Here is a 144,179-nt window from a genome sequence, read left to right as displayed (position 1 = left end):
TGAATGTGTTAATATACTAAAAATGAGTATATTACCTCTGTGTGGCCTAACATCAGCAATCTCAAAACAAATTGGTCCATATGAAACAGACTTCCTCTGAAAATAAGGCTCCTTCCTAATAATTTGTTTTTCTGCAGGATTTGAAATATCCTTTTGAAATTAAAACTCCAAATTGTTTTAAATTTTAAACTTTCTCCTACTAAAGATAAAAAACTTCCACTGAGGACAGACACCAAGGAAGTTGAGACTGACAGATTCCTTGGTAAACTAAATCTACTTGTGTGTATTTCCTGCCATTTGTTCCACTTTGTCTTTTACAAATCTCTTCTCATCCTTGAGTTCTCAGAAGATAGTAATTATTTGAGATGAACAAAAAAAAAAAAAAGAAAAAAAAAGAAACACACACACACACACACACACATACAAACAAAACTCCTTTTGTCTTCTCTGTAAGATGGTTTCCAACGAACCTATTTTCCTGCCAAATTGATTCTTGAATATCTATAGAGCAGTAAAGTCTTGGCTTCTTGCCCCCATGTAGCAACATATAAACCAGAATTCAAGGTTAATTATTTACAATGAACAATATTGAATATATGGTATACAGGATAGCCTCAACTAATTTATTTTTCCCTTCAAATTAGAATTTATCACAGGATTCTGTATCCTTAATAAAGATATACTTAATACCAGACCCAATATCATTTTTAGTCATTTAACCTTCCTGAAGGGGTATTGACACGTAGTATAATATGCAATGCTTCTTTTGTCATTTCACACTAAATAATCTTTGAATAAGTGCTTCTCATATTGCACATTATTCCTTGAATTACATGTAATAACTTGGTAAAACTCTAGACACAAAGCCATTTTTTGTTATTTGGGAGATTTGCAACCTATTGTAATGAGTCTTAAAACCTTTAGTTTTCCAGAGGAGGAAGCTATCATTTCTAAGTTTTATAAGTTTTCGGTTGTCAGCCTTCCCTTCCCCCTCCTCCTTCCAAGGATGCTGTGGTCGGGGACTTTCCACCTGGCTGAAGAGACCCAAAATGGCCAATCAGAAGTTGACATGGCAATGGATCCCAAGGACCACTGGCTGAAGCAATCGCCCTGTCAACTCACCTCAGCCAGGACCAACCAGCTAGAGATGCCTCTAAACTGGCTGAGCCAACCAGCTCTCAGTAGGGACAATTTAGATGGCCTAGGCCCTCCTATCTCTAGCTTCCCTTATAAGCATTTTTCTTGCTTTTCCGCCCAAGACTTTCCTGCCCTCACCCTTTCTTAGACCAATGAAACTCGTGTGGGAGAGCCCCCAAATAAATCTTTTCTTGGTGTCTTATTCTTGTTCCGTGGTTCCTGATCTCAGACACCTTTTCTGCTTTACAATAAGAATAATTAAAATTTTAACAAAATGAGTTTCATATAATTTTTTAGAAAAAAAGAGTATTTTATAATTTATTTGTTTTACTCACATTAAAACAAACCATTTGTAATCTCTGAACATATAGAATGTATAAAAATCTGTTCTAGACATTTGTATCTTATGCTTTGAATCTACACATTAAAAATAAACTCACTTCTTACTCTACCTCTATTGTAAATGAAGTATTTGTTAGATAAACTAAAGATCTTGAGATGGAAAGATGATCCTGGATTGTCTAGGTGAGTCCATTATAAACCCAAAATTCTAAATAAGAGAGAAGGCAGAAGAATCGGTGTCAGCAAAATGGAAGATGTCCTAGTTATGTGACTGCTGGCTTTGAAGATGGAAAAAGAGGCCAGCAGCCAAGAAATACAGATAGTAAGAGATGTCACAAAATATGAGAAAAGACTCTTATGTTTCCTATCAAAGGAACTCCATTCCAGATTTACTCCATTTAAGACCTTTGCCTCCAGGACTAAAAGATAAATCTGGAAAAAAAAATATATGTGTATATATATATATATATATATATATATATATATAGAGAGAGAGAGAGAGAGAGAGAGAGAGAGAGAGAGAAATATAAGTAAATTTATATTATATAAAATCACTACATGTTTCAAGTTTTTCATAGGCACAAGAGATAACTACATACAGTTATGAATTAGGTAACCAATTAGGTAACTAATTAATTCATAATGACAATAAATCCTTGTAAGTGAATAAATACATTTAGTACTCAATATATTTGGTAGAAAACAGATATAAATAGACATTTCTCAAAAGAAGACATAAAATTAGTCAACAGGAATATGGGAAAATGCTCAACATAACTAATCATTAGAGAAATGTAAACCAAAACTACAATGAGGTATCATCTCATTTTCATAAGAATGACTGTTATCAAAAAGACAAAAGATAACAAGTGCTGGCCAGGATATGGAGAAAAGAAACTCTTTTGCACTGTCAAGAGAAAATGTAAGTTAGTACAATCATTATGAAAAACATTATGGAGGTTCCTCAAACATTAATAATATATCTAATATATGATTAGACAGCAAAGTCACTATTGGATATGTGTAAAAAGGAAATAAAGTCACTCTGAGGAAGAGGAATCTGCATTCCTGCATTCATTATGGTATCATTCATAACAGTCAAGAAATGTGAACTACTGCATTCATAAACTTACGAATGAAATAAAGAAAATATGGTACACCATGGAATACCATCTCACCACAAAAAAATGAAACCTTGTCATTTGCGACAGCAACAATAGAATTGGAGATCTTTAGATTAAGTGAAATGTTACAGAAAGACAAGACTACATGATTTTACTCATATGTGGAACATAAAAAAGTTGATCTTAGAGAAATTGAGAGTAAAATGGTGGTTACCAGAAGTTGGACAGGAATGGACAGGGAGAAGTTTACCAATGGATACTAAATTATAATTAGAAGTAAAAAGTTATGATGTGCTATTGCACAACAGGGTGATGAGAGAAAATGATAATGTACAATATGTTTCACAAAGATAAAAGAAAATATATGAGTATTTTCATCATAAATAAATTATAAATATTTGAGGAGTTATTTTTGTTTAACTTGACCTAAATGGTATGCCATATATATATATGTATCCAAGTATCATATAGCACCCAATAAATGTGTTCAATTTTTATATTTTTATGTAAAAGTAAAATATTAATTTAAATTTAAAAATAAATTTGGGTTGTTGTACCTTTAAAAATAAAAAAATACAGAAATGTCATATCTATGTATAATATTAACATAAGTTAGAAACATCTTGAGCAATATTATATAAGAATATTCTTTTAATCTATGCTCAACAATTATATATTGAAAAATGTTTAATTGTTATAAGGTATTGTTTTGAATTCTAGCCCCCTTAAATCTAGTTATGTGAACCTAGATTATTTACCACCTGAATGCCAGAGTCCTTTTATATACAATGGGCAAAATTGCACTCTGTACTTCATAAGCAATCATCAGTTGTTACTCAACTGTTTATTAACATTGCTGGTTATTACATTTTACTATATATCTTGTAAGTTAAAGCCACATTCATAGACTATAACTTATGTAAATTGTGACAAATTTACATAACACTATTCAGTCTACTATGCTGCAAATTTTTTAATTCTATGAATAAAATAGACTAGTTACTTTATGGCACCAGTATAGTCATCTTATTAATATGAGAGCTACTTGATTACATCACATTAATAATGTGAAATTGATTGTACAAAATTAAAATCAAGAAACAGAAAGTGTAATATGTATTCTAAATAAATTATTTTTCACAATATACATACTGCAATATGTCAGGTATGAATTAACGACAAAATTTAAACTTCTATTTAATGGTGTCTGAAAATACAATCCTCTTCATCTCCCAGCTTAATAGAAATCAGATACAGAGATGGTGTTAGACTATAAACTGGAAATTCAGAAACCTAAAATAGACTAATAAATTTCTCTTTAACACATGCTACCATTGAAGTAGTCGATAATAATTTTTGTTGAAAATTGCTAAGTCTTTCCTTGAATATGGCCTAAAAAGTAATTTCATCTGAAATTATTGTGCTTTAGCTGACACTAGGCACCTGCCTTAGTAAGTTTTATTAAATTCTTATGTACTATGGAATTGTACTTCAGGATAATTGACAAACTATATGTGTGATTGGTGATTAAAATTACCTTTAAAGACAGCGTTTTATATCAATAACAATTTTCTCACTATCCAAAGGGGAAGTGTACCATCAGGAAAGCTATAATCTACTCTTATATGTTCCTTTACAAAGATTCTCAGAATTTTTAACAAGATAACCATGGTGGATTCAATTAATATATACACAGAGAACTTGTTCAGTTAAAATTTTTATTAAAATTGCTATCATCATCATTATCATTATCAGTATTCTTTTACTTTTCTCTAAACAGTAAACAGCAATTCTGTTCCCTTGTATTTTTTAGTCCATTTAACCAGGACATAAAACTAATCAAATAAATCTTGGATGTGAAGTTTTAAAGTAATCCCATTAATTAATTCAGAATTAATAAATAAACCATCAGATATTATAAGCTGATGGCTAAACATATGACATTTATGTTGAAATCTAAATAAAAAACTCTTCATCTGAATTTTAGACAGATTATATGCCCTTTTATGTCTTGGCACAGTTTCTAGCAACTAGAAGACTACAGGTCTCTTCTGGTCTCTTTATTTCTGTTTTCTATCTTTCTTTCTATGTATATATGTGCATATGTACAGATATATAGAATATACAGCATAAATATATACATGTGCATTTATATACACACATTTATAAATAAATATATTTGTACTTATTCATGTATATTTAATGTATGTCTATACGGCTGAAAAAAATGAATGAATGTACTGTAACTATCTTCAGCCTTTACCTTTAAGATCGGAAATGGCACTTTTCTTCTTTATCAGCAATTTTCTTCAGCCTCTGTCTATAAACACAATGTAAATGAAACAAACATAAAGAATAATACTGTCAGCATTATATTAATTGAAATATGATATGCCCAGAACAGAAAGATGCCTGATGCGTGTTCTCATTCATATGAGGAAACTAAAAAAGTTGATCACATAGAAGTAGGATATAGACAGTGATACTAGAGGGTAGGAAGGGTAAGTGTTGAAGGGACAGATCAGGAGAGGCTGGTTATTAATAGGCACAAAATTTTACAGTTAGATAGGAAAAATAAACTTTACTCCTCAACATCATAGAGGGGTGACTATAATTTATCCTTATTTACAACATAGCTAGAAGAAAAGATTTTTTAGTATTCTCACCAGAAATAAGTGATAAGTTTGAGATTATTGAAATCAATATATATTACATTTAAATCTCAAAATATCACACTATATCATAAATATTTACAATTGTTATGATATCATTAAAAATAAAATTAAGAGTAAGAATAATAATATCCAAAGTAACTGCTTTAAAAAGAAAAACAAAGTGAAACAAAAATTACAACATTCCCTCTGTTTTCATGATTTCTTTCTTTTTTTTTTTTTTTTAGGCAGCCTTCTGATTGTGCTAAGAGGCCATGGTGCAGCAATATCTGGTAGTAAAACAAAATGCAGCTAAGATGAGTGGAAATCAGCTTAGCAGGATTGGTAGAGAGATTTGGGGAGAAAAAACTAAAAATTATGAAGAAAAATGCACTGAATTCTCTCATTGTCAGAGAAGGGAGTTAAAGATATTGAAAGGGTCAAAAGCAAAATGTATTGTATTGGAAAAAATAGTAGCTATTGCTGTAAACTAATGGTTTTGAATATGTAGCTAAATGCATAAATAAATATGGGTTCTTGGGTGTACACATGCATATCTGTCTCTGGGTATGCATACGTATCTACAACATCTCCTTTATATGTCCACCAAAAAAGCCTGAGAGCAATGACAGGGTTCTGACAATGAGCAAACCTGGTGCTTATCTCTTGAATTTTTTATCTTTTTTTTTTTTTTTACTGTAAGGAATGCAGATATTTAGTAGAAATAGCTCATCCAAGCTTGAGAAATACAAAGTTTGAAATAAGCCGGAACTACTTTGCTGTCAGAAAATAATCAAACTTTCCAAGAATGAGAGAGACATGAAAGAAAACTGTTTTTAAAAATTATATGACAATAAAACAAACAAGCAAACAACAACAACAACACCAAAAAAGAAGAAATTATGGAATTAGGAAATCATAACGTGTTATTACTCCTAACAATACCTGATATAGATAAGTATCAATGGATGGTAAAAATAACGGCAGAAAACGTAAAGGAAATTTTACATGTTCATAAAGCATTTCTCCACAAAATAGTTATAATTTAAAAATAAAAGAGTGAATGAACAGTAAGGATCCCTGGTAGATATCACCATAATTTAGTAATAAAAGTTAATATTACCTATAATAAGACACATGATCAGGCATCAACTGACTAATGTAATATAATTCATATTGCTGATAATCCCTATCAAAAATCTAAACACAGTACAATTATGATGAAATATCAATCAAATGAAAAAAAAAAAAAACAAGTTCCTATAGTCCCCTAACACATACACACAAAAAAATTAAGGTTATGAAAGACAAGAAAATACTAAAAAACTGTGTCAGATTGAAAGTGATTGAAGAGATTGGAAAAGTAAATGAGACATACACTTTTATGCTGTATCCTTTTGCCATGAAGGACAAGATTGAAATGACTGCTGAAATTTATATGGTGTCTGTATGTTGTCACAGTATTGTGTCGATGTTAATATCCTGATTGTAATATTGTACACCTTCATACAAGACAAGCCCTTAATCATAAACAATAGCCACTAACTTATCCAGACTAATGAAGCATCATGTCTGAAAATTATTTTAAATGAGAAAGAAATATGCACAAATAGGTAGATGAAAGATATACAAAGATATGGGAATAACAACAATTATCATTTTTATCTCTTTCCCCTTATCTAAATACTGACTAATAATGGTATTTCATCCAGGTACAAAAGAGGACATGCTTTCATGTCCAATTCTGTAAAATACAGATATGAATCTAGGTATGGTGGCACAGGCCTGTTATCCCAGAGACTCAGGAAGTTGAGATTAGAGGATCACAATTTTGAGGTCAGCCTAGGCAACATCGCAAGATTCCCTCTCAACATAAATAAGTAAAACAAAGATGTGAACATTATCTCTTCATGTACTTTGTGAAAAAAGAATCTACTCCACTCTTAACAAATCTCACTTAGAAAGCTGATAAACATTCATATATTAATAAAAGAGCATATTTTATCTCTTTCATTGCCTTTTTTCTGCTTTTTTTGTTCATAAACACAAAGGTTTATCAATCACATATAACAAATGTAAGGACACTATTTTGCATGTGAATGCCTCAAATCCACCAGAGGTTTATGACATGCTATCTATTTACAACAGATCCTAAAGATTTGCATATTTACTAACATTGAATAGAGAATATTTTATACTAATCAACATAATTAGAAAACAGTTCAATAAATAAACACTGTCACATTCATAATAAAAATTAGTAATTGGACTATATAAATCAGAATGCAACACACTGTCTTAAAACACACTTAGTAACTTAACTCAGTCATTGGGAACAGTTGTCTCTTTACTCATCAATCAGAAATCATTTCTCACATATAAAAATATATTTAAAAAGTTAATACATACCTATCACCAATCATCATTTATGGGGGTAAAGTTTAAAAAACTATAAGTTATTTTTAGAAAAAGAAAAAGGAGAAAAGTATTTCATATGATAGAATATCTGGAGTAATTGCTCAGGTACCTAAATCTGTTATATTCTACATGTTACCATGATAGCACTTACACCTTTGTTGGTTTTGTTTTAAACTTTTGCTACATTTACCTTTGCACCCTCACTAACTTTTATTTAAGAAAGTCATGTACCTTATATCTCTTGAGCTTTTCCTTGCAGGAGTGACACTCATCCAGTTTTTTTGGCATAGTAATGACAAATAAAAATTTAAATGTTGATATTTATCACACTTGGACCCAGCTTTCCCACTCCTCGGTTTATACCCAAAGGACTAAAAAACAGCATACTATGGAGACACAACCACATCAATGTTTATAGCAGCACAATTCACAATACAAAAATATAAAAGATATTAATGGAACCACCTAGATACCCTTCAGAAGATGAATAGATAAAGAAACTGTGGTATATATACACAATAGAATATTACTCAGCATTAAAAGACAATAAAATTGTGGCATTTGCAAGTAAATGGCTGGAGTTGGAGAATATAATGCTAAGTGAGTAAGCCAATCCCCCAAAACAAAATGCCTAATGTTTTCTCTGATATAAGGAGGCTGATTCATAATAGGGATGGGGAAGGGGGAGAATGGGAGAAATAGACAAACTTTAGATAAGGCAAAGGGGAGGGAGGGTAAGGGAGGAGGCATAGGGGTAGGAAAGGTAGTTGAATGAGGTAGACATCATTACCCTAAGTACATGTATGAAGACATGAATGGTGTGACTCTACATTGTATACAATCAGAGACATAAAAATTGTGCTCTATTTGTGTAATATGAATTGAATTGCATTCTGCTGTCACATATAACAAAGTAGAATTAGTAAAATAAAATAAAAAAAGAAAACCTCTGTACTCTAATTAGTAGTGGACTTGAATTTCTAAAAGAAATGTGACTTTCTGTATCTTAAAAAATATTAGGGAGATAATTACAATATATTTAAAGAGCCATAAAATTATGTAGCTGAAAGCATATTAATATTGATATCCTAAATATATAAGGTGAGGAAACAGATTCACAAAATTTAAATAAATAAAATTAAGATCCTATAGTTTACTACCTCATAATTTGGAGGTAGTAAACTACACACACACACATATGTATACACACATATACACACACACAAATGTATATATATAAAAGACTGCTCTCTAATTTTATTTAAAGGTTACACAGAAAAGTAAACTTTTGCTTCTGGATTCTTGATGGATAATATTATAATAAGATGTTGTAAAAAGTAAGATTCCTTTACTGTTCAAAATGTGTCAGAATTATTTTGCAATTTAAGGGATATATAAATGCATGAGATGACTAAAACTCCAAAAGTTATAAAGGACTCTAACAAAGAGAATGGTTTTACATTAGGTTTAGCTAGAAGGGAAAACCAACACTGTTACCATAAATGTATTTGATGACTTACACAAAAAATATTTTGGTCAACTCTTTATTATCTCACTTCCCCTGATGATTAAAACAATTATAATTATTTAGAAATTGTGTATCTAAGAAAAATATCAACCGATAAAGAGGAAAAGTAAGCTAAGATATTCTGAGAGAAAAGCATTTTAGACTTATTTTTAAATTATTTTTGGATGCTTTATTTTTTAATGTTTCATTACTGCATTATAGTTATTCATAATAGTGAGGTTCATTTTGATAGGACCATACATGTATGGAATATAATTTGCTCCATTTCAGTCCCTAGTACTTCTTTTTACCCTCCCATTCTCTACTAGTTTTCCTTCTATTTATTTATTGTTTTTTTGAATTGGTGCTTTATAGATATACATAAAGGGAGCATTCACTGTGGTATGTTTTTATTTGTATAGCTTAATTCTGTCATTTATATTCCACTATTCCTTTCTTTTTTCCATTCCCCCTCCATCCCCATCTCTCTCATTCCTTTCCTCCACCTCACTGATCTCCCTTCAATTTTAGCGAGATACTTCCCCCTCCTCCCCCTTTTATTTTGCTCTATCTTCTGCACCTGGCAGTAAACATTTGACACTTGACATTATGAATCTGGCTTTTTCACTTAAGATGATGTTTTCCAGTTTCATCCATTTACCATCAAACGAGGTAATGTCATTCTTCTTTAAGGTTGAATAAAACTCCATGGTGTTTTCTTTATCCATTCATCTATAAATAGGCACCTGAGCTGGTTCCATAAGAGTGTTATTGTGAATTGCCCTGACATAAACACTAATGTGCCTGAATCACTAGAGTCTGCTGATTTTTATTTGTTTTGATAAATATCAAGAAGTGAAATAGGTTGGTCATACCTCTTAATAGAAATTCATAAATACTGAAGCCCTTAGTTTCAGTGTATGATAATGAACTACCATCTTACCTCACCTGATAATGATTACCATCTTGTAAGAAGTCACCTTTAGGTTGAAGTCAAGGTACACTGTGGCCTGCCAAGCACAAAGTGTAAAGAAAGCTGGATTTCCAATGGCACTTTTTGAGTTATTGAATTACTTTCCATGAAGACATTTTACTCCTTGCATCTTTCATGAGCAGATTTATAAGTAGCATTAAAAAGCCACAAAACAAAAACCTGGAGTACAGATTTATTATAAAATGATTAAAGAAAAAAAAATTGAAAATAAAATTCTTCATGAAAATTACAGTTAGTGTAGAACATATGTATTCTTATATGGATCCACAATTTATTGCAAATATTCATTCTATTGTAATGAACAATACAGAGATGCTGAAATTATCCCAATAATTAAAATATGTATGTAAGTGTATACACATATATACAGCTACATATACATATATACATATACATCTATTTATACATATAATTTTGAAGAAAATGTAGATAAGACAATTATACTAAATATTTGAATATGAATACATATTTAAAGACTACAGCTTAGGCCTTCTGGCCAGTTGAGTTTCATATTCTAAAATACACTGCCATTTCCATCACAGGATATGACAAGATTTTTCTTAATAAACTACATGACTATATTTCTGAAATCTGTATTATGGCCTGGGGAAGCTCATAGAATAAAATGTCTCAGTAATATGCATGGAAAGAAATGTTTTATAAAATACTTAAATGTAATGAAATAAATTTGAATGCATTTCTATAAAAGTGAAAAACTGTCTTATAGGTGTCCTACTCAAAAATTCCAAAGTAATTTCAAATATAATAAAAAATTTGAGGAAAGGAACAAAAAGCAAAAGAAAACCTAAAAAGTGAATGATTTAGGGTTAATATACAGAAAAATTTATGAGACACATGTTGTTATCATTATTGATAATTTAACATATATCAGTTAGTCCATGGGACTCTGGCAAAAATATTGAAAGCTTTAAATGACTCAAGTGTCATAATGACTGAAAAGGAAACTAGTAACTCATTTTATTTTCTTCAGTTTTCAAAAGTTGAAACTCAGAAGCTAAATGGAGAAGCCATATGTCCATGTACATTAACAGGAACAAAATGACCCCTTCCCATACAGCAAGACCATCAAATTCAGCCTTTCAAAGAATAAAATTATTCACTTTGTGAATGACATTTTTTATACCTTGAATTGAAACATCAGATTACATATTTCAGTGCATTCTTCTTTTGGATATAAGCATTTTTTAGTTTACATATTTCCTTTTTAACAATACGTTTGCACATCTTACAAAGTTTGATGTGGTATATCATTGTTGTTATTCAGCTTTAAGAATTTTGTAATTTTCCTGTGAAACTTATTTTAATGAACTAGTCATTCAAACTGTGTTAATCTCCAAATGTTTGCATTATTTCTAGATATTGTTGTGGGTTTTTTGGGGGGGCTACTGAGGATTGAACCCCAAGGCACTCTACCACTGAACTATATTCACAACCCTTTTTATTTTGAGACACAGTATCATGAAGTAAGTTGCTGATGCTGGTCTCCAATGCTGGAACATCCTGCCTCAGCCTCTGGAACCCAGCTTTTGTGGTTTTTAAATTATACCGTGTTCCCAAAATATTTTTTTTTTAATTTAAATTCTTCTATGTGCATTAAGAATGCTTTGACATCTACATATGTACCTAGTGGGAAGAATTCAGGGAATTTGTGGACTTTTAAAAATGTATATTTGTTTTGCAGATTGTACTACAAGAGTCAAATAAATCAACAAGATTGAAAATGTTGATTATGACTCTGTATCATTATTGACCCTCTGTTTATATGCTGCATTACTGCCAATAAAAAAAATGAAATTTACAACTGGGAAGTAATCTATTTTTCTTTGCAGTGCTTTCAGTTTTTCTTCAGGTTTTGAAATTCTATTATTTGATTTTCCTTATATATTTGGAATTATTGATTTTTTTACATATTTGGGATTGCTAATTTGGTTTTCATTTACTGCTACTTTAAATCTAATAAAATATCTCTTTTCATGTCGTAAAGCTTTTTGATGGCTGTCCACTTAATCTAATATGAACACAATCAACAAATGGAATGGCATCATGTATGTATGTATGTATGTATGTATGTATGTATCTATCTATCTATCTATCTATCTATCTATCTATCTATCTATCTATCTATCTATCGTATCAGGGATTGAACCCAAAGGCACTTTAACTTCTGGGCCACATTCTCAACCATTTTGTTCCATTTTTTAAATTTTTATTTTTGAGACAGGCTCTCTCTAAATTGTTCAGGGCCTTGCTAACTTGCTGACGCTGGCTTTGAACTTGTGATCTTTGTGCTTCAGCCTCGTGAGCCACTGGAGTTAAAGGCATTCCTCACTGTACTTAGCTCATTTATATATTTGTGCCTTCTTTCTTTATAAATTTTACATGCTGTAGGAAAAATATTATTTTATCGCTCTCAATTTAGTGGCAATCTCTTGCCTTCATTTGAAGTACTTAGTCTTTTAATTTAATGTATTTGGTGATATGGTGGTATATATGTCTATAATTTTATTTTTGGTTTGTTTGTCCTATATGTTTATTTTTCTCTGTTTCAATTCCCTGAATTTTTTTTTAAATCAACTGAGTGATTTTTAGAACTTATTTAAAAAAATATCTATACCTGTTTTCATTATTTTCCTCTAAGGATCACACTATAAATCTTCACATTTTGAGGCTCCATTAAGAGAGAGTATTGTTCCACAACACAAAAAGTGTAGAAAACTTACAAAATTATATATCCACTTTTTCATGTGTATGTTACATTCTTTTATAATCCTGATAAAATAAAATTATGATTTGCTTTCCAAACTTTTATGTTATCAAATATTTTGCATACATATATTTTGCATATAATTACTGTGGAATTTATATTTTTATTGTAGATTTGGGCAGTATGACAGTGAAGTCCCTTTTGTTTTAGTCATGCTTGTGGTTTGCTGAGATTCTTGAATCAATGGAGTCATCAAATCTGAGGAAGTTCCTGAAATTATTTCTTTAAATCATCACTTTTCTGACCCATTCTCTCTTTAAATTCTTGTACTCTAATTGCATATAGGCTAAACATTCTTCTCATTATATTCTTTATTAATCTTCTAAACAGAATAGTGCAGACTGTATGGTGTAAGCAACAGACATTTATTCTGTAACAGTTCTGAAGCCTGAAAATCCAAGACTCAGGTGACAGAAGAATTGGTTTCCGGTAAGGCCATTTATCCTCACTGGGTCGGTCATGTGTGGCCTTTCCTCTATGTGTGTGTGAAGAGAGGAAAGGAGAAAGGTCTTCCCCTTCTTATAAAGTCAAAACTCCTGTCAGTTTAGAACCCAACTATTATGACCCCATTTATCTTTATTTTCCTCTTTAAAGAGAAATTTGTTTTTTGTCCTCTGGAGTTCTTTCCTTTCAGGACTTTCCCTGTAACTTTGCAGTGACTCTGGTAGGACAAACTATGTCCAATATTTCATTAGTATTTAAACTTGTGACTTCTTTGGAGTTTTATCTGTCTTAACAGAAAAGACTGAGATAAAATCTCAACAGTGAGGAAATGATATTCTTCCCTTTGCTAATAACAAAGTGTTTTTGGTCATTTTTAACAGCTTTGAGTAACTATTTCTACAACTTTATAGGGTAAATTAGGGTAATTAAATATATAAATTTAATATGTAATTATCAAATCATGATTTTTTTTATCAGAATATATAGGCTTTATCCATGGAATGAATGGTCTGGTGGCTCCTATGATACCATGGCCAGAACCTCTGGTGCTTCATCACTTTCATAAAATGGAAAAAATACAGTGCTATATTGTTATCTATCAACTATTTTTCATTAAGAAGTTTATATCAGATGGGCACAGTGGTGCTCACCTGTAATCCCAGTGGCTTGAGAGATGAAGACAGAAAGATGGAGAGTTCAAAGCCAGCCTCAGTAATTTAGCAAGGACCTCAGCAACTCACGGGAGCCCTGTCTCAGTATAAAATATTAAAAAAGGGCTATGGCTTAGTGGTTAAGTGCACCTGCATTCACTCCCTGGTACAAAAACAAAACAAAACAAAACAAAAAAATTATACCAAGTACTCTAAACATGAAACAATCTCTAGAATATAATTATAATTGAACTAAGGTATTCACAGAATACAAAGTAGCAGCCTGATTTCATTTAGTTCAAAAATAAAATGTTTTCAGAAGACAGAAAAAACATACAATATCATTTACATTATCTTTTATATTTAATATTTAAATCCTACATAACTATATAATTTTGAGAAAATTTAAATCCAAATCAAGAGCAAAAGCAAAATTGAAAACATGCAAATATAATGAAAATAAAATATTATTAAGAGCTTAGGAAGTCCTTTAGTTATTTTACTGTTCCAGAATAGAAGGACATGGCAATCTCTAAATCAGAAGTGTGAAAATATAAAAGAAAAGAGCACTAGAGAACCAATTCAATAAAATTCTCCCCCCAAAATCTTAAATTGAAGCAGTTGGGAAGCAGGCAACTGACAAAAATGACTATGAGGTATTATGCATTATTTGTGCTTACATCAAAATCAGAATCTACACTACAAAAGCCAAAATTGTAATAAAGCAATAAAGCAGATCACGGCACCCATGTTAGTAAAAATCACTGTATTTTTGTGTTGGCTTAGTAGGCTGAGCTGATGCCAGAATTGTACATGAATGTTCCTTAGAGATTCAGTTCTGCATCTTACAGAATGACAATTGCATAGATGCCATGTCTCAAACTATTTAATTGTTTATGTGAACTTAGGGTAAAAGTACAAAAATGGGAAAAACTCACATAATCATTTTTTCTCAAATGAAGAAAACTATACACTCTTCAACATAAAGTTGAAATATACTATATGTATCTTTAAAAATGGATGCACATCTCATGCTTGGTATGTAATCAAAAACCTGGATAAAGTGTTGACTGCCATGATATGACTTATGAATCAAGGCACATAGTATTTCTCACTTTCAGTTTTCAGTCTGCAAATGTATATAACAAAATTTTGTGATAATAAAATTTTCCATATTTTTCCATTTCCAAGAAAAAGAATCCAAAATGAGAGCAATATGCAAAGGAAGACACTCACAGTAGAGTAAAAAGAGAGAGAGAGAGAGGGAGAGTTGGTAGGGGAGTGGAGGGAGAGAGAGGAGCTTCCTGTACAATTAGATTCCTTTCCAGGAGCCACAACTGTCCTGGAGACAGTTATGAAATTGGTGGGAGCCTCAATTGCATATGTTTTTTAATGGCCTATCAGAGGAAAAAACACTCCACAGACTTACTTTTCATGTTGGCGTTGCTTTTCTGCATGCAACTCATCAGGGGTCAGCAAAGGAAATTTTACTGCTTTCCTGATGGAGAATGCAATCTATTCGGAAGCTATAATTCTCCCAAATGGTAAGAAGTGAATCAGTCACTTTATCTTTAATTGTAGTAGTGTATGTATATTTATATGTCTATTGAAAATGAAATATTTTAGCAGTGCCAAGTACTTTCTGAAAGTGCCATTCAGACATATGGTACCATATGTTTATACCTATTGCCGACCATCTGTTGTCTAGGCTCAATTGCACATTTATTTTACTTTTAATTCACAAAGAAAATGGAAAATAGAACTGGCCCATGTACCATAATTTGGCTGAGCTTTAAGCAGGTGCAAATTCAATAAGAAAACATATTTGGAACTATAAAAACCTCACTTAGTCTGTCCCCGTGTGGGTATATATTCTTTCCAAACCAATGCAAATGTTTCAGCCCTTTATGCTTAGGTCTTTGCACTCTATGAGGGGGTCTGGTGGATAAAACAGATTTGAAAACCAGAGAACTTTATAAACTTTTCCTAAGAGTAAGTAATATATATAATAGAATTTATAGTTTTAATACTGCTTCAAAATTTTATGTTTATAGGAAACCTAACAAAGAAGACTATGTATTAAACAACTTTGCTTTTAATATTTTATGTATTGTACATGATTTAAAAGTATAAGATTTCAATATCCATAGTCATCTTATACTTTTAACCTATTATAACACATAAAAATAAGAAAGATAAGATTTCTTGGGACTAGGTGGTGCACACCTATAATCCTGGTGACTCTGTAGGCTGAGGCAGGAGGTATGCTAATTCAAAACCAGTCTCATCAAAAGCAAGGTGCTAATAAAACTCAGACCATGTCTCTAAATAAAATACAAAATAGGACTAGGGATGTGGCTCAGTGGTCCTAGTGCCCCTGAACTAAATCTCAGGTACCCACCCCTCAAAAAAAAAAAAAAAAAAGAAGAAGAAAGATAAGATTTCCATAGCCATAATCAAGATGGCTATGGAAATACAAGAAACCTAACTACAGATATAAACTAAAAGTAAAACAAAGAAAATAAGAGATAATTCTCATATACCGATTAAAGCATACATACACTTTTACAATCATTTTAATTTCTGATATGAATGTATTTTTTAATGAGAGTTCTTACATTGTTTTCTTACAAATAATAATGAATAGCACTTATTTAAAAACAGTGCCTAATCAGAGACACATTGATAAATTTAGTTAGGAAGACAAGCTTGTCTGATCTCAAGGCTTTGTTCTATCCACTGTTAGTGGTCTCCAAAAGAACAATATTAAGAATATTTGTGGTCCTTTTTTATGTTCCATGGAAACAAATTAAGCGATTTCTTAGTATTATATACCAAGGTAAATTCTTGGCATATTTTCAATCCTAACTTTAAATTATCACTTTCATTTTTCCACTATATAATATCAACTGTATTTGGAACTAACAAGCTGAGAGTCTTTTTACAAAATAACTTATTTGCATCTAAGTCTATCCATAATGGGTTCAAAAAAAGTCACAAAATAAATGAAATAAATTAATTAAACATCTTGACTTTTAAAGAGACTGTCATTAGATTTCTCTGCCTTTTGTAAAGTGGTCATAGGGGAATAAATCAAAGCTTTAGCTTAATTCTAGGTGTGAGAAAATAAATGGGTCTGGGATGATTTTAGTGACAATGTATCTGAATGCTGTTTTTGGTAGATATTGGTTTGGTCACTTAAAATTGAGTTTCTATCTCTGAATTGAAACACAGGAAATCCGTTCCATTTCCTGATCTTTCCTCTTCATTATTCTTACCTCACAATGTGTGCTATCTATATTTTCTTGAAAGTAATATCCAAACAGGAATAAGACATTAACCCTAAGAACCTTAACTTCAGAATCTTGATGTGGTTCTCTATAATAAGGATATATATGAATCAAACCAGATCTAATTTTGAAGCTGAAAAACTAAAAATTAAATTTAGAATAACTAAAACCTTATTGTGACATTAAACCTACATACAATTAAATGAATATGTAAAGTCAGGTCAGCTTTATGTACAATGTATAAATTCTATGTCTATATAAATATCAGCATGTATATGAGGATTGTGCATATAGATACATATATTTGTTACAAATTTTATAAATATGTGGCAAGAGTTTGGACAGGGTAATAGCTGGTTATAGGTTACAAAAGGATTGCTGTGAATACTCAGCCTAAAATTAATTGGAATTAATGTGATTCAGAGTCTTCATTGTCTACTGATAGAATTCTTTCTCTTCATGATGGTAGACATTAGAAATTCTATCTAATACAAAGTGATATTATAAAATTATGAGCCAAGGGTATCAAGTACACATCCATGGACACCATGATCTCCTAAAATCCAAAAAATAAATGAGGCCCTTCAGCCTTAATGCACTCTCCAGTCACCTTTGCTCAGCAGATGACATCTCATTCCCAGTTGTGATTACCTTTTTCAGAGCTATATTTAATCGGGAATCTTCCAGGAGGCAGTTACTGGGCTAGAGAGTTTAGAATATTTTAAATTTTCTACTTTGACCACTCATCAACCCCTAGCTTATGTTTTCATAGTTTTCAATGCTCAATTAATCATTATTTTATGGTACTGTATCAAGAAACCCATGTCTGTGTGTAGTTTTATGCATGAAATGTCATCTATAGTCAGTACTCACTCGTGTTTCTTCCCGCTTCATGAAGTTACTGTCTTCTCTTTCTTGAATCATACAATTTATTTCAATTCAATACTTCTATATTTGGGATAATATACCAAGTAGTTTCCTTAGATTAGTGTTAAATTATTCTATAAATTATTACACTTTTGCATATACATATGTTAACATGTAACATGTAAGATAACTTGAAAGTTTTTACCTTAATATTTAAGCATTGGTCCTCTGCTTTCTCTTTCATGATTATAAATGTGAATTCTGACTGGAGAAGACTGATTCTTTTTTCCATTTTGAATTTTAAATGCAAAAACAAAATCACAAATCAACAGGAAACATATTTTTTTCCCATTTTAGTTTTCACATTTTGGAACATCAAAGAATATATTCATGGAATATATTCATGTGTTTCTATTTAATAGTCACTAATTTTGCTAGGGGCTTGATTGACACTTTCAATATACCAAGTTTAAGAGCTTCCTAAACTATTACTCCAGTTATATTTTCCTTCATTGTGTAATTCCTTTCATTAACCTGATGAATCTCTTGAGTTTGCCCCCAAATGTTTTTAAATATATGTATATATAAGCATATGTAAAAATATGTATATATTTTATGTTCTTTATAATTTCTGTATTTGTGATCTTTAGCTTCAGAGTTATATTGTTGCCTATTTGTTTATTTTTTTGAGAGCATTTTTTTTGTATTATTCCAAAACAATAATGTGTTCCATAGCACTGACCATTCCCTTTCAAGTAGCCTATTTTTTTTTTTTAATGAAGTCAGATTTCTTTGGTTTAAAATCTGCTTTGATATGTGAGTTGCATTCCTTTGGTTGCTATTATTATTGAAGAAGTTTACAACTATTTCCATTCAACAGAAGCTATCTGTTATGTTTGTGTATAGAGGTACCCCTAATTTAGTTGATATAAATTACAAATTTTTGCTGGTTTATACTTAAATTAGTATGAATACCAGTTATATTTTTAGGATTCTTAATTGGAAATAAACCAATGAGAATTTGTTAAAATATCCCCCCTTTTTTTTCTTGTATATATTCATTATTAAATAAAATGGCCATGTGGTTTGAGACAGAAATGAATTACAAATATATGAATTTGTATTTAGTCTCATTTTCTAAATAATAAAATAGCAACTAAAGCAGCATTAATAATGAAAATAAAAACTATAGTGTTTCACGATCTGTTTTTTTTTTATGCCCAACATATGAACATTCTACTTATATAACAATGCATAAAAACAATATCCTTGGCACTTTTATAGGTGTCAAAATGGGCCCAAAAAGGTTATATAATTTTAATTTAGGCACATAGCTAATTATACAGAGGAGCTTGGATTTGATTCAGTATAATGTGAGTACCAATTTCACGCTCTATGTACATATTATTTTTTGCTTTTTGCTATTTCCTTTATTGCTGTTATATAAGACCATGCTATTTTATTTTTTGTGATAGGTATAGATGCAGACATCGTATTTTTCCAGATTGATATGAGGCATCTTCATAAAATATGTAGTTTATATTATGTTCTTAATTGATAGGTACATAGATCTTTTATCTCTGCACATACACACATAAATATATACTCCTTACATTAATTGGGTAATTCTGAGAAATCACAATAAAGGATGTTTTCATATGCTTTTCTTGCATCCAGATACTGTTCTTTGTACATATAGTGACTTTAGGCAAGTAAGTTTCTTTTTCAAATATATAACACAGTTTTTATAATGATTACAAACAAATAGGTTCCTATTTTTCACAGTGTTGTACAGGTGATACATGCCTAGGAAGCTAAAGCCAAACATAATTGGTTTTAATTTTTTTTAATTGTCAACAGATCTTTATTTTATTTTTATTTATTTATATTCATGCTGTGCTAAGTGCTCTACAACTGAGCCATAATTCCAGCTCCCTTAATTGTTTTTAAAAACAAAATTTTTTAGCAAAATGTTCCTCTAATGGCACTTGGGGTTATTCATACTAACCCTTCCATCAAAGACAGCTGAGGATGGTGGATAAAATAACTTTATAAAACTTACCATAAATATCAAAGAGACCAGAATAAGGAATTATAAAGCAAAAACCTAAGAGAAAGTAAGAATTTGGTGATGTATGCAGTACATGGCACCAATGGACACATGCAAACCCTGGGGACTTTTAAGGGTCAAAGAGGCAAGGAAGAGAGAAGTAAATTCATAAGGCCTAAAGAAGTGAAGACTTTACATGGAGATGATCTAAATTAAGGGCTGAATGTTTAGGGTAAGTTTGAAACAAAAGTAAACCTATCCAGTCCCAGTTTCAGAAACTTAAAAGGCAAATTCACTTGGTTTAGAACCTACGAATACATATTTTGGGGAATTCAACTGTTGAACATGGTTAATGAGGAGTCTAATGATATTACCTGAGGTACCTGGAAGAAATAAACATAATTTTCTCTGAAGAAGGTACATTCATCTCAGCTCCTCAGAAGCCGCAAATTTATTTTTCAAGAATAGGGACCAATAATGAACATGCAAAACGAAACCAGCAGTGAAAAGACACTCAAATAGTCATGATTTATACTGAAAGAATCAAAGAGACAGTTTTAAAAAAATGTGATTCTAAAAATAAGACAAGCTTGAAAATATGTTCAGGGAACAGGAAAGTGTTATGTAATTATGACAATTTGAAAAAAATCAAATTAAATGTTTAGAAATGAGGGGGGAAAGAGAGAGACTTCCATTTATCATAATTAAAACAGTAAATAAGTGGCAGCAAATAAAGTAAATATAGACAACTAGGCAACTGAAAGCTATGCCAAAATAAATTATCTAGCAATAACATTAAAAAATGTATGGGGCATCAGTAATGAAAACACAGGGTACAGAATCAGGAAGTCTAATGCATTTTAAGAAGAGCCCTGGAGGAAAAGATGACAGGACAGAGGCAAGAGTAGAAGAGATGATGATTGAGAATTTTCCAGAAACAATTTATAAAAATAACAATTCTCAGCCAGTTGAATTCCCCAAAACCATCAACATTTTCCTTATGAAGCACAGCAGGGTAACTGTCTCCTGAATTTTCTGTATTGATCTTTCCACTTAACCTCAGGCATTTGCAAGGAGGAATTCTAGGACAGTTCTATCACCAGAAAACCCTAGCCAGTGATTTGAACTTGAGCTGAATCCTTCAAAGACCCTGCTAGTGTAGCTGATCATTTCAGAGAAAATAAGCATGAATTTTATATTATCTTTGTAATTGAATGATCCCATTGTATGAAAGACTGATCACAGGATTCATAAGAATAACTAATCAATTATCATTCTGTGTTACATTGTTACCAGAAAGTCAATAGTAAATGAAGCTGAAAAGATGAACCTTTGAAAGAAGAAAAATCTCAGATGGAAGTTAAGAGATGAAAAAGATCAAGAGCACATTCACGTGTAGACATACACACACACAAAGGCAAATAACTATCAGAATAAATGCAAGTAAAACTGTCTATGTTGTACTTTAATGTTATCATTAAACCATGCTTTGCATGGTTAAAAGTATTTCAGAATGGTCTGGGGTTGTAGCTCAGCCGCAGTGCACTCGCCTCGTATGTGTGAGTTTGATCCTCAGCACCACATAAAAATAAATAAGTAAAATAAAGGTATTATGTCCAACTACAACTAAAAAATAAATATTTTTTAAAATATTGCAGTATAAAATACACCAGAAGCATCTGTGTGTATAAAAGAAAGGTATATATAGTTAAAATGACTAACGTACATTTTAGTATTTGACAACATATCCTATTTAGCATAGTCATTAAAATAATAGGAAAACACATGTATAAACTACAAGAAGGTGAAAGAACTGATAAAAACTACTTATTAAAAAGGGAGAATGAAAGAAAAAAAGAGATTCAAAAAACAGAAAGTGAAACAAAAATGCATAAAATTAAATAACTTTTTATTCCTGCATATATCAGCTATTACATCAGCAAAGAATAAATGTTCCAATTAAAGCATGTTGATAGTCTAATAAACAATGTTCTAATAAGGGTCAAAAAATTCCAGGATAAAGTACTATAAAATTAGGTGTGTGGAAAAAGTAACTACATAAATATAAAGAAAAATGGCATAAATGCACTAAAATTAAACAAAATGGAAAAATATTTAACAAACTAATTATACATAAAAAGATGTAGACTTCAGTTAACCTTGCAGTTGAAAGTCATATGGTACGATTAAATCTAAAATATAATGAAATAAAATTTGGTCTCAAGAACTCAGTAAAAGAACAGAAAAATAGACATAATTATTGTGGAAAAAATGTAAAAAGATAAAAAAAAATTAATAAATTTAAATTTAAAAAATATACAAATAATGTCAGCATTGATCATTTCAAAATAACTAATAAATCTTATAACTACTTGTCATTTCTGATCAGAGAAAATAACAGAGAACATCACTGTGGGTTCTGAATATTTTGAAAACAAAACAAGAACAGAAATAAACAAGTATGTGCCCCAAAATTAAAAAGAACAACAACAAAATATATATATGTGTGTGTGTGTGTGTGTGTGTGTGTGTGTGTGTGTGTATTTTAGAAAAACTCCTAAATGTATGGAGCAGTTAAAAAATTAAGATTGGGCTGGGGATGTGGCTCAAGCAGTAGCACGCTCTCCTGGCATGCCATGCTCCGGGCACTGGGTTCGATCCTCAACACCACATAAAAATAAAGATATTGTGTCCACCTAAAACTAAAAAATAAATATAAAAAAAATAAGATAATATCTTAAAAGCTGAAAATCCTAAAATTAATACTGCAATATTTTACCCAAAACTATAATGGAAACTAGACTCTGTGATTTCTCCTGACCTAAATAGATGAGGATACTATATGTTAAATGGAGTAGGAGACTCAATACTGATACCGCCAGTTAAAGTTTGAACATTAGAGAAGCATGCGAAGGCAAGCATATAAAGCAGGGTTTATTCAAAAAGGAGTAACATAGACTTCTCCTGGGAGGCAGATAGGGGCCATAGCTGGTATCCTGGTATTCCAAGAAAGGAGGTGTCTGCTCTTTTTATATGTCCTAGGCTTTCTTTGTTCTCCTGCCTTCTTCCCCTTATCTTTCTCCTTCCTGGGTACCTGACTAGGCCCAGGAATGATTTGTGGGATGACCAAAAGGTGAGGAAACCTGTGGTCTGAAGGGGGAAGGGCAGCCCCAGACAATTAACAGCTTTATAGCTTGCTGTAAGGAGGGGCAACTCCTGGGACAGGTTTCCCTTAGCAACAGGTTGGAGCAGGGGCAGGTTCTTGACAAGGAAGGGCTCTAAAGGAATTAACATTTTCATTTTAATTTAACATTTTAATCCCTCAGAGGACAGTCTCCAACTCCCCAGGACTTGTTCAAAATTGGCCTCCTTGATCGGACCTGACTCAATTTACCTATCTATACTGACTGCCTTTCTAATTCTGACTTCAATACTGCAAATATCTCAATTTTCATGAATCTGCTTATAGATGACAAATATTTTTAATTTTTAAAATAACATTTTTCTTGCCAGACACTGTGAGCATGCCTGTAATCTCAGGGGCTCAGGAGACTGAGGCCGCTTACAAATTCAAAGCCAGCCTCAGCAATTTATCAAAACCCTGTCTCAAAAAAAAAAAAAAAAAAAAAAAATTAAAAGGGCTAGGGATATGGCTCACGGAGTTCATTCTGGTTGAGTAGAATCTACTGACCTGATTCGAAATTTGTTGCCAAAATCTCAGTCCTTGTCCTATATGCCAATTCAATGAGGACATTGTTTTGAGAAAAAGGAAAAAGAAATTTTATTGCTTTGCTAATAAAGGGGACACCTTTCCCAGAGGTTGCCCATCCTGGAGAACACAGGATTTTAAAAGAAGTGATTCATTCCAGGTGTTCTCTGTGGGGATGATGATTCACTTGTTAATTTGAGAGCTAGCCATTCCTTAGATCTTCTGGTACCATCCTGGAAGTCTGAATTACTCAGTTCCTGTGGTGGGTGTACACTCAAAGACAGATAACTCTGGGCTCAGAATGGGAAAAAGGTACTCCTGTCTCTCTCCCCACAGGTTAGGGAGGTAAGGAGGTACAAGAGGACAAGAAAACATGTCCATTTTAATATAAGCTTCAATGACTCAGTGGCAGACTAGCTAGGGCTATATTCACAGCACTGTTTCAAATTTGTGTGAAAATAAAATTGAATAATTTTAATCAACATATTTTGAAGAACAAGGTAGGGAATCGGCTATGTTTGATATGAAAAGCTACTTTAGTATCTATAAAGATGAAATTTATAATTATACATAAGAAATACTTAGAGGCAATAAATTAGAAAGTGAAAGAAAGTGAAAGTGAATACAAAAAGAAGACGAAAGGAGAAAGAACTCAATGGATCAGGGATGCTTTATTAAGCAGCAGAGGGGCACATTTTCAAGAGGAAAATGGTAAATGGCTACAAGAAAGGTCCGAGTTTTTATAGGGTTAAGTAGGGCCACATCATAGGAGGAGTTGGGTGGGCAGGGGAACTTTGGCAGATCAGGAAAATTGTGAAAGGTCAAGAGTCCTCAGTCCCCCCCCACACACACACTCCCAAAGGATTGTAAGTTTCCACGTCCTTCATAAAGCCCCCAAAAGATTCATGCATGCATAGCTACTCACCACATTCTAGAATGGGTTACAGACCACTATGGATAAGGATGTCAAGTTGTGTACTTAACTTCACTCTACACATAAGCAAATTCTGGTTTAATGAAAGATCTATATGTGGCTACCAAATAACATCACTTTTAGAATAATGTAGAAAATATCTTCTTGAAATAGAAAGAAAAGTGCAAACAACACAAACTCTAAAGAAAATGCTAAATATAATTATATAAAATTAGGATATGTTCATCAAAAACATAAAATGAGACAAGAAAGAATATAGAAAATATTCATAATACATATAATTAATGTGAAACTAGTAAATATAATTTAAACAAACTACTACATCTTTTTTTTAAAAAAAGTTGGCAATGCAATACAAAAAGAAAAGAAGATAGAATATGGATATATGAAACAAACAAGATCGTGTCAAATTGTCAATAAAGGTAAGAAAGGCAATTTAAACTACATTAGCAATCAGACAAATACAAGCCAAGTACATAAGAATATTTTTTTCTGTATAATTTAATGTAGTAACAGTATTTACAAATTACACTACCAAGGGTGGTAGGAAGTGGAACTATTTTATCCTGTGTGTACTACTAGTGAGAATATATGTTGAAAAACAGTAATACTGTTCTTGGATATTAAAATTGGGTCCTAATATCCTAATCAAAATTATTTTTGATCTAAACACCTGAGAACTACCAAGGCAAGTGCAGAATGCAAGTTTTATTTAAGAAACAGACAGAACAGAGACAGCAGACTTCTCTGGAGAGAAGTCAAGGCCCAGAGCCGGTTGCCTGTGGGAGTGGGTGTGTATTGCTTTTTTATAGGTCTTAGATTTCCTCTCCTCCCCACCTCCACTTTGTATCCTGGGAATGTGCCCAAAGGCAGGAGATGAGCAGCCCAGGAGGTTTTCATTAGCAACTCCTTGGGTTTGGAAGTGAAGATCTCTGGAAGTGTTAACAGCTGGTTGAGCAGGGAAAAGTGGGATCCAGAGATTGGCTGTTAGCAAATTCTCTCCTTTATCTTTGATAATCAGCAACAACAAATCCCTTGCTTCTGTCTCAACAGTTTGACTTTTTATAGGAAAGGTAAAGATTTGTGTCCAATAATACTGTTATTCCACTTCTTAAAAAAAAAAGAAGAAGAAGAAGAAGAAAAGAAAAGAACCTTGGCAGAAACACAGGCATCAGTATACATGTACTAGAAAGATTATAACATTGGGTCAGGGATGTGGCTCAAGGGGTAGCACACTCACCTGGCATGTGCCAGGCACTGGGTTCGATCCTGAGCACCACATAAAAATAAAATAAAGATGTTGTGTCCACTTAAAATTAAATAATAAATATTAAAAAATTCTCTCTCTCTTTAAAAAAAAAGAAAGATTATAACACGATTCTTCAGAGTAGGAATAAAAAATGGGTCAATGTGACAAATAAATGAGCTGTGATAAATTCACAAATCAGAATCATTGAAGCAAAAAAGCAAAATTAAATTTAATAAAAATAAACTACAGTTATATGAACAATGAAAAGGCTTAAATTATATTTCATGGTTTTATAATTGTGTCAAAATGAATCTTAATGTCATGTATAACTAAAAAGAGCCAATTAAAAAAGAAACATTCTACATAATGATGTTTAGTAAATAGCATGTTAAAATTATTAAAATAAGCATGCTAAAATACATAAAGGAAAATATGAATAAATTAGATCATTTAAATATATGTGCATATATGTACACATATATATTGCTAGGAGAAAGAACAAAGATATTCTACAAATGAAATTATAACTATCAGACAAAATTAAACTATACTGTTCTAAGTATGTACACATGTTAAAAATGTAAAAGTTAAGAAAAGGAATATCATAGAAAGTCAATATCCTGATGGTTTTTCATAGATCAATTTGAGAGTGGAAAAAACACAAGATGGGGATGAGTATTTTGAATTATTTTATTATTTCTTGTTAAGGGCAAAATTTAAACTGGTGTTTATATTATAATTAATCATTAAACAATAGATGAACATTTTACATTTTTATAAATATAATGCTTCCTTTAAAATGTGATCCATAGCCAGGTGCTGAGGCACACGCCTATAATCCTAGCCTCAGAAGGCTAAGGCAAGAGATAACAAGTTTAGCTAGACCCAGTGTCAAAAATTTAAAAACAAAAAAATAATTTAAAGGTCTGGGAATGTACTGAGCATAAGCAAGAGCCTAGGTTCAATAGCCAGAACTGAAAAAAATAAAAATTATTTTTGATCTATGTTAATCTTTTATTATTATTCTGTTCTCTATGAATGTGGAATCTTTTGAATAAATAAATATCTCATTATTTTTAGTGTTTTTATCAAATTTTTTAGCTATAATTTAAAGAGAACATCACAGAATAAAATTTATATAGAACCTTTATAGAGCACTAATACCTAAATTTTTCAGTGGGAGTTTTGTGTGTAAAACAACACCCAAAGGCAGAAAAAAGCTCCATGAACTAAATTCCCAAGTATTCATGAATATAGTGACTTTGAAACATATGGCAGTAATATTTTAGGAACTGAGAAAAATACAGATGGTGAATACATATGTATAAAAGTGATATTATAAAAAGTTATACAAATAAAGATAAAATACACCCTGAATTTTAAAAAAATCAAATCTAAATTAAAATTTAAGTTCATATTTAAATAGTTTAAGCAAATATTTATAGTTATTAATTTTTTGTTTGTGATTTATTTGTTGATAATCTCAATGTAGAATGTAACAGAGATCCTTTAAATTTAAATATACACATTTTTCTCAGTTTAGAGACCACAGTATTTTCATATCTTATTGCAAATGCTGATAAAAGGGAGAATGAAAGAATGAAAAAAGAGATATAGTAAGTCATTTAAACATTACTTTAGCATACATAAGCACAATATGTATATACATGAATAAATACGTATCACATTTTTCCCATGTTATAGATGATGAACCAACTCAGATGAACAGACACATCAATTGTTTTCTAAAAGCTACCAAATGTAAAACCAGCACAAAAATTCAACTGATTATTGTATAATTAAGAGGTCTTACTTTAAATTTAGGCCAAAGGATTTTCTAAAAGTTTGTGCATTATCAAACAATTCAGATTATTTTCTACAGATAAACTATTTTCTGCCTTAAATCATTCATGAAACTTAGGAAGTAATTTAACAAAGAGAATACTTTTTATTGGGAAGAAAGATGACATTTAAGCAATGGATACTGACTAAATAAGGATAATTTTAAGACTAGGGAACCTGAATAAATGAAGCAAAATATGAACCCAAAAGCTAACTTAACATAGTAAAACTTGTGGAAAAAGAATGACAGTAAATGATATTGTTACAGGGATAAATTTTCCAACTTCACAATTTCCAACATGGTGAAGAATTTCCAATGAATGAAATTTATTTCTGATTCTTTGGTGTTCTAATAAACTCTGTAACTCTAATGGTGTGAGGATTGGTACTGGATTTGCAATTTACTCCAAACACCTGACATACGAGAACTAGTCTGCTTTGACATCATGATTTTCCTTATCAAAAGTGGTCATTCCCCATACTGGACTCTGAGATGCTTTTTTTCCTGACCTCTCTTAGTGCTGCAATTAGAGTAGGGAAAATTGTAAATTCATTGAAATACTATCTTCTTTATGTGCACGGCATACTCCTTCTATCAATATATTTCTAAACCATCATTATATTGGTTACTAGTAGTATATTTGCAATAAAGATTTTTCCCTTTCGAATAGCTTAGTGTTTTCTGTTGATTATAAAATTTACAATCCTTAATATCACCATATTTTGCTAATATTTACCCCTAAGCATATCTACCATAAGAATTTTACCCAACCTTATATTCTTTGTTTTAATTTATAAACATATCAATATATGTTTTGTATACATTTACTTTGTATGCACAAAGCTGACCTATGTCGCAGGCATAAGTTAATGTCAGTGAATCCCAAACCACACAAAGTGCTCTCTAATATTTGTCTAATTGGTTTCTGTTTGATTTCCTTCCTAAACTTGAAAAAAAAAAAAAAAAACTGAATGTTTTGGAGTTGCTTATCTTTTTAGGCCATTTGCTTCGTGAAACTGATAACAGACCAGAGGCCTCTTTATATCCTCCATACTTTGTTTCTTGTTCATTTTAATAAAAATATTTTCCTGGTGAGCTGGGGATGTGGCTCAAGTGGTAGTGTGCTCGCCTGGCATGCCTGCGGCCCAGGTTCGATCTTCAGCACCACATACAAACAAAGATGTTGTGTCCGCTGAAAACTAAAAAAATAAATAAATATTAAAAAAAATATTTTCCTGGTGACTAACTTAAATACCCCGTACATAAAGAAGAAGGAGGGAAAAAAAACTAACCTAAGTCAAAAGCTCAAACTTATATGAAAATTTTGCAAATGAGAACAACTTGAAATTAGTGTTAGAGAAAAAAGCAAGATGCTTAAATATACAATGTGACAGATGGAAAATCAGTCAAAATTTAGTTTTGTTCCAAGAATGTTCACTATGGAAATCCTTCAGCATTTGTGGAAACTTATGTTAATTACAGAACAGGGTAGTAGAGCAGCAAAATGGTGGTGGCAACTTATCAGTTATCAGTTGATCAATTTCGGTTTAGCAATATTCAGTGATGAGTAAAGCTAGATAAAAATTTTCAAGGGTCACAGAAAGTGTGTGTGTGTGTGTGTGTGTGTGTGTATCAGCAACATTACTCTTTATAAACATTTGCCTCAGGGAAAACATTCTTAGCCTAATGTCAAGAATTCAAATTCTCATCTCTATCCAGGTTTCTACATATAAAGAACAAGGATAGTCCAACCTCCAAGGAAATGCTTTGAGTTTCTTTCTGGTTGATCATCAGTTTCCTGACTGATTTTTTAAAATTTTTCTTTTGCTTTGTTTTATTTTCTTGTGAATTTGTCATTGTATAGCAACTAGATAGAGGTACTTATGAGTTTGGAAAAAAACACAACATAGACTGTGAACCTAAAAACACAAGAATGAGATAAAAAAAAAAATTGACATATTCTCTTAAGCAACACTGACTTTATAATCCCAACCAGAATTTTAAAAATCCTCCATATGAATTTCTCAATCTGAAGAGTGGCACAGTGGCCTGGTTTTCAAATTTTCCCATATTTCTCTTTCTTCATTTTTATCAGTCAAGTATTGTCAAATACCAAGGATTCAAGGAAACAAAATAACAAAAGGAAATATCTGAAACTCTTTATTCTTTTTTTTAGAGAGAGAGAGAGAGAGAATTTTTTAATATTTATATTTTAGTTTTCGGTGGACACAACATCTTTATTTTATTTTTATGTGGTGCTGAGGATCGAACCCAGCCACCAGCGCATGGCACCCAAGCGCACTACCATTTGAGCCACATCCCTAGCCCTTCATTATTCTTGATAATTAAAAATCTGTAATTTTAAAGTATAATAAATTGCTAAAGATAGATATTTAAAATTATAAAAGGAAGAGAACAAAGAGAAAACACAGTCATCAGTGGCTCCTAGAACTCATGGTTTGCCTTTAATGTAACTGAGCATGTAATTGTAGAAAAGTATTCCATGTTCCTACCCATCCCCACCAAGATGGATCCTGATAGATTCACTGTTTTTCCTTAAGTAGTGGGAAAAAAGAAAAGAAAAATATACTGAGTAGTTTACTATTCATATTCAGATACCAACAAAAGTTACTCCAGATAATTCTGTGCTCCATGGATTATTATTGTTTTTAATGCAGATAAAAATAAAGTGAACAATATACTTTATCATTTCACAAATAACATATATTTGTGGTCATTTGAAGAATTGCTAATTTTAAGGTTTGTTATCTTAGAAAACTATAGTATTTTGAATTATATGCAATCTCTTTACAATAAATAAGATTTCACATGCAGTTTTCTGCTTGGTTTTAGCTATATATATAGCCAAACAGTGAGTAACTAGTAAAATAAATAGTAGAAAGTTGATAAAGGTAAATATATACAGTCAAGTTTAATGCATACAGGGATACGTGACATAGAAAAAGTATTTTACACAAAACCATTCTTTCTTGATCCAAATAACATAATGAAAGTTTATAAGATGGGAAAACAGTTCTTTACAATTTTAGAATCTTTAGGCATGAATGCAGATGCCTAAACAAACTAATAAGTTGTAAATATATATATACTCTAAACAATGGAGCATGTACATACCTCAAAAACACCCTTCTCAATTTCAAGAATTAAAATGACCACAGCACAATAAAACAGGGTGACTTTATCATGCCTGTATCATCACTAACAGATCATTCAAACAAAACTAAATAAAGAAGCTATAGAACTAAAACTACAATAATTTATTTAAATTTAACAGAATATTTCATCGATCAGTGTCTGTATATGCTTTTTTCTCAGCAACACATGAACATTTTCCAAAATAGACCATATTTTAGGCCAAAAGCAACTCTTAGCAACTCTTAGATCATAATGGAATGAAATTAGTAATCGATAATAAGATAAAAAGTAAAAATTACTCTAATACCAGAAGACTAAATAATTCACTATCGAATGATGAATAAATAGAAGAAGAAATCAGGGATAAAATAGGAAAATACTTAGAGGTAAATTAAAATAATGATACAAAATATCAAAATTATTGGAATACTATGAAGGTGTTCTAAGAGGAAAGTTCATAGTATTGAGCTCATTCCTTAATGATTATTAAATAATTAATTATTTATACCAAATAAATAATCTAACATTACATCTCAAGGCCCTAGAAAAAGAAAAATAAGTCAACACCAAAATCAACAAAAGATAGGAGATAATTAAAATCAGAAATGAAATCAATGAAATTGAAAATTGAAAAAAAAATTAAAAAGCAGTGCATCAAAAAGTTGATTCTTTGAAAAAAATAAACAAAATTGATAAACACTTAGCAATTTCAGTCTTCAAATGCCAGTTTAATAATACCTACAGAAGTCAAAAACAAAAGTGATGTTTTCTTTATAAATCAGAAACCAAGAACTGGTTTGGTGGTGCACACCTGAAATATCAGTGACTCTGGAGGCTGAAGCAGCAGGATCTTAATTTGAGACTAACATAGGCAACTTAGTGAGATCCTGCCTAGAAATAAAAACCAAAAGGAGATGAGACTGTGGTTCATTGATGGAATATCCCTGGGTTAAAATACCAGTAACATTAAAAAAAAAAAAAGTTAGAAAACAACAACCCATAGTCATAGGAGAAATGTCAGCAGACACTTGTGGCTTTTTATATTCACACTTTAATATAGGTGATAATGTAATATATGCTATAGAAAAGCATATATTAGATCTTAGCCATTGTAATCAAAAGTTACTTTAAAAATTTTATGTTTCTTATATCAAAAGTGATTTTAATGCAATTGGTAATTGGAATCATCTTGCTTATGTCCCGTTTTCAGCATGTTCACTTTTTTTTCATTGAGGAAAATTATAATTTTAACAAAATGATTTATGTTTTTTAAATATGTTGATTTTATTTTATTTTTTGTGGTGATGAGGATGGAACCCACTGCCTCATGCAAGCACTCTACCATGCAGCTACAGCCACAGCTCCCTAAATTATATATTGAAATGGTTTACTGCAAAATACAGAATGGAAAACATACAGAAATAGCTAACAGTATTACAGTCAATAAAATTATGATGATTATGTCCAAAAGAACAATATTAATATCTAAACTATATGAATCTAGAATAAAAATTAAGTATAATAACATAATATTTTTATAGAGGAGAGTAATTACATAAGTTTAGAAATTATTAAATAGAAAAGAGAAAGCAACGAGGATAGCTATTAAATAATTAAAACTGTGTATACAAAGATAGAGTTGATTTACAAATGCATTGATAATTTTCTCTTATTGTCTTTGAGGATCCTGGATGTCTAGATTTTTGTTTTGTTTTGTGTGTCCAAATTTTTAACTATTGGCCAAGGTAAAGACAGTGGATTTATGATATGTTATTTAAGAACCAAATGTCCTTGTTGATCAGATTTACTATGGATGGTTTCCTACTGGCTTAACAAGTTTAACAAGCTTAGTCTCCTTGATTGGTTTAGGGACTTAAAAGAATTTCTTGAGAGCTCCTACATTTCTTGGTCATATACTTAAATGCTTGCCTGCTTTCAATTTCTCTTGTCCCAACACTACCTTTTGTTGGTAAATATAATCCTTCTATGAGTATATTCTATAGAATCAGATGAGTTTGTGAACTTTCCAAATTGAGAAAGAAAAAATCTCCTTGGCATACTAATGCAAATAAAAAATAATAAAGAAAATAAAGCAACAACAAAAATACTTCAATTATCTCAAAGGAAAGCAATATAGAGGGAAATAATCCCAGCGGTTCAGGAAGTTGAGTCAGGAAGATCACCAGTTCAAAGCCAGCCTCTCAAATTAGTGAGGCCTTAAGCAATATTCAAGACCTTTACTCTAAATAAAATATAAAAAAAGGACTGAGGATGTGGCTCAGGGGTTAAGCCCCTCTGGGTTCAATTTCCAGTAAATCCCTGCCCCCCCCCAAAAAAAGCAGAGAATAACAATGAATCTGGAAAAGAGCAACAAAATAAATTCAAATAGAAGTAGTCAGAAACTAAAAATTCCTCTAAATACATAAGTAATTATTGTAAATATAAACATGTAGAAACATAAGAACTAAGTACATTTTGTACACTTGTTTTGTAATCATCTTTTTAAAATATCCCTCAAAACATTTTCCTAATGGTTCCATTGAATCTGAAAGTTATTATTTTAGAATAAAAATATGTAGTCCCTAAATAAAAGAAAATTTACTTACAACATATGTTTCTGATAGTTGGTGCTAGAATGTTGGCCTAAAAAGGGTCATTTGACAACCTGTTTCTCAGCCCACGGCTCGCTCAGATCACAGATGCTGGAACAGATAAATCTGACATTTCAATTCGTATTCTGACTCACGGGAAAAGGAAACTAATCCAAAGAAACTGGGCCAACTGTAACTAAGAAAGGAAAATATGACAAAGACTACCTTGCTCTCAACACTACCTTATGTTACCAATTTGCCTTATACCACAGAACATTTCTGAATAATATTATGGTTCATGTAAAATGTGGTATATTTTTGAAACCAATCATCACACATTTAAAGAAAGAAAATATTTGAGTATTTTAAAAGGCAAATAAAAGAACTCATCAGTTCTTTTAAAGTGGGAAGTTATTTTTTTTTATAACTTTTCAAATTAGAAATGAAAAGTCCTGGAGTTATGAAAGGATACATTTTACATTTCATTGGTTGAATGAAGGCTTTTAACTGAAAGACAGATAAAGCCTTGAGCACTTGCTATTGATAAAAGCCCATCAAGTGAAAAGTTAAAGAAATCACATCAGTATACTTTCAAAGATACAATAAATCTGCACTCATGAGTCAACTGACAACATAAAGACTCAGCATTGAGAATTTATTTACAAATAGGAGACTATGTCCATGTGGGTTATACTTCGTATTTGTTTGTGGTGGTCCAGAATAAGCACAATAATCACCATGGAAGATAATTTATATAAATGCTTGGCACTAACAGCAAAAACACTGAAATATGTGAAGTGCTGAATAACACTGACATGATATTGTTTATCCTGGAATAACCACACTGGTATTTGCACTGTTGGCACAAAGCATTAGTGAGTAAAATGGCACATTTGCCAAAATCCAGATAGAGAAACCAAGACATACCAATAGTTACATGTCTTCATTTCTGTATACTCATGGTTTAAATTTTCAGAAGTCAGTTTTAAGCAAGTATTAAAATTGTAGAAACTTGTATCCTCATTCACTAACTTTATATCATTCCCATACTGTAAGCATTTCTGATGAGATGTGGAGATATTAACAAATGCAATTTATTATTTTTTTCTTATATTAATATTGAATAATGAAGTATATTGGTCTTTAGAAGATATGCATAATTCATTGAAGAAATATTTTCCAAATACCCATTATACAATGATAAATTTATTCATATGGTTTTAGATTTTATATTGCAACTAATCTTTAAGAAATTATTACTTGTTAAACTGACTATTGTATCAAGACTAGTCACAATAACCTGAAAAAGTTTACTCAAATATTTCTCAATTTTCCAACCTCATTTCTGTATCTGGTTAGCTTGACTTGATACACTTCACATGAAACAATATTAAATACAGAAATAGGAATGAGAAAATAGCTCTTTTCTACTGGGGTATAAAAGGATACATTTTTCAATAATTGTTTTTGATACTACTGTTATTCCCAATAAATTACATTAACATAATGCATTTCATATTATCATGGCTATAAAATAAAATTATGAGTGAATGGTTTAAAATATCTTAATTTTAATTTCCAATATGGTACATATTGATAAATATAATCCACATAAACAGAATATCTTTCATAATCTGTAAAATAGAATAAATATCCTGAAATAAAAAGTTTGGTAATTGTTTTTCAAGGAAAATCTTTGCATTTGTTCACTAGGATAAATGTATGAGAATAATCATAAAAACATTTTGTGGTATTTATTTCATAATGTAACTATTCATGGCAAAATTTAAAAGTAAGAGCTATAATGATTATAGTCATAATGCCAATCATACAGGTAGAACTCTGATCTAGGTGTTATAGAGGCCTACTTCTTTCTGGATAAGGTCATTTATATGTTATTTTCTTTATCCTAATGAGAATGCCTCCTTTAATTTTCAAACACTTTTTTAAATTAATACTTCAGAGTATTAAACAACATCTTAAAGCCACTCTCCTCTTCTTCTCCTCCTCCTCCTCCTCCTCCTCCTCCTCCTCCTCCTCCTCCTCCTCCTTCTTCTTCTTCTTCTTCTTCTTCTTCTTCTTCTGTGTGTGTCTTCATACATGTACTTGGGGTAATGATGTCCATCTCATTCCACCATCTTTCCTACACCCATGATCCCTCCATTCTCCTCCATCTCCTTTGCCCTATATAAAGTTCCTCCATTCCTCCCATGCTTTTCCTTCCCCTGAATCCCCATTATGAATCGGCATCCTCATATCAGAGAAAACATTTGGCATTTGTTTTTTGGGGATTGGCTTATTTCACTTAGCATAATATTCTCCAACTCTATCCATTTACCTGCAAATGCCATGATTTTATTCTCTTTTACTTAAGCCACTTTCTTCTGTCCTCAGTCACTGCTGTCAAGACTTGATGCTGTTCTGCTTCTGCAAGGCTAGATACTAAAGAATTTCACATCCCCTCCTGAGATTTGGGCAAAATGTTCTTTTTAACCACTTAAGTAGCTGATAATTTGTTTTTTCCCTTTTCATTGAACTGTAAGAGGAACAACTGTAACAATTTTCAGAGACTTCAGAGAAATATAGATAGATGATAAGTGGCTCAATCTCCATTCTTCAAAATCCCTTAAAAATGTGTATGCAAACACAAACATATGTATATCATATAGATATAATCATATAGATATATGTATATCCATCTATATATAATCATATAGATATATGTATATCCATCTATATATGACTTTGGTTTTTTTAACTGTAGTTGATATTAAATATGATCACATGATTTTGCATTATGTGACTATTATTAAATAAGATTTCAGCTCATCTAATAAGCATATTTCTTAATTTTTCTTCTAATTTTTTAGATTAGCAGGGGGCAATTTCCATATTTTTACATATAAATGAGTTTTTTGATTTGTTTAAAAAAAAACATTAAAATATCACATAATTTATTAGGCTCTCATCCTGTACTAAAAATTTGTGTTCATCTACCAGTAGGCACTTACTGGACATGGAGAAGAGGATGTATGAAAGGAGAAGGAAACCATGGCTTGAAATATCAAAAGTGGGAAGCGGGAAGTTGAGTGTCTCTCTACATTTTGAGGAAAAGCTATCCAAAATGCTGCTTTAAATATTATATAAAATGTCTAGTCATTATGAAAAAAAAATGTTACAAAAGTTAGCCAAATTAAGGAAAACCCAAATAAATTGGGTCTACAATTTTCCCACTTGTGTCCACCCAAAACAGCCACTGCCCCCTCTCACATTCCCCCCACCTTCTTGACATTATACCCTGTGATACTGTACTATTGTCAAGTTCAGGCTCTAATAATATTGCTAACATTGTTGAATGACTTATACTTCTCTGACTGTTTTAGTTGGTTGGGCAAACTATCTTACACCCCAAAATATCAATATTATTTCATTTTTTTTCTTTCACTTACTATTTATTTATTTCTGAAAAGCCCTACAAAATGCTACTTTAAATATTATATTAAAAAATCTACTCATTATTAAAAAATAAATGCTACAAAAGTTAGCCAAATGAAGTAAAGCCCCAATAAATTGTGTCTATATAATTCTAGACCTAGAGGAGAAGGTTTAAGATCAATAGCTTTGGGGTTTGATTCTTTGAATTCAAATTCTGTCCCTGAAACTCTTTAAATGTGCCGTTTGAAACACATTAACCTTTCTCTGATCCAGTTTCCTGGGGACTGAAATAACATTGACCTCATAGGATTGATCGAGACTTAAAATAATTAACACTTTATTAGTAATAGTGACCTCATAAGCCTGAAGATAAATCTAAGGACTAAATTAGCTAATCAGTTGTGAGAATTAAATTAACCTCAGAGTGGTATTTAACACCAATTCATTAACTATGTAAAATACCATGTTTTTTTCTAGCTTTAATATCATATTCTGTGTAATATTTGGCAAATGCTATTTCATGTAGTATAAACATTTCCCTCTGTTCCCAAGTATTTCTATTTGTAATAAACCTCCAGGATCACATTGTACAAAGAAATAATTTATTGAAAGAGCCATATTTTGTGATATAATTATTTTTTTCATTTTTGGTTTTCTAAATAAGGACATGTTTAGCATTACTTTACATACATTTGTATGCGAAGCTCTTTTATTCTTTATGCTATTCTTCTAGTATTGCAATTACTAAATTAGAAGTGTTCACACATTTATTTAGTGCATGTCAGTTTTGAGGTGGCATTCATCTTAGCTTACTGTCCTATTCTGCAACAAAGAGAACAGCCAGGATTTCTGCCCTGATGAATATCATATACTATAGGAAATAATTCACAATTTTACATACACTATCAAATGACCTATTGACAAAAGCTATATATTGTCAATCATCTTCTCATCATGAATATATGAAATACAATTCTTCAATCTTTAGCTAAGAATTGACATTCTAAACAAACCAGCAACAGTATGTCTAAAGCAAACAAAAGAACAACAAAAAAGTAACCCTTTTCAAATTTAGTAAGAGAAAATATGGCATTAATATGTTTTGTTTTATTTTTATTGAGGTTTATTTTTAAAAAACCTCAATATATTAAATAAATATAAAAAATTAAATATATTTTCATTAAAAATTCATATTTATAGTTACAAAATCTACCATTTCTACTTAGTTCTCATTTGATATATGTTTCAGAGACTCCTTGTTGCAACATGCCTGTATAGAAATAAAATACATTTCTAATTCTTCCTTGCAAATATAAGTGGGCAAATGATTCAGTTCTAGACAATATAAGCTAGTCAGAGATTTCAATGACAATCCTTATGTGTTATATTTGTGTGTGTGTGTGTATTAGAGAACCCAAAATCATTTCTAATGACAGAGGATATAAATATATACATGCAGTACATATACACATATGTATGCATATATTTTTTTCTTTTTTAAAATTTCTATTTATTCTAATGTGTTATACATGACAGAATGCAATTCAAGTCATATTACACAAATAGAGCACAATTTTTCATGTCTATGGTTGAACAAAAATTATAGTCACACCATTTGCGTTTTCATACATGTACTTAGGGTAATGATGTCCAATTCATTACATATATTTCTTTTTTTAATCTCTTTTCTTTCCTGTTTTAATCTATTTCTTTTGTTTTCATCTATATCAAATTTGCTAATGTATAAACAGTTTTAATGTGTTACAATACAACAAACTAGTCTATATTTTGCAGATAAAAAGACAATACTTAGAGTGAGAATAACTGATTTAAATCCTGACTATCTTTTATTTGTTATTCCTAAATTTCAATTTTCTTGCCTGGAAACCAGCAATAATTGTTTCATGGAATTTCACATGATTAATTTTAGGATAAAAGCAAAGAATATGTTGAATCCTAATAACAGTATCTTAATAATTTATTTTACTATTGTTGCAATTAATATTATCACTACTTAACTAATTATTAGTTTAGCTAAATAACTAATTATTACTAATTTAATAGTAACATTATTACTATTTTTAACTTGACTACAAAGCCAATCCAAACTTCTCTTTTATCTCCTCTTCGAGTTCTCAGGAACTTTCTTGTTGGAACTTAGACATCTTCAATGGTACTTAGAAATCCGTCAGTGTGTTCTCTGAATTCTAACAGGAGTTCACAACATAAAAGTCAGCCAGCCTGTGGCTCCTATTCACCTTAGTGATTGTTTCCTTTCTCCTCTCTAGTTCTGATTTTAATTGTCAGTGTCTAATGTTCACAAGGTGGAGAAGTCTCTCTTGGCAAAGACCATTACTAATACACCAGTTTCCGAGCAAAATACATATGTACTGATAGTGTTGAAATTTTAAAATATTCTTGGTGTCCAAACATTGGTGACTTCCATGGAGAAGTGGGACAAAAAACTTTATCCCTGGTTCTGTGCAAAATTTAATCACTGTGGCCCTTTATATAAAGGCTGACCTCAATATGCCCCACCTTAAACAGTTCCATTAGCTATGAGCCATCACCTCCCAATCAAAATCACACCAATATTTCCTCACTATTTTTTCTCTCTTTAAGCCAAGTAACAAAGACTAAATTTAAGCAAGTAGATAATACCGTACAATCACAATCATTTAGTGACTTCTAGCTTCTCTCTACATCCCAAAACATTGTTATTAATTTTATTGTCATTATTAATATCATTGTATGACTATTATAATTCTTCAGAAATAGGTCACAAATTGAGAAGGAAGAATACATGATTCTTTGGCTTTCAAAATAATGTTGAGCCAATTAAATGTAAGTTCAAAGAGTGAAGCTGGGATAACCATAATAATGTTGCTCTACTTGAAATTTTTTACTGATCCTTATAAAGCAAGAAATGTTATTGACAAAGACATATTTGATTTTCACTTTTTAATCAAGTGATATTTAAAATGTTTTTTTGTGGACAGCCAATAGAATCATACTTAGGATATTTATATACTGGAGAAAAAGGCAAGAAAAAGTACTTTCTATACTCTTACAGAAATGCTATACTATACTTTTGACATATTGGCATTTAAATTAAGGGCATATATCCTAAACATAAAATGTTAAATGTTATCATATGCCGATATTCAGCTTATCCTTTCTTCTCTTGGTTTTATGATTAGTACTTTGTGAGTAATGGCTTACCAAAGAGATATTTTTAATGATACATAATCAGAGCATAAGTCAGACATGACATTTGTGTAAAGCTGTTAAAGGAATTTTAGAGTTTCAAATACAAAAGTGCAAGAATATTAACAATTTATGAAGGACAACACCTTGCATTTTTATGTCATTTTCAAATGTGTGAAATACTTACATATACCATTATCACAATTATCATTTGAAGAGATTCATAATATTGGCATGTTACAAGTAATTATTTCCATTTTAAACTAATAGAAAAAGTGAGGTTAAAATATAACATTTCCTTTGCTAAAATATTAATTAAGAGATCTAGACTATTTACAGGATGTGACTGAAATTTCAGTATGAAAGTTACATGACACAGACTTTCAAAGACTGTTGCTTTGAATTACAATAATGTGTGACCTGTGAAAATATATTTAATCTCTCAGGCACAGTTTTTGTTATAAATAAAAAGAACAGTTGATATAAACAAACAGTCCCCAAGGACCTGAAGTGAAGATTTAATAAGGAAAAAATAATGTAACATTCCATTCAAGGGTTTAAGACATTGTATAAAAGCTTGATCAATAGTAGTTTTCCTCTGCCATTTTGCTTGTATTAACCAAAACCACATTTATATTAACCTCTTCCCTCTACCTAAATACCCACACATATACACACAACATATTTATTTCATTCTCTTTGAAATATTACATAAATGAGTTATTGAAGTTTCAGAATGCTTTCTTTGTAAATAACTTTCTCTTCTAACTTTCTGTTTAAAGAAAGTTTTCAGTCTATTAGGTCACAATTAATCCATTTTTTAATAAATTGGAAGAGAATGTATTTAAACAATAAATAGATAATTTCATTTCCTCTAAACTAATGGATACCTAATAAAATAATTTGAATACTATTAAATGATCTCTTTCCAATTTAGAATTGAAAATACATTTTTTATGGCTTTGCAGTGGTCTACCATTTTTAAATTATTCTCAATGCCTCACAAAAGAATGGAATTGCACATTTTGCACATAATGGAATAAGAAAAAAGACTAGTAAGGGATCAGTGGGTAATGATTTACCTAATTTAGTAGTAGTTTTATTTGTTTGTTGTTTTTTATTTCTAATACTTACTAAGTATATTTAAAGCATACTATCACTAGTTCCAAATTTATCTTAAGTATACTTTCGTTAATGCAATATTTTTTAAGCATTGAATCTTGGAATATCCAGTGGTAATATTTATTTATTTATTGAAAGGACAGTAACATACAATAGCTGCCTTGAGCAGGTGAACAGGTTTCTAGGATCAAGGAATGGTTAAAGTCAATATCTCAATTACGCTTTGTCCTGTAAATGGTTCTTTCACTGTGTAAAGTGAAGTGTCTTGGCAGGACAACATGATAGAAGATTGTGCACTTAGTGTCCAGGATCTATTTTTCTTCAGATAAACAGAATGCTTTGCCCTCTTTCCTTTCTGCCAATCTTCCTTTCACAAGGACTAAATTACCTAAATGGAGAGTAGGTTGTTAAGTGTCTGAACTTCAAGATGCTAAAAGTACTGGCAGTTCGCCATACTGAAGAATGTGACTACTGGCCCTGTTTTCTCTTAAAAACTCCTTCACATTTAGATATTGACAATATAGAGAATAGCAATGCCCTGTTATTTCCTGCCACAGATTATGTTTGTTGGGAGAAATCAATATCTTTGCAGAATTTCTATGTAGGTTTTTCTTTCTTTTTTTTTTTTTTTACCTTGACTTCTACTGTTTTGAGTAAAGATTTGGGGAAAAAACAAATTATCTTATAAACTATTGAAGCACTTTTTGGATTAATAAAACTGTGTGAAAGAACTTTTAATACCTAGAATATTATTTTAATTGACAAATAATCATGTATGTTTATTCGATACAATGTGACAAGCTTTCTATTTTAGAGAGGCACACGTTTTTTAAAGTTTATAATAATTTTTACGTAATGATTTTCATTGAACAATCTGGAAATCAACTCTATACTTTCTAATGGGCTATTTGTCAGTTTATTCATCATTTAATGATTGCAAAGACTTAGTATATTAATTTATAAACTTCATATTCTTTTCTGTCTGGCTTAAATATCCAATTACCCATTTAACATATACTAAAATATCAAAATTATGGATATCCACACTCTATTTGGAATAACCAATGTAGGCATTATCTTAAGGAATTAATATACTCTATAATACACTGAAAAGAAATTCTGGTAGCAGCTATAGAATTTAAATATAGTAATCAATAAAAGCTCTTTTAAATTAAAGAGGAAAATTACCTTTACTGTGTAATTACTTCCAAAATAATATAAACCTAACAATAGTACAATGGTGGGTACAGTTCATTTATATTGAAGTACTTTTTAGCACACGAATGGTATTTCTGGTATTATGATCTTAATTGAGTCACTTATCTGTGGGACTGCAGGAAGTCCTTATTCTTGAACTTTCATCCTGAGCACTTCAGATGGGAACATCCGTTCTGCCTGTTTTTCATTTAAACCATATTTGTTCTTCATGGATGAATTCAAGAACCATTATATTCTCTTCTGAGACCCCAGCCTGTCGAGTCCTCTGTGTCAATGTGTCAATAGTTTTATTTTCTACTCCATTTCCTTATTTTTTTTCTTTCTCCTACTGCTTCTCATTCACCTTTGTATTTCATCTTTAAGTGAACTTATTCATAGTCAGTCTTTCAAGGCTTTGCAGTTGTTGCTGTGTACATCATTGGTTTCTTTCTTCCACAATAAAATTTTAAGTGCTAAGAATAAATATTATACTTCACATTTATATATATATATATATATATATATATATATATATATATATATATATATATAGCAATTGTGATTATTCAGCCTCATTCAGTATACTAGAAATGTTGTGGATCACATTATTAAGTTATTAAATAGTTGTTTTATTGTATATAAAGAGAGGTAAACAAGTAAAGGCTAAATAAAACATTAGGTAATGTGAAAATAAAAATGTAGTATTAACTACTTTATAGTAGGGTTAGAACATTTGCTTATAATCCCAGTGATTTGGGAGGCTGAGGCAGGAGAATTGCAAGTTCAAAGCCAGCCTCAACAACTTAGTGGGCTTTCAGAAATTTAGCAAAACCCTATCACAAAATTAAAAAAAATAAAAATGGCTGGATATGTGGCTCAGTGGTAAAGCACCTATGGGTTAGAAAAAAAAAAGTTGTATACACACATGTACACTCTTATGAATATATCACAATGGATCTCACTATTTTATATAGTCCCAATGCATCAATGAAAACAAAGAAAAATTATACATAAGAATATTAGAATTACTCCTTGATAACTGGAGCTGATTCACAGCTATGTAGATCTATTTTGTACTATAATAAATGAATATACTAATGAAAGAATTGCACTTAAATTCAGCAGGGATCTTCACTAGTACCCATTTCTAAATGGACACAGTTGGTCACACCCAACTTAATTAGAAAATTTAGATTGAATTTTTATTCCTTGTATGAGAAAAACAAATATGTAACAACAAATCTAGAAAAATATTAAACTTATTATTTATTTATTTTTTATTTGTAGTTGAACACAATACGTTATTTTATTTATTTATTTTTATGTGGTGCTGAGGAACAAACCCAGTGAGTGCTCTACTGCTGAGCCCCCCAAAATATTAAATTTAATACAGGAAGTTGTGAAAAATGCCCAAATGTTGATTCATTTATCTTTAAGAAAAATTAATTTCAAGGAAAATGAAGAGAATTGTTTGAATATTTATTAATCTGTTTCACATTGGGGAGAGAAAGTACCTATTCTCCTACATCTTTGAGTCTCATGTTGGGAAACAAAGAGTAAGCAACTGTTAAAAAAGTTACAGGCAATGCACCAAATAACTTTTTCATAGGAAAAAAAAAATATTAAGCCTAATAATAGCATCAAGAGTGATTTTATGCATTTCAGAGATTTTGAGAAGAATGGGTGTTAAATTATGTAATGTATTCAAGCACAGTCCTAACTTTATAGAAATGTGGGTGTGCAACCTATGAACATATGATATCAAAGCATTTCTATTAGGTGAACCAGCAAGTGTAAGATCCTTCAGAGAGTTGTTAAGAGCTAAGAAACTAAGGTATCTGAATACGGTGACATAGACATATGGGATCTGAATTGTGTAGTGTTATAGTTTGGAAGTGAAATGTACCCCTAAAGGTTCATGTGCTGAAGGTTTGGTCCTCAATGTAGCAATCCTCAGAAGTGTTTTTTTTTTTTTTTTGAGGGGGAATTGACTGTATTATGAGACTTCTAACTTCTAACTCATCAGTTAATTAATCCATCCATGAATTCAAAGCTGAATGGACTCTTGTGGGATGGTGGAAGTTGTAAGGAGGTGAAACTTAGTTGAAGGGAGTAAGTATTTAGAGGGTGCCTTTGTCGACTGTATCTTGTCCCAAGCTTCTTCCATGCTCACTCCCCACCTCTCCTTCCTTGCCAATGTGAGGTGAACAGATTTTCTCCACTGTACACTCCTCACCATCTTGTTGTGCTGCCTCATAAGCCCACAGCCATGGAGCCACCTGGCAATGCACTGAAAGCTCTTAAACCATGAGCTAAATAAATTCTTGCTCCTTTCAGTTGTTTTTGTCAGGTATTTAATCACAATGACAAAAAGCCAAGTGGCAAAGTTTGGTTCCTTTTGATTGTTACAAGGACTTTTTGGAATAGGTAAGATAAAAAGCTGTTGAAAGATTTTGAAGACATAGCCTCTATTTATTTTGAAAGTCTTGTTCTACTACGAAGGCAGGTTTATATCAGTATAGATTTACAGAAGGGTGTTTATGCTAGAGATAATAATGAAATGTTTCTGAATTGAATTAGCAGGCAAATATTAGAATCATATATCTCTATCGTACAAATGTATTTGTATATGTGTATATATATATACACATATACATACGTATATATAGTGTGTAGATAGTAAAGTATGGTGTATGTGTATACCATTACATATAGTCATAGCATTCAAAAGCTGTCTCCTCATGGTCCTATCTCTATTTGATACTCATCCTCTCTCAATTTGTTATAGGTATATCAATTTCAATAACAATAACAACAAAACAAATGGAATAAATGTCTCTATTTATGTTACTAGCCCCCAAACTTATTTTCTTTAACAATTTTTAAAAATTTAGTCCATATTTTCTGTATCCACTTCTCTGCATTTTGTTTACTACTGACATTTTAAAGTCCAACAATATAGATTCTTCCTCCATGCCTATGTCTCTCTGAGGAGATTAAAAGCCTCCCTGGTTGCTGGGTATATAGCTCAGTTGGTAGAGTGCTTGCCTTGCATATACAAGACCTGGGTTCAATCCCCAGCACCACCAAAAAAAACCCCAAAAAACAAAAAACAAAAAAACAAAAAAAACCCTCCCTGGCACTAATCTATGAAAATCATGTTCATTCTTGTGTGACTATATCACTCTACATCCCAATAAAAACTGCAGAGTTCTTGCTTCTCATAGGACTATACATCTTTTGTTTTCCCCAAGTGTCCTTGTGCCTCTTTGTCTTTGTGTTTTTAATTTTTTCTTCTACATTCTTATTGAATATCTAAAACTCATCATCTCTATTCCTTCGTTTTACCTGTCCTCAGAGTTAATACTTACATACTCAACTGTGTTCTGTACTTCTTCCCCTTAAGATTCACAAATAGCTAAGAATGGTCACATGGTAACATGAGATACCTTGTATGTTCCAATGCTAAGGTACCTCAGTCTCTGCTTCTTCCTTGAATACTGCTACCATTAACTAGAGTCATAATTCATTTTTTACTTTCTTCCTTCTTAGCAGCATATGCAGTGAATGAATCTAGTAAACATTCATTAACCTTATATAAATTAATAGTTATAAGGACTATGATATCATAAAGCTAATTATGAAATAAAATAAACTTGGATATAAAAGAGTTCTACCACTTAGTGACTATATGATAATAGAAAAATTTCTTACCATTTCAAAGCTACATTTTTCTTCTTTTATAATGGGAAATAAAAATGTTCCATACTCATATAATACATTCAGTAACTCCATGTAAGAAAAAATTTCAGAAAGTCCCTTCACTCAAAGATTATCAGTTTTTCCTAATTATAATTTCGTTGTTATAATATAAAATTTCATTATATTTTGATTATTAAAAATACTAGTAACTGGTTTCTCTGCATAAAATTTTCTCCTTTCTTAACACATAATTTGAATACAATAATAAGTGAATCTATAATTTAGTATCTCTGCAATATACAATAAAGTACTTCATAAGTTCTTATCACCTATGTCTAATAGTCAAATAACCATATTATTTTATACTAAGTCATCTGCTCTCCTCTTTCTTGCCCAGGATGATCTCTCCCCCTTGCTAAATTGTAACTGTAATTACTATTCTATTTTCTTAAAGCAATTCACAGGAGCACTAATATCTAACATGTGCCAGGTTCTCATCTAATTGTTTTTACATGAATAAACTCAGTGTTATTATATTCATATTCATATTAGCAACTAAGAATGAAGAAGTGAGTAACTTCAGCTGGGTCACATAACCATTAAGTGGCAGTCCTAGGATTAGCACCTAGGAAAATTGGCAACTGAGTCTACATTTCTAGTTGTTTCTCTCCTCGTCCCTTCAACTATACTTATAAAGCATACTCATCAAACTCCTTGTCTACACCAAATGGAATAACCTTTGGGAAAATTAAGTAAACTGAAGAATGATAGGTTTTGCAAGATTTAGCTATCTATTCCTCAGTTTATGATGGTTGTAGTTTTGAGTGACAAAAGACTTTTAAACCACAACTGGAGAGATTGAAGTTATTTAACCCAACAGATATAATATTCTAGAAAAGTGTCTAAGTTAGATAGATGGCACTTGAAAATACATGTTAGGTAAAAAGATGAATGAAGAAGAAATAATCATTGGATGATAGAAACAGAACTCTTAATAGGAAGAGGAGTTTCCTTATTTCAAAATATTGTGATCTTCTAAGTTTTGTTTTTGTATAATATTGGATGTTTGGATAAAGAGTTTGATCATTTATTTTCCTCTGGTATACAGTGATTCAGCAATTTGTATGGTAATTTTCATTGTAGGAATAAAGAGAAAATAAAGATCTTTGTATTCCTATCATTTACTTCAAAATTTAATGCATATATATTTCTGGTTAAAAAATTAAAAGTACTACTCTTTATCATATACATTTTTGTTTACACTCTCATTTTAGGCTTTTTTACACTAAATAAAAAAAAATACTTTTTATAGGATGACACCATGCTGAAAAGAGTGGTTAGCAAAGCCTCTAATATATTTGGGATAAAAATCAGATAGCAAGCTTCTGGAACACGAAAGGAGAAGGCATCATCCCTTAAAATGATCTGGGGATTTAAAAAATGTGCTTCTATTATATTCTTTCTGGGTTTTCTAGATAGGAGGCACAGAGTGTTTTAATACAAAGGAAACTGAATTTGGAAGACAAATTGATTCAAGTTTAAATCACTTTCACTCTGTGACCTTGGCAATAAAAGACAAGCTTGATGATGTAATGCTTGAGGTTCCTCCTAGCTGTAAGGTCATATGAATTAAATAAGATTCCAGCTTTTAAACAACATAAAATCATTAAATGTCTTAAATTTATGACTGGTTTATGTGTCTTCATATATGCATATGCACTTAAAATAGCAAGTGGAATTCTGTTTGCAGTCTTTTTTCTTTATCCTGCAATTTACTTCCACTGCCAACATAAACAACAATGTGTTAATATATTCTACTGAATCCCAAGTAGGATATTGATTTTTTCCAAACTTCTAAACATTTTTGCTCAGTATAAATAACAACCAAAATTGCCAATATCTTTTACAATCTATTTTGATGTTATGGTTTGTATCCACTTGTGAACCAAAAAAACTGTCACATGTTAAGTGTGACATTTATTATATCAACATCATACACAGTATATTATAACCACATGACCACTCTCTCTTCTTTGTAAAATATTAAGAAAATACTTTAAGAATTTTCAAAGAATAAGAGAGCAATGCAGGTTTTCTTTTTTTCTTTAGAGAACAGGAGCAACAAATCTTAACATTTACAAGAGTAAAATTTAAGAGAATTTGTGATGTGGATTTAGACTCCTTAATCAACACTTGATTGACAATTGAAAATGTGTAGCCAAGATTAGGCAGTATTAATGTGAATCTCAGAAATAGGATGACCATGTAGTTTATACAAATTTTCTATTATTATGTGCTCAATAATTTCTATTAATCAATATAAGAAAATTACAATGTTTCTCATGAAAAAATACCAGCACATAAAATAAGACCAAGCTCTATTCTAGATATCTTTAAGATTAGGGGACATTTAGCAAATAGTGATGTCATCAAGAACTGGTAGAAGATGCACAAATACGTTTTCTTCAGGGTTGCAAATAAGTTCCAAATTAAGCTCCAATTTTTAAAATATTAATTTAATGTATCAGATACTTATATCTCAAGAGGTTTTTTGTTTGTAAATTAAAGGTTCTTTATGAAATTCTTCACATTGTAAAGTAGCAATTCTCAAAAACCAAACCAAACAAACAAACAAATTTCAATGAGATAGAGGGAAATATTTCAGGACTTAAGTGATTTTTCTATGGTAAACGTTTCTCAAAAAACCACCCAAGTCCTGTGAAAACCTGTAATGAAGTCCTAAAGTAATTGTTCCACTAAGTGGAAATAGACAAGAAAAATAATGAAACTTGGAAATATGATTATTCACTATTAAAGTGCAACAGTCTCCTTTAGAGTGTCAGTGCCAGAGTCACGCTGAGGTTGGGGGACAAGTTGGGTATGCTATCCGACTTTTCATTCTACAAAATTCTGTTGACTCCATAAATGTATTTGTTTTTTTATTAGTTTTGTGTCTTTTCATCACATCTTCACAATTTTAACTCAGAGTTGTATTTATGTGTGTGCATGTTCCTAAATACAGGTATCAAATTTTATTCTATTCCTTAAATTTTATTTGCTTCACAAACACTATTGCAGATCTAATTCTTCCCACTTAGGCATTTTGATATTGCTCTTTTCATTTTGGGATAAAAAGATCCATTTATTCTGCAAAATTAGACATCTGCAAACCTAATTGATTTCATAGTCAGTTTAGCCAATTAGGAAGAGGCTTTAAAAGTTTAAAAATGTTTAAATGTTAGAAAAAGGGAAAAGATTAACTATAAAATCTAGAATATATTGTTTTGTTAGAGTATTATTAAAATTTGCTTATAAATATAATTATGGATGAAAAATAACTATATCACAAAGAAGATATTGGAGAAAAGACAGAAATTTTTAAAGACTTTCAGAAATATATATAATCTAAAGAATAAACATTTACATTCTGACACACTTTTTCCCAATATAAATATAATTATTTATATTATTTAAATGGAAGTGGAAAATCACAACAACATCTGTTTATTTTATTTCTCATTTGTATATCGATATTTTAACAACTTATTAGATATCCTAAAAATAGCCTGAAGAATGAAATTTCGGCATTTGCTTGTATATGGATTGAGATGAAAAACATAGAGCTAAGAGAAATAAGCCAATCCCAAAGAACACTTTCTCTGATATAAGGATGCTAATTCACAATAAAGTGGCGGGGGTGGGGTGGCGAAGGAAGAAAAGAGGTACTTTGGACTAGACAGAGGGGGTGAAGGGAGGGGAGGAGGTAAAGGGGTAAGAAGGTAGTAGAATGAATCAGATATTATTACCCTATGTACATATATGATTACATGACACTTGTAATTCTATACCATGTACAACCAAAGAATGAGAAGTTATATTCCATTTATGTGTGAGGTGTCAGAATGCATTCTACTGTCATGTATAATTACAACCAAAAAAAAAAAAAGCCTGATATATCTCAAAATCATTCTTTTTTAAAAATTTATTTTTTAGTTGTAGTTGAACACTAAACTTACTTATTTACTTTTATGTGGTGCTGAAAATCAAACCCAGGGCCTCACCCATGCTTGGGAAGTGCTCTATCTACCTCTGAGTCACAACCCCAGCCACTCAAAATCATTCTTAATGAAACCCAAAGTATTATGTTGCTGTGGCATTCCCAGTTTTGAGAACTGTCCCCCTCATTTTCTTCAGATAAATTTATAAGTATTTTGTGAATCAGAAGGAGCTGCTATGACCAAGAAAAAAATTATCACCAAATGCCTTGGTTTCCCTTTAAATTGTTCTCAAATTCCATAGCCAATCTTATGAGTAAGCAATAACATAGACCATTATCATCTTTTCTTGACATGTAAGCTAACTCCCTCTATCAAAAGATCTTGACATATCACAGACATATAGTCTTAATATATTTAGTTTGAATGTCTTAGCATAAATTCAAGATACTCTACAACCAGCCTTATCTTCAACTTCTGCAGCACTTAAATATCTTATTCATCTAAGATATAGATAAATGCTTTTTTTAAAAGTTTGTTATGTAGACAAAGATACCTGAAATATGTAGGAGGCCATCCTCTCACGTAATTTGAGTTACGTCCCTGGCTGGGTGAGAGGTGCTTAGACACAGCTGTGTCAGAGCTTTCCCCACCCTTTTCCAGGTCCAAGGGCTTGTCCATGCAGAGGCATGTCTGGCCACTGCTCCCAAGACTCAATTGTCGCCCCTGACCTTGGGATACTGCCCCACTTAACCTTCATTGGATGGGATTTTCCCTGGAATTTTTTGTTCCCCAATAAAAGGCCACTCCCTGGCGTGTTCTCTCTCTCTTGCTAGTCTCTTCTGTAAACCTCACTACCACATTAGGTGGCTGGAGGCAGAAGCTAGGAGAAGCCATCCTGGAACTGGTTTTAAAGGTAATTAGAGTCTTGTCTGTTTAATTTAAAACTCCCTAGCATTTACTCATGAATCCATGAATCGAACCTTCTTTAATGAAGCCAGCGCTGGTCGCATTGCAGACAAATAGACTAATTTGAAAAAAAAAAAATCTGGCCATTGAAAAATAAACAAACAAAACCCCCAAAGAAACTCTTAATTCCTAATTCTCTACTTGTAGCATCACAGTAAAAACATTCTGATTCTGATCCTGAGTACATGCTGGTAAATTTTAAAAATGTATTAGATAAATTAAACTTAGAAGATTGTATTTGAGCAAAGCACAGTTCATGTACTGTTTAGAACTCAGAATGTACAGAGGTTCAGACAACTGAACTCACTGGTGTGAGCAGTGAGCTTTCGTAGAGCTAAAGAAGAAGCAAAATCGAGAAATCCCCCTATCATTCAAAGCTGGGCAGCTGCCTCATTTAGGCATGGTGTAATAAGTTGGCTGCCTGTTATAGTAACTAAGCTTTTTGTTATACTCCTAAGTTAGGTTACAATTTGTAGGAACCAAACAATGGAGACAACCTCAAGTTTATGATCTCCTGTTTATTTAATGTAACAGGAGAGTATCTCGACCAAAAATTTGCATGTGGTTTTTCAGACCAACCATAGGCAATCACAAAGTCTTCTTTACCTGGAAGGCCCCATAGGATGATGCTATATTGCCTATCCAAGGATTGTGCAGAACCTGTGAATTGCAATCTTTGATGGGAGGTACAGTCAAGGACTCAGCCCTTCCTGACTGGCCATGCTCTTACTGCATATATATCTCCATTTCTACCTGTGGAGAGCAGGCCATGCTCTGCTCTGAGGTATTCCATCATGTAGAGAACAGCAGTTTTTAGGCTGTGCCTACATTTTTTGTTACTCCATTTTGTAAACAGTTATTTGCCATAAGTTATTCCATTTTGAATTCAAGTGCCAAGGTAGAAAGACTTCGTACCTTTATTGTACAGGTAAATAACCATCATAAGTCATAAATTGATAAATAAATCATGCTAATAAGAATGATCACCTGTGAATTTATCACATTAATCAGAAGCACATGGGCACATGGGTGTAGCAAACTCATATGAAAAAAACTAGGCCCACATGCTCATCAAACACACCAGACCACCGCATGACTCAATGCTCTCACTTGAGACTGACTCATAAAGGAGAAGCACTCTGAGACTGAACACAGTGACACCTTGGCCCATCACCTGCTCACTCATCACAAGAAATATTATGATGAGTGAGCAGGTGATGGGCCTAGAAATACTGCTAACGGGACAAATCTCAAATTTCTATCTTTGGGCTTTAGCAGTTTGAGATTTTTCCTGCTCCTGACGACCACTAAAATCCCACTCCAAACTCATATCTGAAGTGGACACTACAAGCTGATACTGAGAAACTGCAGTACATCTGGACTTGGCCTAGAATAACTTCCTGCACTTTGACTTCTCTGCATCCTGAACAAGTTCTTTGGCTGGTTCCTAATTCCATCTGATGACCTACAGTGACTCTTTGCAATTGGATATGATCTCTGGCTTTCCTCTCAGATCAGTGTTCTGAACACCTGTGGCTGCTTAACCCTTTCTTAATCTTTTTGCAACTTATAGATATTTATACATATATACATAATTGTGGAGTGCGCTATGTTACTTGAGTGTCATGGATATTATAAATTAAGACATGAATTAAATAATTTGTGTTTGCCTGGCTTATGACTACCAGTGAATATTAGTATTCACTGAATACTTAGTTGTCATAAGTATTCGGTGAATTGCCACTCAAGAAATTGATGTAGCCTGTGAATTTATTGTTATTCAGTAAATTCTGATTTGTGGAAAGACACAAACATGTTTGGTTTATGTAATGACATAGCATGCTTATGATACTAAACATTTGTCTTCATTCTGAAGCCTCTTTATCTGGGGCCTTTGGTGCTCAAGGACCTCTGTCAAGGTTTCCATATGAAGGTAGATGGGGAAAAAACTGGAAGATATATCTTTTTACTCTTTGTTTCCAACACTTTTCCACTTCTAGCTGTTGCCCTTTACTATAAAACTGCAGAAGCCTTTTGTTGGATCTTCCTCTACAGCAAAACAATCCCCTTTCTGTGCTGACTCAGCTCATTCTAAACCACTAACCTTTCCATAAGGAACAATGGAATAGGAAGATTTGGGGCTTTTTCCAGTTTAGTATCTTATATAACATTTATCTTAAGGTTTGTTATGTTATGCGATGATGTTTTATATTGAACTCTCAGTTCCCAAATCTTAAAAGCTTACTCCCATCCAGGTTACCCGTCCTTCAGTGGGTATCAGAGATTACTGCCCAATATAATCCCTGGGAGATCCATAAGGACAGGACAGTCACCGTTTCCACTTTGCTCCTAACTCTGTTAGAGACAAAGAGTGCACTGCATTCAATTAAATGTTCATTAATTGTTGTGACCCAGTAATGGCACTCTTCTTTACTAATTAGTCTTTAAATCACAAGACTCATTCTCTAAAGCGGCCCAGGAGTGCAATCATAACATGATTATGGAGTGTGGGAATCTAGAATATGTGTCAAACAATTCTTAAGACTCCTTCTGAAAATGAGTCTAGTGCTAATACCCATTCTCTTCCCTTAAAACTCAAACCACCAGCTTTCTACACTCCACAAAAATTCATAGTGAGGTTCCAGGGTTCACCTAAGTCATCTTCTGATAAATTGTGACATGCAAGACACAGATCCCAAATTTGAGACCTCAGGCATTTACCTTCCTACCTTGGTTCCTATTCATCAAAAGAAGATCAGTCTCCTCATTGCTTTCACTTTCTAAGGATATTCAGACAAGACATTTTAATTGACATGTAATTTCCAGGCCAACATAAAGTGGGCCAGGATGGATACAGTAGGGAGTGGTAATTTGGGATTCAACAAATTTACCTTGCCTGGAAAAATGAATTATTTTACTAGGTGTTATGTTTTTTTTTGCAGAATGAATGGTGAACACTTTTATATTCATTAGTTCATAAAAAGAGAAGCAGATACCTGGATAAGGCATTGAAAGATATCACAATCAGTAAGTGAAAACACTTTAGAAATGGGCATTAACCATGCTACCTAGCACTATATGACTAACAAAAAAGATCAATGATGTTTTTGAGACAGAAATGTTGCTCTGAGATTATTCTTTGGGAAAAATTAACTTTAAGCCATTTCCTTTTTCTTTCCTTGGTTACACTGCAAAAGTTAAGATCCTTAGCTATTCCACATGCATACATAAATCAAAAAACACATCATACATCATAAGCATACATAATTTTTATTTGTCCTTTAAAAATTCCTCAGCTGGATTATCTGATTGACTATGCATTAATTATGGTCTGAGAGTGGAGGAAAAGATTGGAAAAAATGATCCAACAGAGGGACCCTCCAGGAACTCCTTTAAGGATTCCACCATGTAAGGAGAATCATACATATTTACAACTCTATCAAGGTTACAGAAATTGGGAAACAATGATTCTCTGAAAGGAAAGCAGAGTTAGCAAGGAGGACTAAAAATAACAAATATCAACTGCTGCTTGGGAACACAATTTGCTCAAGGCCAGTTTTTACTGACAAGTACAAAGTTATTCCTAATTCATTTACTGAAAGCAGTATGTTCTAAGACAAAACATATTTAGCATGACCTTCATTTTTGTGATTGTCAAGGTGATAGGAGCAAAGTAGCATTCTACAGAATATTTTCCATATCCTTGAAGGCAGATGCTGCCATACTCATTTTGTATGTCCCCCATGATTTGCTCACTGACTAAATTTCTAAACCAAAGTGACTTCCTATGATGACAGCCAATTAGTGGCAAAAATTCACATAAATATCCTTATAGTGAGGCCAATACTAGAACAATGGTATTTGGCTTCATAGGCCTTGAAATCATTTTTCTGGTATCTAATAGATCTTATTTTTTAGAGAGAGAGAAAGAATTTTTTAATATTTATTCATTTATTTTTTTATATTTTGGTGGACACAACATCTTTATTTTATTTTTATGTGGTGCTGAGGATCCAACCCAGCGCCCCATGCATGCTAGGCGAGCATGCTATCCCTCGAGCCACATCCCCAGCCCCTCTAATAGATCTTTTATCAGCACCCTTCAAGAAACTGACCCGAAAGCATGAACCACATTATTAATTCAGGAACTGGTCACCGTAACAAAAGGGAACAATTTAAAAATTTAAAAAGAAGTTTATTCTTTAATTTATACTCTAATGTAAATCCTACATTATTTATTAAAATAACAATAAAAAGTTCATTTGGTTAAGAAAATACCTCTTCCTACTGGGTGGAATCAGCATAATTGGAGAGGTCTAAAATCAGTGATTGTGACAAAATATTGATTTAAGGAATCAGTTATTGGATCAGGTGAAATTAAGGGGGCCCAGAGACTCTGTGATCTCTGAAATCTCCTGAAACCTTCTGTTTTTCTACACATATTAACCTGAGAGGCTTTGAAGAGGGGACACTGGCTCCTGAAGGAAAATCAGTGCTGACTCTCCTGTATAAGCTACATGCTTTCAAAATTTTTCTTGTTTGGTTCATTGATTTTGTTCTATATCAAAGCAGTTGATTTTTTTTGTACATAAACCAATATTGTAATGAAGCCACATGAGGTCAACTGGACCAGAGTCTAGAGGCTTAACTAGTAAGTTGAAGTAAGCAAGATCTGAAGTGAGCACTCGGTTGAAAATTGTCACCTTTATCATTTTCCCCCAAAATTCACATGAGAGGGGCTGGGTTGTAGCTCAGTGTAGAGCGCTTGCCTAGCATGGATAAGGCACTGAGTTTGATTCTCAGCACCACATATTAATAAATAAATAAAATAAAGGTCCATCAACACATAAATTTTTTTTTAAACAAAAAGAGTTACAACTCATGATTTGAATATAGATCTTCCATTGAATAAAGAACTTTTTAAATAATGGTGCAAATGTTTATAAAATCATTTATACTATAGATTTTGGCAAAGCATTATTGAAACTTTATTTGCAAAGAATAATAAAATTTAATAGGAATATAAAATTATGACACATAGCAGTTTACATGACATAGGTCTCAGTTGCCTCCAATTAAAATGATCTTTATGGAGAGGAAATAAATGGAGATGGATTTGGATTAAATGAAGATCATCCTCCCTTCTTTTCCCTCTCTCACTTTTTTGGCCTTTGTTTTCTTTTTATATTCCCTTTCTTCTTTTTCTTTTCTCTTTCACTTTTATTTTCCTTTCTTCTTTTATCATGAATTACTATGTTCAATTTCAAGGATATAGTATATATTTTAGTTTAAAATATTTTAATAATTTAAAAAGAGAAAATATTCAAAACAAATTTACAAGGGACAAGTTTTGATTTTTATACTCCTATTGTTACTTGACACTTTTTAAGTGCTAAATTTTGTGGCATTTATTCTTTATTATTTGATGTAATTCAACCAGAATATATTGAGCAGATATTGAACCCCAAGAAAACACTATCTCAGTTAATGTTAATTATCTTAAGATATTTGTATGCAAACACTGGTGTGTTATAACCTATATTCAAGGCATATTATTGTTCCTAAGGTGACACATAATTTTATGAGTTTTAAATCATTTTTTTTAGTTGAAAGTTTTTTTTCAAGATGGCAATTTTAGTAAAGCTTATTAAAATATTGTATTAATTGCCTAAGGGATTCATATTGGATATTATTTTTTAATTCCAGGTAAAAAAATTCACAGTGACAGTAACATGAAAAGATTACTACTATTTTTTTAATTCAAGAACTGATTGAAATCTTATCACTAGATGGCACTCTACATTTAGACTATGACACATATTTCTTTAAATAGAAGCTACATTACTTCTGCTTTATAAAGAACTCATGTCATGAAGTTAAAGAAAAAAAAAATCCACCCCCTTTCCACATACAAAGTGAGATAGCCCCTCTATTCATCAGCAATAGCAAGGAGAATCTACAACATAAAATATATAGAAAAATGATTGCTAATGTATTAGTGAAAAAGAACAGGAATGCAAAGAAAATATGATAGATATTTAAAGTGTTTTTCATATAAATTTTAATATTTCTGTTCGTAATATATAATTTAATGACATAATTCCTATATAACATTTTAAAGTGTGCTTATCTGTAAATATGCAATTAAAGATTTACCTATCATCTTTAAAAAAATGACTGTTTCTTAAGTTTTATTCATAATAAATAATAGAATCAGAATAGATACCATGAAAATAAATGCACATCTGTTAACACATTCAGTGCCAATTTTTCAATTCTGTGAACATAATAATTATTTCAATGATACCATAGTAATATATAGTTGCTCAACTCAAAATTTTATAAGTGTTCCAGAACTTGATGATGGGACCAAAAAAAAAGGTTAAATTATGATTTTCAAGTCAAACGTGATTGCACACAGGCTGCCTTGAACACAAGATGATGACTTGTCTATCTCCCTATTAGGGAGACTAAAAATTCTTCAAGTCTTCATTTCTCTGAAGATGATTTTTAGCTTCCCAAGAAGACTAAGCATTTTCTTGTCTTACTTTCAATTCTAAGTGATGACATCTCATATAAAATGATAAGAATGAACCTTTGGAAATGTGATCTTGATTATTTGAAAAGTATAAGGCCAATGATACTGTGACCCGGCATAATTGAAACCATCAACTATTTTCTGTCCAGGAACCTCAGCCCCAATGGTTAGCATAAGGGGCGGTGAGGCAGCTCAGTCTCACATTCCCACTGTCAATTAGACTGCATTAAGGAACACTTCTGCAGAGCTAAAGCCACCATAGAGCAAAGCAGGCATTTAAAGATAGCCAACATTTTAAGAAAGATCATACATTAGAAGCCAATATTTTTCACAGATGAAAGTCAATGTATTTTGCTCTTATTTCATACTAAGGTCATGACTCCAATTATTATGTAAAAATGGATTATTCTGAATATTTTTGGCTTGGCTAATGACTGCAGATTTTTGTCTTATACTGACTCTGCACTACAGATTGACTCTCTAATTCTTAGGGTCAGATACATGGGGGAAAAACTATTATATCCCTACTTTCCTACACAGAGAACAATATCCTTATATAAAAATCTCATATGGACAAATGAAATAAAGAAAAAAAAGTAGAGTCATGTTGTATTGCTGCATAGTTATTTTTTCACTGCGTAATATTCTTTATAAAATAAAATGGCTAGGGCAGGGAGGAATCCATCATTATTATCACTAATATATAAGTAAAAATTTAATCATTATAATTCTGATTCAGTTAATGTTATTGTGATATAAAAGAGTAAGTTAAAAATTTTATTACATAAAAATATATATTTCATAACCGTTGCATAGAAGGACATATTAAAATACTGTCATTTTCTTTAAATGCACAAAATATAATGTTTCATAAAATATGAGTAAAATGAATTTATTTTAAGGTTTCATTCTGTTTGAAATTAATAGTTAATTCTGTCAATAATGACCCATTATGTATGGTAATACAATGAGACCACTATTTAAGAAAAAAATAATTTTTTTTTCATCACTTGAGAGGAGAAACTTAAACACTTAGTTACTATACTAAATTAACACCTATTTTACATAGAATCAAATAAAATAAGGTATAAAACATATTAGTGTTGAATAAAATATATTATCTAATTACAAAAGATTAAGATAAATAGTTATTTAGAAAGATGTAAATTTAGGACAGATTCCTAAAACAAACTCAAACTTAGACCCCTAATTTCTTAGATAAACAAGATGGGATGCTACAAATGGCTAACTGAAGGCACCAGTGCATCAGAAGTCTTTCTATTAACTACAGGCACATCTATCCAAACAATAAGGCAATTGGGATTAGCCAACCTGGAAATGAGTCCTGCCTCTGTTTTTGACAGCTTTGGGGACTTGGAAAAATTATTTAATTTCTCTAAGCTTCCTCATCTTAAAATATGACAAATTATGCCTAAACAATACTACTATCAATAGTCTCTTTGGCAGTAGAACTAGAACTGTAATATCTGGAAACCATGACCATCTATTTCACTTTTACTTCTGGGATCCGCATGCTTATTTTTATAGCCGTTCCACAAATTTAAGCTCAGCTGTATCATTAACTATTCCAGACTCTGCCAATTAGTATGGTTTAAAGCATAACACAGATTTTCTTCAAATAGAGTAGAAACATGTATTCAAATTACATTTAAAAAAGTAAGCGACTATTTATTTTGTTAATAATCTGCTCATTTCAAATGGTATTTCTTGCAACTACAAATATCTTTAAAATGTACTTGGGTAAGATACTTAGTGACTTGCCAGGTTTCTATATCATGATCTTTAGCAAGATTTGTCCAGGAAATTACTGAATTTAAGCTGAATTTTTTTTATCAAGAAGTATAAAAGCTAAAATGATGTGTACATGACTAAAAATAATGTAATAATAAGTTGTTTCTAGGATTTGAAAAGAAAAAGAATACTTACTTGACACATAAATTATAAAAATATTAGTGGTGAATAATTTTAATGCACTTATTGGGTATATCCCAGCCCTTACTAATCAAAATATGGACTGACAGACCTGGAAACTTTTGAGAAATGAAAATGTTCCAAACATATACTGCATTTTAGCAGTATCTGCAGTTGACTCATAAATATAAAGGTTTGAGAAGAATTTCTATCTTTGCTAATGGACCTGGGTTCATAACCTGAACAAATTATCCCTCCATTACTTGATTCCATTGTCATTTCTTCATGTCAAAGCCCTTAAAGAATAGTTACCTGTCAGTCAAAGGTATTAATGCCAGAATGAATATAACTGGATTTTTTTAAGTAGAAAGATAGAACTTATGCTATTCCATTTTCAAGGCAATAATCAAATAAGTAATTTGAAAAACTCCTTTTCATACAGAAGGAAGAAAAAAAAATTGACAGCTAATTTTTTCTGAAGTGAACCTGGAGTATATTCTCCTTCTGCTTCTCTGTATCAATCAGCCTGATCCTTTCTGAACCAATATGGTCTCTGAATGTACATAAGAGCAATTATATTTTCTATGTCTCCTTTCAACCTTGCCTCTGTTTTTTTTCTTTATTCTCCAACATACACAGTATAATCATGTAATTATAATGCACAAAGGGAAAGATCATTTAAAATGTTTTATTTTATTTCTAGATTAATAGCCATCTTTTGTCTTATCCCTAGGCCAAAATAATTATAATAATTATTACCAAAATTAGTTGTATTTAATACACAATGTCATTTCTGGTTGTTTTTCATTGGTCTATATTTTAATACACAACTCAATCCTCAACATTACCAGTGATGAACTATCTTATGTCTCCTTTATACCTTATAGAAAAATTACATTATTATTTTAAATTAAGATTCTTGTGTGTTTAGTACTGAAAATTGAACCCAGGGACATTCTACCAATGACTTACATTCCAAGACCTTTAGATTATTATTTTTTAATTATTTTTGTGGTAATATCTTGCTAAATTGCCCAGGTTGGCTTTGTACTTGTGATCTTCCCACGTCAAGCCTCCAACATGGTCAGTACTGGTCTGTACCAGTAAACCCAACTAAATTAAAAATTTTAAAAACTATCCAATGTTATAATAACAATATCTTGACAGAATATAGAGCACATGATGCAATTATTAAATATTAGGCATTGGGCGAATGATTTTACTTCTCATAGTACTGTGAATTATTTATTATAATTATCCCCACTTTATATAAAAGCAGTATTATGGTTTGGATGTGATGTGTTCCCCAAAAGTTAATGTGTGAGACAATGCAAGAAGGTTTAGAAGAGAAGTTACTAGGTTATGAGAGCCTTAACCGAAACAGTGAATTAATTCCCTGATGGAATTAATGGAGTGGTAACTGAAGGTGGGTAGGTTTGGGTTGGAGAAGGAAGTCTCTCTTTCTCTCTCTGCACTTGCCTGATCATAATGTGATCTGCTTCCACTGCACACTCTTCAGCCATGATGTCCTGCCTTACCTTGAGACCTGAGGAATGAAGCCTGCTGTCTCTGGATGAGACCTCGGAAACTGTGAGCCCCCAAATAAACTCTTCCTCCTTTAAAATTGTTAAGGTCAGTTGTATAATCAAAGCAGTTAAAAAGCTAACCAAAACAAGCGGATAAAAGTTCAGAAAAGTTAGCTGAATTTCTTAGTCTTTGAACATCTCCAGGACTTCCTTAATAGTTACGGTTAAGTCAGCCTTATGTCAACTAGATAATTAATAACTTAATAAAAAAACACCTATGATTATTTTATATTTCCTTCAGGACATACACATAAAGAACATGAAACAAATGTTTATAGTTGTTCAGTATTCTTTGCCTAACAATGTATGCATTTGGAGTTTTGATAAATAAAAAATTCCATGTATGAAATCATTAGGTGAATGTATCAAGTACATTAATTTTGTAAAGTCCCTATATAGTTTGTCATTTTTCCAAATATTTGTTCTCTCTCATGATTCAAGTTTCCAAACATTGCTTTATCCTTCTGTAAGCAATGAATTAATTATTCTATTTAGTTCATTTTGTGTTAGCACAGTGAAGAAAATCAAGAATAAATACATGCGTAATTCTGCTTAATATAATGTAATTACCAAAATAAATCTGGACTAACTTATCTACAGTTACACTGTTTCTACATATTTAATGGATCATAGTAGACTTGTCCTAGGTCAGAGCACAATGTAATATTCAGAATGACTATATTTCCAGCCTAATCTACAATAGAAAAGGTTTTATTGGAATAATATCCTTAGTGACTATATAAAATTTAATCTAGCATCTTTTAAATCACAAATAGCTAATAATTTTAAATTACCTTGGAAAAATGCTGACAATGAGTACATTGATACTGACTTTGCTCTCTTAAGAACTTCAATGTGAAATAATAATGATAATAATTGTTATTATTATTATTATTATTATTAGGATTAAAGCTTTTAATGTTGGGGGTTTATTAATATAACTAGAATATGCAAATATACATGAATAGAGGCACAGGATAAATGCAATGTAATATTTAGAGTTTTTCATATATTTTGTACATTTAGTATATATATATTTTGTATATAATTATTATTTTATAATCAAAGTACACAGTTCGAGAAGGAAGATTTACTATAGAAAATTACCATAAGGGCAGAATTTTGCAGGTAAATAAACTGGCTGAGAAAGATTGAATGACATATAAAACAGCATAGATATTTTTATCTCTTGCATGTGCCTGTAGCATACTGGGTATAAAGAACCCAAGCTCCCTAAGGTAAAATATTCAATGTCTTTTCAAAGAATAATGGTCTCAATGCTCATGTACTGTTTATAAATGTGTGTGTGTGTGTGTGTGTGTGTGTGTGTATATATATATATATATATATATATATATATATATATATATAACCATTATTTTAAATCATTCTGTCTACCTCAGTAAGATGGAAACTCAGTTCAAACAACACAGTACTGTGCATGTTATGAGTACCCAGTACATAGTCTGTAGTACATAGCCATTGGTTGGCAGAAAGGAAAAATAAAGAAAGGCATGTTATGCATTATTATATTCATAGAATGTGGTCTGGATCTATGTAAATGTATACTCAACTAATATTTTTAAATTTCTGCTATTAAATGGGTACATAATATCTATCAACTGAATTAGTCTACTAATACATTATTTTAATAATCTTAAATTAGGAGTTTGATTTGATGAAAATTAAGTTCAATTTAATATCACTAATTATGCACTTTTTATATATAATTCACTAATGTTTGCCAAAATAGATATAAAATATTTTTAAGAAAAAAATCTATAGAGAAAAATCTATATAGAAATTATTATTAGGAAAGGTTGCAGAATACAACAATTACTAATAGGGCATTATGTAAAATTGTGGATGTGTAGCCGACGTGATTCTGCAATCTGCATTTGGGGTAAAATTGGGAGTTCATAACCCACTTCAATCTAATGTATGAAATATGATATGTCAAGAGCTTTGTAATGTTGTGAACAACCAATAAAAAAAATAATAATAAAAAAAAATTAAAAAAAAAACCCAAGACACCTGTTCTCAATTACAAATCTTTCTCTAATCCCTTATAATAGAAATGCAGATATATTTAGTAGGAAAGCAATTGTATTTTCAAAGGTATATCTGCATATCCAACTCAGGTATACTTAGAATTTTGCCACCTTTCCATCAAGACTCTCAGTCTTCATGAATCTGTAGGGAATATTGTGACTGTCAAAACTAAGAGTTAAGAAATGTCCTGAAGACAATAAAAGGTACAAAAAAAGCAGTTCTGAACAAAAAGAGCAATGCTGGAGGTAGCACAATACCTGATTTCAAATTATGCTACAGAGCCTTAGTAACAAAACCAGCATGATATTGACATAAACACAGTCATATACACCTAAAGAATAGAATAAAAAACACAGAGACAAACCCAAAAAACTGCAGTCATCTGATTCTTGACAAAAGTACAAAAAACATACACTGAAGAAAAGACTACATCTTCATAAGTACTGCCAGGAAAACTGAATATCCATGTGTAGAAGAATTAACTACATCTCTCTCTCTTATCCTGTAGTTCAACTCAAAATGGAACAAAGACCTAGAAGTTAGACCAAAAAGTTAGAAATTGCTAGAAGAAAACATGGGGTTAAAAAAAAAAAAAACATTTATGATATAGACACAGGAAACAACTTCCTGCATAGGATTCCTATAGCCAGGAAATAATAACAATAATCAACAAGTGGGATTTCACCAAACTGAGAAGCTACACAGCAAAACAAACACTTGACAGAATGAAGAAAGAGCCTTTGCCAATTACACTTCTGACAAAGGTTAACTATCTAGAATACTGAAGACCAAATAAAAATAACAACAACAAATAACTCTGTCAATAAATGAGCATGTCAGCAGACACTTCTCAAAAGAATAAGTGTAAATGGCCAATAATTATGTGAAAAAATGGTCAACATCTTTAGCCTTCGTGAAAATGCAAATCAAAACTGCACTGAGATTGTACCTCATCCTAGTTAGAATGGCATCATCAAGAATACAAAAAAAAAAAAAAAAAAAAAAAAAAAAACATAAATGCTGGAAAGGATCTGGGGGAAAAGGAACTCTTATATACTGTTTTAGTAAGCTTTTTAAATGTGGTGATCAAAAGACCTGACAAGAATTATTCTAGGAGAAAAAGTTTATCTGGGTCCTCAGAGTTTCAGAGGTCTCAGTCCACCAAAGACTCACTCCATTCCTTGGGGCTCATCAAGGCAGAAGTGTGTGGTGGAGAATACCGTCTGGGAACATCACACCAGGAAGGAGTGGGCAGAGCATCGAGCCAGGGAGAAAGCACTCTGCTCAAAATATACATCCCAAAGGCATACCTCTAGAGACCCAGTTCCTTCAGTCACACCCTCCCTACCTACAATTATCATCAGTGGATTAACACACTGATTAGGTTACATCTCTCAGAAACCAATCATTTCACCCTATACTTTTTTGCATTGCTTCACACATCAACTTTTGTAGAATACCTCACATCTAAACCATAACATACACCATTAGTGAGAATGTAAATGAATATAGCCTCTATGCAAATCTGTATGGCATATTCTTATAAAACTCCAAATGGAACTAATAAATGATCCATCTATACCATACCTTAGTTTATATCTAAAGGAATTAACATTGTTGTCATACTGTAGAAATTCCTGCATACCCATGTTTATTGCAGAACAATTCATAATACAAAGTTATGAAATCAAACTTGGTTCCCTTCAACAGAAGAATGAATAAGGAAAATGAGATATAAACACAATGGAGTATTATTCAGCTCTAAAGAACAGCAAACTAATGTCATTTTGGGAAAACAGATGGAACTAGAGACCATCTTGATAAGGAAATAAATTCAGAGACAGCTATGATGTGTATTCTTTCATATATGGAATCTAGAAAAACAAAAAGACATCATGAAAGTGGAAGAGACTAGTAGAGAAGAGAAAGTAGATCAGGGGAAGAAAGAAGGGGTATGGGAGTATCAGGGAGTGATAATGATCAAAATATGTTACATGCATATATGTCACAATGAAACCTATTATTCTGTGTAATTATTATACACTAATAAAAATGGAAAAGCACATTAATTCTGAAAAACATTATTTTTAATTTAGGGAAAATCGTTCTGGATATGGAGATAAGAATATTTGATAAATGGATCACTAGAAATAATGAACACGACAAAATTATACTATTAATATATATGTTTAAAAAGAAAATTGTTAAATATAAGAAGATATAAAATGAATACAAATTATTACAGTTAAATTACAATGGTTTAAAAGTTATACCTTATTAAGAATTATTTATACTCACAAATAAGTAAAATTTAGCATTTTATTAAGTAAAAAGGACAATAAGACATGATCACATTTTCAGTTTTCTATCTCTGGATCTAAAATATGGCATATATATTGTAGATATAGTCAAGAATTATATAATTAGGAGAATGTCTGACTTTATGCCTTTCTTTATAAGTAGGAAAATAGAATTAAATCTTAATAAAAAATGTATATTAAAAATATACTCAGACAATATCATATCTAATCACTATTTCATAAAATTAATTTGTTTCCATTAACTTATTTTACCACATTAAAAAAACATGTATTAAAAAAAACCAGAGGGGCTGGGATTGTGGCTCAGCGGTAGAGCGCTCGCCTAGCACGGGCAGGACCCGGGTTCGATCCTCAGCACCACATAAAAATAAAGGCACCTAAAAAATAAGTAAATAAAAAAAGAGAGAAGAGAGAGAGAATTAAAAAAAAAATCGGATTCCACCTCTTGGGTCCCCTTCTTCCTCCTGGAGAAGTGTTTTCTGCTGTCCTTTAATAAACTTCTAATTTCTACTCTGAAAAAAAAAAAAACAGAGTCTTAATTACTCAGTGTTTTAACTATGAAAATTGTATTGAACTTGGAAAGGATATAGTAACCTTGATACTACTAAGCATTTCAGAAATGTGCCAGGATTTATATAAAATTATAGAGCTTTCCTTAGTAGTTGTGCCCTACACAGTTGCCACAGGAATTGAATGAGAGAATATAGTTCCAAGAGGAAATACAAAGTTAGGTTTCTGTGTGTTCCTGGTAACATTTTATTAAGCTCTCTATACATAACCTTTTTGTTTGTTTTTTTTTGTTTGTTTGTTTCTTTTGATATGTATTTGACTTATTAACATTGAAATCATAGCCAATAGCACTTTAACTCATACTGGACACAGTTTACCTGGAACATGTTTTTTCTTCCATAATGAACACTGCAGCCTTCTTGTGCTTAGGAGTACTGGAGGATATGACAGCACTATGCTTGGCAGCCACTTTAAATAATGAAATCATCACTGAAAAGCACGAATATATAAGAAAAAATAGCAATAAATAGATTTTTTAAAAAGACACAAAAAGCTGAAACGATGGTGCAGTACGGCTTTGTCTGACATCATCCGGAAACATGCATGTAAGGCAATTCAAATTTTTGGACATTCACTGTGAATGTCCTGAAATGATCACAAAAGCACTCTGAATATTGATTTGTGTGCTCCACAGATATGTTTTTGAGCAAAGCAGTTCATAATTACAGAATTAATGGAAAAAGAAGAATACACTTTACTGGTTTTACTTATCATCCCCAGAATGATTCAAAACTTACTTTTCTCAAGTGCCCAGTTTTTTATGCCAATTTGATTTTTAGATATGCATGCTAATGGTTCTATGGTGATATGATCTATAGAAAAGTATATAAATAACATTATAAGAGGGAGTTTTTTATTCTTTGCTAAGATTGAGAAAGAGTACCCCATGAGAAAGTATAACATCACTTCTTCATGTCACCTGAATATGTATCAACCTTGTAACATCAAAGTTCAGAAAAGGAACTTATATAATAATTTTGGGCTCAGTATATAAGTGGCACCACATCAGTAATGATATGAAGTCAAGAAAGTTACATGTCAATTGTGTTGCTTGAAATAGAAATTCTTGCCTTGTATTTGCAAACTCCAGGAACTTGGATAATTGTCTTATATGTCTAATATCTATGAACCCTAATTAGTAAATGTGGCTTATATATTGCAGTATAGTCCTTAGGATTTAATAAGATGGTGCATTTTAGATCATACATTCCCTTGGCCACAGAATAGTCAATAAATAAATATCTTGCTTTAACATATATAAAAAGTGAAGTATCTGTAAAAAGTCAGAATACAAAAACATTATTTTACAACAGAAAATTAAGTATACTTTGTTAAATGTTAAAAATTTAAGAAACAAAAGTCCAATTGTTTATCACTTGCTCTTTCTTTTTAATTTTTTTTTATTATTAGTTGTTCAAAACATTACAAAGCTCTTGACATATCATATTTCATACATTTGATTCATGCGGATTATGAACTCCCATTTTTACCCCGTATACATATTGCAGATTCACATCGGTTACACACCCACTTTTTTGCATACTGCCATACTAGTGTATGTTGTATTCTGCTGCCCTTCCTATCCTCTACTATCCCCCCTCCCCTCCCCTTCCCTCCCCTCCCATCTTTTCTCTCTACCCCATTTACTGTAATTCATTTCTCTCTCTTGTTTTTTTTTCCCTTTTCCCCTCACTTCCTCTTATATGTAATTTTGTATAACAATGAGGGTCTCCTTCCTTTACCATGTAATTTCCCTTCTCTCTCTCTTTCCCTCCCCACTCTCATCCCTGTTTAATGGTAATCTTCTTCTCATGCTCTTCCTCCCTGCTCTGTTCTTAGTTGCTCTCCTTATATCAAAGATGACATTTGGCATTTGTTTTTTAGGGATTGGCTAGCTTCACTTAGCATAATCTGCTCTAGTGCCATCCATTTCCCTGAAATTGCCATGATTTTTCAAATGAAGAGGTTTGATGAGTGAACTCTACACAGTCATGAGGGAAGTACAGAATCTTTGCTTGATAGCATCTCAAATATATCAAAAAGTATATCAGCTGTTTACTGCTAAATGAAATATAGATGAAGAGTGGTTGATTTAAATTGTGTAAGAGTTTAACAAGCTTCAACTGAACTTGGCACAGAATTTAGAAAAAAGTATTATAAAGAGAAGTGTGTCTAAGAAATCAGTTGGCAGGTGTGGCAAAACTTAGAAAATGGGAAAGCATATCCTTGGGCAAATCATCTCAACTTTGAAAATTTCAAAAGCATCAAACATAACATGAAAACTTTTCATTTTCCTGAGTCACTTCATGTCAACTCCTTGAGCTCCTCAAGGAGTACTATTTGGAATTAACAAGAATCACCATGCCTAAAGCCAGAGAATAGTGAGACAGGAAAACAAAACATCAACAATAATAAGGGAAAAGCCTAAGGAAAAAAAAATACATTTTTCCCCTTTTTCTAAGGATAACTAAACAACTCTGAAATAGTGGAATATATCTTTCCCATTATATTCTTACTTAAAGTCTTTCTGACAACATAAGTTTCTCTTTTTTCTGATAATAATAAAAAAAATAAGGTTGTTCCAAGATATCCTGATAATAATAAAGAAAAATAAGCTTGTTCCAAGACATCATTGTAATGTATTACCAAAACAGAAAGCTATTAGTAGAGGAAAATGAACAATTGATTGATTAGAAAACAAAAGCTTTCTTTCCTAATCTTTCAAAATAAAATATAATGGGTATTTACATTTATTCTATTTATATTAATTCTAAACTAGGAGATGCTACTCATATGGAATTAAGGATGTAGAAAGTTTAAAAAGAGTTGAGGTATAAACTAGTATCTTTACCAGAATGTAACTAACATAGCAGTTAAGCTATATTAATAATAATTTTATTAGTAATTTTAAAATATCATATTTAAGTGTATAAAGGTAACATTCATAGTAGAAACATTTGTAATTTGGCTTTGACAATTAGAGTTGTCAAATTAGGAACAGAACCATTCTAATTATACTTTATTATTGCAAATTTTAATTCTCTCTGGAAAAAAACATAAATTGGAAGTAATGGTTTCATAAAGTCAAGGCAAACACTGGTTTTAATACTTTGTACAATTCAGCAAAGAAAAATGGTGGGAAAAGGAAGAGTAGTGCTAATATATAAAAAGTAAGGACAATTCTATACACCACATACATGAAAATGAACAAAGAATTGATAGAAATAGGTAAATCAACGCCAATATAGCATAATCTATGGATGTTTTCTATTTTGTTTTTAAATTCAAAGTAGTGATTTTTAGTAGTAACGAGTTATGTAATAATTTAAATGACTTATATGGAAAGTGTCATTAAACAATGAAAATAACAATGGATTCATTTTTTTCCTCAAGGTCGAATGCTTCCCCTTCACCAGTTTTAGATTCATTTTTTTTCTCTTTTATTTTAAATATAGATAGATAGATAGATAGATAGATAGATAGATAGACATAGATATAATTATTTTTGTGTGGTTCTGGGGTAGAATTCAGAGCTTCTTGCATGCTAGGCAAGTGTTCTACCATTCAGCTACATCTCAGCACCTTAATATACTACCTGTATATATACTTTTTAAAATTGGTGCCTATTATATAGAATGGTGGTTTTCATTGTGGCATATTTGTTTGTGTAAATATATATATAATTTGTTTTAGCTTTTCAGTGTAGTATGGAAGAATAATCCTTCAGTTCCTAGTCAAATATAAATATAAATATATTTGCATTCATATTTATATTTATGATTATAACATGCATATGTGTATATGCATATTACATATATATATATATATATATTATAATATATATATAACTCAGAAAATCCTTTATTCATATGTATATAAAAGTAAATTTACTCACTGGATTATTCAAAATGATATTTGTGTTCCCTTTTAAGTTATCCTAAAAAGTCAAATAATACAGAATTATTTAAGGAGGATAGTGAATTCAGTGAAAATTTTAAAATCATGAGAATAAAGTTCTGCCTTTTTAAAATTAAAATATTTCATAGTTTAAAATGCAAGATATGTCAGTGATTATAGCTGATGCAAGTAGAAAGCAAACTGCTAAGCATATTTATGTGGATATTAGGCACCTGGTAGTCAGGTTGTAAAATAACATTTTAGCCTCTGCATATTATAATCCAAGAATTACAGGATATTGATATAAAATATATATCAAAGCTATATAATAAAGTATGCTCACATTACTTAAAAAAATGAACAAATAATTTCTTCTTAATTTTGACTCAAGTACAGTTGTGGTTTCTTCATATAACCTTGGGATAATGATTCATCTTCATGACCTTAAGTTTTATCTTTCTATAAAAAAGAGGATATATTCTAAATATTCCACCAACTAGAGTCATGTAAACACAAAATTAACGTGATTTCATGACATTGCAATTTGAAGCTAGATGTCCTATTATAAGGGAATATAAAAACTCACATAAAAATGTAAACTTGCAACTTCTCAGTTTTTTTTCTGTCTTTCTTTCATTGGTTCATTTTTTAGTATACCATAAAACCACACATGGAACACTGGATTATTGCCTCAGAACATGCAATTTGGCAAATATATGACATAGAAATAAATGAACATAATTTTTCCTGATGATGCCATTGAAATATAAGTTTCTAAAATCCTTAACAATGTTCATATTTTGTTTAGAATTCTTACACAGTTATCTAAGGACTTTGATGTTTAATTTAAAAAAATCATTCCTATTATGTAAAGAAAATAATGTGTCAACTTTCATTTGACAGAGTCAGAACATTTGGCACTGGGTTAAAATATTGAATTCTGCTTAGTCACTAATGCATTAATGGGACTGATTCCCAAAGTTAAAGCCAATCTACAAACAGGTACATGATTAAGTAGTTAATTCTATGAAAGACTATCCTGTGAATTGAGCTTTAATTTCACCCTCTGGGTGGGAAGGATTAGAGTCATATGAGAATTCATATTAAAGGTTCATGTTTACTATTGGGAGAAAAATTTAAAATGATGTTCCAGGATTATTTTTTGAACTATGTTTATGTTTTTTTATGTATTATATTACTAAAACTAGCTTCTATCAGTGTTATTTCTATTTGTATGTTTTACCATTTTTTTTGTTTGTTTGTTTATTTTATCATGACAAAAGAAAGTGTGAGATTTTCATAAATTTCTAAAAGTATCTGATAAAAAGAAGAGGTCCTTTGTTCAAATTTGCATTATATATTTTAACATATAACTTTCATTCTTTAAACTCCTATTCTAAAATATAACATTTAACTAACTAGCTATGGACTAATTGTGTGAAGTTCATAAAAGCTTCTTATGTTTAAATCCTAATCCCTAATGTGATGATCATTAGTGGTGAGATCACTGGGAGTTACTTCAGTTTAAATGAGGTCATGAGAGTGGTGCCCCCCACCCAATGATAGAGTTTGTGCCCTTATCAGGAAAGAAAAAGACAAGAGGTCTTTTTGACCAGGTGCAAACAGGAAAAAAACGGTTGGCTTCAAGCCAGGAAGAGATCCCTCAGCTGGAACTAAATTATTCACAGCATTTCTTTAGAATGTCTCATAACCCAAAACTGAAAGAAAGAAATTTCTGTTGGCTAGTCCCTTCCAGTTTATGTCATGGCAGTCAAAGATGACTGAGACATTGCTTACCAGTCTTTTATCTGAGCACTGTTTTCTTTCTTGGGTGAGTGCAGGAAACAAGCATACCTTATCTAGGTTATAAGTGATTATATTTGTTACTATTGTTGATTGATGCATGGTTGTAATCTGATCCTTCATGTAATTCCTATAAGTGTAAAATAAAGGAGTTTTAGAAGGCAGGAGAACAAGAAAATTCACAAGGTCAATGAGACTAGAAAAAAAAAAACAATGTAAACTAAATACTGGAAAATACTAGTAAGTACACAAATGGTAACTCATTTATCAGACAACAGACAGCTGATATCTAAGCTGGGATAGAAAATGTTTCAAAATAAATCTATTTACATGGCAGTATTTCTGTCAATGTTAACCTTGGAAGATTTAACATATGTGAATCCAAATGTGCCCTGCTTGTTTATTTAGGCTGAGGGTATACTCTCTGGAGAACTGGATCCACCAATATCCTGTTGGAGGCACTAGACACACCTGATGTTAGTAACACACCTGGAAAAAAAAGGATATTAGTGGAAACTTATATATTGAAAGTTGAAGGAGAGGCACATTTATGTGTTCAGATCTGCCTAAAAGGATTAGAAACCTCTTTTAAAAAGGAGGAATTCCATCTAGGAAGTTAATCACAATTATGAATCACAGATATTCTTAGTCATGGGCCTTGCCAGATAAATTCACAGAAGCATTCTTATCCAAAGTCTTTCCTATGCTTAGACAGAGCTGCTGAGGAGTTTATAGTTCTGCAAGCTTAACTATGGACAAAGAAAGAGCAATCACTGGAAAACTGAATAAAGTTGTTAGAATTAAAAGGTTGTTAATATAAGGAAGGAATATTTTGGAAATTGTTAAATTATAGATCAAAAAACTATTCTTAGTCTCCTCAAAAAAGAAGGTATTTTAAAGACTATAAGAGAGTACAACATCACAGAACACTTACAGAAGTCTTTGAAAAAGTATGTATGATATGGTTAATGAAAAAAATCAATATACCTGTTGGGACATACAGTTGGGAATACATACAAGATTAGAGAAAAAAAATGCAGATAAAGAAATTGAAAGTATAAGAAAGAAGACAATAAAATTAGATAACCAGTAATGGAAATACATACAGTATGTGGTTTAACAGGGCATTCAGAAGTAGGGAATAGAGGAAATAGTAGAAAAGCATTTGAAGGTGAATGGATGGACTTAGAGCAGATAATGCTAAATAAAGTTAGCCAATCCCAAAAAAACAAATGCCAAATGTTTTCTCTGATATAAGAAGGCTGATTCATAGTGGGGTAGGGAAGGGGAGCATGGGAGGAATAGATGAACTCTAGATAGAGCAGAGGGGTGAGAGGGGAAGGGAGGGGGAATAGGGTTACAAATGATGGTGAAATGTGATGGACATTATTATCCCAAGCACATGTATGAGGACACAAATTGGTGTGAATATACTTTGTATACACTCAGAGATATGAAAAATTGTGCTGTATATGTGTAATAAGAATTGTAATGCATTCTACTATCATATATAAATAAAAAATTAATTAAAAATGAAAAAGAAAGAAACTATTTTTTTATCACATAATAAGAGAAACAATTAATTCTTGGGGGCCTCTTAGTTTTCTATGCATTGTGCTTTGCTTTTGATTTCTGTTATATAAAGATAAAACAGAGAAAGAATTTTGTATATGTTTCTAAAGTCTGCCATAGCAACATAAAAATTTTTACATTGTTTTATTTAGAATGAATATGAACCTCAGTTTTTACAGTTGTTTAAAATCATATTAAGAGGGTGTTTATTCATTTGGTTTTGCCAAATATTTACGTTGTCTCTCATGTTTCACTTGTATCAATAAAGCTATATAAACATAAAAAATGACAATACAAAGAAGATGTAATGTTAGGTCATTTATTTGTTGACTGTTTTCTTCTTTTAAGGAATGAACTGCATGCAATGAATTTTACTCAATACTGTCTTCATAGTATCCTAGAAATTTTGATATGTTGTCATTGTTCTCATTTACCTCTAAGAATTTTAAAATTTCTTCCTTGATGTCTTTTGCAACCCATTGTTCATTCAGTAGCATATTATATTATTTAGTCTCTAGGTATTGGAGTAATTTTTATTTTGTCATTGATTTCTAACTTCACTTCATTATGATCTGATAAAATGCAGGCTAGTATCTGCTTTTTTTGTATTTGCTAAGAGTTGCTTTGTGGAATAATATATGGTCTATTTGAGAGAAGGATCCATATGCTACTGAAAAGAAAGTATAGTCACTTGGTGAAGAATGAAATATGTCAGTTAAGTCTAAGTTCTTGATTGTATTATTGAGTTCTATAGTTTCTTTTTTCAGCTTTTGTTTGGAAGATCTATTCAGTGGTGAGAGAGGTGTGTTGAAGTCCCCCAAGATTATTGTGTTGTGGTTAATTTGACTCTTGAACTTGAGAAGAATTTGTTTGTTCAACAATGATATTCCATTGTTTGTGAAATATATATTTTTAATTGTTATGTCTTGTTGAGTATGAGTCTCTTGAGCAGTATAAATTGTCCTTCTTTATCTTTTTGGATTAGCTTGAAGTCTACTTTATCTGATATGAGGTTAGAAACCCCTGCTTGTTTCCATGGTCCATATGAGTGGTATGTTTTCCCAACATTTGGCCTTCAGTCTGTGGATGCTTTTTCCTATGAGATGAGTCTCCTGGAGGCAGTATATTTTTGGGTCTTAAAAAAAAAAATCTAATGTGTTAGCCTATTCTTTTGATTGGTGAGTTAAAAAAAAAGTATTTCAGGAAGTGAATGACCCATTGTTTCAGTTGCCTCTAATATTGAAGTAAAAGAAAACAGAAAATCATGGCATCTGACAATAATAATTCATTGTTTATTGGATAAGTTTGTGCAAGGGTAGATTTAAAGCAGTAGACCAACTAATTGTAGAGTTTTCAAAAGAATAGAAGAAAGTTAAGGTAGTAGCTGAAAAAAGGGGTAATATTAGGACAATTTGTTTTTTAAAGGAAAAAATGATAGTAGACTTGGAGGATCAGGATAATGATCCAATAGTTAAGGAAGAGAAAATTAAAGATGAGAGAATGATGAAGATATCCAGGTGGATAGTTTGAAGTGTAAGCTTGTAATAATTTATGCATAATAATAATAACTGATACAAAAATATATTGTACACATTTTCCAGTTTATTGTGTAGAGAAATTTAAAATGGAATAAGAAATGATTGGCCCAATAGACACACTCTAAATGAAATCTGTATTCATGGACTATCCATACAGATCCTCATCATTAAGTTCTTGATAAAAATGTTAAAAACTTTGATAGTAGCATGATGTTTTGTCAAGTGTCATTTCTCTATCTCAATTCACTAAAGGTACTTCCATGAAAAAAAATATATGTATATATGACACACAGAGATGTGTATGCATTGCCCATTTGTGTATACGTGTATGTTCACAAGTGTGCCAATATATGCTTATACATATATACAAATATGCATATATGTACATATAATTGGTGAATTAAATAATCAATGTGCGCATATATGCACACACCTACGATTCTGGAAATGATTCAATAATTTCTCTATTTATCCTCATAAATTAGCTAACCTTCACTAGAGAATGGCACTGCTTTCTTAAACCCTATATAGAATATATAATATGAAACATGGTTGAGTGTAGATGATCAAAAAGTGCTGAACTAGATATGTAATATTATAAAACTAATAATTTACATTCATAAGGATAAAGTTGTACTATATCAGAAATAGCTAAAATTCAACTCATTGCTTCTTATATCATGCAGTTTTAAATATTTCTCATACAACATGTATTTAAAAATAATATTTATCTTACTATATACCAGAGTACCAAAATATGAAACAAGAGATGAAAATTTAGTATCTTCATTATTATGAATTTTTTTTTTCAAAATCTTTTGTGACTGATGTTTGAAAGCTATCTAGGCATAACTCCTAGTTACAGAGAATTATAGCATCTTGTTTAAATGCAAAAGGAGTAATAGGTTGAAAAAGATGAAGTAACCATTAAATACAGGGAAAATAAATTTTTTATCTTTGGAAAAATAGAAAACTCCTCATTAAATATGATAAAAAAGTATTCTTGAAATATTTTACAGCTCATCTACTTTTCCAACGGGATGAGGTAACAATCAGAAGAAGTCTGCAGAGAAGCAGAAATACTATACCTGGTTCCAATCTTCATGACCTGGAAGCTAGCTATCATTTATTCCCACCAGGGTGAAAGAAACAAACTTTAATATTTTGGAAAATCATGCAGTCACTCTGATCCTACTTCAGAACTTCCACAATGACATCCATATTCTATAGGAGAAGCATAATATTTTTAAAGTCCTGCAAATCTATATATATAGAGACACTTGTGTGTTTTAATTTTTTAATTATTTTTTATTTATACATGACAGCAAAATGCATTATAATTCTTATTCACATAGAGAGCACATTTTTTCATATCTTTGGTATGTACAAAGTATATTCATACCAATTTGTGTTTTTTTACATATATTTGGGATAATAATGTACTTTGGATAAACATATTCTTTGGATAATAATGTTCATCACATTCCACCATCATTTGTAACCCTATGCCATCTCTCTTCCCCTCCCACCCCTGTGCTCTATCTAGAGTTCATCTATTCTTCTCATGTTCCCTTTCCCTACCCCACTATGAATCAGCCTCCTTATATCAGAGAAAACATTTGGCATTTAGTTTTTGGGGATTGGCTAGCTTTATTTAGCATTATCTGCTCTAAGTCCATTCATTTACCTGCAAATGCCATGATTTTATTCTATTTTATTCCTGAGTAATATTCCATAGTGTATATATGCCAAATTTTTTTATCCATTCATCTACTGAAGGGCATCTAGGTTGGCTCCACAGTTTCACTATTGTGAATTGTGCTGCTATAAAGATTGATATGGTTGTGTCCCTGTAGTATGCTGTTTTTAAGTCCTTTGGGTACAGACTGAGGAGAGGGATAGCTGCGTCAAATGGTGGTTCCATTCCCAATTTTCCAAGGAATCTCCATACTGCTTTCCATATTGGCTACACCAATTTGCAGTCCCACCAGCAGTGTATGAGTGAATCTTTTTCCCCACATCCTGACCAACACTTATTGTTGTTTGTAAATATAATAGCCGCCATTCTGGCAGGAGTGAGATGAAATCTTTGAGTGGTTTTGAGTTGCATTTTTCTAATTGCTAGTGATGATGAACATGTTTTTGTATATTTGTTGATTGATTGTATATCCTCTTCTAAAAAGTGTCTGTTCAGGTCCTTGGCCCATTCATTGATTGGTTATTTGTTTTTTGGTGCTTAGCTTTTTGAGTTCTTTATATACCATAGAGATTAGTGCTCTATCTGATGCATGAGGGGTAAAGATTTGCTCCCAAGATGTAGGCTCTCTATTCACCTCACAGATTGTTTCTTTCCCTGACAAGAAACATTTTAGTTTGAGTGCATCCCATTTATTGATTCTTGATTTTAATTATTGCTCTGATGGAGTCTCATTAAGAAAGTTGGGGCCTAATCCCACATGATGGAGATTAGGGCCTACTTTTTCTTCTATTAGACACAGGATCTCTGGTTTTATTCCTAGATTCTTGATCCATTTTGAGTTGAGTTTTGTGCATGGTGAGAGATGGGCATTTAATTTTTTTTTGTTGCATATGGATTTCCAGTTTTCTCAGCCCCATTTGTTGAAGAGGCTATCTTTTCTCCAATGCATGTTTTTGGCACCTTTGTCTAATATAAGATAATGGTAATTGTGTAGATTAGTCTCTATGTCCTCTCTTCTGTACCATTGGTCTACCAGTCTGTTTTGGTGCCAATACTATGCTGTTTTTGTTACTATTGCTCTGTAGTATAGTTTAAGGTCTGGTATAGTGATGCCATCTGCTTCACTCTTCCTGCTAAGGATTGTTTTAGCTATTGTGGGTTTCTTATTTTTTCAGATGAACTTCGTGACTGCTTTTTTCTGTTTTGGTGAGGATTGTCATTGGGATTGTCATTGGAATTACATTAAATCTATATAGTGCTTTTGGAAGTATGGTCATTTTGAAAGTATTAATTCTGCCTATCCAAGAGCAAGGTAGATCTTTACATCTTCTAAGGTCTTCATAGATTTCTTTTTTTAGGGTTCTATAATTTTCATTATATAGATATTTTACCTCTTTTGTCAAGTTGATTCCCAAGGTTTTTTTGTTTGTTTGTTTTGTTTTTGTTTTTTAGACTGTTGTAAATGGGATAGTTTTCCTTGTTTCCCTTTCTGAGGATTTGTCTTTGATATACAGAAATGAATTTAATATGTATGTGTTGATTTTATATCCTGCTAATATGCTAGATTCATTTAGAAGTTTTCTGTGGAATTTTTTTAGTTATTCTAGGTATAGAATCATATTGTGGGCAAATAGTGCTAATTTGAGTTCTTTTTTAAATTTTTTTGTATTGGTTGTTCAAAACATTACAAAGCTCTTGACATATAATATTTCATACATTAGATTCAAATGGGTTATGAACTCCCATTTTTACCCCAAATACAGATTGTAGAATCACATCGGTTACACATCCACATTTTAACATAATGCCATATTACTAACTGTTGTATTCTGCTACCTTTCCTATCCCCTACTATCCCCCCTCCCCTTCTCTCCCATCTTGAGTTCTTCTTTACCTGTTTGTATCCATTTAATTTCTTTTGTCTGCCTAATTACTCTGGACAGTGTTTCAAAAACTATGTTAAATATAAGTGGTGAAATAGGGCATCTTTGTCGTGTTCCAGTTTTTAGAGGCAATGCTTTCAATGTTTCTTTATTTAGAATGATGTTAGCCTGGGGCTTAGCATAGATAACTTTTATGATGTCAAAAGATGTTGGAGTTATTCCTAGTTTTTCTAGTGTTTTGAACATGAAGGGGTACTATATTTTGTTGAATGCTATTTCTGCATCTACTGAGATGATCATATGGTTCTTATCTTTAAGTCTATTGATGTGATGAATTATATTTATTGATTTCTGCATGTTGAACCAAACTTGCATCCCTGGGATGAATCCCACTTGATCATGGTGCACAATCTTTTTGATATGTTTTTATATTCGATTTGTGAGAACTTTATTGAGAATTTTTGCATCTATGTTTATTAGAGATATTGGTCTGAAGTTTTCTTTTTTTGATGTGTCTTCACCTGGTTTTGGAATCTGGGTGATACTGGCCTCACAGAATGCATTTGGAAATATTGCCTCTTTTTCTACTTCCTGAAATAAGTTGAAGAGTATTGGTATTAGTTCTTCTTTAAAGGTCTTGTAGAACTCAGCTGTGTATCCATCTGATCCTGGGCTTTTATTGGTTGGTAGGCTTCTGATGGTGTCTTCTATTTTGTCACTTGAAATTCATCTGTTTAAATTGTGTACATCATACTGATTCAATTTAGGCAAATCATATGACTCTAAACATTTTTTGGTGCCTTTGGTATTTTCTATTTTCTTGGAGTAAAAATTTTCAAAATAATTTCTAATTATTTTCTGCATTTATATAATGTATGTTATTATATTTTCTTTTTCATCATGTTTGTTAGTAATTTTTCATCCCCTTCTCTTCACTAGCATGGCTAAGTGTTTGTAAATTTTATTTGTTTATTTTATTTATTTATTTTATCAAAGAATCAACTTTCTGTTTAGTCAATTTTTTTTTAATTTTTTTGTTTCAATTTCATTGATTTTTAGCTCTAATTCTGTCTTCTAATGCTTTTGGTGTAGAATTTTTCTTCTTTTTCTAGGGCTTTGAGATGTAATGTTAGGTCATTTATTTCTTGGCTTTTTTTCTTTTAAGAAATGAACTCCATGCAATGAACTTTCCTCTTAGAATTGCCTGCTTAGTGTCTCAGAGATTTCAATAAGTTGTATCTGTATTCTCATTCACCTCTAAATTTTTTTTAAATCTTCTCCTTGATGTCTTCTGCAACCCATTTTTCATTTAGTAGCTTATTATTTAATTTCTAGGTGTTAGAGTACCTTTTATTTCTTACTTTATCATTGATTTCTAATTTCATTCCATTATGATCTGATAGAATGCAGGGTAGTATCTCTACTTTTTTATATTTGCTAAGAGTTGCTTAGTATATGGTCTATTTTAGAGATCCATGTGCTGCTGAGAAGAAATTATATTATCTCATTGAAGGAATGAAATATTCTATATATGTAGTTAAGTCTAAGTTACTGATTATATTATTGAGTTGATAGATTTTTTGTTCAGCTTTTGTTTGAAAAATCAGTGCAGTGGTGAAAGAGGTGTGTTAAGGTCACCCAGAATTATTGTGTTGTGGTCTGTATGACTCTTGAGCTTGGGAAAAGTTTGTTTGATCAACATAGATGCTCCATTGTTTGGGGCATATGCATTTGTTACATCTTGATGTATGGTTCATTTAAGTAGTATGAAATATTCTTTTTTTATCTCTTTTGATTAACTTTTGCTTGATGTCTACATTATTTGATATGAGGATGGAAATCCCTACTTGTTTCCACAGTTCATGTGAGTGGTATGTTTTTTCCAACCTTTCACCTTCCCTCTGTGGATGTCTTTTCCTATGAATCTCTTGAGTCTCTTGAAGTTAGCATGTTGTTGGGTCTTTTTTTTTTTTTAATCAAATCTGCCAGTCTGTCCTTTGATTGGTGGAACCAACCCAGATGCCCTTCAAAAGATGAATGGATTAAAAAATGTGGCATTTATACACACTGGAATATTACTCAGCACTAAAAAATAACAAAATCATGGCATTTGCAGGGAAATGGATGGCACTAGAGCAAATTATGCTAAGTGAAGTTAGCCAATCCCTAAAAAATAAATCCCGAGTGTCTTCTCTGATATAAGGGAGGTGGCTCAAAACAGAGTAGGAAGGAAGAGCATGAGAAGAAGATTACCCTGAAACAAGGAAAAGAGGAGGGAGGGAAAGGGAGGGAGAAGGGGAATTGCACGGAAGATGGAAGGAGACCTTCATGGGTTCAAAAAATACATATACTATGGTGTGAGGGGGAAGGGAAGAAAAAAAAAGAGAGAGAGAGATAAGTGTCACAGTAGAATGGGTAGAGAATAGTGGTGGGAGGGGAGAGGAAGGAAGGGTGGGATAGGGAGGGCAGCAGAATACAACTGACACCAGGATTGCTGTATGTATACACATGGATGTATAACCAATGTGATTCTGCAATCTGTACAAGTGGAAAAATGAGAATTCATACCCTATTTGTATCAAACGTATGATATGTCAAAATCATTGTATTGTCTTGAGCAACTAATAAAAAATAAAAATAAAAAAAATAAATAAAATCTGCCAGTCTGTCCTTTGATTGGTGAATTAAGGCCATTAGAGTTCAGGGTTATTATTGAGACATGATTTGTATCCCCAGGCATTTTTGTTGATTTTTGGTATTTATTGTGACTTGGTTTCTCCTCTGATTACATTTTACTTTAGTGTAATACCTCCCTCTGCTGATTTTCATCATTGTTTTTCATTTCCTCTTTGTGGAATATTTTGCTGAGGATGTTCTGTAGTGTAAGCATTCTAGTTGTAAATTCTTTTAACTTTTGTTTATAACGAAATGTTTTTATTTCATCATCAAATTCAAAGTTTAATTTTGCTGATATAGGAATCTTGGTTGCCATCCATTTTCTTTCAGAGCTTGGTATATGTTGTTCCATGATCTCCTGGCTTTGAGGGTCTGGGTTGAAAAATCTGTGGTGATACCAATTTATCTCCCCCTACATGTGATATGATTCCCTTCTCTCTTGCAGCTTTTAGATTCTATCCTTATTTTATGTTCTAAGCATTTTCTTTAAAAAAAAAATGTGCCTTAGCATAGATCTGTTGTAATTTTGTTCATTTGGTGTCCTATAAGCCTCTTGTATTTGTTTTGCCAATTCATTCTTTATGCTTGGGAATTTTTTTTGCTATTATCTCATTGAATACATTGTGCATTTTTTGATTTGAAACTCTGTGTCTTCCTCTATCCCGATAACTCTTAGATTTGGTCTTTTGATGCTGTCACATATTCTTAGATGTTCTGTTAATAGTTTCTTACTATCATCACTGTGCATTCCACTTTATTTTCCAGATTGTATACTTTGTCTTCATTATCTGATGTTCTTTTTTCTAAACAATCTATTTTGTTGGTTATGCTTTCTATTGAGGTTTTTATTTTATTTATTTTATACTTCATTTCAAGGACTTCTGACTTTTTTTTCAGAGTCTCTATCTCTTTCTTGAAGTAATCTTTAGCTATCTGTATTTCCTTTCTTCTCTCTTTGTAGGAATGATCAATTTTTGCCTGTATTTGCTCATTTAGGTTCATTCTTTAACAGACCACTTTAATTATGAGCCATCTGAACTCTTTCTCTGCCATTTCATCAACTTTGCTCTCCAGGGGTTCTGTTATTGTAGTATTGTGGTTTGTTTGGGGCACTATCCTCCCTTGTTTTCTCACATTGTCTGTGTGTCTTCCTTTCTTGCAGTGTGGATCTGAGATATTATAGTTTCTACCTTATATTCTTGTAGTACCCATGCAGATTGTCTGTACCTCCCCTTGATGTTGGGCTTTCAGATCCTGATGGTGTCCCTGAATGTATGCTACTGTAACTAAAGGTGGTGACAGTTATAGCTGAGGTAACTCAAGATAATAGTGGAGGTGCCTCAAGATGGATGCAAGGTCTTACAGAGTTGGAGGTGAAAGGGTGGGACTTACACTCTGCTTGGGATGCCTGCTCTGAGATGCAGCTGCTTCTAGGCCCTGTCTCTTGTCAAAAAGGTAGGGGCTACTGTGTGGGGAAGGCTATGGTGATGACTGCAGTGTCCCAAGATGAAAGTGTGTTGGGCTTGGGCTCCCAGGTGTGTGTGTGTGTTGCAGGGGGTGAACTCAGGTGTACCCTGGACCTGGGTCCCTTGCAAGTCAATGAGGGGAGATCTGGTATGTGTTTTATTTTTGCTCTTGGTGAGTCACAGTTTATGAGAACATGCATTGAACATATATTTTCATTTTTTTCTGGAGATTTTACAATCACAAGCTCTCATTTTGTAAAAGCCAAAATTCATGCTTCCAGGGTGACCTGAAGAATCCCATTTCAGAATGTTAGATTACATTCTCAGTTTGTTAGATCACCAAAAGCAGAAGCCAAAAAAACAAAACAAAACAAACAACAACAACAACAAAAAAAAACAACCATCCAACCAAAAACTCACTTGTATAATTTGTATAATACATTTTCATAATACAAGTCTCAAATAATTTTTAAAAATAGTATTATAGGGAAAGAATATTTATTATTAAGAATTACTAATTGCTTGAGGGAAAAAATATACATATTTAGTGGTTTCCCCTTGTGTTAAAAAGGAATATCCAGCCAGGCACAATAGTACACACCTGTAATCCTTAATTGAGGCAAGAGGTAGGAGAATCCCGAGTTCAAAGCAAGCATCAGAGAAAGCAAGGTGTTAAGCAACTCAAACCCTGTCTCTAAATAAAATACAAAATAGGGCTAGAGATGTCGCTCAGTGACTGAGTGCCCCTGATTTCAATTTCTGGTTATCCCCCCTGCCAAAATATCCCTGCAAAGTAAAAATCTTGAAAAAAATCAAAATTGAAAGTAATTTATATTTTTTTAAAATATTAAGATATAAAGGTATGTCAACAAATCTGAGCTTAGAACAAAAAGATCTCTTATTTGAAAGAGTATTTCAATAGGTGAAGAGAAATTCTTGCAATATTAATACACTTATTACCAAATCAAGAACTGTCTTCATGAGAGAACTGTCTTCATGAGTGATAGGTGGGCTGAGCTTTTATGATCTGAGATCTTGTAACAGTGAACGTAAAAAAAAGGAAGGGGGATTCTAATGAAATGAGCAGACTCCTTGAAAACAAAATATGTCAAATATTGTAATCACAACAGCATGTTTAGGCACTTGGGACTGAGGTCTGAGCCTGAGATGCAGTGAACAATTATAGGGAGGGAAGTTCACTGAAGTGCAGGGCTTTCCTGTTCTAGCCAAGCCACTCTAAAATTTTCTCATGCTCAAAGTTTGATTGATCTTGCCAGAAGTGTTTAAAAATTTGTCAAAATTATAGATTACTAAAAATTTTATGTAAATTTAGAAAGAATTAAAATTCATAAGTGAGCATCATAATGAATTTTAAAGTTTAAGCAACAAAATCTATACTTATGAAAATAGCATTAATTAGAAAATTGAGCATTTAAAATAAATAAATAAATATTAAAATGTTAAGAGCCATGGTGAATAAAATGATAAATTTCAACTGGCATCCTAGAATGTCAAAAATAAAAAGAATAAATAAGAGACAGGATTTGCATATACCATCTCGAAAGCTGAATAATATAAATCTTCATGTTAAGCAAAACAATGAGACAAATAAAAAGAAATCCACTTTTAGTGACATCTGCATGAATCTGCTGACTATCTAAGCAGATAGGAATTCATAAAACCCTCAGAAATAAAGAATAGATTACCTGAAATGGAATACCCATGATGCAAAGATTATGCATAACAACAATGAGAAAGCAAGTAGATGCTTGATAAATACCTGTTGAAAGAAATTCAGTATCAGTTTACAATTATTATTCAACTAAATCAAATGAGGTAATATTATATTATTATAAATAATAATACAGAAATATTATTATTAATAATGTTATAGAAAATGAGTTTCCACAAAGAAGTATTCATTAAAAGAAAGTCTACAGATGTGATTCACTAAAATGGCAAATATTATTTTTTAAAAAAGCTTCAAGGTATAATAAATATGAAAATTAAACTATAGGTATTTCTAAGTAATTATTGAACACAAAAAGTGACAATGTCTAAATAAGATAGTTAAAAAAATCAAAATAGCCTAACATGCTGGATAATAATATATACTTAACAAAATACTAACTCTACAATAAAGCATGCATCAATTTAGGCTTACATACATGCACATTGAAATTTCTGGAAGAAAATACAATTAATTAATGAAAAAAGTGAAAAATAATAAAACCTTTTAATCCATTTAAAGATAGCAGATAAAACAAAATTAATAATGTCAAAATAGCCTCATCAATAAAACCCATAGTTGAAAGGATACTCAATACAGGTTCTAAAGGTACAGAAAACAAAATGATATTTAATCAAGTACTTTCTAAGTTTCAAGGGAATAAGAAATTTGCTGTTAGCCTATCTGGAAATTGTTCTTTGCTGTTGTGGTATGTGCACAGAAATTATAATGAAATAATTTTGTTTCCTGCTCCAATATACTCACAAAGAAACTGTACATATTAATCTTAACCTGACTGGATTGTGAGCTGCCCAGAAAATTGAAACAGTACACTCCTGGGTGTCTCTGCAAAGGAGTTTCCTGATATAATTGACTTGTGTTAGAGAACTGCCTGGGGAAGAATCATACAGAAGGAAGACAAGGTGGAATAGAAAGAGTAAGAAGGGTGCTATACACATACACGCATATGCACAAAGCTCTCATTTACACACACACACACACACACACACACACACACACACACAGTTGTTTTTCCATGGTAGTGTTTTCTGCAGCTATAATCAGGGAGTATCAGACTCAAGATTTCAGCTTTTCAACTTGGACTTGCACCAGTGACTCTATAGAGCCTTTGGCTGGGACTGTATCACTGACCCTTCTTGTTCTGAGGTTTATGGTTTTTTTAAACTGAGTAGCTATTGGTTTCCCCTGCTTTCCAAACTGAAAGTTGGGACTGTGGAATTTGAGAACTATCTGACCACTGGTCACGTAAACTGATATAATAACCATATATATAATCATATATAATGTTTCCCCTATTGGTTGTTTTCCTATGGAGGAATTTGACAAGTACAGTCACTTAATATTGGTGTTCACAGATTTTTTTTCTTTTTCGTTTTAGTTTATTTGTGTTATACGTAATATTGGGGTTTATTTTTTAACATTATTATACAAGCATGGGATAAAATTTGCTCCAATGCAGTCTTCTGTACTTCTCCTTTCTCTCTCCTCCTCATTAAATTATTTTTGTATTCAAAAGAGAACACCCACTTTTCCATTATAGTAAGACAAATTTTGAGTTTTAAAAAGTCAGATGCTGTTCTTTTATTTAAAAATGTTTAGTATTTTGTTTCCTTTGTGTGGTTTGCTGTATTTGATTTATACTTTGAAACTGCTATTAGCTTTTCTTGAAATTTTTTTATTTTACTCTACAATGAAATAAAAGAGAGTCCCATCTAAAAATATATAAAACACAAAGATCGTAGACTTGTAAATAGATATGTATGTACTAAATTCTTATGGATGGAGTTAGAGAAGATAATTCTAAGTGAAGTTAGCCAATCCCAAATAACCAAATGCCGAATGTTTTCTTTGATATAAGGAGGCTGATTCATAGTGGGATAGGGAGAGGAGCATGGGAAGAATAGATGAACTCTAGATAGGGCAGAGGGGTGGGAGGGGAAGGGAGGGGGCCTGGAGTTAGAAATGATGGTGGAATGTGATGATCATTATTATCCCAAGTACATGTATAAAAACACAAACTGGTGTGAATATACTTTGTATACACCCATAGATGTGAAAAATTGTGCTCTATATGTGTAATAAGAATTGTAATGCATTCTGCTGTCATACATAAATAAAAACAATTTTAAAAAGATAAAAGAGGAAATTGGCCACTGAATTTAAAAGAAATTTTTATCCTGTTTATACAAAATATTCTAAAATTATAAAGATGTATAGAGTTAAATACTAAAACGCAGGAAAATTTATATTAAGAAAATACTTATTGTAACCAAAGAAACACCAGTATAGGTAAAATAAGTGTTGAGATACAAACATTACTAGAGATATGTCAAGTCAGTAATTTTCTGCTAAAATTCAGCTCGACACAAAGATATGGTAAAGAGCAAATTTGTACATTTTACTATTATTTTCTCAAAGTACTTAAAACAAGACATCTTGAAACAGATTTCTCAAATATCATTCCACCCAATATCCATGATCTTTCTCTATATAAATGCATCATTATTTGTTAATGTTATTTGTCATTGGTGTTGTTGTACTGAGGATTGAACCCAGGGGCACTTAAACACTGAGCCACATCCCCACCCTATTTTAAATATTTTATTTAGAGATATACTCTCTGGGCTGCACCAAGTTGCTGAGGCTGGCTTTGAACTGGCAATTCTCCTTCCTCTGGCTCCTGAGACAATAGGATTACAGGAGTGCTCCTCTACACTTGGCTGTTTATGTTAATTTTAATGTATGATATATTAGCATGAATTGCAAATAAATGCAGGTTAACCATAATTGATATAAAATTATTTGTCAATATGAGGAAAATATTTGGTAAAATGATCAAATGTAATAACTGTGTGTGCATGCCATGTATTTTCTTAGCCAGAAGCTCTTGAGAAAATGATTTCAACACTGAACTTTAGTGTTGTATTTTAGCTTTGTTGGTTATCTTTGACCAGTTACTGAGAGAGATGAACCTAGGAAAGAATTAGTCTGTTTTCTAGAATTAATTTTTAAAACTTGGATTTGGTAACACATTGTTCTGAGAATTTTGCTTCATAAATAATTTAGAGGCTACTTTAAATGATTTAGTAAACTGGGGATGGTGGCATATGTCTTTAGTCCTAGCTTCTATGAAAACTGAGGTGGAAGGATCACTTGAGCTAAGTTCCAGTCCATAGTGGATAGCAGGTAAGATTTTTTTCCTCAAAAAAAAAAAAAATAAATTATTAAATAAATAAATAATGAGCTGAAAAATAATGAAATGAAAAACAATACTAAAAAAATAAAATATTATGAGATTTATCAATTCTTTGGAAAATTTTAAAGTGATTTTCATAAGAGATTGAATATCAGCTTAATTCAGTTTGTGAGATCCTAAAGAGAGTATAATTTTTGGCTGAGAAACATTAAAGGTTAAAGCTACCAAATGACTCCTAATTCTACCTAATATTTGATAACTTTTCAACTGAAATTGATATGTATAATCAAATACTTGGATTTTTGAAAGAAAAATGTGAAAGAGATTTCTATTAGACTTTTATTATTAGTCACTGAAAATTATTTACATATTTTTTTTTCTTTCTTTCTTTTTTTTTTTTTGTGGTGCTGGGTTCAGACCCAGGGCCTTATAACTGCTAGGGAAGCATTCTACCACTCAGCTACACACTCAGTCCTGATTTTTGAACTTTAATTTTGTTTGGTATTAGGCATTCACCCTGCCCTGAAATGTCTTAATATACAGTATAATTATGCAAATATAATTATTAATATTTTTTGAATTGATGATGATGATGTCATTTGGTCTCATTGCAAAACTTAGTACAAGCCATATTGGACAGTTTGAGAATAATTTCAAGAGGAAATAATAATTCTCAGTGAAATTTTAATCCCAAATCAGGTGTGTTTGGGAAAGGATTTAGTTAATTCATTTTTCTGATTCATGCAGATATCTCTGGCTCTAAAACCTACACTGTCTTCCAACAAACTCTGGCTTCCTCCATATTTATTGTTCATTATTTCTCTAACTTACATAATGGATTTAACTACAATGTTGGGAGAGAGGAGGACAGCAACTGCCTTCCATTTCTAAAATCAGCCAATTCAGAAAGACACCAGAGAGCAATTCTTTTCTTTTTCTTATTATTAACTCAACAGAAAATACAAAAATGCATTTTTTTTTTGCAAACTCTACATTTCTCCTTGAATGGGTTATCCTGTGCAGACTGTTAATGTGATGAGGAAGACCTCAGGCCTATTTGACATTTGTTAAATTATTTTCCAATCTAGCTTCAACACATAGAATTCATCTCTTGGTGTTTTTTCTGCTGAATATGCTGTTTTATTTCTCAATTTATTCATAATTTGGATAGAGAAGAGTACTTTTATTTACTGATATCTTTAAAACAAGAAGACATACATAATATGAGCAGGTAATCATGTAAATTCTCTAGCTTGAGACAAAATCTTTAGACTAACAATTATGACTTATATTTTTGGGAAACTACACAGATATTTCATAAACAGCTCAACTTTAATACTTTCAAAATTAAATTCATTCTTTAATGTGTATCCTCATATATTCCCCATTTTGTTCAAAATCATCAAAGCATCTAATCCAGAGGTTATATAAGATATTAAGATCTAATGGAAGTAGGGCTATTCAGGCATATTCTGTGATAGATTTAAGAGCTTGTAGAATTTCAAAGACAAACAAAAATTCAAAAATCAAGTAAGATAGACTGATGTAACATATTTTGTTAATTAATGAAGTTGAAGAGGTTTTATTATCACTAAATACCCTCTTCTAATCTTTCAAACAGGAATAAGCACCAGGGTAAAAAGGATACTATTATTTCAATTTTGATATAGTCAGGTGTAGTTTGGTAGTGTTTTTAGAAAAAAAAAATGAAGGGAAGAATCCAGTAAGATATGGTGCAGAATAGTTGTGGAGGATGAGAGGCAAAATGTAGACAGTTTGTAAGAGGTGAAGAACTGTAGAAGCAAGAGCATACTCGCTGTCCCATGAAAAGTCCTCTGTTCATCATAGACATATAAACACAGTATGACTGTCCTAACTGTGGCCTAACTGAATGATGAAAATGTACTTGATAAAAGAGAGCATTATATCCAGGTTAGGAATACCACTAAAAATGAAAGTGAATGGAATTCTTCCTTCCATAATATACCTATATAACTGACTGGCTTTCTCAAATTAATAACACCTTTACTAACTACGTGGTCTAAAATGCCAAGTTGCCTATATGCAGAAAACCACAGTTAAAAAAGTCACAAATGTCTAAGAATCTTTCCCAGTGCAGTGAATTGGATCATATTCTGCTTCATGTATCTCTAATTTTTCTTTCCTAAATATAAATTTCTGATTTCCTAGAAATACTATTAATCTTTTCAAGTGGTTTTTGCATTCCACATCACAACAGACTTAGCGTTACTGGTAAACATTGTTAGAACTTGATTTACTCTTAACAATTTAATATTATTTTTTCCCGTTAGCATCCAAGGGGCTATTTAAATCTCAAGAACCTTGTGTTTTTCCCAAAGACTCAAGTGAATTAATGGTAACCTTCTCCAGTTCTGAAGGGTTTTTGTTTCTATAGACATCTTTCTTCACTGAAAGGCTGGATGGCATATCTGAGCAGAGAACAGGCTCTGGAGATAAGATATCCTTAGAATCAAACTTGACACTGTACTTCCTGTGTATTCTACAGAAAAATTTCTAAACTATCTTTCCTCTACAGTAGGAATGTCATTTATTTCATAGGGTTATTCAAATTAAACATGATAGAATATACCTCGCACATAATAGAACTCTATAAGCATTTGTTATTATCATTGATTAGTATATAGTTATTAAATGTGCATATTTGTAAAGCAGATTTGTAGCTAATGAGTAAATATATGGCAGTAGCTGATTATCTGAATTCTCTAAATAATGATGGCAAAACATATGTTTTATAAGGAATTTCAGCTAATTCTCTAGTTATGTCACTCTAGTTTTAATCAATTCCTAGCCAATTTCAGTTTTTGAGAATTCCACCTTCTTTATTGTATCCTTGTCTCTCATTTGTCAATGATATCGTCAGTGATAGAAGGTCAGTATATTCTCTATACTTTAAGTAACACCATTGCTTAGCATTTTAAAATATATGGACATTAAAGTCTTTTTTCTTCAAACTATAGTCAGAAAAGTAGGAACTTGACCGGCAGATTCAAAACTCCTTTGTGAAATAGCACTGATTTTCTATAACACCACATGGGGAATTTCCTGTGAGCATTGCGTATTTGTCTGATTCTTCTGATCACTAACATTAAAGCCATTAACTAAAATATAATACAGTAATAATTGACTAGAGAAGCTTTCTTTTATTTTTTTTTCATTGAAAGACCTGGGTAAATACATGATGGAATTACTTAGGTTTTGCCATTTAAACATTGAATTAGTTTTTGAATAATATATAAAGTAAAAATAAGAACCCAAATTCCATCCCACTGCCATCTGGCTTGAGAGGATAAATGTCACAAGCAATTGGCATACTCTTGCTTAAGATAAATCTCTACCCTTTTTGTAAATTCTAAACCATGTTGTCTTCATAAGCACAGAGGGCAGAATGATCTTCAAGATATATTTTTAGAACAGAGACTGCCAGACTAGATAAATCACCAATGTTAGACCAAATGACATAGTCTCTATTCCCAAGCAACAGGGTGATAGGTGAAGCTCTTGTGTTCTCACTAAGTAAATGAGTAAAAGCTAAACATCCATAATAAAATATTTATTTTTCTAGAAAGAATAATTAAAATATTAAGGAATCAAAATTGATGTAAAGTTGATTTTTATGGTTATTTTATGCCTCTAAAGTAATATTTGATTACAATAACATTTGAAGCATTTTATATTACAATTGGTATATGTTATTGAATTGATTACATACTTATATTTTTAAAAATTTCATCCAGTTTTGTATGTTATTTTATATGTAAGCATGTATACATAACAGTTTAAATCACTAAAATGTTGATCTTTACTTCTTTTTTGCATTTTCCATATATATGATATTTCTCTATACTTTTCTCAAAGTATCTTTTAGATAACGTTACACAGTTCTTCCAAAAACTATAAACAATTGAATATTTAAAAAATTATTTTATAGATTTTAAATTGCAACTGACTGGCAGTAAAATAACTACAACAATAAAACCACACACACACACACACACACAAACACACACACACAAATACTCGGACATAAAGAAAGACAATGAAAATCCCATATAAAATGAGTTTATAAAAGTATCTTGGGATCTTATTACCCAGAGGTAAGCACTGTACAAAGATCATGAATAATTATATATTTTTTACAGAGTTATGTGAATAGGTATAGAAAATATCTACAGATGTAGATATATTATGTACATATGAAGCACAAATGCACAAAGCATTAGAATAACTTCATTTTTTTCTCATTGCATGCCATATTCTGCATTTCATTTTTCTTTTAAATTTCTATAGAACTCTCCCTTTACTTTTACTATTCTATTAAAATTCCATTATATCATTGCACAATAATTAAGCAGGAGTTACATAATTAACTTTATTTTGCTGATCTGTTGATGGATGATGGCCAATGGATAGTGAAATGTAGCCCAACATAAATGTGCAGACTGATGAAAATTGTGCTTAATCTGTCATATGCATTGCCTTCAATGAAAGAAAAAAGGAGTGAAGCTATTATTTTATTGTTCTTTTATTGGCTAAATAGAGCTGTCAGACATAAAGCTTTGCACAATGGACACTTTGGTTTCTGGTAGTTTAAAACTTTTTATCACCAACAAACAAAATCACTTCTTTTTGACAAGAGAAAAAATATAGAAGAGAATAGATGACAGATAAAGAAGTAAGAAGACAAATCATTTTGCTTACAATGACAATTGGACTTTAAAAGTCCTAAGGACTCACAATACATCACATTGATATTTTCAACAGTTTTCTCAGGATCTTCTACCACATTTTTTCTTCCATGATGTCCCCAAATAGCCATGATTTCTTTCTAATTTAGGCTTGTTTTCAGCATCCTCATTACTTTAGTCCTTTATTTATCTCATGATTCCACATAAAATATTAAAAGCCTACTTTAGACTGTCAGTAACATTTCAGAGTATTCAATATCTTCTCAAATATTATAGTTGTAAGAAAAAGTGGAAAAGGATAACATCAAGTAGAGAACTGCAGTTTTCTTGCTAATTCTTCACTTTGAAATTCAGAATTACATCTTTCACTTGCACATTTAATCAATAGTTATACAGGTATAGTGGAAAGAGTATTGAACTTTTAAGTGGATTGATAAGCAGAAATTTTTTCTCATCCATTTCTCAATGGAACATTTTCAACTTGTTCATAGTGCAGGTTCATAGTGCGGATATTGATGATGCTTGATCTACCTTTCTGACAATAGCTGATGGAAAAAAAAATAATTGGCATCTCACTTAAGCTAAATCAATCTGATTCTGTTATACAGCAATTTGAATACTGGGTGAATGAACCATTAGTAACTGGTGTGACTGAATTTTTGCTAGCTCTTGGAAAATTGACGCCTTACTCCAACAAAAATTTACAGTCATCCCTCAGATTTGCTTCAGGTTGCCAGAAGACACCAAAATCTGCTTGTTTTAAAGTTCCTTATATAAAATGATGTTGTATTTGCATGTAACTGACACACATTATCTGCATCGTATAAATTACTTGTGATATCAAAACAAGTGCTATGTGTAATAATTGTTGTATCATATTGTTAGGGAAATAATGACAAAATTCTGTACAATACCAAATATATATATGTATTTCTTTTTTCTTGTTTCTTTTCAGCCAGGGTTGAATGCTGTGGATGTGGTACCTGCTGATAATAGAGGTCCAAATATATTTCCCCCATAATTTCAAATGGGGAAACCCAAATTTTAAAAAAGGACAGCAACTAAACAAAAGAAAAGTAAAAATTTAAAAATGTCCCAGAAACAACAAAATTCAGAACATTTTGATACCTGATTCAAGGCAAGATGGAGAGCATTAATTGCCTCTACTCTATACATTGTTAATTTCCTTTACTTTCTTTCTCTCTCTCTCTCTCTTTCTCTTTCTTACACACACACAAACACACACACACACACACACACACAGAATATATCCTCTATTCCTTTCTCATATGTAGTTTAAACATTCCTGGATAAAAGATATAAAAATGAGAAATATAATCTAGCAATCAAACTGACCATCCAAAGGAGTCAAACAGATGATCTTGATATCTGATGCCCTCATATATATTACTATCTGTCTAAAACATGAAATATTACATACTTTGGATCATTGACCAGTCTACAGTATAATTTTTTCTCTGTATATTTTCAATTCTAAATACAAATCTACTTTGGTATATTTTTGAGCAATTACTGAGAGTGGTCCTTATTCTACTAAGTGAGAGAACATCATAGTTATATATGAACAAACATGCACTGATGGAAATCTAGAAACCACCTTGGTATCACAGATATTGAGATGAGTCACTTTATATTGTGCCCTGTGAATTCAGGTCTTGATTATATTTTGAGTTTCTTCATAAAAATGGAGGGAGAGCTCTTGATATTGTACTTATGTTAGTTGTATTTTGATAAAATACTCTATCATTGGAATTGTATATTTGGGAAATAAAAATGTTACACTGAGTTCAAGAAATGCAGTGCTATGAAAACTTACTTTATGAGTCAGTTTTATTTTTTGGAGCACTGTCTCCTTTATATAAATGGCTGCTTCCTCTGTTTTCATACTGGATGTACTTTTTTCCCTGATTACTGAATGACTGGATGTACTTAGGAAGTTCATCAGATTTAATCCAGAGCATGAAATTCGAGAATTTGAAATGGATTGTTAGAGAATGACTTGGGATTTTTTTTTATGGTAGAAAATTTAATATACATGTATTATAGAAAATTAGAATGTGTTCCCAAGTGTGAATGAAAGAGCAGAACAATCTGGTGTGAGAGAACCTTAAGCAATGTTTCACCAAAATTTCAATAAAATAGTGAAATAGTGTATATGTATACATATATAAATATACATACAAATATGTTTTCAAGATCTAATTATATATAATATGTATATGTATTTATATATCTGTTTATATGGATACACGCACATGCAAACACACACACCAAAATGCCTGTATATATCTATCTTTATTTTTTGTCCATTGTTATCGTTTAGACATGAGGTATCCTCCAAAAGGTCATGTGTGAGACAATGCAAGAAATTTTAGAGGTGAAATGATTGGTTATGAGGGCCTTAATCTAATCTGTACTCAATAATCCACTTGAATGGATAAGTGTGTGGTACCTGAAGGACAGCAGGGTGTGGCTGGAGGATTTAGGTCACTGGAGGTGTGCCTTTGGAGAATAAATTTTAGTTCTTATCAGCAGGACTATCTCTCTCTACTTCCAGGTGCCATGTTCTGAGATGCTTTCCTCCACACATGTTCAGACTCAACTTGGGATCAGAACAATGGAGTTGGCCATCTGTGGATTGAGATCTCTGAAACAGTAAGCCCTGAATAAACTATTCCTTCTCTGTGTTGTTCTTGACAGCTCTTTTGTGTCACAGTAGTGAAAAAGCTGACTAAAACATTCATTATCCATTTATCTGAACATCTCTATTGGTCTGATCATTATTTTAGATTGAAATTTGGTGAGTTTAGTAGGACATTCATTTCTCTAAGGTTCGATTGCTTTTGTCTGTAAAATATACATAACAATAGAACCTAGCTCATAACACAGGCCTTAAATAAAATTATTAAGATAATCTTTTAAGCATTCCATATTGAAGTTTTCAATAACTAAGTTCAGAACAGAAAAAAATTGATTTCCCAATTACACTTGCTGTTTCATGAACTTTTGTAGTTTTGAGAGTATCCTCTGGAAGGTCACAATGCACAGCAATATAAATCAGGTATTGTCATTTTGCCAATATAACAATCCCATGATCTTTTATTGAACAACTAGTATGAGTTACAGTCAGCTACACTGAAGCACTAAAATTCCATAAATGAATAATACACTTTATGGATTCCCTCCCCATAGGTAGATTTCTGAGGAAGACAAATGAATAATAAATAATAAACAGTAACACAAAAAGTTCATGTAATAAATTTTATTAAGTTAAGACAGTGTCCTTGAATGTTTTCCTGCATTTGAAAAATCTTCCTTATTTTTTTGGCTTCCTCAGATTTGATTTAGCTCTAATATTTAAATAGTGTATATATACTATATAAGTTGTTGTTCCCTTTCCTCTGTTTCCTGCCTTTTTTTTTTAGTACTGTGATTGAACCCAGGAGCACTTAACCGCTGAGTGACATCCTTAGACGTTTTTTGTTGTTCTTGTTTAGAGACAGGGTCTCACTGAATTGCTTAGGGCCTTGCTAAGTTGCTAAAGCTGGCTTTGAACTCAAGATCCTCCTGCCTCAACCTTGCTAGCAGCTGGGATTATAAGAATGTGCTGCCACACCCTGCTAGGTTCTTGCATTTTAAAAGACAGCATCCATGTACTTTTTCATTCAGAGTCCAATACGTATCTGAAAACAAGTGTTAAATAATGTGCATAATCAGGAGTAAGCCTACCATAATAATATAACGTCAGAAGCTTTTAAAAATAGATTCGCATGAAATAAAGTACTTTCTATAAATAAATAATAATTTAAACAAATTTCAATCACATAAAATTAGAAGGCATAAACATAAAAACATAAAAATCCACAATATGACAAGCAGTCAAGCTCAGAAATTTTTTCTTGCCCATAAATTTTCAATTATAATTTATAACATGAATCTATTATAGTTGGTATGTTAATACAACAAAAACTTGCACTTCGAATTTTTCCTTGATAAAATAATTTCACCAAATTTATCTTTACTTACTTAATAAATGAACATGAAGATAATCTCTATGGTGATTTTCCTGTCTGGAGTCACTTACCTTTTTTAGGCTTGTATGCCTCATCAGAGAAATGGATCCAGAATTCTTTTCTCTATTATATCTGTGAAAATCATTGACCTTTCTCTAGCAGACCTTTCTCTTAGCTGTTTTCCACATAGCAGAAAGACATAAAAACCCTCTTTCCAACTATAGAAATAAAGTTAGCAAGCATTTGAACTCCTGAGACATGCTAAACAATGTGCTGTAACCTAAAATTACCAACAACACCCAAAAATCTATAGTTTCTGTGGGTGAAAATATCTAATGGCTGTTTTCCCAGAGGAAAGGGAAAATTAATAAGCAAACAAATTATTTTTAAAAGCTGCCCCCCAAAAGAAAATGTGTAGAGATTGCAGTTTTGTTCTCATAGTTGTCACCTTGCTCTGTAATAAAAGAACCATCAGGCCCTAATAAAATTCCATTTAAATCTCCCTCCAAAAAGCATGTATTTGCACTCTTGAGTTCACATTCCATGTTCAAATATCACTTTCAGCTTGGGTTGAGAACATTTTTCTCTATAATAATTGTTGCTAGAAGTGATTTTGTTTTAATCTCTCCTCATGAAATCTGACTTATTTATAATGCCCCTGATACATTTTATTCCCCTAGTTATAAAAATGAAACTAAATAATTTTAGTCAATAATTTTTGAAGAAATATGGTAAGAGCCTAATTTGGAACTCTGTAAATGTATCTCACTGGAATGGTGACATTTAAGATCATGGACTATTTCATAAGCAGCAGTTAGCGTATGTATAGATTTTAGGTTGATAGAAAAGACTGGGAGCATAGTGGACAAATATGCATTTGAAATAACAGGAAATGCTAATCCATGATGGGATGTGTGGCAGAGATAGATGAGTGATGAGAAACAAGGCCTCAATCTGTGGAGTGAGTTGTTTGTGGGCAGCAGCGACCCTTTGAACCCAAAGACCCACTCTTGATTATGTATATAAAGTTTAAATGATGTGGGTCACTGTAGTTTTTCCTTATACTTATTCACTCACCTTGAGTCATTGAGGCCCATGGGTTAGAGATGGTGATATCACAAATTTAAATATCCTTCAATCACTTTTGGGAGGTGAGCCATGAGCTGTCCAACAAAGAACATCTGAAATCAACTCTTTCCAAGTGAGAAACAAACTTTTATTTTATGAAGCCACTGGTACTTTTGATCCTTTTATTCCAAACTCTGCATTAGTTGCCCTTATATATAGGGGTCAAAGTGAAGATATAATTTTAGTTGACAGGAAGGGCTTAGAAGTAATCAGACTTCTATTCTGCTCTCTTCTTTTTTCCTCTTGTTACATTTTACCCTGTTTTTTTTGTTTGTTTGTTTGTTTTTTGTTTTGTTCTTATTACCTCTTCCAAAAATTGATGCCCAAGAGAGCTGTATTTACTTGATGTAGAGAATAGAAAGGTTACAATGAGACAGGAGAAGAAAAAATGAAAACCAGAAGTTTTCTTCTTTTCATTTTTGCTTAGGCTTCCAATATTTAATATGCGAGGCAGGGATAGGAAGGAATGAGGGGAAGGCATGTATTTTGATAGAAATTTAGAATGTGTTTCCTCCTCATTTGTTCCTACTTCCATAATTGGGTCCACATTTAGAACCAGAGTGGATTCTACAATTGTGAATGTACAGACAAAAGTCAAGCAATATGAAGATATTTATTTGGCTTTTCAATGAGTGAGAAAACAAATATATAGTATGGGTGCATGAAGAGAATAAATACAAGTATTGATTAAACTATTCTCAGGTTATTCTCCTGAAGAGTGCTTATCCTAATTCAGGGAAATTAAAATTCCAAACCCTTTTGTTTAATTTAATAATATGGTGAACATAAATAATTGTTTATACTCAGTGCTGTGGTTTGGATATGGCATAGTGTCTTTCAAGACTCAATGTATTGAAAGCATAGTCCTCAAGTGGCTAGTAGAGGATGGTAGTGGAATTTTAAAGGTAGGGCCTAGAGGGAGGTTCTTGGGTAATTTAGCACATTACTTCAAAGAGGATTAAGGTAGATATGCCTTGATATATCTTTCAAGAGTTTTTCTGTAAAAGGAGAAAAGCCTGATCCCATCCAAACATCATTGCTTAAGATGTAATATTTCCTTCTATATGTACTCTATCACTACCGTGGTATCCAGAGCCTCTGCCATGGTGTTTGGATATGTAGCCTCCAAAATTGGGAGCTTAATAAATTTATTACTTTATAAGTATCTTGTGTTAGGTATTTCATTATAGTGATGAAAAGCTAATGAGTCAGATAAAGAAGATTGACTTAATCAAACCTAATTTTAATAGCATTAATATACTATCCCCATTTCTCTTAAGACTACTATTTCAAGTGCCCGGCTAGCTCAGTCGGTAGAGCATGAGACTCTTAATCTCAGGGTCGTGGGTTCGAGCCCCACGTTGACTGCACTAAAAAACCTCTTCTGAAAACTTTAAAAAAAACACAATATTCCTAAGACTACTATTTCATACTCCCAATTATATCCTTTTCTAGTTTCTATAGAATAGTACAATGGATTTTTTCAGTCTCAATAAAAGCTTAATTAAATTCATCATGGAATAGTGACTTATGATAGATTAAAATTGATATACTATATTTTCTCAGATAGATGTTCTTGAGCAATGTTCCCACAGAATATTTGAATTCTGGACCAAAAAGACTCCCAAAGTAAGATGAGATAATGGCAAAAATCTCAGAACTTATAAAAACATACTCAAATATACAATATTTATATATTGTATATTATTTGTTATCTTGGGCTATCATAACAAAATACCACAGACTACTACACAGCTTAAAAAAGTCAGAAGTTTATATCCTCAAAATTCTGGAATGTAGAGACCAAAATTTTATCAGGGTTCAGTTTCTCGTTGGAAAGTCTCTTCTTCTTTAAAAGTCTATATATAATCTTTTCAGACTAGGACCCTATTCTTATAAATTTATTTACTATTAACTGTTTCCTAAAAGCTCTGGAAATATAGGCAAATCAGGCGTTAGGATTTAAAAAATAATATTTGGGGAGGCACAACCTACTCACAGCAATGTGTATATCAAACTTTTACACATAAAAACATATGATGAAGAGGCATCTCTCAGTTTTCAAATTTGCAAATCAAAAAGATTTTATGATATCTACTCTCATTTCTGTAGATAATATAGTATCTTCTTCTGAAATTCAACAGAGAAAAGAGAGAAATTCTTGTCTTTATGTATATAAGGTGAAGAAAAAAAATAAACAATAAAAATTAAAAGTAAATGAAGGTGGTAGTAAGTATTGGGATTCTGGATATATTTTGAAGGCAGTTCTCAACAATGATTTACAAATAGTTTGTATGCAGGCAATTTAGCAACAAAGTATATGGTTAATTTTAGTATGTTATCACAATCTTCTCTGCAAAACAAGACTATTAGTAAGTCCCAGCCCTGGCTCTAAAACCAATATTTTATAAAGTAAAAACATTTCAGTGAAAGTAGGTTGATGGCAAAAATCATCATAGACTTCCTCAGTACATTAGAAATCAATGATTTGCTAGTGAAAAGGTAAATTTCCAGTAGATAAAGTGATTGACTATTCAAGCAAGTAGTATCTCTAAGAGAGTTATTTTTCTTAGGGTATGATACAATTCAAAGTCTCAAATACATTCACTTTTCTGTAGATAATTGTATGATGTATTATTCTGTTGGCTCAAAGTGCCTTAAAATGATATTGATCGATGCCCATTTGTTATGTGGGTATAAGAGTCTCTCTGAGGCACAGCTGGGGAATCTTAACCTTGAATGCAATTTCATTTCTGGCTGCATTCTGGTTTGAGGATGCCACTACAGCAGCTGCAAGGTCTTTACTGATTAGACTCTAATCATTTTATATGCTAGTTATTTCTAATTTATTTCTACTCTGATTTAGAAGCTGATTTATGTTTACATATGTAAAACTTGCATTTGACCCTCAGAGTCTGCATGTGTGCTAGTTTGCATGTGGGCAGTCATGAGTCATGAGATCTTTGAGAGGTACCAAATTTGCCTTTCAGAGGCCCCTGGAGAATCAATGCCTACCTTTGTTTGATATTTGGATCCCACTGAAGGTTCACAGTCCTGGAGTGGCACAGTGTCGTGCTGCACACCCACGCTTGCCAACATGTGCAGTAGGTTCTGTGTCTAATTTATGATTGCTCTCTCATCTATGCCAATTTCAGTATAATGCTGGTACCATAAAATAGCATGGCACTCTAACAACCTTTTACAAAATGTAAAAATGTAGGGGCTATTTTGCAGGATTTTATTTTGAAAAATGTAAAAAAAAAATGCAACATCAAGACAATACTTGTGTGATTAAATGCTTAAGAAACAGGTTTTCTCTAGTTTGGAGAGCTGTGCCATGCTGGCAGAGGTCTTGAAGCTACTTACAATGAGACAGATATAGTCTTTGTCCTGATATGTGGATGTTTTGAATCCTAGTTACATATCACAAAAGTTTCAGTCGATAAGAAAAAAAAATGGATTTAGGAAACTATAATAACAAGACAGTACAGAAAATAGAGCATCTTACTAGGAAACTGAAGAGTTCCTGTTTCAACTTGTAGATGATGTCCAAAGATTTTGCCCCAGCTATTTATTTGCCTGGGAGAGGGGAGAAGATTGATATAGATAAGAACCCCTGTCAGTGTCCAGGTGCTACAGGTGCTATTGAGAACATCATTAGCACATGGACTGTTGAAAGGAGTGTGCAGACCCTGGAACGGAGAGCAGGAAGTGTGTAGGTCATGAGCATGTCTGCCAGCTGGCCAGACATACTGACCCCCGAATAAGCGTTAGGAACAGAAAACCCTTAAACAGACAGTTGCCTGCCTTTTCATATTATGAAATTTTCATCTGTGTTTATATCAAGGGTATTTTCTGCTATCTTATCTTTTACAAACGTCTGTTTCAAGAAGTGCAGAAAGAGCAAATACTGCCTTAGAAAGGTGAGGGTAGGGAGTGCACTTAAACGCTCCAGTGAGCTAGCTTTTCCACTTCAAAGCAAATGTTTTCAAAATGAAAAGTGTGACTCCATTGTCATCTTTCTTCACAACATGATTATTGAAGTTATTAGCTACAGACTCAAGGTCTGGATAGACTGTGGAGTGGTCTGCTAAAGTATATCCTGCATCCTTTTCTCTCCAATTCTGTAGTCAGAGCTCTCAGTTCTGTGAGCATCTCTGACAGATTCATCACTTCTATGCACCTCAGAAGTCGGGGCATGATCCTTCTGTGGTAATATGTTGATTTGCCCCTTAATGATCGCTAAACATTATTTCTTTAAGATAATCTTGGGACAGGTCTCCAATGGGTTATCATTGACTTCAGAAAATATCCAAATTCTGAAATCTGTATTATTAGGAACTTCAGTATATTTTTAAGTCGAGTCCAATGAAATATAAGGAAATGTACAAAGCAGAAGCAAAACAGATCCTTAAATGTTTGTAATGGGAGAAAGAATGTTCTACTAACATAGGTTTTAATTAAATCAAAAGATTTTTAATAAATTTAAATCAGATGAAATTTGGTCCAACTCAATAACAAGTTTAGCTAAGCAAAACTAAATAATCAAGGAGAAGAATGATTTGAAAAAAATGTAGATTGCTGTGTTTGGCAATATGATACCTGTTGACTTGTCCTTTAGTCCATTAGACTTATTTGTAGTTTTATTGCTTGATATACAGATGGTTAGTTTTGGTGGAATGAATAATAAATCATTGATTTAAGTGACAGAACAGGCTTTTGACCTAGGCTTCATAATTAGAGTTCAATTTATATTTTACTGTGAAGAATATAAATGATTTCAAGAGGTAATATGCTTTCTGTTGCACAGTATTAGAAAAACAAAATATGAATCTAAGAATATTTAAAAGATGTAGAAACTTTAACCATACAAAATAAGGAAAGTATAAGAATAAAATGAATCATGTTCTGACTGAAGGCATTATGTGTGAAGTAGACAAAAATAAACTCAGTGTCTATCTTTGTAACTAAGTATGATAAAAGTAAAGCAATTTTCATCATTTCTAATTTCATTTTCTTTACCTTTAATTGACTTTGTGAATGCTGAAACAGCAGAAAATAATGTAACTTATATTAGCCAAGAAAACATTTGGCAGTAGATGCAAATCATTTGGAATTTCTATTTTGCTAATGTCTTTTGGCTCTAGAATCAGTCATGACAGCTTTCATTTTTATTCTATAACTGATTCCTTTCATAATCACCTCCTCCCTGCTTGATAAAAATAGTTCTATTAATATAAAGAGAAATTGCTTAAGATGTGACATCTTTATCATTTAGCAGTGCACCATTAATTTTATTAGGAATTATATACAATATATTTTATCTTGAGTAGCATATATCAGTGTGGCTAAAATCACTTTAAGTATGATTATTTATTATGTATAGTCATATAGTCACTGTTAGTTACTTGCACAACTTTAGAAGTTTTCTAGTCATGTGTGATGTGACATCAACATATCTAATAATACTTCTAACAGAATCAGCTATTATTACTATAGAATTCCACTAAAAGCTTTATGACTTACAAAGCACTCTAGTGCTGTCTCCTTATTAGGGTCATAGTTTTTAGAACCTACACAAATATTTATAATGCCAAGATTTTATGTCAAAAATAAATCATAAGGCTATAAATAAATATGGAGTCAAGAAAAGGGAATAGAAGCAACTATTAAACCAAGTAACATAAAAACACAGAGGAAAAAAAGAATAACAAGCAGGAGCTCTTGAAAGGAGAGAACAGAATAGATAAGGCTGTAAAGGGCTGGGGAGACAAGTGTTTAAGCATGTAAAAGAGATAAGGAGGGGTATGAAATAAAGACATGAAATAGACTGAGAAAACAATGTATCCACTTTTCCTAATATATAAGTGTATAACTTCTTCTTTGCTTGAAATATATAGTTCATTAAAGATCATCCATACACAGCCAGGCTCATGTTTGATGAAAAACAAAACAGTCTCTTGTTCAAATATGTAATTCACCAAAATCTCATCACAGTTTTCATTTTTTCTAGTATAAATTCACGTTAATTGTGTGCTACTCAAATGTGGTTTTACATATTTACTCTCAGCAGCTTACTTTTAGAACTACATTTATTTTGCCACAAATGAAATGAGTCTTTCAACTCTTCAATAAATGTTCTTTCAATATTTGATATAGTTCTATATATGCAGTTGCTGTCTTATCCTAAATTAAATGTTTATTTGAGACACTTCATTTAAAGTGTTTTCATTTTCTGCTCATTTTAGTTGGAAAAGCAATCATGCAGTCTCATTTAAGCTATCTTTCCTCTGTCATTATTGTTCTTGTTAGTGGTGAAGTAACCTCAAATAGGGAGGAAAGAAACAAAATGAAAAAGACATGCAAAGAAATTGTAGCTACCATTCTTCATAATAGGTGTATTGCAAACACATATGAACAAAATAGTTTAGAGGTAATCTCTAGCTGTGCCAATTCAGTGCACAAAAACCTATTTGCTCATTCACAACAAACAGACAAAATAAATAAATAAATAAATAAATTCCAGTGGGGAGAAAATTCTTAATAGCCACATTGATGGCATATGCATTTTATTTCTGTGTATTAGGACAGACATAGGACCAAAGTGCTTTCATTACAAATAAAGAACTTATGTTTCTTTGTAAGAAAATGGCTGGATGTTCAAAAGTATTTTTAATAATGATTAAGATTGTTAGACAAAAATTTCAGTGTCTGTGTACAGGCTAGAGCCTACATTTATGTCTCTACCCCCACTCATGATTTTCACTCTATTAGTTTGTACTTCCTTCAATTCCCAATGCTCACAATATAGGTCTATTTTCACTCCTTTTTTTCCAAATTAAGGATAAAAGCTCTGATTCCTTCTCCTTATTTTTCTTTGGCATTTAGTAACAGTGGAAGATTCCATCTATGAGGCATATTTATAAATTCTGAACAGTATATTTATTTCAGCTTGATTTAAATAGAAAAAGCATGCATTTGAAACTTAAGTTATGGCCTCAGAAACTCTTTGCCAGATTTAGCGAATTAAAATAGTATGCCCAGTTAAAATTTGAATTTGAGATAGCAACACATGCTTTTTTAGTGTGAATGTCCAGTGTGATGTTTGGGACATACTTTTACCAAAATAATTAATTGTTTATCTGAAATTCAGATTTCACTTAATTTCCTTGATTTTATCTGCTCCGCTTTCAGAACAAATATTGTGCTTGTGGCCATATTGTTTTGCTGGTTTATTTTCCCTCTATAATTTCAGAAGTAAGAAAGAATGAAATTACATGATTTCTCCTCCATGGTTAATGTAAAGTATTAAAAAACTAAAATGAAACAAATAAGTGTGTAATTAAAATTCACCAGTTTAATCATGTTATTAACAAAATGTTGGCCCCATTCCCTCTATAGTTTCTAGCTGAATCTAATTGAAGCAATGTTTATTCTGTAAACATTGGTTGTTTTTAATCTGTTCTTTATTCTGTTACTCTAAAAATCTGTGCGTCTATATTATATTTTTCTGCAAAATACTACACATACACACACACACACACACACACACACACACTTACAAACACAGAGGTTGGTATTGTTTTTATATTGTTTTTATAATGTAATAAGAAATTGTGTTACTAATGCATGGGTATCTGAGAGACAACACTATTCCAACCTTGTTTTCTGAGTTTTCTCCCCTAGTCTTTAGAATAGGACAGAAGAGAAGAGAGACAATGAGAAAAAAAGAAAGCAAGGCTTCTTCAGGGCAAATTTTGTTTAAACTTTCTTTTAATAGAGAGCATTCTTCTTCCTCTTCCTTTTCATAATAATCAAAGACAATGATCCTAAATATCCTTTCCATTTACATAAATCTCAAATAGATGTTTGTGTTAATGTTTGGCTCCTACCTTTCTCCTTTCTCTGTTCTCCTTAGAAACTTCAAAACAGTGGCTCAGTGAATACAGTGGTTTATAAAAGTAACCTGAATATAGGAGTTATGCTGTTTTATGTTGGTTTTCTTTTTAATAAAATATGTTCCCATCCATACCTCAACTATCCATCTCTGTGTCTTTAAATACCATTAATGATATATTTTGAAATAAAGTGGACGTTGAAATGCAACATGATGGTGAATGCTTTGTTTCAATATTTCTTCAACGAAAACAAAGTCTATATTTTTTCTTGACTTTTCACCAATTACAAAAGTGCTAGTCTCTGTACTTGGTTTTAAATGTTGTCTGGCTTCTGGAGTTCTTTCTTTCATCCTACAGAAGCAGGTTCCCCTGAACCCCTTATATGAGGAACCATATGTCACTTTAGCTTAATGAGCCTCTTCCTTTTTTTCTCCCTAAATTATATCAACTCCGGGGCTTGTTAGGTTTCTTCATTTCTGGAGGTGGCAGTACTACTCTGTTTTGTAGTTGCAAATGCCTAGTAATGACCTTTTGTTACAAATCACCCCATGTAAAAATCTTTGCAGCCTGTTTGACTTTTAGAAATCTCCCTGGAGATATGCAAAGAACAATAATATACACCATAAACATATTAATAATGATAATAGCAGGCATATGTCAACCTCCACTTCACAGATAATAACACTATAAAAATGCGTAAGATTTAATTAGGAGAAGTTTTCTTCTGAAGGCCTAGGTTAGTGTATCCAACTTAAAAATGATGTGTTAGAAGTTTGCCAAATGACCCAAAATTCTTTGCCATGCTCATCAGACTCAGGGGGATATTATGTGTCTGTTCATTTTGAAGAAGAAAACATGAAAGGAGCTTTCTGAAGTTTTTAGTTTATAATACAATATTTAAATTTACATTAGTCAATGAACATGTTAATTTCAGAAACTCTTAAGATGAAGCATTTTAAATCATCCCCATATTCATGAGATATCATTCAGGAGATATGAGAGATCATGAATTTTCCTCACGGTAACAACATTTCAGGTGCAGTCTACAAAATGGTGATTTATAGCATGATTTTTTTTTTTATGCTTAAGTCACCACCTTCAAATAAATTATGGGGCCATGTTAGTGTGGTATGACATCCATCATATGTCAGTATTACTATTAATATGGGCAGCTGTTTTTATATTTGCCATTATGTCTGATTCTGGTGCTTGGTTGGAGGGGTTTAAAGTTTAATACTCTCAAAATTTAGGACAGGAATGCTAACATAGAGTAAAACAGAGTAATATGTGGATTCTAGATCAAATAAGTCAATATGTAAAGTTCCTTGTGGCAGCTGGTCTACTCCAAAGAAAATGTAATAAACTATCTCTCCCAGGTGTCAAGAAAACACAGTCCATCTTGTAAAAACAAAATACCTCTGGAAAAATATTAAATATGGACTTGGACAATATCTGAGTAGATGATTTTTTAAAACTCTGTATACTTTTCTTCTGGTTTTAGAAATATTTAATAATACTTATTTGTCTTTTTGAACAGTGCAATAAGAAATCTATTCAAAGAGGAGCCAGACAGACTCACAGTTCTAGGTTTAACAAACACACTGCTTATGATATGGATATAAGATATGTAAGATATGGAACATGACCATTCTTCCCTTTCCATATCTGTACAATAATTACATTTAAAATCTGGGAAATGTTTAAAGATTTAAAAACCTATAACTTGATAAATCAATGTTATCTTTCAGTGTTTTCTTTCTTCTTTAACAAAATTGAAAGACTAAAATTAACCTTTAGGGTCATTAATTTCTCCAAATGTAATACCGTGAATATTTAAAAAAAAAATTTTTTTAAGTTGTCCATGGACATTTATTTATTTATATGTGGTGCTGAGAATTGAACCCAGTGCCTCACACGTGCTAGGCAAGTGCTCAACCACTGAGCTACAACCCGAGCCCTACTGTGAATATTTTGAAGTTAGTATGCAGTTATTATATTGTGTAATATTATATTCAATATATGAGTATATTAAGAAATTTCCTAATATGGAAAAATGGAATGGATTCTAATTTTTAGTTTCATAATTCATTCACAATGTAAACATAATCTTAGACACAAAATTAACTAAGATTATTACTGAATTTTACATCAAGGTTACATATGCCTTAAGTATTAAAATATGTATTTTGCTTCACTTTGATGTAGTTCGAATCAATAATTTGACTCTTCCTAAGAGTTCTCAGTGATAGAATGTGGGAAGAACATTTTAAAAAAAGAAAATATAGGAGGAGGAGGTAGATAAAGAATGAATGACAAAACGATAACATGTATTATAAGTAGTGTCTGAGTCTGAACCAAAACTAATTACATTAAAATGTATTGAAAGATTTCTTTGCCAAGCTAGTTCAAGCACTGAAATAAGATTAAAATCCTGATATATGTATATTGAACATTTTGATCTCTCTCAAATAATTATGTAATTCTCAGCATTTTGACTAACATGAGAAATTCAATAATTTTGTTTTTAACTATCAATCTGATTGCAGATTTTCATAAATGTTATGATTTTATTAAATTAATATCAATATGTTAATTGTTTAATTTTTACATGTTTTATTTTTTCACAGATCATTAAATCAATTAAAGTAATTTGAGCTTGTCTAGGTGATCTATGAATGTAAAAGGTAGAAAAAGGAAAATCAGAGTGAATAGGGGTCTGACAATAACCTTCGGAAGCTTATGGAATAGAATGAGAATGAGGGAGGGATTGAAGATGAAAAATGCATATTATTGCAGATTACTTTTTAAAAATCTGTAATTACACATGAACAAATATAAAGGAACATGCAGCAAAAGGAGTGGAATTAACAAATGGGAAGGGCTTTATAAAAATCAGAATTCATCTGTCTTGTAGAATCAGTTTTAATCAGATTCCCTGCATCCATAAAGATAATTTATAGAAATTAAATTTGGAGAGCATTGGATGGCATTAATATTGTGAATTTACCACTGTAAAGAGGCTTACTGAAACAGACTACAATATGGAATATGGTCTTTTTGCTTCCAAACTTGATTTACTTTTTTTAAAAGCTAAGAAATTTTTCTTTCTAAAATAATATAATTGACTTTTTCAGGATTACTACCAACATATATCTGCTTTTGTGATTTTAAACAAGGAATTAGGGTTAAATGTGCTTTGGGAAATAGTTTCCATATTGCCAACAAAGTGAGATGTCTTTTAGCAGCACTGAGGGAGCGATTCTTTCAAAATGTATGCGCTAAATGTGTATGGAAATTGCTGTTTATCAAAAATTAATATACTCACAGATCCATCTAAAATACATAAAATATTAATATTGTATATAAAATTTATAATTTAAACATAAAATTCAGGAAACAAAGTGCAAGAGCCACTTATTTCCATATGCAGATCATTACACAGTACATGCATTATTCTAGGAGTGAAATAGATGCTAACTAGATTTCTTTCTTTTACAAAGGAGCAATAATATTGATTCATTCAGTAACAGAGTCTTAAATATTCCAGGCATGATACTAGGCTCAGGTCGATTGTTAAAAACCTAATGGACACCACTCATAGTTTCTTCCTGCGTACAATGCTATATGTGAATATGTGGTGAAGCAATATGGAGCCCATTTTATGTGAAGGAAATCCCACTCTTTTACTTTGGCTCTTTGTATACTAGTTTCTCTTTTAAGTAGCTCACAGAGTGAGAATCTTACATAGCACCTTATCTGAATTTTCTGTTGGTCTCTTTTTTAAAGAAGAGGTATCTGTCTCTTAATCTTTAATGAAGAAAATAAAACTCATTACAAATAACAGGTAAGCAGAGCTAGGGCCTAAACAACCCAGCCCTTTGATAGAGGGGGCTCAAATACATTAATTTTAATTCTTTAGCAAAGTATAATGTAGTAGCCACATCACAGAATATCTATCTTTCCACTCACATTTAGGTCCTGTAATCACATTCTAGGAATCCTTTGGACTTCAAATAATTCTGATTAAGCTGAACATTTAATATCAGTCAGAGAGGTAAACCACATGGAGGTTCTGGAAAGACATGGGTCTCAACAGAAGTTTGGGCTTTATGAGAGTAGAGAAAGCCATAATAAGGAATGAGGGAAGAAGAGAACATGGTTTTACATTTTAGGTTTGCATTTAATATTTATACTGACTTCTGTGCTAAAAAGATGAAAAACTGCAAATAAAACAAATCCTCCTTGTAGCATTTAAAAAAATAAATAAAACCTTCAATGGTTTTTCTTCACATATACAATGAAAGGCGTTTATACTTGAACTCACTCTCCAAAACCACAGCATCACGTTCATATCCATAACCTGCTTAACAGAACTTCTCTTTTTACACATGGGACACAGAAATGGAAAAGACAGGCTGATTGCAACTAAGTGACTTTCCAAGAGAGAAAAGGGTGGAGAGAGCCATAACACACTCATAGCACCTTTTAAGCAAGTAAATCAGAAAATTGTTTCTGCTCCCATGAGGCTCATGGTGCAAGGAGTATAGAGAATGTCCCTTCACAGGCAAAGGAAATCATACTCTGTTACTTTGGCTCTTAAAGACATCAGGAGTGGACAAGAAGTCCCCCCTCACCCACCAAGAACATACGTGTTGCATCCTAGCTGTTCTGGTCTCCTTTATTCTACCCCTTTAGCTCCTCTGAACTTCAGACTTTTGCTACAATATTCTAAGCACGCTCCCATTTCAGGAAACTCTATTCCTGCTAATTGAAATGTCTTTAAAAAAAAAAAAAATCCATGCCATTTGTGATCTTATTTCATCTGAGTCTCTTTTCAAATGTCACCTTATCCAAGAGGCCTGCCCACATTACACTTTCCAAAGGAGACTAATGCTTTATTTGGTTCATAGACCTTAAGACTACCTGACATTTCATTGTATATTTAGGTTCTGTACTTCACCATTTTCTATATCCTCAACTGAAACTTAGCTTCTTTGAGAATACTGTTCAATACTCTTCCCTTAGTGTCTAGTACAGTATCTAATAAACACTCAGTGTTTGATATTTGTGGAACGAATAAGGGGAATAAGTTTCATCATTATAACAGGAAAACCATAAAATATTAGGTTTATTCTCCTTTGGAACACTCATAGGTTTAAGATAATTACAAATCAAATGCCTTTTGCAAAGCCATGGTTAGCATTGAGATTTCAACTCTTCATTTTTATCAAGAAAATAATTTTAGTCATCTTGTAGTAACTAAATATAGGCAGTTGTGATTTTTAACTTATTAATAATACTCCCAAACATCCAAATTAACCAGATAATCAGTAAGATACATTGGTTGATAAAATTTAGATCTTGGAGTCTGATGGATTTGTGATAAAATTTTTTGCTCAACTACTTCTTCTATGACCTCAGACAAATATGATATTAAATAATAAAAACTTGTTTCTAAAGCTATAAAATCAGTCAGGCAATATCAATCCACAGTTGCTTACATATATTAATTTATTTACTATTCACAAATAGATCAAATGTCCTAAAATAAATGCTTAATAAGTAGGAGTTAAATAACAATATGAAAAAATTAAATGCAAATGATATAAAATGCAAAGTTCCTGTGAAATTGTATAGAAATATATCAATTAAATGTTTGGATTAATATATTAAAAAGTGTTGCATTAATCTCTACCAAAGCTCCGGATCACTTGTAAACTCTACTGCCTGTAGAAGTTAGGTAGGTAACATGCACAGTCGAATTTGGATCTGAGAGGACTCCAGCAAATTGGAAACTCATGACTCATCTGAAGGAAGCAGCTGAGGCTTAGATCTGGCCAATTAGTTCCCCCAAAGCAAAGCTGGATCTATATTTTAGATCTATTGTTACTGCTTCTTTGTTTTGTTTTATTTCCTAAAGAAGACAAATAATCCAGGTATTTTTTCTAAAATTTACAATTTTGAAATACTGACCACTCAGCATACCAAACACCATACATCTTCCCCATGTTTTTTTTTTTTTTTCTATTTTGACATCTAGTTTAGATGAAGTGTTTTCATGTATGGGAACTACAGTGGAGTACATAAACACCAATTGGTTTTAAATGTAATATAAACTATTTTATTGCATGTATCACATGGGTATAACTACTGGGTTGAGTTTTGTTTTTTGCACTATATTGTGAGTGATGGCTAAGCAAGGGTCATGGCTTAATCACACTTGTGTAATGATATCAATTGCAGTGCTAAATCCTCCATAGGGGTCATGCTACCCAAAGTGTTAACGCTGAATAAATTCAGATTAAAGTTCTGAACTTTTATATCAATGTATCTAAAGTGATTAGGGATAATTTCAGCCCCCCTACAGTTGAAATTCTTGTGTGATAATAACCAACAGAGGGAATATATCAGAAGAAACAAGAGATGGAATCACTCAAATGAGAATATAATGATGCTGTTTGTGTTTTACAATGTGACAGGAATTTTGAAGTTGGGAAGTTCCTTTTGAGGAAGACATCTTGGCCAATGCAGGGCTTTTAATATTTCTGAGTTCTGCTGGTGGGTGGAATGACATTACAGCAGGGTGATCCATATGAAAATCGACAATACATTTTATGACTCCTGTTGAGAACCACTGGAGGAGGAAAGTGCAAGTAAAAAGTCAGTAGAGTCATTAGCAGTTACAAAAATGGAAATTAGAGCAGCACTTCTCTGTGATATTTACCATTTAAATGGAGCTAAAGACCTTGGTTCTCATATTAAGTAGAGGTTTCCAAGGTGAATATTTGGTCAAGTCATGGTCAATTAGGTAAGAACAAATTAGATGTACTCTTTTAAGAAAGTAGAATTTTAATATCAGAAATATAAACTTTAAATATATGATTTAAGATATAGAAAAAAAAAAGACCAATTTCAATTTCAGAACAGCTAAGATTGTAAGTCATGAAAAAAGAAGCGTTGGTTGGAACAAAACTAAGGAAGAAATACTTAAGCAAATGACTTAAAAATATCCATCTCCTGCCCTGATTTCTTTAAGCCATTTGTGTTTAAATCAGTTAATAGGCCATCAGTATAATGGCAGAGAAGAGTTATCTTATGTCAGTGCCTACCAGATGCACCCAATTGCTTTTCTAAAATCATTTAAAATTTTTAGGATCAAAAAATGAACTTCTAAAACTTCTGATTCCCCAAATTATTCTTTTTTAAATTTTGCTAATCTGAATTTCTTTCTAGTTACAACTTCTGGTAGCATATAGTGAAAATTTAAACAAAACAAAACAAAAAAAAAACAACTATTGAACAAATGAGTGAATGAAGAAGTGATCAAATCAGGGTATAGATCAATAAGGTGACTTTCTCCTTCACTTCTCCATCTACCTAACCACTTCTGCCCTACTCTGATGCCACACAATCCTTCAGTTAATTCTGTGGAAAAAGAATTCATCATGTTTTAACAAAAGAATGCCATACATTATTCCCATTATCTTTTCTTCTTTAAATTCCTTTTCCTTTTGTTCTTTTTCTTTCACTGCACTAAAAGCGATTCACATTCTGGCAAATAGGGAAAGGTTAAAACTAACAACTTTTACTTCCTGTGTCTTTAAAAACTGTTAAGGAAAATATATCATTTTCTTTTTCTTTTTTTAATTGTTAATGCTGTGAAAAGTTATTTTTGTTTGTTTTTGTTTTTGTGTTTTGGTCTTAATTAATTATTAATTTTCTTTCCAGAGGGCTATCTGTCTCTGTAATGATACCAACAAGAACACTTACAGAGAGTAATAAGAAGTTGAAATAAAGGAGAGGGACATAGCAGCTTGTACTCTTCCAACTTGTGGGTAGTGTTAGCAAGTGAATGGGAATTGGAGGGAAGAACCTGGCCATACCAAAACGTAGGCTCAAAGAAAAATCAAGAGAAGCATTTATGAAATATGAAAAGTTTCTTTTCTTACATTTAGAACTCGAGTCCAGCTGCTCTCTGTCAGCATAAAACTCCACTATGGCACCCTGCTGAACTTGCACATATCTAAATAAGTCATGACAGGTTTGAGCCACTGTTAATTTGATTCTTGGCAGAATGCCTTGTGATCATCCTGTTACAGGAAAAACACAGGGGGATGGGAAGTTTGTAAAGTTCAGTCATGAGGTCTTCTTACTCCATATCTCCCTGTGAGCCTACCATAAGAGATTACTTTGCCTTCAAGGTTCTGATGAAGTCTGGGGCTTCCATTCTTGCTTCCCTTACATTAGAACTGCAAAATAGAAAATCGCCTAGCCAAAGCCTAGAATTGTCTCCATAGCAACAGGGTATTTCACCATTTATTGTAGTTATCTGGGCCCTTGTGTTTTGATGTTATCCTTTTTGTGTTTGGGACAAGGATCATGAGGAGTTGGTACATTTGTTTGTTCTTCTCTTAATCATCTAGGGACATAAAGACTTCTAAAATCTAAAATTAGTTTGTTGTACCTGTACCAAATTACTCAGTTGAGTATTGGCCTTATTTTGCCTTTTATATATGAACTTCACACTATCCAGTGATCATTCAAGGATATGACTTTGAACATATTTAATAAGACTTCTCAATGTAGAGAGATCTATACCATGATTCTTTGTTTCATCTGTACCAATCCACCCTGTTAAGAAAACACTCAGCAGAACTGCTGAGAAGACTATGAGATCCCAGAGTTACTGTTCTCTATAGATCTTTTGTCATTTATTGACCTACTGTCCACAGGTGGAGAGAAGCAGTAGTGTTTTCCTAAAACCAGAAGCAGGTAAGTGAAGTGGGGGGATATGTATGAACTTCAGTGATGGATAATGTTTTGATAAACTTCAGTGATAGATTCTATTTCAAAATATATCTTGATTTTATTATCATGTTTAGAAACGTAGGGTTACCAAATTGGACATTTAGAACAGAGGTCTATCTTTTTCCTTTTCCAGTAAAATAAATCTGAAGTTATTTTCCTATGTACTTATATAAATGCACCATATTGCTGAGAGTCATAGTCAAGTCTGAATGAACATGGCATTTTTGCCAGAATGGAGTGGTTGAGAGGTGACATTGAGATGATAATGGTTATGCTAAGCTGTGTTTATTAGACCCCTGCTGTCCGCATTGGCCTGCTACTTTGGAGTTCTCCCAGGGATTCCCGGAGAGTTCCCATTGGTTGGGGAAGTGCCAGAGGAGGGATTTTCTGGTTGGTGGTTCCTGGAGGAGCTGTGGCATTCAGGAGAGTTCCCATGGAGCTTGTGTGGAGTGTGCTGGTGGAGTTCAGAAATAAAGTTTGTTCCTGCTTCAGTGGCTCGTGATTTGTGCCCAGCCAGATCGCAGCATTTGGCGGCCCTTTCGGGGAACGCCTGAGGCTCGAAGGTAAGTGAAATTGCTTGCCCCTGAGAGAAGGTGAGAGAATGGGTGACCATTTCAAAAAACAATGTGTTCTTGTTTTGATTTGTTTTTGTTTCAAGCTGCCTATCCCTAGAACTTTCTCAGGCAAACTGGGAAAAATGTTTGGCTCAAGGTTTGAAGTTGTTTGGCCCTGAAGAAGAGATAGAGATAGACCAGGAATATACATCTCAAAAAAATAGGAAAATTGATACAAAGATTTTTTTGTTCTGTTTTTGTTTTGTTTTGCTTCAATTTTGTTTTGAGTTATCTGTTTGAGTTGCGTTATACTTGTAGCAGAAATATGGGGTCAGAAATTAGCAAAAAATAAACTGAAAGAATGTTAAGTAAATTGTTAGAGGAAGGAGGCATCCCAGTAAATCCAAAAAGAGTCAGGGCATATGTTGATATAATACTAAAATGTAGCCCATGGCTTTTTAAGGAGGAGTTGTTGAATATATCACAATGGGATTATCATGGTAAAGATTTAAGGGACAGGGAAAAGAAAAACCCAGGAACTCTGCCAGTTGGCACATTGCCATTGTGGATGATGATACTGTTGTTTGCCTAGTCCAAACCTTTCAGTTCAGATTATGGTAGAAGACATATTAGATCAGGAAAAAGAAGAGGCCTCTCCAGATAGTCAGAAAGGGAAAGAAAGTTTAGAGCAGAAAAAGCCAACAGGGGAAGAGTTACAACAGGAGGCTGCTACTAACACCTTTCTATCACCAGAGGGTGTAAGTGTCCAACCAACAGCTCCGCCTATAGAGACAACATATGCTGAGTGGCCCTCAACCCCCATAGTTGATAGATGGGATCCTGAGACAGGACCTCAAAGATTAGCATGCCCTGTATTTGAGGTGGCAGGAGGGCAGCGAAGTCACCATGTTTTAGATTTCAAAACAGTGTAGCAACTAAAAGAGACTGTAACAACTGATGGTTCCCAAGCACCCTTCACTATAAGCTATAATCCATTACCAACTTGAACATGATGCCAGCAGATTGGACTAGTATGTGTAAAGCTGTGCTAAATGGATGACAATACCTGTTATGGAAGTTTGCCAATGAGGAATTTTGCATGGAGATGGTTAGGAGAAATGCAACAGCTGGTTATCCTCAGAGAAATCTAGATATGTTCTTAGGAAAAGGACCTTATGAGGGTCAGCTACAACAAATTGCATATGATCCTGCTATATATGCACAAATTGCTGCAGATGCAGTTAGGGCATGGACGACTTTACAAGGACATGCAGATTTATAAGGTTAATTATCTAAGGTAATACAAGGAGCTAATGAACTTTATGCTAAATTTGTAGATAGGCTTATTCAAAGAGCTAACAGAGTTTTTGGGGATACAAAGCAAGCAATGCCATTAATTAAACAGATAGCCTTTGAACAAGCAAACATATGGTGTAAGGAGGTCATTAGACCATGGAAACATGGAGATTTAAACACATATATCAAATTATGTAGAGACATTAATGAACAAGGGAAAGTCCTGGTAGCTGCAGTACAATAGGTTTTAGATGTCAGGCCAAAAACATGCTACAATTGTGAACAAACAGGACATTTTAAAAGGAGTTTCCCCACAGGAGGAGGGTTTAACAAATCTAGGTATCAAAGGAGTAGAATACTGGGTATTTGCCCATGATGCCGTAAAGGGAGACATTGGGCTAATGAATGCCATTCTCAAACCACTATAGAGGGTACTCCGTTATCAAAAAACAGACAAGGACCAGGTGTTTACCCACAATATCGTGGAGAAAAGCATCAGGCTCCATTGCCAAAAAACGGACAGGGGGGCCCAATGCTCCGGGGCCCACAACCACAAATATATGGGGCAATGTAGGAACCCAGAAACACCAACAGGGTAGTGTCCAGGACACATTATCGATTAGATCCCTCATCAGACAAACAAGAGGATGCGCAGGGTTGGACATCTGCACCTACGCCAGAGCAGTACTAACTCCAAAGATGGGAGTTCAAATCATTCCCACAGGAGTAAAAGGACTTCTTCCCCAAGGAATAGTAGGCTTATTATTGGAACACAGTTCTTCTACACTAAAAGGACTTATGATAAGTCCTGGGGTAATTGATCCCGATTATGAAGGAAATAAAAACTATAGCTAGTTCTCCAAGAGGTATATCAGTAATTTCACCAGGAGATAGAATAGCACAGTTATTAATAATACCCAGCCTGCATGATAAATTTTCCAGTCTTACTATAGAAAGAGGTTCCAGGGGATTAGGCTCCACAGGTGTAGATTGGGCTATGCTGTCTTTAAATTTAGATTCTCACCCCATGCTGAAACTAAATATTCAAGGACATGAATTTAATGGGCTACTGGATACAGGTGCAGACCTTAGCATTATATCTCATTAAGAATGGCCAAAACATTAGTCATTACAACAAGCCACTCAAACGCTTTGAGGCATAGGAGTGGCAATTGATCCCCATAGAAGTGCAATGGTATTAGATTGGAAGGATCCTGAAGGATGTGAAGGAACTATACAGTCATATGTATTGGATCATCTTCCTATAAATTTACGGGGACGAGATGTCCTAGATCAATTAGGTTTGACATTAACAAATAACATCAATCCAAATGTGCCCACTATTAGGGCTAGACAAGGTTTTAGGAAAGAAAAAAGATTAGGAGAACAAGAACAAGGTAGAGCAGCACCAATTCAAATAGATCAAGGAATGAATAGACATGGATTGGGTTTTCAGAAGGGGTCACTGAGACAATAAAAATTACTTGGAAATCAGAAAGACCAGTATGGGTTCCTCAGTGGCCCCTGACTATAGAAAAGATACAAGTAGCCCATGACCTGGTCAAACAACAATTAGTGGAGGGACATATACAACCTTCCATATCTCCCCATAATACTCCCATTTTTGTCATTAAAAAGAAATCTGGTAAATGGAGATTATTGCAAGATATAGAGCCATTAATAATGAGATGGTTATTATGGGACCTGCTCAATCGGGGATTCCCCAATTGTCTGCTTTGCCAAAAACCTGGCATGTTTTAGCTATAGATATTAAAGATTGTTTTTTTTTTCAATTCCAGTTCATCCTGAGGATAGTGCACATTTTGCATTTACTATCCCTGCACTAAATCATGAAGGTCCTGATCAGAGATATGAATGGAAAGTACTCCCTCAAGGGATGGCTAATAGTCCAACTATGTGTCAAATTTATGTTAACAAAGCAATCCAGCCACTTAGAAATCAAAATCCTGAACTACAAATATTTCACTATATGGATGATGTATTATTAGCACATAAAGATAAAAACACATTGCTAGAATGTCATGCCACACTTACAAATTTATTAAAAAATTATAATCTAGAGATAGGAATAGATAAAGTACAATTAAATTTTCCAATTAATTATTTAGGAGTTCTATTATCCTCAACCATGGTCCATCCACCAAAAATTCAAATATGAGTAGATCAACTCAAATCACTTAACAACTTTCAAAAGTTATTAGGAGACATAAATTGGATAAGGCTTTATCTAGGCATACCAACAGGAGAGTTGGGACTTTTATTTAATATCCAAAAAGGTCCATCAGATCCAAATTCACCCCGAATGTTAATGCCTGAAGCAAGAAAGGCATTAAAAATCATTGAAACAAATATGGAAAATATGCATTTGGATAGAATTGATATAAGTTTGTCTTTACTATTTATTGTAATACCAACAAAAAATATTCCTACAGGAGTATTTTGGCAAGAAGGTCCATTATTGTGGATACATTTATCTTATTCTCCTAACACTATTCATACTAAATATCCTGAGGCTGTAGGACAATTAATACTCAAAGGAATAAAAGCAGCAATGGGAGTGTTTGGAATTTCTCCCAATAAAATTATTACTCCATATACTATGAATCAAATTGATGAGTTAGCTAATGAGTTGAATACTTGGGAAATAATCATGTGTAAATCTAATGTTTCATTTGATAATCACTTACCATCTAATCCTTTGTTGTCTTTTTGGTCTTCGCATCCTGTAGTTTTTTCAAAAATGACAAGAAAAAAAACCCCCTATCATGAATGCTCCAAATATATTCACTGATGGGTCAAATAATGGTACAGCAGTAGTAGTTACCCCTGATCAAACTTTTACATTTTTAGTACCCAAACAATCAGCTCAAAAGGTAGAGCTTAATGCAGTATTACAAGCTTTTGTGATGTTTAAACATTCTGTATTTAATTTGTTTTCTGATAGTCAGTATATAGTTAATGCTATAGTATCCCTTGAAGATGCTGGTAGGATTTCCCCTTCCTCTACTGTTTTCTCTTTGCTTTCCACTATACAAAGTCTAATCTGGGACCAAAAAGATCCATTCTTTATAGGACATATCACGGCACATACAGGATTGCCTGGAGCCCTTAGTTTGGGCAATGATTTAGCAGATAAATCTACACATGACATACATATTTTCTCCACAATAGAAGAAGCTATAAATTTTCATAAAAGGTTCCATGTCAATGCTAATACTTTACAAAAGCATTTTAAAATAACTAAGGAATAAGCTAGACAAATAATAAAACATTTTCAAAATTGTGTGACCTTTTTACCACTAGTTAATCTTGGAGTCAATCCTAGAGGACTGATACCTAACCATATTTGGCAGATGGACGTCACACACTTGCCACAATTTGGAAAATTAAAATATTTGCATGTTACAGTTGATACTTCTTCCGGATTTTTGATGGGCTCCCTTCATTACAGAGAAAAAACTAAAGATATTATAGCTTATTGCTTACAAAATTTTGCCACTGTTGGCGTTCCAAAACAGTTAAAAACAGATAATGGTCCTGTTTATACTTCTACCTCTTTTAAACAATTTTGCTCATCATTTGGCATTACACATATAACAGGAATCCCATACAATCCACAGGGATAAGGCATAGTTGAAAGTGCTCATCAAACTATTAAAATGTACTTATTAAAGCAAAAAGAGGGAATTGGAAAGGGATATATATCCCCCAAAGATAAACTTAAAATAACCCTTTTTACTCTAAACTTTTTAAATTTGGATTCATCAGGGCTTAGTTCTGTAGAAAGGCATGTGTCCAAAAAATGTACATAAGCCTAAGGTACTTTGGAAGGATATTCTAACAGGACAATGGAAAGGTCCTGACCCAGTGATTATCTGGAGTCGGGGTTCTGTTTGTGTGTTTCCACAGGGAGAACAGCAGCCGATTTGGATCCCAGAGAGACTAACTAAAGCGATTTCCACAGACCAAAAAGAAGATGATTTGACTGAAATCCATAACAGCTGATATCCAGAGCTCCAGCTTGTCTATTCTTACATCTGCGACAGTGATTCTCCCACACCTGGAGGCTAATGAATAATGAACACCATTAAGGCCTATTTCAAATGTAAAAAACCTTGAGGCTTGCCTGTGGGAATATCTTCAGACCCATATGCAAGTTACAGGAAGAAGGATTGGATATCCAAAAAAGAGTCAAACCCAGGTGGTTTTGACCCATATTTTTTCAATATCTATTTTATTATTGCCCTTTCCCACATTATAAAGTTCTATTTTATTTTTTGAGCTCATACAGACCTAGGTTAATGTTTTTCTGATCAGTTTTATTTTTTGACTGTGAAGTTTTTAAACATTGCAATGGAGATTTCACCTGTGTAAAGCTACAAGGTCTTTACTATTGTCTTATGTGTTATGTGTGCATACTTGTGTTTGTGTTGTATGTCTGTATGTCATATATCATATATGAGGAGCGCTCATGAAAAAATGGATCCAATGTTTTTTTTATTCACGTGATTTAAATGGTTTAATTTAAATTGGGTAAACAGCTGTTGAGGATTGTTTTAATATGTGAACAAAAAAGGAGGTTAACAGATCTGTTTGTTTACTTTCACCTTTCTTTTACATTATATTTAATAATTCTGTTCAATATAATGTAAATTGTTCAGAAAATTGTATTCTTAGTACCTGTTGGAATGTTACATAATTTCTTTTTACCCATCATTGCCAGAATTCCTATCTTCCTCCCAGTGCCAATGAAGACAAAGATAAAACCAAACTCAGCTTCTTTGATAGCTATCACAGTGAACTGTATAAACAGATGCATCAATGATTAATAACTCAACAAGTAATGCTCAATCAAGGAGTCGATTTACTTTAGGAGGAAATGGACATATTGATGGATTCCTCTCCTTTGAACTGCTTGCAGAACTTGCCTGGACTATGTATCACTTGTATGCATTGTGAACTATCTGTTGGTGCAGCAAATTGTGGTAGTGCTGGAGTATCTTTGCTGATGGTGTCATTGGTGGTACAATTTTTCCAAAGGAGCCGTCATTTGGCTTGGTGTTGTGGCATTCTTCATCCTCCTCCCTTCTGCTAGTGATGGTCTAAATTTTGGGGGCCAACATAGGTGAGGCAAAGAACCTCATCTCCCCACTGGCAAAGGCCAAATTTGGGGGCCAACAGAGGTGAGGCAAAGAACCTCACCCCCCCACACTGGTGCATAGGCCTATCCACAAGTATGGCTGTATGCTGGACCAGTAGTCAATGACGGGTACCAACCTAAGACAGAAGGCTGACGCCTTGAGGTCAGCTCATCAGATGACAGGTAAGGACCATATGTTGTATTGGATAGCCTAACAGGCAGGGTCCCTAAGCCACATGCTTGGTGTTTAATTAAACAGAAGTGGGGAGATGCTGAAAGACATAGCCGATTTGGAATGAAATGTGGCATTTTTGCCAGAATGGAGTGGTTGAGAGGTGCTGCCAGCAAGCCATTGAGAAGATAATGGTTATGTTAAGCTGTGTATTCAATTGCATATTAGACCCCTGCTACTTTGGAGGCCTGCTACTTTGGAGTTCTCCCAGGGATTCCCAGAGAGTCCCCATTGGTTGGGGAAGTGCTGGACGAGGGATTTCTGGAGGAGAGATTTCAGGTTGGTGTGTGGTGTGTGCCAGGAGAAGACCCCGTGGATGGCGTTGGCGAAAAAGTGTGCGTGCAGTGCAGGTGAGAGTTGAAATAAAGTTGTTGCTGTTTGAACTTACAAGGCTTTGTGGTGGCTCGATTATTCTTGCTCAGCCAGACTGCGGCACCATATTAAATTCCACCATCATGTACAGCCATAAGAATGGGGTCCTACATAGAATAAGTTATATGCCATGCTTGTACAATTATATCAGAATAAACTGTACTGTCATTTATAACTAAAAGAACTAATGAATTTTTTTTAAAGGTTGGAGATCTATTAGGAAGCATACACAAAAGCAATAATAGAAGAAGAGATGCTCTGATGGCAGAGGTAAAGCATTTTAAGAGTTGGTAATTAATATAACTTCTCTTAAATTGAGAAATGGAAAAGATATAAAGAACTCTAAGATATTCTAGGGTTAAGATTGTTCCATGGGCTGGGGATGTGGCTCAAGCGGTAGCGCGCTCGCCTGGCATGCTTGCGGCCCGGGTTTGATCCTCAGCACCACATACCAACAAAGATGTTGTGTCCGCCGAGAACTAAAAAAATAAATATTAAAAATTCTCTCTCTCTCTCTCTCTCTCTCTCTCTCTCTCTCTCTCCTCTCTCACTCTCTCTTAAAAAAAAAAAAAAAAAAAGATTGTTCCATGGAAGTACAAATTGTAGAAACTGTGTTGATTATTGAGTACACTATTTATCGAATATCAAAATCTAAAAGTGAGAGTGAGAGCTAAAGTGAAATAACTTACAAAGAATAGGTGAAGTTGGCAGTATTGCTCAGTGTTTGACCAATTGCCCACCGTATACAAAGACCTGGGTTGGATACTCAGCATTGCAAAATATTAAAGAAAAAAAAAGGAAGAAGAAGAAAAAGAAAAAAGGAAAAGAACTAATGATTGACCAAATAAATAATAAAAAATAACGAATTAGAAAAACATTTCAACTTAGTCTTTTATAATAGAGAAACATAAAGTGATGAATAAAATAATGTAATTCAAATGATTACATTAGTATAATTCTATGGAGAAAGTAGGTGGAAATATTAAGGAGCAAGTAAAATATTAAAAATTTAGTATAAGAATTTTTATTGATTTTTTAAAATATGAGCACTTTATAGTTATGTCTAATAATGGGGTTTATTTTGACATATTCAGGAATGTATGCAATATAATTTTCTCTATTTTATCCCTAGTTCTACTTGCTTCCTTTCTTTCCTCCTTACCTCTAATCCCCTTCCTTTTCTCTATTGGTCTTCTATTCATTTATTTTTTCATTGTTACATTACAGTTATATATAAAATTAGGATGCATTGTGAAATATTTATACATGCACACAGCACTTCTTCCCCTTTTCCTTACTTCTTCTATTCAACTTAGACTCCTGCTTCTACTCTACTATCTGCCCTCTGTTTTCACAAAATCCCCTTTATTATTATTGTTGTTGTTGATGATGATGTTATTATTGTTATTATTATTATTATTATTATTATTATTATTTTGCTTCTTTCACCAAGTATGATATTCTCCAGTTTCACCCATTTACCAGCAAATGACAAAATTTTGATTTTTCGATATGGTTGAGTAGAACTCCATTATGTGGATATATCACATTTTCTTTATCCATTTGTCTATTGATGGGCTGCTTCTGCTATTTGGTTCTTGTGGATTGTTTTGCTGTAATATTGACATACATGTATCACTGTATTGTGCTGATTTTCATTCTTTTGGATAAATAGCAAAGAGTAAGAAAGCTTGGTTGTGCAGTGGTTCATTTTCTACTCTTTGGAGGAATCTCCATATTTCTTTAGAAAGTGATTATATTAATTTGTAGTGTCAACAACAATATAAGTGTATCTTTTTCCTAACATCCTTGCCAGCAATTATAGTCATTTATATTCTTGATAAATGTCATTCTATCCAGTGTGAGATAAAATTTCTGTGCTTTTAATTTGTATGTCCCTAATTTCTATGAATGTTAAGTAGTTTTTAATATAGTTGTAATTATTATATTTGACAACTGTCTGGGATGGCAGAGGTAAAGCATTGCTTATTTATTGAGTGAGTTATAAGGTTTTGTTTTCTTTTTTGTTTTGTTTTGGTTTTTGTGGGGGTTATTTTGTTTGTTTGTTTTTGCTTTTTGTTTTTTGGTACTGGATATTGAACTCAAGGGAACTCAACCACTGAGCCACATCCCCAACCCTATTTTATATTTAATTTAGAGACAGGGTCTTGCTGAGTTGCTTAGTGTCTCGCTTTTACTGAGACTGGCTTTGAACTCATGATCCTCCTGCATCAGCACCCAGAGCTGCTGGGATTAGAGGCATGAACCACCATGCCTGGCATGTTTTTTGTCTTCTTTTGTACTCTGGTTATTAATCCCGTGTCAGAAAAGTAGTTGTCAAATCTTTTCTTGCATTCTGGAAAACTCTTTATTCATGTTCTTAAATGTTTTTTATGCTGTGCAGAAATTTTTTAGTTTAATACTATTCTATTCATTATTTCTTGAGTTTTAGGAGTCTTATTAAAGAAGTTAGGGCCCATGCTAATGTGTTAGAATGTTGTCACTCTATTTTCTTTTAGCAGAGTCACTATTTTTGGCCTAAATCCTTTGAGTTGATTTTTGTGCAGAGTGAGAGAGAGGGATCTAGTTTCATTATTCCATATATAAATATCAGTTTCTATAGCTCCATTTGTTAAAAAGGCAATCTTTTCTCTAGTGTATGCTTTTGACACCTTTGTCAAGGTTGAGATGAATTTGTTTTTGTGACTTTGTCTCTGTGTCTTCTAGTCTATCCCACTGGTCTCGATTTCCATTTCTATGAAAATACCATGCTACTTTTCATACTATTAACTTGTAGTATGATTTTAGATCAGGATTTTTTGATGCTTCCAGTCTCATTATTATTGCTTGGGAATGCTTAGGCTGTTCTGGATCTTTTATTTTTGTATATAAAATTAGGCCTCTTTTTGTAAAGAAAGTCACTGGTACTTTGATGGTGATTGTATTGAATATTCAAATTCCTTCTAGTAATGTGGATATTTTAATGATATTAATTCTACCTATTCATAAACTTGAGAGGTCTATCCATTTTCTAAGGTCTCCTGAAATTTCTGTTTTCAGTGTTTTGTAATTCTCATTGTAGAAATATTTCACATAGTTAATTAAATTCAGCCCTAAGTATATTATGAGGCTATTGGTAATGGTATAGTTTTCTTGACTTCTTTCTCAACCAATTCATTATTAGAGTATCAGAAATCTAGAGTTTTTGAATCATGATTTGTATCCTGCTACTTGCTGGATTTGTTTGTCAGATCTAGATGTCTTCTGATGGAATTTTTTTCATCCTCCATATTGAACCATGCTATCAACAAAAGATTTCTTTTTCTTTCCTTTTTGTATCCCTTTCACTTCCTTCTCTTGCCTGATTTCTGTGGCTAGAATTTAAAAATCTATGCCCAGTAGATGTAATGAGAATGAACATACTTGTCTTATTTCTGATTTTAAGGCAAATGCTTTCAGTTTTTCCTCCCTTCACTATGTTGGCTTTGAGTATATGATATTTAGATAAGTTTCTTCTATCCCTAGTTTGTTCTGATTTAAAAAAAAAAGTTTGTCATTAGGTCTATCTTTAAAACTCTTTAATGACTGCCTTAAAATATTTTGATGTCAGCTATAATCCTTATATAATTTCCCATATGCTGCCAAATAAATGCTTCAAAATGTCAAAAAACCCATAAATAGGTATTGAATTATGTCAAAGATTTATTCTGCTCTATTAAAATGATCATGTGATTTTTGTCCTTGATTCTATTTATGTCATGTCTTACATTTATTGACTTACTTATATTGAACCACCCTTGCATCTCAGGAATGAAACCAAATTGATCATGTTATATATAATCATTTTAATCTATTTTAAGTCAATTCACTTATTTTTTATTAAGGATATTTGCATCTTGTTGGGATTTTAGCCCCATTACCTCCTGACCTGAGAGATTGGGATAACAAGCCCTGACCAGGACAAACCAAGAAAGGAAAGGCCCAACAGACCACCTGCACCCAGCCCTCCCCTGCTGGAGGGCAATCAGACATACCAGTGAGACCAGTCAAAGAGGATTTCAGTTTATTGAAAAAACACACACAGCTAATATAAGGCACAGGAGCCAATCAGGATAAAGGTCAGCAGAGTGGGTAGAGTTCATGGGTATACCCATCCTACAGGCCGTAATGGGAGACAGGAGCTGTCCACGAGGGCAGGGCTGAAGGGTTCTGATCCTATCCTAGAGGTCTTCTGATTTTTTGTCACAACCGAGGCAAAGCCTTCTGACTGATCCCCAGGCGCTATCTTAGCCACATGTGGCCCCAGGACCGGGAAGCGGGTAGCAAGTTAGGTTTCCTCTTTTCTGATGCAACATGTCTCACATGTTACATCATGCCCTACAGCATCTGTGTTCTGCAAGAATATTGGTTTGTATTTTTCTTTCCTGGATGTGTCTTTATCTGGTTTTGCTATCAGGGTGATACTGACTCCATAGATGTGATGGTAAGGCTCCCACCCTTTCCATTTCTTGGACTAATTTGAGGCTTGGTGTTAGTTCTATTTTAAAGGTCTGGTAGAATTCAGCTGAGAATCCATCTGGTTCTGATCTTTTCTTTTTAGAAGTCTTTTTATTACTGCTTTAATCTCATTGCTTGATATTTGTTTAGGTTTTCTATACCCTCTTGATTCATTTAGAGGCCATATGATTCTAGTAATGTGTACATATCTTCTAGATTTTCCAATTTAATAGGGTACACACACACACACACACACACACACCACCCTACTCCTCCATTTATCGATAAAAATAATGAATTTTCAAAACATAATACAAACATTTTAACAGCCTTTTACATAACTGACAGATCCCCATAAAATACAAATCTTATTTTACCAATCACCTGATTAAAATCATTCCATGACTTTCCATCCTCCTGAGAATAAAATAAATTTTCATAACACCTATATGGAACACCACAATTTCTTCTCATTACATTTCCAAAATCATTTCAAATAACTCTTTTCTTTAATTTACTGCAAAAATTGGTTTGCTTTCAATTTATACAGCATCTCACTTTTTTGTATTTGCTCTCACTCCCCACCCCCTGTCTTTCTTTTCCTTTTACATTGCTGCCTTCGTTCTCTGCTTCTATTTTATTTTTTTTCTCCTCTGACCTCTGTCTACCGCTGAGTATTTTCTATTTTTAATCAAGGAATTTATAACAGTATTCAGTGAGCTACTATTTTACTAATTTATATACTTTTATTGTCCCTCTAGGCTGACTTCCATCAAAATTAAAGTGTATATGGGGACAAAAAATGCCTATTTCATTCACCAATATATACTTTTCACATGACTTCATGCTTATACACATAGAAATTTCTAAAGTAGATCTCTAAGGTAAACAAATTTGTATAGTTCTATATTTTCTATGTCATCAGAAAATATTGTGCCTATCTTGGCAGCTGAGTTGTAAGACTAATGCTCTATTTAAAGAAATGCTAATTCTAAGCATAATGAATATTTCATTAAAATAATAATCTGTCATATACATTTTGATATAGTCCCCTAAAGATTCAATTTCAAATAAAAACCTATTCAGATATAACTGAGTTAGCAATATGGCATATTAGTTTTAAGCTACATGGTATACCAGCTTAATAATGTTTTGAGTACTTAAGATTATCTTGGCCTGATTTAATATCTAGTCTTTGTTAATGAAATGAATATATTTCCAAAATGCCCATTATGTAGCAAAATCTGTCTCTTATAATTTGTGTATATTATTTAATTAAATGTTTATGACAAATCACTAGGATAAGCATTATAATTTCTGTTGTATCAAGGAGGACACTGAAGCATAGAGAAGTAAAATAACTTACCAAAGAATAAAAACTTAGATACTTGCAGAGCTGGGATTTAAAATCATGTTTTATGCTAAAGGGCTACTTCTGAAACCTTGTTGGGAATTTATTATACACTTAGTTTTATTTTTAGCTTTAGAGAAAATTTATAAGTCAGTTCAAAACACATGAGCATACTAAAACAAAAGTTTCTCAATATTACAGAATCTTTGTTTAACAGCCTCCAAATATAGACCTTCTTTAGTGCTAGAGGCATCAGCCTTGTTAAAAAACAAAAGTGTGGTTTTTATAGAGTGAAAGTTTCAGTATTTATTTAATGGTGGAAAAAATATTCCAGCAAGTTACTTGAAAACAATGAAGACTATAAAAGATACAGTAATGAGAAATAACTGAAAATAAGGGAACACATATAAAGAACACATAGAACAAAATTACTCTTATTGTAAAAATCACTGAAGGTGTATGCTATTTTGAAAAAAAGAATATGCATGTCATATTTTATTCTTCATTTTGCTTTATTTCTTAGATCAAGGTTACAAATGTGAAATCCAATAGATTGCAAATTACAGTCTACACAGCTAAAACGACAAGCGCAAAATATTGCCTTAACCCTTGCTTTTACTTTTCCTCTTATATCTTGATTTAAAACATGACTGATAACTAAATTATGAAAGTGATTCAAAAACATAACTGCGACTTCATTTATGTTGTTTTGATTTTTGCTTGATATGAGATAAAAGTAGAAAATGTGTCTAACCCAATCATTTTCCTCCTAATTGTGATTATCTCAACCCCTCAATTTAATATAAAAAATCATAGTTTTAATAAAGATGAAATAGAATTGCAGCATTTAGCTTTAATAAAACTAAAACCTCTCTTCCTACCTAAACTGGTTTACAAAATTTACTGCAGATTTTGAAATTGATAGGAGCTAATCCCATCACCAGAGGGCAGAACAGGAGACAAACTCAAAGTGAAACATGAAAATGCTTTTTGTTGAGTAAAGCTATGCACATTTTTGAGCCTTGAATTTTTTCCAGTACTGTATATTCTAGTAAAAATCAAAAAAAGAATGTTGCTATCCAGGAATAAACTCACCTAAAATTCATAGGGAAAGAAACAACTGTCACAGAGTATATTTTCCTTTCTCATGGAGATAAAAATCTAAAGAACAGTTATGTTGACTGTTTATAAGTTGAAAGACACTTGAATGATCTTTTTATTCCATAGACAAAACAACTTCATATAGTTCTATAAGCAGATATATAGAGAGCAGAATCTGCTGTAGAATAATTATTTTTATATTTTATAATTTTTAGATCATATTTATTTAGTCCATATTTTGATTTTCAAACACACATACATACTCAAAGGTTTACATTTTTTCTGCTGTGCACATAGAAACCTAGATAATCAACAATTTCTTCAGTATCCTTTATATCTGCTCTCTGTATTTTAATCTACAGAAGAATTCTATGGTTTGCATTTTGTTGGTTTTCATTGACTAACAAATGGCATAGTCGTTTCTCTGTGTTTGTGTATGTGCATGTATACCTAATAATTTGTGTGTGTGTATTATATATATATATATATATATATATATATATATATATATATATAAATTATCTATGATAATTTGTTTCATATATGTACTGGTGTGACATGAGTATATACCTAATAATTCTACAGAGATTATATTTTAAAGAATGAATCACGTATATCACAAAATTTTATTCTATGTTTCTATTCCTTTTCAGACAAATTTGACAGAAGTTGTTCATCATTGCTCTCCTTTATCTCTTCCTTCTTTCTGGAAATTAGATAATTGATAAAATGAAGAGTACTGATGAAAATTTGCCAAGAGGGTATTTTCTTATGTCAGTCATGTTTTCTTATGTCAGTGGCATCAGGCTACCACTACAACTCAAATGGATTTTCCTCTACCATTAGTAGATATCAGCACAAGTGCTGTATTCTCAGATTAAATTCCATTACCACTCTCCTGTTCTTCCTAAATCTACCACAAGAGTAAATAAAAGAATCCAGGACTCAGAGTGTTCTCTTGACAATGTTTATGTTCCAATCCCACTGTACTTATATCTCCCCCCAAATTTCAGCTTGAATATCACCAGATATTTTCTCACCTTATTTTCTAGATTATGTCAATCTCTACAAGAAGACTAAGACTCACAGGTCACCCTCAAAGAATACACTCAAAGAACCATAAAGCTCTGTCTTCTCTCTTAATGATCCCATTTACCACCTTTCTTAAGCTCTGAAATCTTTATGTCATGCCTCTTTTCTGATACTCAACTGTCTGAAAAATTATCTCTATTATGATACTCTTTTCTTGAACATCTGCTTTTTATTTGATTCGAAAGTGGTTCTCCTGTGGTTTTAAAATTCTGTTCTCAAAACCATTGGAAACTTTCTTTTTAGCCAATGTGGATAGTGTCCTCCATTCAGTTTTCAAACATTTTTTCTCTTTCTACTTTAAACATTTCCAACTTTAAGTTATGTATCATCAGACCACAGCATCCAATATACCTAACCCTTAGAGTCATATGTAGAATCCCAATGTAAATTGTCATCATTCATCAATATTTCACCTCCTAGCTGTTACTCTCTAACAGTACAATTATGATAAGTCTGTAGGATTTCAATATCCATTTACATTGTCCTTCCAATAATCTTGATTTCCACTCTTTGACTATGTTTCAATAATGTTGTCTTCTACCTAGCATTATCCACTCATTCCCATAGTTATAATATAGAATTGCTAATCAGTATAACCCTCCCCCCATAATATCAAACTCATTATCTTTCTATCCTGCTTAACAGGGTACTGTAATTAAAACAGTTAGATTTTTACTCCTACCAAGAGTCTAAGATTCATTAATCTCACCTCTTTTCACTAATTTTAAATATCTTCATTTCCACCTTTTCACATTCACCTAAATTATATTCACTGCAAGCATCATAGTTATTTGTGTGTATTATACATGTATTTATACCTATGAATTAGGTACTATCCAATACCTAGTTTCCAATTATAATTACACCTGTTTTTATACATTTATTTTTAACTATATGCCTGTTTTTTCTTTTACCAGTCTCTGAGAAAATCCCAATATTGTTTAAATTCATATCTCTACTGATTCTATACCTAGAGAGTGGTAAAAGGCAGAAAACTGTCTATCAGTCTCACCTCAAAGTCTAATCTAAAGTGGACCATAGGTGCTGCCTAGTAAACATATCACTATTGCATGAAATATGCATTGTTCTGTTCTCTAGAAGGCCTACTTATACTGTTTCCTCTTTCCCCAAGTTTGTTAAACACCTCCCACATTTTTATTGCTTGTCATGATGATACTTTCCCTCTTACTGACTTACATTCTATTTTTTCATTGAGAAAAATAATCCTCCTTATCTCAACGCCATTATCCATAGTCACTTCTCTTACTTTCTTCCTATAATGAAAGAGGAACTCTGTTCTTAACTAGGACTATCCTGTCTCATGTATTGAACCTATCCTCTCTTGCCTATTCAATACTGTTCTTGCAATTCGACCTCTCACTCCCTAAAAGTTTTTCTCAATTCAGCTCTATCATTGCCTGCATATTAATACACACACACACACACACACATACATGGTTTGTTGACAATAGAGAAAATATAGTCAAGTCCAAAGGCCAGTTCTTACCTCTTATCTAACCACTGAATTCCTTTTTTTCTATTAAAATTATTTTTTTTTCTTCAGTTGACTTATAATTTTAGTATAGAAGAATGTAGTTTTCGTGAGCATATGTCTGTCCTGTGATATAAGCAAAATGTCACAGAATAAACTTATACTTATTTCAAAGTATGCCTCTTGAAGAAAATTTCTTCAGGGTTGAGAAAAGAAAACTGAAAATCTAGTCCACTTGAAGCCAGAGGGGGCATTTACAATTCCAACATACACAAAAATAGTAATATTTAAAAATAGAAAGGAGGAAGAAATAGATATGGGTAGGGAGGAGAGAGAGAGAGAGAAGGGAGAAAAAATAAATAAGGAGATTGATTGATAACTGTTAGGGCATTTCCTTATATTCCAGTTCATTCTACAATATAAATTAGAAGTCTGTTTTCAGTGTGATCCATGGTGTTAAAGTGATGGGGAAAATGGGATTCCATGTTACTTTTTCAACATATACAATTCTAGGCTGGGGATATAACTCTGTGGTCTAGCACTTGCCTACCATAAAAAAGGCGCCAGGGTCCATCCAGAACACATAAAGCCCCACCTCCCCTCACCACATACACACATACACATCAGTACCTTATATAACATCAACAATATATTAATGTGTTCACAATCCCTAATAGAAAAATCCATAAACAGGGAGATAAACATACAGCAGAATTAGTTGACCTAAAGCAAAATATGTGAATCATGGCCTCAAAACAGAGGAATCCTTAGATACTACTCAATGGGTTTTACATTGAAGTGACTCTTCAAAATTCTTATAATAAGAGGTGTTTTTATCAGGTACATAAAATTTCAGTTACCACATTAATATTAATGCTATCCATTCTCTATCAAAAATATGATTAAAGTGAGTGAAGCTATATTGTAAACATTAGAGGAGGTCTAAAAACAAATAGTGAAAGGAAATGTTCTTTGTTAGAAGCAGGATTCACAATGTTCCCTCAATCGTGTGTAGGTAATTGTGAATAGGCAAATCATAGTCCAATCTGTCTAATAATCATACAGCTTCTAGGTGATTGTTTGTAACTGTCTTCAGGTAACATCTAAACACTGAAATAAGTTTTAAAGCTTTACATTTTTAATAAAAGGTTTTTAACTTATCAGTATATAATAATGTGCTTTTTATTTTCAACAATTGGCCAGTGAATTTCCAAGGGTTCAACATATTATGATGAAACATGCCATTATGTTTGAAAAGATAAGGTTACTTCTTAGCATATATATGGATTACTATAATACTAATAGTTTCATTAATGCAATTTTTCATTGCTACATAAATATGATTATGTGATAAAGAATATCTACTTCTGCAAGAAAAGAGTTGTAAGAACCATATGATCCATAATATAATAAAATAGAAATGCAGAGAGAAAAAGCACGTTAATTAGCTAAGTATAAATTATATTTCCTTAAGTTGCTTTGGAATCAATTTATATTATTAAACAGGTTTTTTTCTTATTTCCCTTTTATTATCATTTTTCTCTTCCAAGAACATTTTTAATTCTGTGGGAAAATTTTGACTTATAAGTAGTAGCCAGTCATTTTACATATGGGATATTATTTCAATTAGTCCTGTAATAATCTATGTAATTATTATATTATTTTTACACCAGTCTTACAATAATTTGGTAAAGAAAACTTTTATCATATAGGAAACAATAGTTTTTATATAATAAAGGTTTTGTCTTCATTCATTTACTTTATTTAATAAATTAAGGAGAATGAAGAAAAAATGTTATAATCATTAAATTCCACAAAACTTTCATCATTTAGAGTTAATATTTCAAACATAAGGTCCTCAAAAACAATATATAAAATCTATATTTACCAATTTATTTAAACCGAATTCTAATACAGTATGTGTCTCACATTTATATAGAATACTTCAGATATGCAAAGTTTTCAGCAAACAGTAATACATTCAGAAAACCTCAGGAAATTGTCACTGTCATTTTAAATATATTGCAATGTGTACTAAACACTTCACTGGGAAATAAGGAAAGGATAAAATACTCATAAAAATTAAATAGGCACATTTCAGGAAAAAAAAATGCATTTTGTCAGGATCCACTCAGTCATATCACGTTAGAAACCATATTACTGGTGTTTGAAGTAATCTTGTGAAATCTTTTCTAAAACTTACTAGAAAGAGATTCTTTGCTGATGTTTTGAAATTTAATAATAAATCCCTACAATGCACTCAGATAAACTATTCCTATAATGTACTGTGAAATATATGGCATACTATTTGTTAGATCTTGTTAACACTGATTCATAAAATGTGACATTTCTTATGCCATTTGCAAGGCAGTTAATTTATCCAGCAAATTTCATGATATTCTCTACACTCAAAAAGCTTTACTATTTAGTAATAAAAACTGTTTTTGAAGAGGTAGAACTGATGTGGATGTATAATGTGATAAATATTAGATTGTTGTTATAAAGTCTAAAGTAACCCATTCTAGAATGCTGAAATATTAGTTTCCAGATCAGTAAGGTGCAAAATAACTGCAAAAAGATGTTAATTATCAACTTGGCATAACATTTTTTTTCATATAGATGTATCAAAGTTTTAGTGGGGAAATCTAACCTTTTAATTGCATATATTTCTCTGAAAAGCATTTCAGCAGAAAATATTCATTTTAGTAGTGTCACAGAAACAAGTTACATGTGAAATATTTGTCTATAGTATGTATCCTTGAGATAAATATTCAAAATGCAGTCATTATTGTGAAAACATCAAGTGAAGTTTTCTATTTATTAAATGTACATTTGCAGTTAAAATGAAGGATGATGATTCTTCTTTATTTTAAAATAAGGAAGATTTTAATGTAACACATTTTTGGAAAATGGTGTATATTGTAATGGGATTCTGTAGAAAGCCAATAAGCAGAAAATAAACAGAAAAGTTACTTGCCAATGATAAAATACATGTATGTCATTACAGTATAAAATTATTTGGCTACACACAATTTGACTTTTTCCCAAGAAATATCATTTTAAAGAATTATTCTCATTGTCCTTTTACAGAATTAATTTGATAAATAATTCAATAGTAACATTATGTTTCACAATATATTTAGATAGTTCTAGTTTCTCTAGAAAATGATAGATTTATACTTTTCAGAAGTGTTTTTCAGTTGTCCATAACCTAGAAACATTGTAAGGACTGACTGTACTTAGTATATATATACACACACACAAATGTTTTAATTACCATAAGTAAATTTATGCAGCAAGCATAAGATAATACTGCTGAAACTAAAAATAATTAAATAGAAGAATCAGAATATTTGTACAGCAGGATAGGTGATCATTTAATCACTAAATTTCCAACTGGATCTCTTTTCCAGGGCAAACAGAGGTTAGAAAAAAGAAAAAAATCTGATTTTTAAGAGACTGATAGCAATATGCATGTGCACTATTTAAAAGTGTTAGTAAAAAGTGGAAAACAAAATTGTCCTAACAATTGTTAGCATTGAGTGACAGAATGAGGAAGTGGAAGACATCAGGAGGAAGAGAATTGTATAAAAAAAAAGCAATGAAAGAAGAAATGAAAATTGAGGGACAGAAAAGAAATTTCAGCAGCAGCAGAGAGAGAGAGGGGCACAATGAGGAGATATATTACAAGACACTTTCCCGATTTGTTCACTAATAATTTCTCTTTAAAAAATGATCTCAACTAATATCTGCATTGTGTTTTAAACATTTAGCCTCAGATTACTTTTTAACTATAATAGTGGTCTAGGGAAATCCCATACTTATATAATATTGTTGTAGTCAGCAGTTTTGCGGCTGTGACTAAATGACCCAACCAGAACAATTGTTGAAGAGGAAAAGTTTATTTGAGGGCTCATGGTTTCAGAAGTCATAGTCCACAGAGGATCTGCTTCATTAGGAGGGGCTCCTGGCGGGGCAGGCATCATGGCAGAAGAATGTGACAGAGGGAAGCAACTCAATGATGAACAAGAAGCAAAAACGGAGAGACTTCACTCTCCAGATACAAAATATATACCTCATAGCCATGCCCCGAATGAACCACTTCCTCCAGCCACATCCCACCTGCCTCCAGTCACTATTCAGTTAATCCCAACGGGGATTAATTCACTGATTAGATTGAGACTATAGCCCAGTCATTTCTCCTTCAAACCTTCTTGCACTGTATCACACATAAGTTTTGGGGACCCCACATCTAAATCATAACATATATATTTTAAGACTCTTTTGATACTTTGGGTTTCAGGTACAGAAAATACCCAGGTGCACTTAAAATAAAATTTCTAGGAGCTGGGGGTGTGGCTCAGTGGCAGGGCTCTTGCCTTGAACATGTGAGGTTCTGGGTTAGATCCTCAGCACCACATAAAAATAAATAAAGAAAATAAAGACATTGTGTCTGTGTATAACTAAAAAAATAAAAAAAAAACTAAAAAAAATTCTATTCTGACTTGAGATGATTATTTTCACTCTGACTATACATTTATTATTATATTTCTGGCTTTTGAAAGAATATGCTATTTGAGACTGGGTCTGGTAGAATCAGATATATATATATATATATATATATATATATATATATATATATATATATTTTTTCCTAGGAAGAAAGTGTACTAAACAGATGAAGCAGAATAAAAACCATAATAAACTCACAATCTGGAAATTAATTGTTAGCCATCTGGTACAGGGTAATGTTTGTCCATCCCAAATTCAAATCTTGAAAGCCAAACCTCCATTGTGATAAGGTGAAGAAGTGGAAGCTTTGGAAAGTAATAGTGTTAGAAGGATAGAGTTCTCATAAATAGGCTCAATGCTCTTTAAAAGAGACCCTAACTAGTTAGTTCTATCTTTGCCATGTAAGGATGCAACCAGAACCCAACCATACTACCCGCTGACATCTTACTACTAGCCTAGAAAACTAAGAAATAAGTAGCTTCGCAAATGTCTTAGCACTCAACTAATTAAGACTATCATCTTTCATAAACATCTATATACTAAGAAATCCATGGGGTTTTTTTCATTCAAAATTTTAAAAATTTAAAATTATTCCAGGGTTTTACTCTATTCTGTATTAGAATTTGCTCCCCTGAGGAATTAGGTTCTATTATGGGACTGAAGCCTAACATGCATTAGAAATACTTGTATCTGTATTGGCCATGCCATCAGATATGGGGGATATTAATAGGATGCATAGAACATTTTGCCAAGGAATGGGAGATGAAGTGTCCTTGTGGGTATGCACAAACAGTATGAGTAAGAAGCAATAACACACTATGACAAGATAACTAACTAGATATACCATTACAGACATTCAAATTTTCCATACTATTCAGTCTATAGATGCTCTTGGAACATGAGAAGTAAGAGCCAACGTGACAGTGTCAGGCACCAACAGTTGCTATGACTAAGTGGCAATCATAGTATGCTAACAAAACCATTCCTAGAGATCAATTTATATCCTGAAAAACAAAACTGTCTCCTTACCTTCCTCCAAACCCACCAAATATTTTTCTACAGTAGGCCTAAAAGACAGATATCAGAAAATTTTATATAGGCCAAATTGTAAATATTTTGTAAATATTTTAAGTTTTCTGGGTGATATGGTTTCTCTTTTAACTACTCAATTTTACATTTGTAGCATGGTAGCAGTGATAACCACACATAAACAAAAGATATGGTTGTGTTCCTGTACTTTATTTACAGCAAAAGGTGGCAGACCTGGATTGATCCAAGGACCATTCTTTGCTGATCCCCCGATCTAGGTTGTAGTTGACAAATCTTTGCATATATGCATGCAGGAACATATAATAAAATCTCAAAAATTTTTTTCTATTTAGTTCCATTCCTTTATTAGAATGTATACAAGGGACTATTTTGATGTCTATCTAAATGAAGTAGAAATAAAAATTTTGATAAAGTTATAGGTGTAATCTCCTCATAAATTCTCCAAAAACTGTATTCAGGACTCTTTTTAAGAGAATAAAAGAGATTTTTTCCTCCAAGATGAGTGAGGAGGGAAATTTATGTATGAGACAATATTGCTGGTGACTAAAGTGGGTGAATTGTCTAAAGAAGCAAGAAATTTTCAAATACAATGATAATTTCCTACATGGATTATCAAAAATTCTGATGAAACACTCTGCTTGAGTCAAAATTACTCTTATTCAATGCCATAAATCAATCTTTTTTCGGGAAATCTACTCAAATGAGAAATCAATATCTGAGGATGTAGAGCCCAGATTTATACTACTGTGGTAGTATAAGAATGTCCAAACCAATTGCTTAATATAAAAATAAATATACAGGGTACTCAGCAACACCTAGAACAGTGGGTAAGAAAAATTCATAGGTCTGTGACAAGATCACAAAAAGAAAAATCTCATGACTGAGAAGGAAGTCACAATTTTAAAAAAAATATACAAAACAAAACTATAAGGAGTGATTCAAAAATGGCATAGCTATAACAAATAAGCAGCATTATGAGTAAAAATGTTTGAATGTCGAAAAATAACCTAGAAAATCTATGAATAACAACAACAACAACAAAGAAAAAAACAGAAGGACTCTATGAAAAGATAACATGTAAGTTTAAACAAAAATGAAATTATGGAAATAAATCATGATGTTTAATTTTTTTTAGATGAGAGAGAGAAGAGAGAGACAGAGAATTTTTTAATATTTATTTTTCAGTATTCGGTGGACACAACATCTTTATTTTATTCTTATGTGGTGCTGAGGATTGGAACCCAGTGCCCCTCGCATGCCAGGGAGTGCTACCACTTGAGCCACATCCCCAGCTCATGATGTTTAATTTTATTTATCAATTTGGCTATGTTTTGGTATTCAGACAGTCAAATACCAATCTAGATGTTGCTATGAAAGACATTTTCTAAAGAAGGGATTAACATTTAAATCAGTACAATAGATTATCTTCCATAATGAAGTAAATCTCACCTAGTGAATTGAGGCCCTTTAAATCCTTTAAAGAAAAACTATGAAACCCCCTGAGGCAGTTGGAATTCTGACATCAAACTCTTTTGGGACTGGAGCTGCTTCTCCAGCCTGCTGCCCAGGTTTGCAGATTTGGAAATTGCTAGCCCCTTAAATTGTATGAGCCATATCTTTGAAATAAATTTCTTTCTCTCATTATACATATTTATATATCCTACACGTTCTGCTTTCCTGTAGTACCCTAAGTCATAAATCATGTAGCTTTTATAATAATAAAGAAAATTGAAAATTTTTATTAGGTTGAATGAAAGCACTTCAAAAGACACATCCACATTCTTATTCACAGCACAGATGAAAGTACCTGATTTGGAAAAAAATAGATTTTATAGCAATAATTAAAAGGTCTTGAGATTAGATCATTCTGAACTACTCAGGTGTGTTCCATTGCAATGACAGATGTCCTCATAAGATACAATCCTATTTGAGAGCAGAAAAACGTGTCATGAAGACTAAGACAGAGATTGGAAGGACATGGGTGTAAATTAAGGAATTCCAACCACCAGCAAAAGATAAAAAGGAGGCACTGAATGAATTCTTCACTAAAGAATTTGTGGAAGATCAGCATAAAATAGTTATATGGTACATGTTTTACCAGACATTTTTACTCTCTTTGGACTCAGATGGGCTTGGAATTTATACATCTTCTAGGAAGGGAGTTCTACTCCCTATATTTCAGACTTTAGACCCCAGAATTGTGAAAGAATAAAATACTGCTTTTTAGGCCACTGATATTATGGTAATTTGATATGAGAACCTAAAAAAAACAAATACAGTGTTAAATAGTAAACCTGAAAATCAAAAGGTGGAAAAGAAATCAAAAGTTAATAACTATGAAAATTCATTCTGAAAACTTTCCAAATGGAAGAAAACCATATTGAAGAATTAAAAGTTCTGAAAACCAAAATTATTCCATGCCAAATTCATGACAGAAAAACTGGTAATTGCCAAAACAAAGAAAATATCCTAAGAACAATAACCAATGTATTTTAGCAATACACTTATAAAGAAATGGTAGGACAAAGAATAAGTCATAGGGGATATCTGAAAGTATTTGTTGAACTGAATTGTAAGGAAATGATATAAAGTTTTTTTTTAATGATAGCTAAACAGTGCATAGAGGGGAATTTATTTTTAAAAGTTTTTGTTAGTATTGAAAACAAATCTAAAATTAATGCCCTAACTTTGCAAAGTAGAACACTAAGAAAAAATGAACAAAATAAATTCAAGATAAACACAAAAGGAAGTTATCAAGGTTAAGACTGTATAATCATGTATAAAGAACAAATAGTAGAGAAAATTTAGAAACCCAACAGCAAGTTCTTCGGAAAGCTCAGTGACTTTGACAAATCAAAATATCAAAAAAAAAAAAAAAAAAAAAAAAAACAGACACAAAACCCACATTGTCAGTACCAGGCATGAAAGAAGATATATCTAGAAATTCCATACACATAAAATATATCACAAGAATGTTTTGAATAGCATTACTGCAATAAATGATACAGCATAAATAAAATAGGTTATTTTCTTAAAAATTGTAACTGTCCAAAACTACTATGTAATAAATAAAATCCAAATAGTCTTATATCTGTAAAATAAATTAAGTTTATACTGAATTTATTCCCCAGATTCTCCCCACAAAAGATATCCTTATGCAACAATAATTTCACTTGTAAATTCAAAATTAAATCAATTATTTAAGGAAGAAATGCCAATAATTTTACATTTACAGTACAGGGGAAAAGAAACATGTTTCCATTTTTTTCATAAGGCTAGCATAATCATTATAAAACACTTGATAAAAACTTTGAATAATCATGAATGTAAAATTTAAAATAAATTTTGAATATGAAAATGAATAATATATACTGAATTGCTGAATCAGTTTGGGTTGCTATAACAAATTGCCATGGCCTGGCTAACTTTAAAACAGAAATTCATTTCCCACAGTTCAGGAGGTTGTAAGTTAGGGGTGCTAGAATAATGGTGTTTTTGGTGAAGGTCTTTTTCCTGGTTTAGGATGACCATCTTCTTTATGTATCCTTACCAGGCAGAGAGATAAGCTCTGATCTCTTCATCTCCTTCTAAGGATGCTAACGTCATTCATGATGACTTCATGTTCATGATCTTATTACCTTCAAGAGGTCTCATCACCTAATACATTTAAGATTCAGGTTTATATATATATATATGAATTTTTGAGGCACACAAGCATTCAAGACAACTCAGCTATATTCTGGACAAACTAATATTTTAAAATAAATCAATATAATTCATTTCATTAATGGAATAAAAGAGAAAAAATAATTTAATGAATGAAAATAAATCCATGGAAAAATAAAAACCCAGTTGTGTGAAAAAAAATTCAGCAAATTACCAATAACTAAAAAAAAAAAATTCACTATTTGATACACAAAAGTTAAAAACAGAGAGAGAAGAAGAATGAAAGTGGGGTGGGGAATAGGAGAAAATGACTTACAGCTATGATTATATTTAAGGGTAAAATATTGAAAGCTCTACCCATAGATTTGAGAAAAACACAGATATGTCTATTTCCATTTCTATTCAATGTTGTTCTGGATAATTTTAACCAGGGGATTGAGAAAAGAAGATAAAGATATAAAATTTGGAAAGGGACACATAAAATTATCTTTATTTCCAGATGGCATGACTGGTTATAGGAAAAATTCTATGGAATCCTATATATATGTATGACAAGTAAATTTAGCAAAGTTATGGAATCCCATACAAAAGCTAATTACATTTTTCTATACTTTTAGAAAACAAATTAGAAATGAGATTTTTAAAAAAGACTTTTATTTTAAATAATATGTGTTTCCATACTCTTAGGCACTTTGTTGGGACTTATGCTTGGTGCAACACCCTGTCCCCCTATTAAGGTGTTGAATGTAAAAACACCCTACCAAAATTAGCTGTCAGAATTTAAATGTTTGTTAATTATTCTGGCATACACTAACCAAGGTTTTTCCTGTTAGAGAGGATCATGATCCACCAGCAAAGGGCACCCAGATAATATCAGACAGAATTGATGTTAACATGTGGAGTGCAGTTAACACACACACACTACCACCACTACCACCACCAGTCCTTAGGGACAGAGAGCACCTAAGGATGTATTGGTTGTTTTTAGGTTGTTAACCTGAAAGGTGTATAAAAATTCAGCTAAATGTCATTTATGGAGCATGGTTTGATTCTATTTATCTACAACTTCAAAAATGTAACATTGTTAGGGATATGTTTAACAAAGGAACTATAGCACCAGTATGGTGACATTTATAAAATTTTGCTGTGCAAAATTATAAAAGAATTAAATAAATGAAGAAATATGCAATTTTTTAATATTCTAACAATTTTAAGATGTCAGTTCTTTCTAGATGTTCTATAGAGTCAATAGAAATCTGTTATAATTTTTGTTGGCATTTTTTCCAGAAACTGTCAAATTATAAAATTTATATAGAAGAACAAATTACCTAGATCATCTAATGCAATTTTGAAAAAGAACAAGATTGGAGAGCTGATATCTGAATATAAAATTATAATAATGCACCGAGCTTGAGAATTGTGTAAGCATACAACAATGAATCATTGAAATAGAAAAAACAGATGTAGACCTAGACTTATAAAATCAATTATTTGTTTAAACTATGATAAAAAGAAAATTATATCTGTAAGTCAGTACTATTAAACCAATCAATTTGTTGGGATTTACCTTGATTAGAAGTATTTCCTGAACTGAATGATTTATCTTTATTTATATGAAAGACAGGGTATAGTTTAAGAATCTCCAAATATTGTATACACATTAACATCATATTTTCTCAATGCATTGCCAACTTGAATATAACTCTATTTTCTTTATTTCTTATTTTGTGAGGTAAAGTGATTATTTCATTTCATAGCTAAATATTCTAAAAAAAATTCACAGCTGCAGCTCAGGAAAATATCTGAAATTTTGTTAAAAGGATTATCTTTTTCAGCACTTGGAGATAAATTTATTGCTTTAAGAAAGTTTGTAATGCCTTTATTCAGACTTACTTAAGCATTTTTAATATCTACAGGCCAGTTGAAATAGCTCTTTACATTTAAGAGACTATTAAGTAAAATGCCTTTTTTAAAGAAATAAGCAAATATATGCTTTTTTATTACAATAGAGAGATTTCATTAAATTTCTAGAAGAGACAGGCCGTATTATAGGGATATGTAGATGGACTCTTTCATATTTCGGTACGCACTATTTTCTCTAAGCCTTTTCTGTCACTTTTTGGGATTGAGCATGGGCTGTGTTAGAAATGTTGTCACTGTGTGGTCAGCATATGAAAGTTTTTCTTAATGTCTATGTGGCTCAACTGTGTACCTTTTGTGAAAGTTCCCTATTACATTTTAAGAATATTCAGTCCTTATATCCCTCTGAAGTATTTGAGGGTACATGGAGCTACACACAAGCCAGAAGTCATGCTTTTCATTCCATCTGCATTCTCATTCAAACAGCTTTTTATGCTCTCTTATATACAACTGTTATAAAAACCAATTTAAATTCTTTTTAGTTACTCAATATCAGTGTCTGCTTTCTTGCATTTGATATTTTATAGTGCATACAAATGATAAATTTCTATGTTCATTTAATCTTCAAATGCTTTAAATGTATCTTCCACAAATACAAAAGATATTACAACCATCAAGAGAACAAAATAGGGAGATTGGGGTGTAGCTCAGGGGTAGGGCAGATACTTAGCCTGCAATAGGCTCTGGGTTCAATCCTCAGTTCCAAAAAGAAGAAAAACTTAAGTTAAATACCTTCTTTTGTAAGAAGATGTTTGCTTTTTTTTGCTTACAAAATTGGGGTTTGAAAACCTAATAAAACTAAGAGCATAAGATAAAAACACTGAGAATTATTAAAATTGGTGGGAAAATACAAAATAGATGAGGTCTAAGATGTCTTGGAGATTTGATAATCCTAAAACAAACAAATAATATATAAAAATTAATAGATTGCTTTTTCTCTACCACTCAGAACTGGTGTTTTCCACTACTCAATAGAAACCAGATGATCCTTAGAACTAATTTTCCAGTATTAGTATTTATAAAACAAATCAAAACAGGCTAAGTATGTCCAATTAGAAATATAAAATTGCAATTTATTGAATTGGTTAAAATTGAAGGAGAATCTGGTTAGTCATAAGGGAACATTTTGTTTCAGAGTTTGGGCAGGTTTAGATTGAGTTGTTTATTAGACATCCAAATACAAATTCTAGTAGACATTTTGACAAATGAATCCAGCATTTAAGGGAAAAGTTTAATAGAGATAGAAAGTGGGGAATTGTTAATTTACATTCTGAGAATGAATGTGGTGAATAGATAATAGAAGTCCTAGCACTATGAACCAAGAAATGCCAATATTTAGAGGTCATAGATAAGAGTTCTTGAGAACCTAGCATGGACTATAGGAGGAAGAGATGAGCGCAGTAGGGAAGTATTATGTATTATGTCCTGGATATTAGGAAAA

The 144,179-nt window shown here is 32.1% G+C and overlaps 1 non-coding gene across 1 annotated transcript; it reads left to right on the top strand.

Moving 5' to 3' along the window:
- Nucleotides 1-99,031: 99,031 nt before the first annotated feature.
- Nucleotides 99,032-99,106, top strand: Trnak-cuu (transfer RNA lysine (anticodon CUU)). The gene has a single exon. It is a non-coding gene; the product is annotated as a tRNA-Lys (tRNA).
- The last annotated feature ends 45,073 nt before the right edge of the window (nucleotides 99,107-144,179 follow it).

The sequence above is a fragment of the Urocitellus parryii genome, chromosome 2 (genome assembly GCF_045843805.1).
Source record: "Urocitellus parryii isolate mUroPar1 chromosome 2, mUroPar1.hap1, whole genome shotgun sequence".
NCBI lineage: Eukaryota > Metazoa > Chordata > Mammalia > Rodentia > Sciuridae > Urocitellus > Urocitellus parryii.
Note: the sequence above shows the minus strand (reverse complement) of the source record. Positions and strands in the feature narration are given on the sequence as shown.